General features: G+C 48.8%; 1 non-coding gene across 1 annotated transcript; it reads right to left on the bottom strand.

Moving 5' to 3' along the window:
* Nucleotides 1–141,675: 141,675 nt before the first annotated feature.
* Nucleotides 141,676–141,747, bottom strand: TRNAQ-CUG. The gene has a single exon. It is a non-coding gene; the product is annotated as a tRNA-Gln (tRNA).
* Nucleotides 141,748–144,179: the final 2,432 nt, after the last annotated feature.

Raw genomic sequence — 144,179 nt, 5'->3', positions numbered from 1 at the left:
TTATGCAGTATGTAGCTATTTATTTGTTCTAAAATCCATACTCTTACTGGCAGACTATTCTCATACCTTGTAACCTTGTATGACTCTTACATAAACAAAGTTGTAGCTTCTAGTAGAGACTTAACTGATTTGCTCCGCTCTTTGTGTTATAGAGGAAAATCTTGTTCTCAGATGCCGATTCTTGAAATGATGAGGGTTTGTCGATCCCATAAATCACCTTCTTTCAAGGCCGGATCAGATATTCAAACAAGGTTATGAACCTCCTTACTTGTACAGTCATAATTCCAAAACAGGTCGATCAAGAGGAGTTAAGTCCCTGCCCTGTATAATTTATAAACATGAAGCTGAGTAACCTTGGATGACTAAATTAAACTCTAAAATAATAATGAAAAGCTTAGCTTTATTTTAGCAAACTGGTATTACAAGTTTCATGACATAAATGTTAATTATCAATATCTTTGGCACTAGAAAATGGATTTTCTCTGCACAAAGTCCATTTCTTGGCAGAGGATACTTTGGGAACTATCAATATAAAAAGGATTAATGTGGAGACATGAAGAATAATAAAACATTAAGGATGTTATCTAACTATTTCAAATAGAGAGAAAGAGGTAGATGTCTACCTATAATATGAGTTTTAGGATCAGCGGGCTCAGTTGTTTACAGATTCTGAATGATGCTTTGTTTTGATTCTTGTGAAAGCTTCCTTATTTATTTTCGTGGCCCAGGGTTGTCTCCCTGGTTTCCCTGTTTATATATTATATAATAAGCATGTTAATCAAGGGTGATCATGTTAGGTTCTTTTCATCCGTGGTTTAAAACAATTAGAGAAACTCTTTCTTTCCCCCCCCTTAGCTTAGTCTGCAGAAAAATTCACAAGATGAAATAAGCTCTGTGTGGGTTTTTCCCATGTAGAGCAGTGAAATTGTCCTATTTGTTTTTCTATTTCATATTTCTGTACATGTTAATTTATTTTTATTCCTAAACCATTCCATAAGTTCCTATGTTTAAATATAATTTGAAAGTCAGAGTCACTCTGGGCAAAAATTAGAATTAAATTCTTTATTAGAAGTACATCATTAAGCATAAAGAATGAGGAGTACTTGTGGCACCTTAGAGACTAACAAATTTAATAGCTCTGTAAAGGCAAAAAGGGAAAGGGCATGGGTGGAAATGAAAAAGTGCAGGCATTTGAAGAGGGATTTCACTGGAGAGAGGATGAGGCTTGGAGATGGTAGCACACATTTAAAAAAAAATGCATATTGCTTGTGTTTCAGGCAAAGATTAGGCATTTATTTACCTTTAAAATACATTTTTAACTGGATTTTCAAAACAGTTGCTCTCAGAAACCACTGTGTAACTTAACCCCCTTAATTTAATTGTCTAGTAATTGATAGAATTAGAAACCACAGATATTAAGAAAGATTACACCAGAGGTTATCAAGGTAATTCACTGGACTGCATTTCTGGCATCTTATGGATGATGCTGCAGAATATTTGGGGCACGGGACCATTGTTTTGTTAGACAGTGCCTAGAACAATGAGGCCCCGAACCCTGATTGGTACAAAACATAATAGAAAGAACTGGGTGGAAATTGCTGAAGGGCCCGATCTTGCTCTAATTGAAGTCAATGGAAAAAATTCCATTGATTTCAATGGTGTAGAATTGAACCACAAAGGAGGCAGTTGGGGGAGGGATACCGCTGGGATAGGTTTACAGAAGGACAAGTGGCATTTGGGCAGGGGTGGCTCTAGACACCAGCGCGCCAAGCAGGCGCTTGGGGCGGCCGTTTCCCGGGGGGGCGGCATTTGGCTTCGGTTGAGCTCCCGCCGGCATGCCTGCGGCAGGTCCACGGAGCCGGGACAGCGGACCTGCCGCGGGCATGACTGCGGCGGGTCCCGTCTTCCCGCGGCTCCGGTTGAGCTCCCGCAGGCATGACTGCGGCAGGTCCGCTCGTCCCGGGCTCCGGTGGACCTGCCGCAGGCATGCCGGCAGGAGCTCAACCGGAGCCGCGGGAAGACGGGACCCGCCGCGGGACCGGGGAAGGGCAGCGCAGCGCTCCGCGCTGCTTAGGGCAGCCCGATTTCTAGAGCCGCCCCTGCATTTGGGACTTCAGACACCTTGCAGAGCCAGAATGAAGTGACATACACAGAAGCAAAGACAGAGGGGTGGTTGGTGAAGCTATTAACAGCTGGGAGGTCCAGATATGTGAGCCACACTCAACAAAGTGAACATGTACAAGCACCGGGGCCAGAGTTTATTGTTTCCTGGATACTTTAAACAGGATCATTACATGCTGAAATAGATGAGTATTGCTAGAGTTATGAAGGCAAAATTGTCCTGTTAGATTGCACCTGGGGAAATCTGGGTTTTGTTTTATCTGTTGGTTTTATGGTTACTGTATATTTTGTTTCTGTCCTCTTTATAAAGTGCTGCTGATTTTTTTATATTGTTCCTTTTTCATTTGATGCCAGGGCCTTATTATATCCCGTTGTTGTTTTTAGGCTACTCTTGTGGAGTATGAAATATAATTAAAAGGCCACATTTTCAAAGGATCCTCCTCTATTCAGGCGTGTAGAAGTTTTCATGCAAATAGCAGCATGTGCATGTTTCAGGTAACAGCAGATGCATGCACAGGTGATAGATTCAGACTTGCAGTGCTCAGAAAGTGTGTATACAGATATTTGCATGGATTTAAATAGAGGCCACTTTTTGAAAACGTGTCAAAAAATATCAGTAAGTTAGGCCACCTTATAATTAGGTTACATTTAAATAGCTACATAAGTGGGATCAGGGAGATCTACTTTGTCCTGAGCTGTTACAATTGAAAAGTGCTGGGTCACTTTAATAATTTCAAACCCTATAAAGAACCCCTTGTTATGGCAGGAGTCTTGTAGGTGATGTATGTGATGATGAATATGCCAGAAAAATTCCAAGATATCGTGTGTAATTGAGCAAAACCCCAGGTTTAATGGAATTGAAAAGTACTTGTGTCACAGATGTAGGCAATTACTGTTCATAAAGGGGCACCCACAACTTGAAAATCATTTCAATCAGAAAATGCTGCATCTACTATTGTTACAATTAGCCACGGAGGTTGCTGTCACTGAAAGGGATTAATGAAAAAATAACATTTTCATCTCTTGTTTTCATTTGTTTGCTGTGTGCATTTGGCAGGTCTCTGTGTAATAGTCCTTGTGTGATGGTGCCTGCCCTTCTCTATGCTACTGAAGAATGTGCTGATCAGTACTGTGGTAGCAGAACTGAAACTGAAAAGGGAGCAGGCAGGACTATGCACAAAGAGAAAGGGATGTAGACCTACCCTTTGTACCCTGCAGGACCTGTGGTCACAGGCCCTTCCTAATTTGGGGAACCAAGGAATATGAAAAGTAATCTCTTGTAAATTGAACCAATGTTGTCTGACTGCTAGAGTTGGAAGCTTGATACTAATTTTTCCTAATGATTGTAAGTAATTTACAGTCACCTGGCTGGCCTTTGAGGACTGACAAATCACAGCCAGAAGCCCCCTCGAGGTTTGAAACCTGTTCAGTCTCAGTCATCTGGTGAGAGTTGAATTCTAGGCATGGAAAAAACGAGCTTAAGGAGGCAGAATTTTATTGTGTACCTGGGATTTTGTCCCTTAGATTCACTGGGGACATTGGGGTTTGTCCTTTGTTTCACCTTTTCATCCATCCATCCCTCCCTCCCTCCTTTCTCTTCGTCTCTTGCTTCTTTTATCCTCTCTTCTATTCCGCACCCAAAACCAGGAGAGGTGTGTGTGTGTGTTGCGGGGCAGTGATCCCCACCAGTGACCTGGGCCATCCTTTGGGCTCTCTGGTGAGAACTCTCAGCCTCCCATCCTCAGTTTCTACCCTGATTGTCTGAGCAGGGGGTTATTGCCAGAGAAGAGACTCAGGTCTTGTTGTTCTTTTTTAAGACCAAGTAAATAAGTCATAAGCAGTTGTATGTTTGATGAATTTTGCTGCTTCTCTGCATTAATTGTCTCTGAGCAGTTCATGATTCTCTCTGACATTCCAGTTCTCCTAAAATACTGGCTGAATATTTACTGTGCACTGTTGCTGGTCTGGAGCTCATCTGAGAGCACTTTACTCAGATCATTCAATGTCGGAAATTTAAGATCCGATGCTTAGTTTGAAAATCAGGGCTCTTGGGTCTTATTCCCAACTCTGCCACTGATTATGCGACCTAAGACAAGTCAATTATCCTTTCTCAGCCTTATCTTCTCCCTCTTTCAAGTAGGGATAATAATGATCCACTCCTACCTACCTCACGGTGGGTGGAGATAGGGCCAACTCTAGGTTTTTTGCTGTCCCAAGCAAAAAAAAAATTGACTGCCCCCACCCCAGCCCTGGGCGCCTCCTGAATCTCCCTGCTGCCCCAGCCCTGGGCTCTGCCCCTCCACCCACACCCCCTGCTGCCCCAGTTCTGGGCCTCCCCCCAACAACCTGTACCCCCCTGCTGCCAGCCCTGGGCTCTCCCCCACACACCCGCACCCCATGCCATCCCAGCCCTGGGCTCTCCCCCACACACACCAGCACCCTCTGCCACCCCAGCCTTGGGATCTTCCCCACACATGCACCCCGTGCTGCCCCAGCTCTGGGCTCCCCCCGCCCACTTGCACCCTCCTTCCACCCCAGCCCTGGGTCACTGGTAACTTGCTCCCAGAGTGGGTCATTCAGCAGGAATTTTGGATGTGCACAGAACACAGACAGGATTGGTTCCCATATGGTTACAGAACTGCAGTAACATGGAACAATTTCCAGCTTGTGTGATTAAAGGATATCTGGATGCAGATTATAAGACTGTCCTACAGAAATGAGGAAACGTTGAGGTGCCTTTATTATTCTTATGTTCCATTCTTTGTTTCTAGGGGCAATTTGCCAATGCAATATCACTGTCTTCCTTTTAAACAAATAAAACTATAAAACAAACAAACAAAGGCAATGGCTGTTGAAAATAGCAATTCCAGTCCTAAAAACCACTGGGAAGCATTTCTTGCTCTAGTTTATCCTACTTTTTCTACAGCAAATTACAGTGAATCAGTATATTTGATTTGGGAGAAATGAAGTAACAGCTGCCCAAATTGAGCTTCAGCACTCCTGAATTTTGAGGGTGTTCAAATCTGGAAGGCAGGTGCTAGATTCCCTTTCTGAATATTAGCTAAATCTGGAAAGGAAAAGTCAATTTCTGCTTCGATGGCTCAGAAGTGGAAATCCTCTACGTGCCTGGTACTGTATCTAAAGCTGCCCAGGTCCAGTAGAGCCTCTCCTCCCTTACTCTTAAATTCTAGTGGGATCCACGTACCTCCCTTGCTAGGATTCAGATAAAGAGGGGAACTGTCCATGTAGTCCACCCAATTCCTTCCTTGGGGGCTGCAAGGTGAGGTCACACCAGTATCTCTAATCCAGTCTGGGGATGTCTTCTGAAGGGGATATCTAGGGCAAAGCCTTCTACAACTTGGGCACACTCGTTCCCCATTCACAGTGCCACCCCGCTCTAGCAGTGAGCTCTCCATTGACAGCAAGCTGCAGCTTGAGGTTTCAGCTACCGTACACCCTCCCCCTCCCTTTCCTGTTGATAGCGGCCAAGGGAATGCTGAGAAATGTAGTTTTTTCCCTGCTCCAGAGCTGGCTCTATAGGCAGGGAGCTAACCAAGGAACTACAGCTCCCAGGGCCCCCTGTTGGTTCTCAGCTCCCAGGCTGGATCCCTGCTGGCTGCCGCCCCTGCAAATGGGCTGCTCCAAGCACCTGCTTGCTTTGCTGGTGCCTAGAGTCGCCCCTGCCTCCACCCATCCTGCACCCCCACCCTGTGCCCCAGCCTGGAGCCTGCACCCAGCACCCAAACTCCATTCCAGAGCCCAACCTCTCAACCATCCCACACCCCAAACCCCTGCCCCAACCCAGGGCCTGCACCCCAGACCTCCTCGCCCGACCCAAACTCCCTTGCAGAGCCTGAGGCAGGTGAGGGGCAGAGGTCGTCGGGGAGGGCTCTGTGCAGTAATATAGTGACTCCTTGGGTCTTTGAATGAGGCTTTATACTTGGGGTGGGGGTGAGGAGGCAAGCAGCGAGTCGGTGGATGGAGAGGGCAAATCTCCCAGATTCAAAATCTGTGACTGTGTCTGTTGGTCCTTCTAGCTGCTTTTCTCTGGGCTGGGGGTTGTTCCCACAGGAAGGTGTTTGCTTCTTATCCCCGAGGCCATCAGTATGTCTGCTCTTCTCTAGTCAGCCCACTTGCCAAGCTTGATTGTCCTTGGTTGGGCTGCCAGCCCCTCTCCAAGGATTGCAGCTGTCTGGAGGTACTGCCCTCCACGCCTTCCTCAGTCACACCTCATTCATGCAACAGGGCAGTTGATTACCGAGTGGGGGGGGGAGATCTTATTCTACTTCTAGCAAATAGACACTTTTCTGTTTCCTTAATTACACTACCTTAGGGGCCCGCTATAACATATTACCAAGGTTCAATACAAAGTCATATACAAGTTATACAAAAATGCATAATGCAGAGATTTATCTACAACTGCACTGATTGACTGCATTGATTGACTGTGCATAATATAGTGACCCCTGGTCTTTGAATGAGGCTTCATACTTGCCTCATTAATGCAGAGAAGCAGCAAAATCCATCAAACATATAAGTGGTTATGACTTATTTACTTGGTCTTAAAGAGAACAAAAAGGCCTTGAGTCTCCTCCCTGTCATTAACCCCCTGCACTGTACAAAGACTGAATGGCCCATCCCAATTGTGGATGTACTGCAGAGACTTGATTTGAACCTGCAGTTTATTCCATCACTGCTACAAGCCTGAACCAGGGCACCATTTACCCTAACACTGATTTTCATATTAACCATCAGATCTTGCATCTGAAGAAGTGGGTATTCACCCACGAAAGCTCATGTTGCAAAACGTCTGTTAGTCTATAAGGTGCCACAGGATTCTTTGTTGCTTTTACAGATCCAGACTAACACGGCTACCCCTCTGACACTTGACATCAGATCTTGAATTTCATACATTGAATGACCTCAATAAAGTGCTCTCAGATGAGCTCCAGACCAACAAGTATGCACAGTAATTATTCAGCCAGTGTTTTAGGAGAACTGCAATGTTAGAGAGAATCATGAACTGCTCAGAGACAATTAATGCAGAGAAGCAGCAAAATCCATCAAACATATAAGTGGTTATGACTTATTTACTTGGACTTAAAAGAGAACAAAAAGGCCTTGAGTCTCCTCCCTGTCATTAACCCCCTGCTCAGAAAATCAGGATATAGACTGAGGATGGGAGGCTGAGGGGTCTCACCAGAGAGCTCAAAGGATGGCCCAGGTCACTGGCGAGGATCACTGCCCCAGCACTACTGCAGCTCCACAGTTTGGGGTGGACCTCCCACAGTGAGAGCTGCCGAGCACTCCCCCGCAACACACACACACACACACACACACACACACACACCCCTCCTGGTGTTGGGAGGGGAACAGGAGAAAGGAGAAAAGAAGCAAGAGAGGAAGAGAAAGGAGGGATGGATGGAGGAAAAGGTGAAACAAAAAGGACAAACCCTAATGTCCTCAGTGATTCTAAGGGACAAGATCCCAGGTTTGGAATAAAATTATGCCTCCTTAAGATCATGTTTTCCATGAATTCAACTGTCACCAGATGGATCAGACTGAACAGTTTCAAACCTCGAGGAGACTCTTACCTTCTAAACAGGGTCGGCTGTTTTCAAGTAAAATCACTAAAAGGGAAGGAGAAAACTCGAAAGAGGTTCCTCCTGGCGCTCAGGTACGTGAACCCCAATATTCCCCCAGTCCTCAAAGAGAGACCTGGAGAAGGAGACTCTGCCACACTGCTGTTTTAGGCACTGATGCAAACCCTTAGTGTAGACAGAATTTACACTAGTGCACTCTGGCACTGCTGCACCATGTCCCAGTTTGAAGGTTTGGGGTGGGGAGAGGGGCTGTGACCTCCCTGAGGCCTGAGGCTGACTGAACGGTGCAGCTGGTAACGGAGGGGCAGCAGTGAGTGCTGGAGGTATGAGCCAGGAGCACAGCCCCACAGGACTGGACACTGACTTCTCCTGACCCAGGGGACACACCCCCAGCGAGGTGGTTTGTCCATGGATGTGCAGGCTGTATTGGCAGAGCAGCTCATTTGCAATCTCTGCACAGCTCTTCCTACAGTGTGCACTGGGGACCTTTCCAAGCTGCGAGTGACGGGGCTTGGGAGTTAACAGGATCTGTTCCTGGCTCTGTCATGGACCTGTTTAGTGACCTTGGGGAAGTCACAGCTCCTCTCTCTGTAACACTGTCTTCAGTGACTCGAGAGCACTAGCACCAGCCTCAGGCAAACTGGTGAGAAGTAGGGCACAAACCCCAAATTGGGTGTGAGGTCTGTATGGAGATTTCACCAACCAAGTATCCAGTGTAAACGCTTCAGGAATTGTAACAGCATTAACATGGAATCACAGACAGTCCTCTTGGGTGATCCCATATATCTCACCAAGCAGGTGAGCTCCCCTTTGTGACAGGTGGTCCCTTACTCCAGGGTTCCCAACCTTTTCTTTCTGAGCCTGCCCACCCCCACCCCACACACGCTTCTAGCCAGTCCTGTCATAACCTGTATTAAGACTTATTTAAAAGGAAACGAGTTGTTAACAAAGTTAAGCAGGTAATCCTATAGATGCAGATGAGTTGCAGTCTTAAATTTCAAAGGTAATAGAAGCTTCTGTAATAAGCAAGCTCTACATATTCCTTAGGACTAACCCAGGTTAAGCAGCTGGGGATCTCTTGCTTATGCCTAGAAACTTTGCCCCACTCCGAGTCCAGGCAGCATACAGACAATCAGTTCCTTCTCTATTGGGTTTTCATCCCCTTCCTACCATGTGCTCTGAGCAGGAAACTCAGCAAATGGGAAGTGAAGAGCACAACAACAGTCTTGTGTCCTTGTTAACATCCCATAATAGTCTCTCTGGTGTTGATGGACCTTTCCTGCCAGGCATTCTGTTGCCAATCAGCACTTCACGTAGGTAAAGTCTCTCTCCTGTCTGGTGATTTACAGAGCCACAGAGGCTCACAATGCAACTAGTCAGATGTTAACTCAGGCAGCAACTTACAAGCATTCAATAAAGTCTAAACACAAAACACATTCTTATGTTCACAGTCTGTATGAGGAGTATCTACTCATTTGGACTCACTGGGAGCCACAGAAAGAAACAAGGTGTGCTGAGGCAAGAAGGCCCAATCTCAGAGCCCCAGGGTCACGCTTCCCAAAAGCTAAAACTAGGCCCAGCCCATGAAAGTGGCACTCCCAGGAGAGACTGTATAAAGGCTGGAGCATCAAATAACTTAGTTAATCTGAGAGAGCTGCCTTGGGGACAATGACAGGAGAAACCCCAGAGTGACTTCTTTGATTCTGCTCATCTCTGGCCTTTGGTTCATAGAATCACAGAACTGGAAGGGACCTTGAGAGGTAGCTAGTCCAGTCCCCTGCACTCAAGGCAGGATGAAGTATTATCTAGACCAGGAGTGGCCAACCTGAGCCTGAGAAAGAGCCAGAATTTACCAATATACATTGCTAAAGAATCATCAGCTCCACCCCTGCTCCCAGTGCCTCCCACCCATGGGAAGCCACACTAATCAGCACCCCCTCCCTCCTCGCACTCCCGATCAGCTGCTCATTCTATGCAAGACAGTCGGTGGGAGGAGACGGGGGGGATGGAGCGTGGGCACTGCAGGCTCAGGGAAGGGGGTGGGAAGGGGTGGAGTGGGGGCAGGGCCTGTAGCTGAGTAGTGAGCACACCCAGCACATTGGAAAGTTGGTGCCTGTAGCACCAGCCCCGGAGTTGGTGCCTGTACAAGGAGCCGTATTAAATTCTAAAGAGCCACATGTTGGCCACCTGATCTAGATCATCCCTGAGAGGTATTTGTCCAGCCTGCTCTTAAAATCCCCAATGATGGAGATTCCACAACCTCCTAGGCAATTTATTCCAGTGCTTAACCACCCTGACAGGAGTTTTTCCTCATGTCCAACCTAAACCTTCCTTGCTGCAATTTAAGCCCATTGCTCCTTGTCCTGTCCTCAGAGGTTAAGAACAATGTTTCTCCTCTCTCCTTGAAATGAACTTTTATGTACTTGAAAGCTGATCATATCTTCTCCTGACTAAACAAACACAATTTTTTCAGTCTTCCCTCATAGGTGATGTTTTCTAGACCTTTAATCATTTTTATTGCTCTTCTCTGGACTTTCTCCAATTTTCCACATCTTTCCTGAAATGTGGCACCCAGAACTGGACACATTACTCCAGTTGAGGCCTAATCAGTGCAGAGTAGAGCGGAAGAATTACTTCTCATGTCTTGCTTACAATACTCCTGCTAATACATCTCAGGATTATACTTGGGTTTTTTCCAACAGTGTAACATTGTTGACTCATATTTTGCTTGTGATCCACTGTGACTCCCAGATCCGTTTCTGCTGTGCTCCTTCCTAGGCAGTCATTTCCTGTCTTGTATGTGTGCAACTGATTGTTCCTTCCTAAGTGGAGTACATTGGATTTGTCCTCATTGAATTTCATCCTATATTCTCCAGTTTGTCCAGATCATTTTGAATTGTAATTCTAGCCTCCAAAGCACTTGCAGCCCCTCCCAGCTTGGTATCATCTACAAACTGTATACGTGTAACAGAGAGACTCTGCTACTGGGAGGGTTTCACCATGTCTAGGAGGGTTACACCCTGGTGGGAGGGGGCTAGGCCTGTACTGGAATAAGGTCATTTTGTGCTACACAGTGTGGCAGAACCTAGAATGTCCATTACCAGGGAAAAATGCTGGGGGGAATTGACATGTGGAAAGGACAGAAACCCTGTCTGAATTCTCTCACATTGCCCTTCTTGCCCTGGCAGGCTACAGAATAATGTCCACCTTTCGCCCCAAATCATCCCCTCCTCCCAGCTGGAAGGAAACGGCTGCAATGGAGCTGGCTCAGGTAAGGGATTATCAGGGAGCTGGTGGTGGGTTCTGCTTGGAGGGAGAGGAGAAGTAAATGTATAGGAGAGCGGGAGCTGCTAGAGGTAGTGGGAGGCAGGAACTGTCTAGGGTGTGGAATGGGAGGGGAAAGGATGTGACAAACCTGCTGAGACTTGTGTACTCTAGGGTGTGATGGGCTGTCACCCCGGGGGTGCAGTCTGGGGGGCTTCTGGGAAACACTGTCCCTCTAACCCTCAAACTGGGTTGGCCCTTCTCACACTGCCAGCCTCTCCAGGCCCTGTTATTACCCAACAGGACAGCAGGTGGCACCACGCATCCAACTAAGCTACCTGAGTGCGTTACCTAAGCCACTCAAAGACAGATAGAAGACAAAAGCCAATTTCCCAGCCATAAGTGGTAGCAAACAGATCAAAGCAGATTACTTAACAAATAACCAAAAACTCAAACTAAGCTTAACATACTATCTGGATAGAATTTGAATTAGCAGTTTCTCACCCTGACTGATGATACAAGCAGTCCACCAAGTTTCCATACACAAGCTAAAAATCCCTTTACCCTGGGACCAGCAGTTCCCCCAGTTCAGTCTTTCTTCCTCAGGTGTTTCCAGGAGTTCTCTTGTGTGGGAATGAGGCCAAGAAATGATGTCACACTCCACCTTATGTAGCTTTTCCATATTGCGGGAACCATTTGTTCCAAACTTGTTTCCCAGTCCAGTTTGTGGAAAAATACAGGTACAAAAATGGAGTTCGTTGTCATGTGGTCTGCTCACATGCCCTAGCATGCCCTGCTGAGTCATAGTAGCCATGGCTCATAGGCTAGCTGAAAAATTCACAAGAGGGCTAAGCTCTTCCACGGTCCATTGTCTTTCTTGATGAGCCATGGACACTGTCTGGCTTCTTTGTTGTACCTGAAAGGCTTGTTGTGAGTGTTACCCAGAGTAAACACATTTGAAATACAGATACAGAGTCAATATCCATAACTTCAGTTACAAACATGATACATGCACACAAATAGGACAGTCATATTCAGCAAATCATAACTTTTCCAATGACACTGAACATGACGCATCTTGCACAAAATGTAACATAATTATGTCCTAATCATTTTATAATCATACCACTATGCTGAATGTGTGGTGTAGTGTCAGGGCCTAATTTCAAGGCACAGGAGTTGGGAATGGAACTTCCACTCTTTGTGGAACAGGAAATAACCCTCCAGCCAGGGCTGGGAAAACTTCCCGGACTCCCAGTGCTGGAGCCTGAATCTTCTGACACTTCATTAGTTACCACGAACCCCAATCTTTGTGGCAACTGCAAACTTTATCAATGATGATTTTATATTCTCTTCCAGGTCATTGATAAGAATGTTAAATAGCACAGGGCCAAGAACCAATCCTTGTGGGAACCCCCTAGAAAGAAATCTACTCAAGCATGGTTCCCCATTTACAATCATAGTTTTTAATCTGTTTAATGTATGCTGTGTTTATTTTGTATCTTTCTATCTAGTCAAAATATTGTGCTGAACCAAGTCATATGCCTTACAGAAGTCTAGGTAATGTTTTCACCTCTCAGCTCATCAATACTATTAGCTGCAACCAAACTTTTGATCTCACCCAATAAGGATATCCAGTTAGTTTGATTGGATCTGTTGTCTCTGAACCTTTGTTAATTGGTACTAATTATATTACCCTCCTTTACCTCTTTATTAATTAAATCCATATTCGCTGCTCTATTATCTTGCCCAGTATCAGACTAACACTCTTGTAATTAGCTGGGTCATCTCTTTTACACTTTTTAAATATTGGCACTGCATTAGCTTTATTCCATTCTTCTAGAATTTCCCCATTGGTCCAAGTCCTAATTAAAATCAACATTAACTGTCCTCCACCAGGTCTTTCAAAACTCTTAATACAAGTTATCTGGACCTGCTTATTTAAACATGTCTAACTGTAATAGCTGCTGTTTAACATCCTCGTGAGTTATTGTTGGGATGGAAAGACTGTCGTTGTCAACGTCTTATATGATTACATCATCTGTTTTTCTCCAACTCCAGGAGTGAAATATTTATTGAACACTTTTACCTCTTCTGTATTATTTTTGTGTAGCTGATGGTCCTTAATGGGCCATCAAGCCAGCTGGGCAGAGCTAACACCAACTTGTCTGGGATGTTTCCCAGAAGCACAGCACCAACTTGAAATACAGACAGTATAGAGCCAATATACATAACTTCAGCTAAAAATGACACATGCACACAGACAGCATAATCATAACCAGCCACCCATAACCTGGTCTTAGACACCTTATATGACCCCCTTTACCTAAGATTTGGTGCCACTAAAGGACCTTGGTTGCAAAGCCTGTTCTATATGGTCCCAGTTTATACCAATAACGTCACACTCCCTCCCATAGCAGGGCCGCTACCCAGACACAAATGGGCACTTTGTTGATGATGTCACTGGGTGGTTGTGTAGCCCGTACAGTTGTTACACCTATAAGATTACATATTCCGAAGCCCTTCACACCACTCGGGCTTATCTCTATACACCCATACAGTCTGTTCCCCAGTGTTCCCTTCCCAGCTCTGATGCTGTAGAGCATTTACCCCCGTCCTCCTTCCCAGCCTTGCCTGTGTCCTGGTTCCTGTTCCCCCCACTTAATAAACATGATTCCAATTTCCGTTCCCCCTCCTGTTTGACCCCATTTTATTGCCAGAAGAGACCATTAGAGCATCTAATCTGACCCCGGCATATCACAGGCCTCCTGTATGACACACTAGCTACTTTTGGGGTAAACACATTCCAGAAAGGCATCTAGTCTTCATGAAATGACGTCACGAGACGGAGAATCCACCACTTTCCTTGGTAGCTTGTTCCTGTGGTGAATCATTGGTGTCCTCATTTGAAAAAGATGGTGTGAAATTGGAGTTGAGGCAGCAAAGAGCCACCAAATGTTCTGACTATTGGTCAAAGGTGGTGGGGAGGTGGTGACCTCACAGAGAGATGCTGACATCAGCCAAGCAGGACAGGGGCGAGGGGCCAGGGAAACTTCAGAGACCCTTGTGGCTTTGCTTCAGCAAGTCTCCCTCTCCAGGTCTCTCTTTGAGGACTGAGAGTATTCGGGTTCACGGACGTGAGCGCCAGGAGGAACCTCTTTTGAGTTTTCTCCTTCCCTTTTAGTGATTTTACTAGAAAACAGATGTCCCTGTTTAGAGGGTTAGAGCCTCCTCGAGGTTTGAAACTGTTCGGTCTGATCATTCTGGTGACAGTTGAATTCATGGAAAGCATGATCTTTAGGAGGCAGAATTTTATTCCACACCTGGGATTTTGTCCCTTAGATTCACTGGGGACATTAGGGTTTGTCCTTTTTGTTTCAACTTTTCCTCCATCCATCCCTTCCTCCTTTCTCTTCCTATCTTGCTTCTTTTCTCCTTTCTCCTGTTCCCCTCCCAACACCAGGAGGTGTGTGTGTGTGTGTGTGTGTGTGTGTGTTGCGGGAGAGTGCTCGGCAGCTCTCACTGTGGGAGGTCCACCCAAAACTGTGGAGCTGCAGTAGTGCTGGGGCAGTGATCCCCGCCAGTGACCTGGGCCATCCTTTCAGCTCTCTGGTGAGACCCCTCAGCCTCCCCTCCTCAGTCTCTACCCTGATTGGCTGAGCAGGGGGTTATTGACAGGGAGGAGACTCAGGTCCTTGTTGTTCTCTTTTAAGACCAAGTAAATAAGTCATAACCAGTTATATGTTTGACAAATTTTGCTGCTTCTCTGCATTAGTGGTCTCTGAGCAGTTCATGATTCTCTCTAACATTGCAGTTCTCCTCAAATACTGGCTGAATAATTACTGTGCACACTTGTTGGACTGGAGCTCATCTAAGAGCACTTTATTGAGGTCATTCAATGTATGAAATTCAAGATCCGACGGTTAATTTGAAAATCAGGGCTCTGGGGATCCTATTCCCAATTCAGCCATTGACTGGCTTTGTGACCTAAGACAAGTCAATTCTCCTTTCTCAGCCTGAGCGTCTCCCTCTTTCAAGTAGGGATAATAATGATCCGCTCCTACCTACCTCAACACACTCACTCTTCCCCAACACACACACACACTGTCTCTCCACACACACAAACAGTCTCACACTGCAGCTGAAAAGCAGCTGGCAATCTAGTAGGATGACCCTGGAACAACGGGATAGAGAAACCTGCATCACTGAAAGTGCAGCCACAAAGACACCACACACCAGCTTCCCTAGCTGGCAAGAATCAAACCTCCACAGAAAGATCCCTATGGTATTGTAGGCCAGCTTCCTAAGGCCTCAGCCTCAACCACTTAACACAGGGGCCTTTCTACACTCTGGTTCTGTTCTAACGGAAGGATCATTTCCAAGTGTTCGCTCAGACCAGCTTGCCCAGCACCCTCACTGCTGTGCATCTCTGTATGTGTGGCCATGGCTGAACAGCAAGAATTACTGCCCATTTCCCTTCTGGCTGGAGCATGGTTTGTGGTTAATGATGTTGCTGTAGATTGTTGGCTTCCTGCCTTGGCAATTCAGACAGTTCCTTTTCCCAACATATCTCCAGCACATCAGTCCCTGGCTGGGTCTCCTGGGCAGTGGAAAACATAAGAACATAAGAAAGGCCGTGCGGGTCAGACCAAAGGTCCATCTAGCCCAGTATCTGTCTACCGATAGTGGCCAATGCCAGGTGCCCCAGAGGAGTGAACCTAACAGGCAATGATCAAGTGATCTTCCTCTTGCCATCCATCTCCATCCTCTGACAAACAGAGGCTAGGGACACCATTCTTACCCATCCTGGCTAATAGCCTTTTTTGGACTTAGCCACCATGAATTTATCCAGTTCCCTTTTAAACATTGTTATAGTCCTCGCCTTCACAACCTCCTCAGGCAAGGAGTTCCACAAGTTGACTGTGCGCTGCATGAAGAAGAACTTCCTTTTATTTGTTTTAAACCTACTAATTTCATTTGGTGAACCCTAGTTCTTGTATTATGGGAACAAGTAAATAACTTTTCCTTATCCACTTTCTCAACATCACTCATGATTTTATAGACCTCTATCATATCCCCCCTTAGTCTCCTCTTTTCCACCTAGAGGAGAAGGTGCCATTGTTAGAGGGCTTTCCCTTCCCCTGCCCACTTCCCTGGTTCTTGTCACGCAGGCAGCAAAAGACCAGAAGTCAAGCACAGACAAAGTGAAGTTTACTGGGGTTAATTTCCAAGCAAGCAGATTCGAAGCCCTTCACACCAGTCAGGCTTATCTCTATACACTGATAGAGTCTGTTCCACATTGTTCCCTTCCCAGCTCTGACACTGCAGAGCGTTTACCCCACATCCCTACAGACAATTCTTCCCTGGGTGCTGGCTCGTGAGTCTTGCCCACATGCTCAGGGTTTAGCTGATCACCACATTTGAGGTCAGGAAGGAATTTTCCTCCAGGGCAGATTGGCAGAGACCCTGGGGGGTTTTCACCTTCCTCTGCAGCGTGGGGCACGGGTCACTTGCTCGAGGATTTTCTGCACCCTGAAGTCTTTAAACGTCGAGTTGAGGACTTCAATAGCTCAGACATAGGTCAGGGGTTTGTTACAGGAGTGGGTGGGTGACAGTCTGTGGCCTGCGTTGTATAGGAGGTCAGACTAGACGATTATAATGGTCCCTTCTGACCTTAAAGTCTATGAGTCTATGAACTCTGACACTGCAGAGTGTTCACCCCACGTCCCACTTCCCAGCTCTGACACCACAGAGCCTTGCCTGTGTCCCTGTTCCCCGTTCCCTAGTCCCATCCCCCCCGTTAGCACCCCCGTCCCCCAGCCCGAGCTGACAGAGTGGAGCAAGCTGGGGCCAGGTCACTCCACTTCCCGCCGCCCGGGAATTGCAGGGCAGGCCCGACCCCACACTCACAGGGCGGTGGGAAGTGGAGTGATCCGGCCCCAGCCCGCTGCACTCTGCTCCCAGCCTTGGAACTTGGGGGGTGGGGTGGGGAAACACCCCCCAACAATCACCAGCGGTGCAGCTGGGAGCTGGTGGAGCAGAGCGGGCTGGGGCCAGGTCGTTCCACTTCCCACCGCCCGGTGAGTGCAGGGTGCACCTGATCCCTCCTGCAGTCCACCGGGATGTAGCTCAGGGGAAGGGGCGGAGTGGGGGGGGAGATGGGATGGAGCAGGGGTGGGAAGAGGCAGGGTAGGGGCTTTGGGGAAGAGGCAGAGCAGGGGCAGCTTTCCTGGCCGGCTCAGCCAGTCGGGGGATCGGGCTGGCCGCTGGAGCAGTACGGAGCTGCATAGGGCACCAGGAAAAATGGGGCACTTTGGTGCCTCCACATCCCTTCACCAGGCAGTGTCCCTGTTGTGTGGGCTGTCTTCATAGGTCCTTTCTCGATCTTTCTCACCCTCTTGTCTTGAGTCTCCTGTGTCTCTCTTTTCAAGCACAGACTAACTCTGGTTGTTCAGAGGAGGGGAGGACCATGCCTATGCATGGCCAGCAGACAGCGACAAAGACCCCTGGCCAGCCTGCTCCCTGCCATGCCAAACCCCCACTGAAGGCCACCCACAGATCAGCATGCGCAGCGGCTGCTGATGGTCTGTGGCCAACATCAGAAGACGGTAGGAAAGCAGGGCCAGCCACCCCCGGTGGGGCCTCTAACCGTTCCCACTCTCAATGCTCACTTTTGCAGTGGGGCAGGAGATTTTATCCAAAGAGGCTTTTCCCCAGCTGGCGAGAAGCAGAGAAACCCCCAAGCTCCCACGGTGCTATTTAGCAAACCCCCTCAAGCACAGGGACAGATGCACATTTGGAAGAGGGAAACTGCTCTACATGCTAGCCTGGGCAGATGCCCATTTTCTTTGGCAAGTCAGGAATGGCAAAGGCGAGACTGGAAGCACCTGGGGCTCATGCCCCAGCCTTTGTGACGCCCACCCCCCAACTCCTTCCCGGGGCTCTTGCTTAAGCCAGAGCATTGGCCTGAGTGGCCAAGAAGAGGTTCCAGCCCTGAAGGGAGCAGGACTTTCAGCATGAAGGTAAAACTGCACAAGCACAACGGGACTTGACCCTCAATCACCTGATCCAAAGTCAGCAACTTTATCAATTACCCAACATTGACACATAAGAAAACAATCTCCAAGTACTTCATAGCAGAACACAGACAATATGTTTCTCAGACTAAGATCATCTACTGAGGGAGCTGAGACTCTCTGGGCACAAGAAGTTGAGATCCCAAAGACATATGAGACTTAATTCTATGGTGTCAGGTGCAGGACTTTGGCAGGGAGGCTTAGGTAAGGGGACTGGGGTGCAGTGGATGGACCGGCTGTCTAGGTGCGGAGATTTAGTCGCACTGAAGCACAGGAGGGAGGAGGAGGAGGAGGAATCCTGCTGATGGTCAGTGGCTGTGCAGAAAAAAGGGTGTTGATTTCCCCCATCCTAAATGGGCTGGTTGGCTTGACCCTTCTCCCCTCTGCGGAACGTGGTGGGGACTGTAGCTCGCCCCTCGTGGGGCAGGAGGGCACAGGTGCAGGGCACTGGGCTCCGATGCCCCTGGACGGCAGCTCCGGTGGGGTCGGGCAGGGCAGCGTCTGTGGTTTACATTCTGCATTGCCTGGTGCTGAGCCATTGCACAATCCCCAGTCACGCCGCACAGCACACCTCAAGAGGCGGTGGGGGGCCAAGCAGATGATCCAGCACGAGGGGGGAGAGGAAATGTGGCTGGGGGGAGGAAAGGTCTTGGGCTGCACTGGGGGAGTGCAGAGCAGGGGTGACCCCAGAAACCTGCAGCAAAGGGATGGACAGGTGGGCTGGGTGGATAGACGAGTCAGTGAGCCTAAAAGGGGATTGGGGTCTAATGGTCAGAGCAGGGTGGGGGTTGTGTTCTATCCCTAGCTCTGGGAGCTGAGTGGGGTCTAGAGGTGAGAGCGGGGGACTGGGAGCCAGGACTCCTGGGTTCCATAGTGGCAACTGTTTTTCCTGTGTCTCCTCCCTAGAGATCCCTGCCCAGCCCCTAGCAGAATCTGACTGGGGAGGGGTTGCCCTGCCACTCCAGACTCGTGATTAGAACCCCTCCCACGGGCTCTGACATCACGGAATCTCCCTCCCACGTCAGAAAGTAGGAGCCCTTCCCACATGAGGAGGAAGCTAGTGAGTTTCTTGGGGTCTCTGGCAGAGGTGACAGCACCCACCAGACACCCACTGAGGGCTGCAAGGAGACCCCTACACAGCCCCTGCTACGAGGGGCTGCGGGTGCCCAGCCAGGGTCAGGAGGTGAGATGGGGTCGCAGTGGCAGGAAGGGAGCAGAGCTGGGGGTGGTGCCAGGTCGTTGCTGGCTACACAAGGAAAAACCACACCGCTCCATTACGTATTTCCCAAGGTTATAGCTGAATACAGGATTTGGAATGACTTCAGGGAAATATTTTGTTTCCAAACAGACTCCATATACCAAATGATGGTGCTAATATGCTCCCCCTGAACCCTCCCCCATGACTCCAGGATCCCAGCATCTTCCTAATTTGTAGGGTAGTTCTCCTCCCAGGCTCGTGCGAAGGCGGGAAGCACCACCAGCCCCATTTCCCGCACGGGAGAACTGAGGCCCAGAGAGGCTGAGTGATGTGCCCAAGGACACTCAGAGGTCTGTGGCAGAGCAAAGCATGTTTATGCCTCCCCCGTCCCGGGTCTGGCCTGCTCCTGGGTCACTGGGTGGTGCAGGGGCGGGAGCTTGGGGGAAGGGGCAATGTGAGGACAGAGGAGGGGTGTATTGGGGAGGGGCAGTGCGGGAGTGAGGATTCGGGACGGGGCAGAGTGTGGGTGGGGCATTGGAGGAAGGGACAGGTGAGGTGAGGCAGGGACCTCGGGGGCAGGGGCAGCGTGAGGGCAGGACCTCAGGGGCAGGGGCAGGGCTTTGGGGGAACGGGCAGAGCGAGGGGGGGCTCGGGGATGAGGAGGGTTAATTCAGTTCAGTGGCAGCTTTGTCTGTGGGTGACACTGTTACTGCAGGGGGTGTTCAAAGCCGGGCTCGCCCGAGGAGGAGGAAGGGGGTGGCTGTGGAGGGACAGCGGGAGTGAGGCGCTGACCAGTAGCCGGGTACAAGGCTCCTCAGACACGCACAGAAACCAGCTCACCCCGGGGGTTAGAGCCCCAGCAAACAAGGGCGCTGGGACCATCCCCGCGGTGCAGACACAGGTGTAAAGTCACCGGACGGAGACAGACCCGGCACTCACCTGCCCCGCACAGACCTGCCCCCCCCCCGCCAGGTTTGGGGGGCGGGAGCTTCGGCGGCCCCGGTCCTCGCCCCTCCCCCCGCCCCGCTCAGCTGCTCTGTGCAGGGGGCGAAGCAGCGCGGCACGTTCCTACGGGGGCAGGTCAATACACTGCACGGGGGTGGGGGGGAGAGGTGTCAGGTGGACCCAGGGACCCGCCCTTCCCTGGGCTCGAGGACGGGCGCCCGGGGCAGGCTGGGAGTTGTAGTTCCTGGCTCTTCTCAGAGCGGCAGGGACGGCCTGGTTGCTCAGACAACGCTCCCCTCCCAGTGCACACTGGGTAGTGTAGTTCTCCCTCTGGCAGGCGGCCTCTAGTGGAGGAGGGGCCCTATCCCGTCACTTCGCCGCACCCCTCCCCGCTCCCGGATTGGCGGAGAGAGCGCGGGACAGAGACTCGGCGCGAGGGGTAATGCCCCGCTTCCCTCGCCCCGAGGCCGCCGCCCCGCCCGCCCGGCGCGCTGCGGCCGTTGGGATTCGAATCCCGCTCGCGCCAGGGGCGGCCCCAGCCCTGGGAGCCGCGGGGGTTTCGTGGCTCAGTCCCCGCGGGCGGCACCAGTGGGACTCCCGCCCGGCGCTGCTGGGGGCTCGGCGGGGGCGGGGCAGCCGGCGGCCGGGCGGGGCGGTCCGAGGAGCGCTGAGGCGGGACGGTGAGTGGCGGCTCCGACGGGCTGGGGCTCAGACCCCAGTGCCAGGCGTCAGGCCCAGCCTGCCGCGCCCCCGCCCCGGGAGCCGGGCTGGGGCGGGGGGGTCATAGGGCAGAGGCAGCGCGGAGTGAAAGGGCTTCACACCCCCCTCAGCGGGGCCTGGGGGGCAGCAGCAGGTGGGGCAGGGGCTGAGCTGCCGGGAGCAGCCCACGAGCGGCGGCCTGGGGCCGCGGGCCGGGCGAGGTCCCGTCCGTGTGCGCAGGGACCGAGGGGCAGAGTCAAGCTGTGCGTTGTCCGGCAGTTCCGGGGCTGCAGCCTCTTCGTGCCCACGGGCACTTTGTGACCCTCAGAGCAGCCCCAGATCTGCCGTGGCCCCTCCCCGAGGCCCTGCCCTGCTCACGCCGGCCCCCTCCCTCCCCCACCCTCACTCACTGTCACCAGGCGGGGGGGGGGGGCAGGCGCGGGGCGGGGTTAACATGGGGGCAAATAAAATCAGGACATGTCCCTATGGGGAGGGGGTTTCAGTTGTTGCTAAAGGTGGGGAAGCCCTCAGTCTCTGTCTGATTGTGTGTGTCTCTCTCTCCTCAGGAGATTGGCGTTGAGTTTCCTGGGTGAGACGCTGCTGATTCAGAAAAGGATTAGACATTTATATGGACCATATCATCCAAACTTCGCTGGTATACAAAATGTAGAAGGGATATAAATATAAATATTAATCCATAATTGTTTGATATTGTGTTTCTCAGACTTTCCTCTGAGGCAGCTGGGCCTGTGACTTGCCCTGAAAACTAGATCATTGGTGGGCCTTTATATTATGGGGCTGATCATTTTTTGTTTTATGGTAGTGTTTAGATGTGCCAACCAAAATTCAGGTTCCCATTACAAAAACATAGTAAGAGATTGTCCCGTGCCTCAAATACAATCTAAACAAATAGACAAATAGGCAAACAGTAGGATAAAGTATTATTAACCTCCATTTATAGATGGGGAACTGAGGCAGAGATGAAGGACCAGTGTTTCAAAGATATTTAGGTGCTTAAGATGCAAACAGATGCTTAAAGGTGCTTTTGAAAATTGCACCAGCAGATTAGGTGCATAACACCCACTGATTTCAATAGGAGTTAGGCGCCAAACCTAACTTAAGCACGACTGGTCTATTTCCCATTCCAATTTTCACCAAAACCAATACGGTTCTGCTCACTGATGCCTAGAATATTCCTGGAATTTTGGAATTGCTTGGATGTGGTGTTCACAAGTTCATGTTACAAGCAGAGAAATGCTATCAAGTAGAGTGAAGAACTCACATTACCCAGTAAACAAGTTTTCAAATGTTTTCCTCATACAGATCACTTCTTCAGATAAAGACTATTTCTTCTCCCAACCCGCCCTGCCTCACACCTACAGTACCCCACAGCAACAAGAGAGCTTAGTGACATGAAAAGGTAATTTTAGGACAGGATTAAGGGCATGGGTGCAAACCAAGTGGTTTAAAAGTGGTGGGTGCAGTCAGTCATTACATGATGATGTACACAGTCTGTGACATCACACTCCATTGCCAATGAAACAATAGTGACATCTCGTGCAGAGAAGTGTAAACAAGAAGCAGGCAGCATTATCTTCTGCAGATATAAACAACTTCTTTGTCTGAGTGATTGGCTGAATAAGATATTATATTACGCCCATAACATCACAGGCCATAGGTGGTCAAAACACCTGACTTTATGGTCACCGCTGTGGTGATGGCACTTCCATATCACTGCTACCTGATGGCCATAGATGGTCAGACCTTTTGGGATTTTTCCTTATATGCATATTCAGAGCCACAAGTAACAGGTGACCCATCTCAGGCGAGTAATATAGAGATTGTGTGACACACCAGCCAGCCTCTGCCTATAAAAAGGCTGGAGCTGCCAGCAGGGCCAGCTTTAGGCCAATTCAACCAATTCCTGAATCGGGCCCCGCCCTAGAGGGCCCTGTGCCCAAGCCCCAGTACAGTGTACTGGCAAGAGCCAGTGCGCTGTACCGGGTGGCCCGGCTGTAGGGATATTAAAGAAGGTTTATATTAAACATGGTTTATAAAAGAAATGATTTATTAATTTATTGTTAAATAATACTTTATAATGTAAGGTTTATGTTAGAAGTAAATTTGTGATTCCCAACATTTAGCCTCTAACCTGCAAGCCACCAGCTGTATCTGTGTGAAGCCTGCTCAAAGAGATACTTGGTATAAAACTTGTTAAGCTCAAAGAAATACTTTGTATAAAACTTGTTAAACATTAATTATCTCTAAGTAAGCCAAAACAGTAGCTGTTATAGTGTATAAATAGAGATCCCCACCCTCTGTAAGTTTTCATCTCACTTTATCTTTGCTTGTTAAAAGACAGGAGGGTCACATAAATTGGTAACACCCTAAAGGTAAAAGACAGTGAACTAGATGTAATTAAGATAGAGAATGTATGTGAATGCATGCCTAGTTTAAACAATGAATGAATGGTTAGGAAGTTACCAGCCTGAAGAATTCAGTGTCGGCTGAAGAAGGTGTCAAGTGGGATCAACCAGATGACCCCACTACCTCAAAGGAAGGAAAACAAGCATCTGACAGAATGGAGCCAGCCACCTGCTGATTGATTTAGCAACAGCAAAATGAAGCAACTCTCATGGACTGACATAGGAATAAATTCCTATCAAACTGGACTCTAAAGACTGAGGGCTTGGCTACACTTACAAATTTGCAGCGCTGCAGCAGGGTGTGAAAACACACCCTCTCCAGCGCTGCAAATTGGCGCTGCAAAGCGCCATGTGGTCAAAGCCCCAGCGCTGGGAGCGGCTCCCAGCGCTGTCCGTTATTCCCACAGGAGGTGGAGTATGGACAGCGCAGGGAGAGCTTTCTCCCAGCGCTGGTGCTTTGACTACACTTAGCGCTTCAAGCAGCAAAGAATCCTGTGGCACCTTATAGACTAACAGATGTTTTGCAGCATGAGCTTTCGTGGGTGAATACCCACTTCTTCGGATGCAAGCAGTGGAAATTTCCAGGGGCAGGTATATATAACATATATACCTGCCCCTGGAAATTTCCACTGCTTGCATCCGAAGAAGTGGGTATTCACCCACGAAAGCTCATGCTGCAAAACATCTGTTAGTCTATAAGGTGCCACAGGATTCTTTGCTGCTTCTACAGAACCAGACTAACACGGCTACCCCTCTGATACTTAGCGCTTCAAAGCTGCCGGCAGCACTACCACAGCAGCGCTTTGAAGCGCTAAGTGTAGCCACAGCCTGAGTCTATGGTTCTGCTGCCAGCCTCCAGGAGCATCAAATGCATCTGACACAGACTTGGCTCCATCCTCATGACCAAGATACCTGGCCAGTAACTTGGCATGAGCAATGTCTAGGCTGGTAACTATAACATCTGTACAGAACCTGAATGAATGATTGTGTGAATGAATATATATGTGTGTGTGTGAGTGTGTGTGTGTGTGTGTGTGTGTGTGTGTGTGTGTATAAGGAATAAGTAGTGATAGAAATAAGTAGTAAAACAATGTTGTTTACTGTTGTCTTTTGTTTTGTTATGGTATTTACAATAAATGTGGCATCTTTGCCTTATCCCTCTTAATTAGATCCTGTTGGTTTTTATTATATTGGTATAACACGGCTTCCCCCGGGCGGGGGGTATTTAAAGGGCCTGGGGAGCTCTGGGGAAGTGGTGCAGCTTTGGCTATTTAAAGGGCTGGGGCGGTAGAAGCAGGAGCCCTGGGCCCTTTAAATAGCCCCTGAGCCCGGGCTGCTGCTGCTACCCTGGTGGGGGAGGGAGGAAGAGGGGGCAACCACCGTACAGGGTGTGCTGCACCCCCTGTCCGCAGCCAGCCCCTGTCCGCAGCCAGCCCCTGCCTGCACCAGCCCTGCCTGACCGGCCCGTCTCCAGCCAGCCCCGCATTCCCTGCCCTGCCTCCAGCCCCGGTCTCCAGCCAGCCCCGCACTCCCTGCCCTCAGCCAGCCTGTCTCCTGCCCGCCCCTGCCGCACACCCTGTCCTGCCCGCACCAGCCCTGCACCGTTGCCCTGCCTGCAGCCAGACCCTACTTCCAGTCAGCCCCTGCCCTGCCTCCAGCCAGCCCCATGTCCACTGATGCCCTGCAGTTCCCAGGGCAGTAACCCTGCACACCTGCTTCAGTGAGGGGAGCAGGGAGCTGCTGGGACCCACACATGTGGGTGACCAGACGGCAAGTGTGAAAAATCAGGACAGGGCGTGGGGCGTAATAGGAGCCTATATAAGAAAAAGCCCCAAATATCGGGACTGTCCCTATAAAATGGGGACATCTGGTCACCTTAGCTGGAACATTTTTACAGTTCTTGGTAATAACAACACAATAGTTACAAAAATTACCATTAGCAATAACAACAAATTCATTGCAAGGGTCCACCTACAATCATTTTTGTCATCATGCCACACCTTTGTGTCAATACCATTGGGGTTTTCGCCTTTAGGGTTAACCCGTGCATAGGCGGCAGGTTATATACACCTGCGGTGCCCGGGCTCCAGGAATATTCAGGGGCCGGGTGCTCTGCTCCAGCAATATTTGGAGCTGGGTCTCTCCCCCGGCCCTGCCTGGATCGGGCCCCGGCCCTTACCCTGAGCCTCTCCAAAGCCCCAAACCCTCCGCCCCAGCCAGATTTCCAAACAGTCACTAAATTGGTATGTAACTAGCTCACAAAACTCGGGCGGGGGGGGGTTGGGAAAATTCAGGGGGGTGTAGGGAAATCACTGACGGAACCACTGGATTCCCTGACATCTCCAGTTCGCTACCAGGCAGTTCTTGCCATTGGACATCTGAGGTAGGCTATTTTCTGCCATATTTCCTGGCACTGTGATGCCTTCTTATTTGTTAATTCATGAAAGTCAGGTTGGGAGCAGTCTAATGCCTGCAGGGTTTGGCTCACCAGAGCCGCCCGGGGGGAGCAAATGGGGCAATTTGCCCCAGGTCCCGGCCCTGCAGGCCCCCACGAGAGTTTTTCAGGGCCCCTGGGTGGGGTCCTTCACCCAGGGGCCCTGGAAAACTCTCACGGGGTCCAGTCTTCGGCAGCACCGCGGCGGGGAACTTTCGCCCGGGACCCACCGCCAGTGCTGGGCCTTCGCGGCAATTCCCGTGCCGAAGACCCCAGGCCCCTGAATCCTCTGGGTGGCCCTGTGGCTCACATGCTGCTCACCAGCAGGACTTCAGTTCTTAAGGATTTGAATGTGTCCATTTGGGGGTTTGTGCTCGAAAGACACAAGATTGGAGGTTGTGGAGCATGCAGTACAATGGAGCAGAGTTCAGATGGGGAGGGAGGTGTCTGGCTAGCTGGCAGGGGGGAGAAAGCTTGTGGGTTTCTCTAAAAGGAGATTTGAAGTTTTAGCTTTACTTCTAGAGGAGCCAATACTTAATAGAGGTGCAAAGTGAAGGGTTGTTTGCACTTGGGGTTCTAGATTGGGACAATCTCTAGTCATTGGACCCATTTCTTTTACTTGGAGGTGGTACTGAGTCTAATACATGACTTTTCTCTCTATCTTTCTTCTGCCAGCAAGCTCAAACCATCTCTGACCGTGGAGGAAAACTGTGAGCTCCTTGGTCAGTGCTTCAAAAGTTTATTTCCCCTTCCTCCCTTGGAGAAGATGAAAGAGGAAGACGGGACAGCAAAGGATGCTCTGCATATACAAGTACGTGACAACAGTTCTCCTCCGGCACCATCCACTGTATTTCTGCCCAGCAGGCACTGGGTGATGGCAGTCACACATGGCCTCTCTGGCAAGGTTATGGTTAGCTTTCCACAGCCCACACACACAAATGATCTGTGCTGAGCCTCACTCCTTCTTTTCTGGTTTCAGTCACTCTACATGAGGTCCTTGGAAGCCCTTGGCAAGCTAGTGGTTGTTATATCCTTGGGGGCAGCCGGTTTAGGAAGCAATCACTTGAGGCCAGAGAGCAGACAGCTTACAAAACTGCCATTTTATTTACAGATATAGAGAGCTCACTCAGCCGGCTGAAACTGGCTGAGCTATCCCCTATTATTCTAACTCAGTTGCCATAGTAACAAAACCATGACAACCAAAAACACAACAGTAGAGACTTTGCTGGAGGAAGAACCAACCGCAGACTGGTTCCAGGAAATGTCTGATGTGAGGAGACCATTGAACCGTGGTGGAGATTGTTTCTTGTGTTACAGCAGGGAAGAGTCAGAGATTTAGGGGGTCAAGCTTCAGTTGTGGAGGAATTTTCAACAATGGAGTGAATTTTAGGGAGAAAGCACCCAATTCTTCCTGGGATAAGCGGGCATGTGCCCCACTGAAATCCACGGAAGCTATGCCATTTTATGCCAGGGCTGGATTGGGACCAAGTTCTTACAATGTCGTTGACACTACTTGGAGCGGCAAGAAAATCACCACTGCAGTAGCCAAATCGAAGAAAACCAGTTGAAACTAATCACTTCTTCTAAGAGAAATTCATGAATATTGAGTTAAGCCCTGTGTATGGAAACTCATTCAGAGGAAACTTCCTGTTCCTCAGACATGAACAGAATATTGTGAAGGGCTGAGGGTGGGGAGTTTGATGCACGTTCAGTATAAAAATGAAGTTATAAAAGGAGCTGGGCTGGGGGACTTCTCTGCTCTTATTCAAATTAATAAAAAGAAATGCTCCTCTCTGTCATTTTGCCAATCAATGTGGGAGAAGTTGCCCAGGAAATAGACCACAGCAGCAGACATCAAACAGCATGCAATGTGCTAGACAGCTCCCATCAGACAGTCTACAGCAGACATCACATACACGGGCCCAGATTCATCTCTCATGTAACTCCTTTGGCTTCAATCACCAGAGGTGAATCTGGCCCCTGGGACTTGTATATCTAAGGGGCTCTTCCATTAGACATGTAATTCCTTTGCTACATGGAGGTCAGATGCTTTGGAGAGGATTTTAGTGACAATTAAACCTGTTTAAGAGGAACTTTTGGGAGGGATTTTCTGGTACTAACTCTGTCCATTCCCCTGCTCTACCAACAGCTCCTCAGGACATGGTTCAGTTCGGGAAGGAGTGGGAGAGAGAACGGGCCTTGCAGGCCAGCACCCAGCTGCAGACTGCCTATCAAGAGGTAGTTCATAGCACAGTGAGTATAGCCTTACTCTTCCTTGAGCTGACTTCCCTGCTTACATCAGATCTGACACTCAACGCAAATGCATGAAAAACTCTTCCAGGACAGCAGCTGGGATCTCAAGGTGACTAACATCCCTCTGCTTCCGTGAGTGAGAGGTTTACACAACAATGCTGTGACCACACTGCGGGCAGACTGCAAGAAGTAGAGGAGACAACCACCAAACTGATGGCTTATTCTATCATTAGATTCACCAAGTCGACAACAAAAGAGCTTCCACCGTAGTTAACAAGATGCCAAACATGGTCCCCTTTTGGCATTCCAGACCTTGGCTCCCATCTAAACATCTCTGTCTTGGAAGAGGGGGGAGGGATAGCTCAGTGGTTTGAGCAGTGGCCTGCTAAACCCCAGGTTGTGAGTTCAGTATTTGAGGGGGCCATTTAGGGAACTGGGGTAAAAATCTGTCTGGGGATTGGTCCTGCTTTGAGCCAGGGGTTGGACTAGATACCTCCTGAGGTCCTTTCTAACCCTGATATTCTATGTCTAATATAGTGAGGGGTTACTGGAAACCTGATTCACCATATGTGGGGTTCACTGATCATAAAGGCCCAGATGCTTATCCCCAGGTCAATGTGAATCTCAGGTCTTCCCCAAATATCACGCTGTCAGCCAATCCTTAACTAAATCTAAGATTTATTGTTAAAAGAAAGAAGAGTTACAAATGGTTAAAAGATCAATATCCAGACAAGTGACTTTCCATGTTCATAGTTCAGGATCACAACAGTGATGGAATAAACTGCTGGTTTGTAAAAGTCTCTCTGGAATCATCCCAACAGATCAGAATCCAAAGGCAGCTTAGATGTAAAGTCTGTTAGTTTTTCCAGGCATTTTCCAGGTTCTTCCAAATGATTATTTGGAAGATCTCTGTCCTATGGCTTACACTGTCCCTGTTCAACATTTAAGCAGTCTAGAGATGATAGGATCAGGCCGAAGCCTTCTCTTTTATAGCTATTCTACCAGGCTGACAAGCCTACCTCACAGAAATTGTCACAGAAGGCCCTTCCCCCAATGCGGATGGCCTGTTGTACTTTGCTTTGAAGATAATCTTCTATTTCCTGTGCATACCCAGTAAACTAGTTACATTCATTCACATAAGGTAATTAGCCGTTCTTCCATTATAACACAGATAGTTAAGCTGAAGATAATGTAGAAATGATTGGTTTCCTGAAGTGTCTTACATCTTTGATTTTAAGGCTAACTGAACACCTTGCACACATAATTAAGGCAATTAAGCCACAAAGGAATTAGCATCTACAAGCTAATTTAGTTACATTGTGAAACTTCTAACCCGGTATAGATAACCACAGACAAATACACTTAGCATCTATTGTTCATTTTGAATGAGTTGATGATTGCTAGTCTAATACATCTCTTTGAAATTCACATGCACGTGAACTGTCTTGACACAGTAGAAGTGCCTCTTGTTAAGTTATTATGGGTCATACACAGGTTGACTGGTCTGCCAGTGTCACAAATGCATTCTTGGTTCTTATGCTCCCAGGATGCTAAAGCTGAATTTCTATGTAATCAGCTAAGAACATAAACCATAAGAGTGGCTATCCTGGATCCCCAGAAGAATGGTTCATCTACCCAGTATCCTGTCTTCTGACAGTGGTGGGTGCCAGATGCATCAGAGGGAATGAACAGAACAAGGCAATTGTCAAGTGAACCATCCCCTGCTGGACAGTCCCACCCCGGCATCTGGCAGTCAGAGGTTTAGAGACATCCAGATCATAGGGTTGCATCCTGACCATGTTAGCTAGTAGCCAGAGATGGACCCATCCTCCGTGAACTCATCTCATTCTTTTTGAACCCAGTTATACTTTTGGCCTTCACAATCTCTCCGTGGCAATGAGTACCACAGGTTGACTGCATTGTGTGAAGAAATGCTTCCTTGTTTTTGTTTTAAACCTGCTGCCTATTAATTTCATTGGGTGACCCCTTGTTCCTGTGATATGTGAAGGGCTAAATAACACTTCCTTATTGACTTTCTCTACACCAATCAAGATTTGATAGATCTCTATCATAGTCCCTCTTAGTCGTCTCTTTTCCTAGCTGAAAAGTCCCTGTCTTTTAATCTCTCCTTATATGAGAAGTTGTCCCATATGCCTAATAATTTTTGTTACTCTTCTCTGTATTTCTTCCAGTTCTAACATATTTTTTTTGAGGTGAGATGAGCAAAACTGCATGCAGTATTCAAGGTGTGGAGGTACTGTAGATTTCTATAGTGGCATAATGATATTTACTGCCCAAGGCCGGCTCTACAGTTTTTGCCGCCCCAAGCAGCCGGCTGAAATAAAATAACTACTTGGTGTGAATTCATTTCCTGAGCTCTAGTGAAGTGACATTAATGTATTCTCCATGTTCATCTTTAAAAATCTGGCTTGCTAATGCTCAGGAAAATTTGGAGTCTGAAAAATAAATACTAGTCCAAGGTACTGATCAGAAATGGTTAGATCATTTGCATTTATTAATTTGTTGCTGCTGGATGGATTCAGGCTGCTAAGGGTTACATTTTCACATTGCATCAGCTGAGAGCAGGGCGGCTCTAGAAAGTAGGCTGCCCCAAGCAGCGCGGAGCGCTGCGCCGCCCTTCCCGGTCCGCGGCGGGTCCCCTCTTCCCGCGGCTCGGTTGAGCTCCTGCCCGGCATGCCTGCGGCAGGTCCACCTGAGCCGGGACGAGCGGACCTGCCGCAGTCATGCCTGCGGGAGCTCAACCGAGCCGCGGGAAGACGGGACCCGCCGCAGTCATGCCTGCGACAGGTCCGCTCGTCCCGGGCTCCGGTGGACCTGCCGCAGGCATGCCGGTGGGAGCTCAACCGGAGCCAAATGCCGCCCCCCCGGGAAACGGCTGCCCCAAGCGCCTGCTTGGCGCCCTGATGTCTAGAGCCGCCCCTGGCTGAGAGAGTTGGTGCCATTTGGTATATTTTGAGAAGGTGCCCTTTATCCAAAAGGTAACAGCAGATTTCCTCGTTGTTTTTTAACTTTATGCAGAACCTGGTGACTTTTCATTTAGGCTTATGATGGAACTAATAGAGCATCAAGCTTATCTTAGCAGTGTATTTGCTTTGATGGACCTTGTAGTTTGCACTAATGCATTTTATGCCAATGTTGGCAGTTGAACACAGTGACAGCAAAGGTTAGAGTTTTTGTTATAGCACTTGATGTTAGCTCTAGGAACAGCCCAATCCTGGCACTAAAAGATTAAGAGATGATAGTACAATAACTTGTGAATTTTAAATGAGATCAAAACCAGTTGCTGTCACCATTTCTTCCCGGTGTGTTCTTGCATGGAGGTCTATCCAGTGTGGAAACCTCCTGGACATTCCCTTCATGTTGTTTTCATTTGTGCTGTGGTAACAGTGAATGAGAAGAAGCAGACATGGAAGAGTGGCACTGGTCAGAGGTCTAACCAAGCCGCACACCTACTTTCTCATTTATTGTTCTGGTTGGATCACTACCCATGCTGGGTTTGAACATACAGTCCATATGTTCAAAGCCTCCTACGTGGATCTGTGCATTATTGTGTGAAAAGTTTTTCTCAGTCTTTTGACTTTATCCAACCAGAATCTCATATTCAGCTCGAATTGTTTGCTGAATGTTGAGTCTCTAAAGTGCAGTTCCAGTCAGGAAAGTGACTCTGTAAAAATAGAGAATGTCAGCGTCTTTTACTGATTCTATTTCTCTTTCAGTGGCTTCTATGTCACACTTGCTCAAAACCATTTTTAACTTTCAGCACTGTAAGTTCATCTAGGGATCTCAGAATCAAGCCCAAGTGTGTTCTCCTTCATGTATCCTCACCAGGCAATTTTGTCAGTGAGGCATGAAGCAGACTAGAATATAGCTCACTGTCGCACAGCTGTGTTGGCTCTACAGTAAAAATGTCAGTACATGAAGCAAATGATGACTCTGAAGACCCAAGGAGAGTACCGGTGGGCCATTTTACAGAGCCATTTTTCTGAGCACAGTCCTGTTGCAAGCCTTAACTATGAACATTTGTTAGACTTTGTAGCAATGTGCAGTGCTGCAGACATAGCAGAGTGAACACAGGGATAGTTACAATGACCAAGAAAGCTCTTAGGAAAGATTGGATTTGCAGGGCAGTGTACAGACCTTTCCTCTCTTCCCTTGTGCTCAGTTAGATTTACTAGATTAATTTGCAAATAATCCAGTTAACTTTGTTTAAAAATGTGAACTGCATCTTGAACGACAGTCAAATTACATTGCATACATTGAGAGATTCAGTCTCAAGACATCCCTAGGTTTACCACGCTGTGAGCAGCATTGCATTGAGACCTTTGAAAAGGAATTAAGAAATCAATCTCTTTCTCCACATCAGTATGATCCCGAGCTTTCGTCACGGCAGTTTGGGGTTGAGCTCTCCTGACTGACCAATGAGGAGCGAGCGGTGCCACTGGTGGTGGAGAAGCTCATAAACTACATTGAAATGCGTGGATTGTACACGAGGGCATTTACAGGAAGGCAGGCTCAACCAATAAGATAAAGGAGCTCCGACAGGGTCTTGATACAGGTAAGATGAAAAAGAGAGAGTCTCAGAGGGGGAGCAAAGGGACAGCCGAGAACCTCTGTGAACAGGAATTCATGTCATCTAAAGGGGGCCAGAGCAAAGGAACCGTTTTCCCTTCCCCCACCGTAGACTCTGGCTTTTGGTACCATGAAACTACAGACATTTCTCTAATACCAGCCTTCACCAAAAGTCTGCACTGTGTTAGAGCCCTCCTGTCTTGTGGAACTGTTTAATTCTTCCTTGTTTTATTCCTCCTCTTGTGCACAAGTGTGCAAAAAAGAAATTGGGAGAAAAAGCTTCATTAGCCAGGCTTCATATTTATCAACATCACCTAGACTTCCAAAGTGCTTTACAAACTCTCTCTAAAGACTTTCACCCCTGGAAAACTGGCTCCTTTCACGACAAGAATTTTAACATGGTCATATTAAAAAAGTAGGTGCCAAGGTTGTGCACTGTGTGATCTGAGGTTGCTACAGTATTGATACCTGTTTTTCTATGCAGTGTTGTTGTAGCTCTGCTCACTGTAGAAGAGCCTGAGACATAAGCCCTTGTATCAGAGGCCTGAGGGCTGGGCTAAAGTAGCGGTCAAAACTTTGCTGATATAAAACAAAATCCGGCTGTGAGCTAGAGGCAGGCCCTTCTCACAGAATCTGGCAAGAACAGGGCTGATATTGCAGAAACACACGTTGCTGAGTGCTAAGCACAAAACACACACACACAGACACATTCCAGAAGGGTGGTACCAGAACACCCCATACCAAGAATGGTACAAACACATTCCCCAAAGACAACAGGAACCTATTGACCCTGCCTAAAGATATGGTCAGGATGACAATATGATGGATAGAAATGTACAAGGTGGTGGGTTGTGATATCAGAGGATGTCAACTATCAGAGGAGCAATATGTAACTTGTTTGTATCTCTGTATAAAAATGTATCTTGGGGCAGTGTCTTTATCTAGCCTAGGGAGGAACGGAAAGTCCCGCCATTTGCTGAGCTGGTCCATTGTTATGGGTATACATGTATTAGTGCAGGATACTAGTACTGTGCTTCATCAAAATAAGCCTGGCTGGGTGCCTTCATGCCTTAATGGATCTTGTGGTCATTGGGCGGTTCGCTCGAGGTGTGCCATGTCAGTTGTCTGTGCCAGGCTGGGGTGGCACACAGAGGGAACACACACAGGCAGCCGAACATCTGACCACACCCATGATAGTGGAGAGACGGTGAGTGAGGTAATAGCTTCTGTAGGACTGACGTCTGTTGGCAAGAGACAAGCTTTCGAGCTACACAGAGCTCTTCCTCAGGACCTCTCACCCACAGAAGTTGGTCCAACAGCAGTGGTTAGGTCATCGCCAGTGCTAGGACTGACAGGAAATCCCTGGCTTGTTTACTGGATCAAAACTGATCATTTGCTTGTTCTTTGGTTTCTTTTCCACTCCCTCCACTCACTTGCCTCGGTGAACAGATATTGACAATGTGAATCTAGATGACTACAATATTCATGTCATTGCCAGTGTGTTCAAACGGTGGCTGAGAGATTTGCCCAATCCCCTCATGACCTTCGAACTCTACGAGGAATTTCTGCGAGCTATGGGTAAGGAAGGTCCATACAAATCCTATACAATCACACACAAAACCCAAGACAGGAAGGTACAATTAGCTGCAGGTACCAAACCCAGTTTCTGCTTGCCCAGAACAAGCAGTCTTTTTACTTTAGTTTTATCATCACCATTGTCATGACAAGCAGCAAGCAAGTAGATTGTGTGCTTGTACGATTGTACAAGCGCCAATTGTATGGAGTGTTTGAATCCAAAAAGTCATTTTGGTGATCTGTCATCTTTATGACGTAACTGGCAAGACAGTGCTGGAGCCTCTCCCATCTGCCTCCCTCTTAGAGCCTTTTCCCACTGCCGGGGTCTTTCCTGCAACAGGGAAAGACGCCATCGGGGGTGATGACACTGCTAAAAATAGGCAGTGTAGGTGGGAGCCACGTAGGTGATGCTTAATTTGTGCCAAGGCTTGCCAGGGCTGAGCTCCGGCACATCTGCTCCAGCAGCTCTCTGCTGTTGAAGTCTTTCCTTGCAGCCTCCTTCTGCCAGAGCCTTTCACTGACGTGTAGGTAGGCACTGCAATGTGGACACAGCCTGCTTTTCACTGTGCCATGTAGCCACAGACAGCACTGTGACACAAACTAATCCCTTACACTGTTATAGTAGTCAAAGCCTTTGCCGTTCAGAGCCCTGGTACCACTGGGCTTGCTGTGTGAAAGTTTAAAAAAAAAAAAAGCTTGAGCCCGGCACCTCTTTTGTTACAAATTAAGCAGTGTGTGTAGGGTATATCCCACAGCCTTCATGCATGTCTTTACTCACCTAAGCAGTGCCTCGCCATCTACATTGCTATTTCTGCCCGTGCTAGAGTGGTATGTAGCATATGATTTTGATGGTGAGCAGAGCAGAGTGTGCAGCATAGACGTGCCCCAGGAGACATAGTTATTATTCAGCTCCCAACTCTTTTGGAATCTGTTTAAAAGAAATCAGTGTCTTATGCTCATGTTTTTGCATAGGATACTGCTACCCGAGGACCTGCAAAGGGGCCTGCTTGTATAGGCAGGGAGAGGAGGAGTTGTCATCCCTGTCTCTGTGCACTAGCCTCCTGCACAGCTCCTGTACTGGGCCATTCACACCACCTTCACAAGTAAAGATGGCAGAAGACAGCATGGGGAAGTTGCCTGTAATATGTGTAACTGTGTGTGCTCTCTCCAGGCCTGCAGGAGAGGAAGGAGACCATCCGAGGCGTGTACTCTGTCATTGATCAGCTCTCTCGCACCCACCTCAGTACCCTGGAACGCCTCATCTTTCACCTTGTGAGGTAATGGCAGACCACAGCGTGGGATCGTCATACTGCAGCCACTCTTTCTCTTCTCCTTCCTCACTAGGGGCCTGATTCTGATACACTTACTCCCCATGAGTACCACCGTACTCCATGAGTAGTTCCACTGGAACAAGGTACTGTTCTCCGTGAGTAAGAGTACCTGAACACGGGCCTATGTGATCCAAGTACTTTTGTCGGGAAAAGGAGTGAAACTTTGCAAGGGAGTGCTTTAAATTCTGAAATGGCTTTAACGCTCTGGACCCAAGGGCTCTTTTTCCAGACAATGCTCTCATTGACAGCTAATGTTCTTCTTTCGTAATAGCAACAAATGTTTCAGACTTGCTGAGAAGACAACCACTGTAGGTCTCAGCTGATTACAAACACATGGTTCCATGCCATAGACAGGGGTGAGCTGCAGCCGGTTCGCACGGATCGCGCGAACCGGTTGTTAAATTTAGAAGCCCTTTTAGAACCGGTCGTTCCCAGTGGGACAAACTGGTTCTAAAGGGCATTTAAATTTAACAAGTGCTCCCTGCTGCCCGGCCGCTCACCTCAGCTCTGCCTCCACCTCCTGCCATGAATGCTCCTTCTTGCTTCTCCTCCCACCCTGCTTCCCGTGAATCAGCTGTTAGCGCGGGAAGCCTGGGAGGGCTGAGAAGCAAGCAGGCTCCCGGTCCAGGAAGACGACGCTGAGGTAGGAAACCAGGAGGGCCGTGTGCCCCGCCGGTCTCAGCCCCGTCCTGACCACGGCCCCCTGTCCCCGGGTCCCCGCCCGGCCCCGACCCTCCACGGCCAGCAGCTCCCGGCGCGGCACCCCTCCGGCCCGCGTTCCTCCCGGCTGCCTGGCTCAGGCTCGGGCTCGAACGCCCTGCCCGGCCCCACGTTCCTCCCGGCCGCCCGGCTCGGGCTCGGCTCGGCTCCAGCCGCGGCACCTGGCCGGCCCCACGTTCCTCCCGGCCGCCCGGCTCAGGCTCGGGCAACCTGCCCGGCCCCGCGTTCCTCCCGGCCGCCCGGCTCGGGCTCGGGCTCGGGCTCAGGCTCCCGCTGCTGCGCCTGGCTGGCCCGCGTCCCTCCCGGGTCGGGGGCTGGGAGTTCGGGGGTGGGGAGTGGATAGGGTTTGGGAGGTGTTAGAGGGTAGGGAACAGGGAGGGGGTGGACGGGGCAGGGGTCCCTGGGTCGGGGAGGCATGATTCCTCCTGGGGTGAGGAGGGAACCGGTTGTTATGATTTTGCCAGCTCATCACTAGCCATAGACCTAACCCACTGAGGAATGCAGTAAGATTGCAGTGGATCACAGTACTGCCATGTATTGCACCCTTTAGTTTGAACATTGAGGGTCTAGGGATCATGTGTGATGCTTTTGCATGAGCTTAGACAATATCTAGTTCAGGCTATAGTCACTGTGTTACAATCTGCAGAAGTTTCCTGCCATCTACATGCATTTAGACACATCTGTGCTCTGTTTCTAAGGCATAGCTTAATGATGGCTAAGTGAGTTGCTTGCTACTGTAATAAATATGCACTGTATCTATTCCTTTTTGGAAAATAGGTTAAGTAGGTCAAAACTAAAGAGTGTCATGGCATGTTGCGTGGTTCACTCAGTATCCATTGTCTTACCTTTTTGCCCTTGTCTGGTATAATATTTACATCCTGTTGGTCTAGTTCTTTACCAGATACAACAAATTGAAGCTCTTCACTTCAAAGCTATATAATATTGTGGAAAATCTTCCCCTGGCAATGACCTCCAGATCTCATGTGCATGTACAGCCCTCCTCTCCCTGCCCTGCTCTGAATTTGTATTTTGTCCTCTTTCTGTTTCTCTACAGGGGTATTTCCTGCCAGTGTTATGTGAATTGGAGCTACCTTTAACCCTTGCTGCTTTGTTGTTTATTGTTTAGGATTGCCCTGCAGGAAGAGACCAATCGAATGTCAGCTAATGCCCTGGCCATTGTGTTTGCTCCCTGTATTCTCCGCTGTCCTGACACAACTGACCCACTGCAGAGCGTTCAGGACATCAGTAAAACAACCACGTAAGAATATAGCATTACAACTTCCAGGGTAAATCCTGTAATGAGGTCATGTCAGGACAGTCAAATGATCACTGAGTAATGCACTTTAATGTGCTGTAGAATGACAGCTACAAACACATCACTGGTTTGCAAATGAATTGCCTTAATGAAATACTGTCTATTCTATCAGTAACTAGCAGCTGCTAAAGTTAAACCTTTTAAAAACTGCAGGATTGGATAACCTGCACCCAGGAGTTTTAAAGAACGGGACAGTGAGCTCTCTCCGCCATTGATGTTGATATTTAACAAATCCTGGAGTAATGGGGAAGTTCCAGAGGACTGTACAAAAGCTAATGTGCCAGTATCTAAAAGGATTAACAGGATGATCTGGGTAACTACAGGCCAGTTAGCTCAATATCAGTCTCAGGCAAAATCATGGGAAAGCTGACGTGGAAGGTAATCAGTAAAGAATTGAAGGATGGCAGTGTAATTAGTGCCAGTCAACACAGTTTTTTATGGAAAATAGGTCTTGTCAAAATTGATTGGATGCCAGGTTTGGTTGGCAGAGGTAACCACGTTGACATCATTGACTTAGATTCCAGTTGGGTCATCCTGATTAAAAAATTAACACTATACAGATTCAGTGCAGCAAATATTAAATGGATTGAAAATTGGCTAATTGATATCTCCAAAGTAATTGTAAATAGGGAATCATCATCCAGTGGGTGGGAAGGGTTTGTAATGGAGCCCCTCGGGGATGTTTTTGACTTCAACTGGAATTTTAAGAATAAACATGTTAGATTGTGAGAAGCTCAGACAATAGGGCACTGGGGGTTAGATAAGTACCTAGGATGGATAGTGGATGCAGGAATCATTTGATGAAATTCTATGCAGGAGACCAGACTACATGAACCTGCCTGGCCTTCAAATCTCTCCTAGAAGCAATTCTTCTGCCTACAGATGTGAAAATTACTTTGAATCACTCTTCTAAAGGTTCCTTGTAAGAAGAAGTCTCTTTGTAACTTGACTTATATACGCCTTGTATCATTACTGCTCTAAAAGGATTTCTTCCAGAAAACAATACTGATGGTATTAAACAAAATATCTGCCCCAGACACCTAATCACTGTCATTGCCCTGCGACTGCCTGTCCAGCTTGGATGCAAACAAGCACAAGTGTGTGTGTCTACAAATAGATATAGCTAGATAGCGCAGCATATCCGAAATGGCCATTCTTTCAGCCTTTCATTTGAACATGCTGTGCTTTCCTAACCTTGGTGGGTATTTGCCTTTCCAGGGGAAGGACCTGTTTCCCTGATGGAGCCCTTGGGAGCCCTCCCTTTAGTCCTCTAGTTTAGCTCCTGCCTAGTACCATTTTGGGCATTTCAACCACACTGTTCGTTTCCAGCCCACGAAGCAAGAGAATTGGCGCAGCACTTAGGCGACATGGCCAGCTCAAACACAGCCAGAGTTTTATCCTCCCGTTTTACCACTTTCTTTTTTCCTTTTTGCAGCTGTGTGGAGTTGATTGTCGTAGAGCAGATGAATAAATACAGGGCTCGTCTCACGGACATCAACAGCCTGGAGTTTGCTGAGAACAAAGCAAAAAGCAGGCTGTCTTTGATCCGCAGATCAGTGGTAAGATTCGGGTGGAGGGTGGGAGGGGGCTGAGCTGGTAGTATGTTCTGTTCCTGTGTCAGGAAAAATGGAGCAGACCTTTCCTTTGTTTTAGGAGGACAAGTTTCTCCAGCCATGTCATTGATCGTAACTTCCTTTTATACATAAAATTCAAAGGAGAACCTCGTGTCCATGCAGCTATTGTGTATTTGCATAGTTTATTCAGTGTGTCTGTTGTAACTGAGAAGAATGTGCATGGTACTAAATTGAAAATCAGAGAATAATTTGGTACTGATAAGCCAGCCCCGTCCTTTCCTCTCCTTTTCACTCAGACTAATCTCCCCTAATCTTCTCCTGCCTATTACAGTCTCCCTAGCCTCTTACACCTCCCAAAGCATCATATCCAGGGCCAACAGAGAGACTGAACCTCAGTCCTGCACTTGGCTCCTTGCGTTTCCTGAGCCACACATTTATACCAAAAAAAAAGCCCAAAGGAGATGGGAATGGTGTCTGTCAAGAGTTCTAAAGGAGAGTGCCACAGAAACGTGGTCTCTGGATTTCACAGGCTCATTTGTACATTTTGGGGATATATTTCGCAAATTTGGACTAATTTATCCTGTGTTAATCAACTCTTTGCTGGCTCTGTTTATGACCTCCTCACTCCTGCACTCACGTCCCCTAATCCCACAGTGGCCTGCTGTCTGGTACTGCCCACTGTGTTAAAACCCTTCACTTGTTTCCCTCCTACATAACTTCAGGGGGAATCTGGGGTGAAGCTGCCCTTAACCAAGCCCTTGCTTTGACTCTCTGTGTGCAAGTCACTTCATTAGTACTGCCTTCAGCAGCGAGGACTGAACTGAGCTGCCTATAAAGGGTCACTTTCTTTTCCTCCACTGCCTTTCTGGGAGTTTGGAATACCAGCTCATTTAGCTTTCACACACCCAACTGGGTAGATGAATGAGAGGCAGAGTCTGGGAATTGAAGCGACCTGTGTCCCCCTTTGCTGTAAGCTGAATAAGCAACAGGCTGTCATCTGCTGTGTTCTGCTCATAGAATGAGAAAGAATGGCTGATTTATCACAGGACAGTCAACCCAGGTCTGTGCTGCTGAAAGGAAGAGCAGGCTCTCCATTTATAAGGATCCAGTATCCTCCCACCACCTCCAACACTGCCAGAGCCCGGGCCGGGCCGGGCCGGGCAGCCAAGGCCGCCACTGCGCCGGACCCCAGCATCTGGGTAAGTATCGGTCGCGATTCCTGCCCCGTGCCCGGGCCGGGCTGCGGCGGTCGGGAGGGCTGCGGGGCCGGGCAGGGCGCCGCGGCTGGAGCTCGAGCCCGAGCCAGGTGGCCGGGAGGGGACGCGGGCCAGCCAGGGCGCGCAGCGGGCCCGAGCCTGAGCCGGGCGGCCGGGAGGAACGCGGGGCGGCCAGGGCGCGGAGCCCGACCCGAGCCGGGCGGCCGGGGAGGAACGCGGGCCGGGCAGGTGCCCGAGCCCGCGCCGGGCAGCCGGGGAGGAACGCGGGGCCGGGCAGGGTGTTACCAAGGACCAGCGTTAGGGGAAACGGAGCCCTGGGCAAAACTTGTACTTTGGCAAAGTTCTTGGTTCAGGCTTGTAGCAGTGATGGAATAAATTGCAGGTTCAAATCAAGTCTCTGGAGTACATCCACAACTAGAATGGGCCATTCAGTCCTTTGTACAGAGCTTCAGTTTGTAGCCAAGTCCCTCCAGAGGTATGAAGCAGGACTGAAGACCAGATGGAGATGAGGCATCAGTCTTTTATAGTCTCTTGCCATGTGGTCTTTGCTTTCTTTGTCCCAAGGACACTCTATCCAGCACGCAACATAGAAAAACCTTAGAGTTCTGTCCATAGGCAGGTCCCTGCACACCTTGCTGAGCCACAAGGCATATCTGCCTTCTCTCAATGGGTCAATTGTATAGCTGATGGTCCTTAATGGGCCATCAAGCAGGCTAGGCAGAGCTGACACCAATTTGTCTGGCTGGGGTGTTCCCCAGAAGCATAGCACAAGTTGGAAATACAGGCATCATAGAGCCAATATTTATAATGTCAACTACAAAAATGATACATATCTAGAGATAGCATAATTATAATCAGCCAATCATAACCTCTCCATAGACCCTTTATGTGACCACCTTTATACAATATTGGCTGCAAATATAGAACAGTGGTGGCAACGGTGATCTATACAGTTACAGATTATGTCAAGAACGTCACAGGAGGTGACATGGTATCAGTGAGACTGATACTGGAATACTGCCTCCAGTTTTGGTGTCCTCATTTGAAAAAGATGGTGTGAAATTGGAGTTGAGGCAGCAAAGAGCCACCAAATGTTCTGAGGGCTGGAGAAAAATGCCTTCTAGTGAGCTATTGAAAGATCTCAACCTGTTTAGATTCTCAAAAGAATATTGAAAGGTGACTTCATTGAAACATTGAAGTGCCTTAATGGAGAGAAAAGATTGGCTATTAAAGGGCTCTTTAATGTAGCAGAGAAAGGCATTAAAAAACCCAATGGCTGGAAGGTGGAAAGAGACAAATTCATATTACAATTAAGGCACAAATATTCAACAGTGAGGATGATTCACCACAGGAACAAGCTACCAAGGAAATTGGTGCATTCTCCATCTCGTGACGTCATTTCATGAAGACTAGATGCCTTTCTGGAATGTGTTTACCCCAGAAGTAGCTAGTGTGTCATACAGGAGGCCTGTGATATGCAGGGGTCAGATTAGATGATCTAATGGTCTCTTCTGGCCATAAAGTCAACTAATTTTGAAAAACTAAGTGTAGCATTGGGAGCAGCGTCTGATGTTTTCCTGTCTAGCCGGCTTGCTTCCTAGAATGAGCGCTCCTTGAGTGCGGTGATCCACAGGGAGTAGCTCAAACCTCCAAAGTCCCTGGCCAGAGGTAGGACATTAGCACAGCAAGGGAGGGGTGTGGCAGTGACATCACAAAGGCCTTTTGCAGGACCTCAGACTATTGGCCAAAGGTGGTGGGGAGGTGGTGACCTCACAGAGAGATGCTGACATCAGCCAGGCAGGACAGGGGCGAGGGGCCAGGGAAACCTCAGAGACCCTGTGGCTTTGCTTCAGCAAGTCTCCTTCTCCAGGTCTCTCTTTGAGGACTGAGAGTATTCGGGTTCACGGACGTGAGCGCCAGGAGGAACCTCTCTTGAGTTTTCTCCTTCCCTTTTAGTGATTTTACTAGAAAACAGATGTCCCTGTTTAGAGGGTTAGAGCCTCCTCGAGGTTTGAAACTGTTCGGTCTGATCATTCTCGTGACAGTTGAATTCATGGAAAGCATGATCTTAAGGAGGCAGAATTTTATTCCACACCTGGGATTTTGTCCCTTAGAATCACTGGGGACATTAGGGTTTGTCCTTTTTGTTTCAACTTTTCCTCCATCCCCCCCTTTCTCTTCCTCTCTTGCTTTTTTTGTCCTTTCTCCTGTTCCCCTCCCAACACCAGGAGGGGTGTGTGTGTGTGTGTCTGTGTGTGTGTGTGTGTGTGTGTTGCGGGGGAGTGCTCGGCAGCTCTCACTGTGGGAGGTCCACCCAAAACTGTGGAGCTGCAGTAGTGCTGGGGCAGTGATCCCCGCCAGTGACCTGGGCCATCCTTTGAGGTCTCTGGTGAGACCCCTCAGCCTCCCCTCCTCAGTCTCTACCCTGATTGGCTGAGCAGGGGGTTATTGACAGGGAGGAGACTCATGTCCTTGTTGTTCTCTTTTAAGACCAAGTAAATAAGCCATAACCACTTATATGTTTGATGGATTTTGCTGCTTCTCTGCATTAATTGTCTCTGCGCAGTTCATGATTCTCTCTAACATTGCAGTTCTCCTATAATACTGGCTGAATAATTACTGTGCATACTTGTTCCTCTGGAGCTCATCTGAGAGCACTTTCTTGAGGTCATTCAATGTATGTAATTCAAAATCCGATGGTTAATTTGACAATCAGGGCTCTGGGTCCTATTCCCAATTCTGCCATTGACTGGCTGTGTGACCTAAGACAAGTCAATTCTCCTTTCTCAGCCTGAGCATCTCCCTCTTTCAAGTAGGGGTAATAACGATCCGCTCCTACCTACCTCAACACACACACTCTTCCCCAACACACACACACACTGTCTCTCCCCACACACAAATAGTCTCCACACTGCAGCTGAAAAGCAGCTGGCAATCTAGTAGGATGACCCTGGAACAATGGGATAGAGAAACCTGCATCACTGAAAGTGCAGCCACAAAGACACCACACACCTGCTTCCCATAGCTGTAAATTATCACATCTCCACAGAAAGATCCCTGTGGTATCGTAGGACAGCTTCCTAAGGCCTCAGCCTCTACGACTTAAGACAGGACCTTTCTACACTCTGGTTCTGTTCTAACGGAAGGATCATTTCCAATTGTTCGCTCAGACCAGCTTGCCCAGCACCCTCACTGCTGTGCATCTCTGTATGTGTGGCCATGGCTGAACAGCAAGAATTCCTGCCCATTTCCCTTCTGGCTGGAGCATGCTTAGAGTGAGTTTGTGGTTAATGATGTTGCCGTAGATTGTTGGCTTCCTGCCTTGGCAATTCAGACAGTTCCTTTTCCCAACATATCTCCAGCACATCAGTCCCTGGCTGGGTCTCCTGGGCAGTGGAAAACATAAGAACATAAGAAAGGCCGTACCGGGTCAGACCAAAGGTCCATCTAGCCCAGTATCTGTCTACCAACAGTGTTAATGCCAGGTGCCCCAGAGGGAGTGAACCTAACAGGCAATGATCAAGTGATCTTCCTCCTGCCATCCATCTCCATCCTCTGACAAACAGAGGCTAGGGACACCATTCTTACCCATCCTGGCTAATAGCCATTTATGGACTTAGCCACCATGAATTTATCCAGTTCCCTTTTAAACATTGTTATAGTCCTAGCCTTCACAACCTCCTCAGGTAAGGAGTTCCACAAGTTGACTGTGCGCTGCATGAAGAAGAACTTCCTTTTATTTGTTTTAAACCTGCTGCCTATTAATTTCATTTGGTGACCTCTAGTTCTTGTATTATGGGAATAAGTAAATAACTTTTCCTTATCCACTTTCTCAATGTCACTCATGACTTTATATACCTCTGTCATATCCCCCCCTAGTCTCCTCTTTTCCAAGCTGAAGAGTCCTAGCCTCTTTAATCTTTCCTCGTATGAGACTCTCTCCAAACCCCTAATCATATTAGTTGCCCTTTTTTGAACCTTTTCTAGTGCTAGAATAACTTTTTGAGGTGAGGAAACCACATCTGTACACAGTATTCGAGATGTGGGCGTACCATGGATTTATATAAGGGCAATACTATATTCTCCGTCTTGTTCTCTATCCCCTTTTAACGATTCCTAACATTCTGTTTGCTTTTTGATCGCCTCTGCACACTGCGTGGACATCTTCAGAAAACTATCCACAATGACTCCAAGATCTTTTTCCTGACGTTGTAGCTAAATTAGCCCCCATCATATTGTATGTATATTTGGGGTTATTTTTCCTAATGTGCATTACTTTACATTTATCCACATTAAATTTCATTTGCCATTTTGTTGCCCAATCACTTAGTTTTGTGAGAGCTTTTTGAAGTTCTTCACAATCTGCTTAACTATCTTGAGTAGTTTAGTATCATCTGTAAACTTTGCCACCTCACTGTTTACCCCTTTCTCCAGATCATTTATGAATAAATTGAATAGGATTGGTCCTAGGACTAACCCTTGGGGAACACCACTAGTTACCCCTCTCCATTCTGAGAATTTACCATTAATTCCTACCCTTTGTTCCCTGTCTTTTAACCAGTTCTCAATCCATGAAAGGACCTTCCCTTTTATCCCATGACAACTTAATTTACGTAAGAGCCTTTGGTGAGGGACCTTGTCAAAGGCTTTCAGGAAATCAAGTACACTATGTCCACGGATCCCCTTGTCCACATGTTTGTTGACCCCTTCAAAGAATTCTAATAGATTAGTAAGACACGATTTCCCTTTACAGAAACCATGTTGACTACTGCTCAATAATTTATGTTTTTCTATGTGTCTGACAATTTTATTCTTAACTATTGTTTCAACTAACTTGCCCCGTACCGACGTTAGACTTACCGGTCTGTAATTGCCGGGATCACCTCTAGAGCCCTTTTTAAATTTTGGCGTTACATTAGCTAACTTCCAATCATTGGGTACCGAAGCCGATTTAAAGGACAGGTTACAAACCTTAGTTAATAGTTCCGCAACTTCACATTTGAGTTCTTTCAGAACTCTTGGGTGAATGCCATCTGGTCCCGGTGACTTGTTAATGTTGAGTTTATCAATTAATTCCAAAACCTCCTCTAGTGACACTTCAATCTGTGACAGTTCCTCAGATTTGTCACCTACAAAAGCCAGCTCATGTTTGGGAATCTTCCTAACATCCTCAGCCGTGAAGACTGAAGCAAAGAATTCATTTAGTTTCTCCGCAATGACTTTATCGTCTTTAAGCGCTCCTTTTGTATTTTGATCGTCAAGGGGCCCCACTGGTTGTTTAGCAGGCTTCCTGCTTCTGATGTACTTAAAAAACATTTTGTTATTACCTGTGGAGTTTTTGGCTAGCCGTTCTTCAATCTCCTCTTTGGCTTTTCTTATTACACTCTTGCACTTAAGTTGGCAGTGTTTATGCTCCTTTCTATTTGCCTCACTAGGATTTGACTTCCACTTTTTAAAGACTGCTGAGCCCTGATTAGGGGGCGGAGCTAGGCGGAGGAGGGGGCCTATAAAAGCGGCCGCCCAGCCAGGCAGCGGCACAGCTGATCGCAGCGGCCCAGGAGCCGGCCAACAGGGCGGCTAACAGGGGAGTTTTGAGTGGGAGTTCCCATTGGAGGAGCCAGGTATCTTGTGTTTGCGTCTGTCTTTGGGGTGCTTGTGTCTCTCTCTGTCGGGGCAGACTGCTGAGCCCTGATTAGGGGGCGGAGCTAGGCGGAGGAGGGGGCCTATAAAAGCGGCCGCCCAGCCAGGCAGCGGCACAGCTGATCGCAGAGGCCCAGGAGCCGGCCAACAGGGCGGCTAACAGGGGAGTTTTGAGTGGGAGTTCCCATTGGAGGAGCCAGGTATCTTGTGTTTGCGTCTGTCTTTGGGGTGCTTGTGTCTCTCTCTGTCGGGGCAGACTGCTGAGCCCTGATTAGGGGGCGGAGCTAGGCGGAGGAGGGCCTATAAAGCGGCCGCCCAGCCAGGCAGCGGCACAGCTGATCGCAGCGGCCCAGGAGCCGGCCAACAGGGCGGCTAACGGGAGTTTTGAGTGGGAGTTCCCATTGGAGGAGCCAGGTATCTTGTGTTTGCGTCTGTCTTTGGGGTGCTTGTGTCTCTCTCTGTCGGGGCAGACTGCTGAGCCCTGATTAGGGGGCGGAGCTAGGCGGAGGAGGGGGCCTATAAAAGCGGCCGCCCAGCCAGGCAGCGGCACAGCTGATCGCAGCGGCCCAGGAGCCGGCCAACAGGGCGGCTAACAGGGGAGTTTTGAGTGGGAGTTCCCATTGGAGGAGCCAGGTATCTTGTGTTTGCGTCTGTCTTTGGGGTGCTTGTGTCTCTCTCTGTCGGGGCAGACTGCTGAGCCCTGATTAGGGGGCGGAGCTAGGCGGAGGAGGGGGCCTATAAAAGCGGCCGCCCAGCCAGGCAGCGGCACAGCTGATCGCAGCGGCCCAGGAGCCGGCCAACAGGGCGGCTAACAGGGGAGTTTTGAGTGGGAGTTTGGAGGGGGAGGTGGAAGGGGGCGGCACCGTGTCCCCTGTGCTCACCAGGTAATAACACCAAGCGAGGCCGAGACAGCAGCAGCCATGAGCCAAGCAGCAGAGGACACACTGAGGATGAGAGCATGCAGCAGCTGCGGTATGTACCTGGTCCTAACAGGGGACCCAGAACAGTACTATATATGCATGAAGTGTCGCCTAATAGAGCTGCTGGAGGAAAAGATCCAGGGCCTAGAGCTGCAGGTAGAAACCCTGATAGAGAATAGACGGGGGTTTGAGAGGCTGATGGAGCAATGGCAAGCAGTAACTGAAGGGGAACGCCCAGGGGCACAGGGGGGCGCAGGGGCTGAGGCCAAGGAAGGGGGATCACCAGAGGAGGAAGATGGGCGGTGGAAGCATGTGACTGTGAGAAGCAGGCCAAGGAAAAGGAGAGCCAGTGAGGGGGAAATTGAGCTAAGGAACAGGTTTGAAGGTTTGGAGAATGAGGAAGGGGTACAGCAAGTGGTAGCTGACAGTGGGAGGCCTAAGAAAAAGAGGCGAGCGGCCAGTCCCATAGAAAAAGGGGAGGAGTCAATGGAAGTAGCACCAAGTTTGGGCCCAGGGAGGATACAGGATGGCTTAAGGGGAACCACAAGGGATGATAGGAATGGAAGGGGCTTGCAACCAGGGGGAACGGAGGATAGGTTAGAGGACCGTGCTGTCCCCAGGCGAAGGCAGGTCTACGTGATTGGGGATTCCATACTGCGAAGGTTGGACAGGCCTGTGACCAGGGCCGATCCTGAGAACAGAAGGGTGTGCTGTCTACCGGGTGCTAAAATACGGGATGTGGACCTGAGGTTGAAAAGGATCCTAAGAGGAGCGGGTAAGAACCCTTTGATCATCCTTCATGTAGGAACGAATGACACAGCTAGATTCTCGCTAGAGAGGATCAAGGAGACTATGCCAGGTTGGGTAAGACGCTCAAGGAAATTGAGGCTCAGGTGATCTTCAGTGGGATTCTACCTGTCCCTAGGGAAGGGCGGCAAAGGGGTGAGAGGATCGTGATGATTAATAGTTGGCTGAGGGAGTGGTGTTACAAGGAGGGCTTTGGGATGTATGGGCACTGGGAGGCTTTGGGGACAGACAACTGTTCTCAAGGGATGGGCTCCACCTAAGTAGGGAAGGAAGTAGACTTCTAGGAGGGAGGCTGGCTCATCTGATTAAAAGAGCTTTAAACTAGACACTGGGGGGAGACGGTCGGGAGAGGTCCTAGTGCTCTCCACGCCAAATTTTCACATTGGGAGTGAGGACAACAAGATAACAACAGATATAGCCAGAGGGGGGCGGTTACGTGTAAGGAAGAGGGGGGGGACAGATACTAGATCTACAAGTCATACTGGTAGTACTGTGTCCCTACCGAGTTGGGTGAAAAGAGTGAGAGGAGCCCAACAGGAAAAATTAGGATGTTTGTTCACCAATGCGAGAAGCTTAGGTAACAAAATGGAGGAACTGGAGCTCCTGGTCCGGGAATTGAAACCGGATATCGTAGGCATAACAGAAACATGGTGGAACAGTAGCCATGACTGGAGTACAGGTATGGAAGGTTATGTGCTGTTTAGGAAAGACCGATGCAAAGGTAAAGGTGGGGGAGTAGCACTGTATATCAATAATGAGGTGAAATGTAATGAGATAACTAGCACTGCAATGGACAATACAGAGTCTGTTTGGGCAATGGTCACATTGGGGAAGAAAACTACCAGAGCCTCACCCGGGATAGTGATTGGGGTGTGCTATAGACCGCCAGGATCTAGCTTAGAGATGGATAGAGAGCTCTTTAATGTTTTTAAGGAGGTAAACACTAATAGGAACTGCTTGATCATGGGGGACTTTAACTTCCCGGATATAGATTGGGAAACAAATGCTAGTAATAATAATAGGGCTCAGCTTTTCCTAGACGTGATAGCTAATGAATTCCTTCATCAAGTGGTTGCTGAACCGACGAGGGGGGATGCCATTTTAGATTTGATTTTGGTGAGTAACGAGGACCTTGTTGAGGACATTGTTGTAGGGGACAACCTTGGCTCGAGTGATCATGAGCTAATTTGTTTCCAAATAAATGGGAGGATAATCAATAGTGCATCTGAGACTAGGGTGTATGATTTCAAAAGGGCTAATTTTACTAAATTAAGGCGACTAGTTAGGGAAGTGGACTGGGCTAACATATTTAGGGATCTAAGGGCAGATGACGCCTGGGGTTACTTCAGGTTGAAGTTGCAGGAGTTGTCAGAGGCATGTATCCCGAGAAGGGGGAAACGGCTCGTAGGTAGCAGTTTTAGACCGAGCTGGATGAGCAAGCATCTTAGAGGGGTCATTAAGAAAAAACAGAAAGCGTACCAGGAGTGGAAAATGGGAGGGATCAGCAAGGAAACCTACCTTATTGAGGTCAGAGGGTGCAGGGAAGCTGTGAGAAAGGCAAAGCGACGAGTGGAGATGGACCTAGCGAAGGGGATTAAAACCAATAGCAAACGGTTTTTTAGCCATATAAATAGGAAGAAAACCAGGAAAGAAGAAGTGGGACCGCTTAAAACTTTAAACGGAGTGGAGATTAGGGATAATCTTGGAATGGCACAATATCTGAACGAATACTTTGCCTCGGTCTTTAATGAGGCTAATGAAGTGCTAATGTATAGTGATAGAGGGACCGATGGGAATGAAGATATGGGGGTAGACATTACGGTATCTGAGGTAGAAGCCAAACTTGAACAGCTTAACGGAAGCAAATCAGGGGGCCCGGATAATCTTCATCCTAGAATATTAAGGGAATTGGCGAGGGATATTGCTAGCCCGTTAGCGATAATCTTTAATAAATCCCTAAATTCGGGGATTGTACCGACTGACTGGAGATTAGCTAATGTAGTTCCTATATTCAAGAAGGGAAAAAAGTGACCCGGGAATTATAGGCCTGTTAGTCTAACATCTGTAGTATGCAAAGTCATGGAAAAATCTTAAAAGAGAGAGTGGTTCCGGAGCATGAGGCCGATGGCAACTGGGATAGATTACAGCATGGATTTACGAAAGGTAGATCGTGCCAAACCAACTTGATCTCCTTCTTTGAGAAAGTAACAGATTTTTTAGACAAGGGAAATGCGGTGGATCTAATATATCTGGATTTCAGTAAGGCGTTTGATACGGTACCGCATGAAGAATTACTGGTTAAATTGGAAAAGATGGGGATCGAAATGAAAATCCAGAGGTGGATAAGGAGCTGGTTAAAGGGGAGACTGCAGAGGGTAGTATTGAAGGGGGAACTGTCCGGTTGGAGGGGGGTTACCAGTGGAGTTCCTCAAGGCTCAGTTTTGGGTCCGATTTTATTCAATCTATTTATTGCTGACCTGGGAACCAAGAGTAGGAGTGGGCTGATAAAGTTTGCGGATGACACCAAGTGGGGGGGTATTGCCAATTCGGAAGAGGATCGGGATCTTCTCCAGGCAGATTTAGATGACCTTGTAAACTGGAGTATTAGTAACAGGATGAAATTCAATAGTGAGAAGTGTAAGGTTATGCATTTAGGGATGTCTAACAAGAACTTTAGTTATAAGCTGGGGACACACCAGTTGGAAGTAACGGAGGAGGAGAAGGACCTAGGAGTCCTGGTTGATCGCAGGATGACTATGAGTAGGCAATGTGATGTGGCCGTTAAAAAAGCTAATGCGGTCTTGGGTTGCATTAGGCGAGGTATTTCTAGTAGGGATAAGGAGGTGCTAGTCCCGTTATATAAGGCGTTGGTGAGACCTCATTTGGAGTATTGTGTGCAGTTTTGGTCTCCCATGTTTAAGAAGGATGAATTCAAACTAGAACGGGTACAAAGAAGGGCCACTAGAATGATCCGTGGAATGGAAGGCCTTTCGTATGAAAGGAGACTTGAGGAGCTCGGTTTGTTTTCCTTAACCAAAAGAAGGATAAGAGGAGATATGATTACACTCTTTAAATATATCAGAGGATAAATACCAGGAAGGAGAAGAATTATTTCAGCTCAGTGCTAATGTGGACACGAGGACAAACGGATATAAACTGTCAGTCAGGAAATTCAGGCTTGAAATTAGACGAAGGTTTCTAACCATCAGGGGAGTGCAATACTGGAACAGCCTATCGAGGGAAACAGTGGGGGCGAAGGACCACCATGACTTTAAGATTAAGCTAGATAAGTTTATGGAGGGGATGGTATGATAGGATAACGGGCTTAGTCAATAGGTCAATTAAGTGCCACACTGGTAAATAGTACAATGGGTCAATGGTATGATTTAACCTTTTCCAGAGGGTTTGGCTGGAGAGTCTTGCCCGCATGCTCGGGGTTCAGCTGACCGCCATATTTGGGGTCGGGAAGGAATTTTCCTCCAGGGAAGATTGGCAATGGCCCTGGAGGTTTTTCGCCTTCCTCCGAAGCATGGGGCAGGGGTCGCTTGCTAAGGAGTGGGTGGATCGGCTTATGTGGCCTGCATCTTGCAGGAGGTCAGACTAGATGATCATAATGGTCCCTTCTGATCTTGAATTCTATGATTCTATGATTCTTTTTATCTCTCACTGCTTCTTTTACATGGTTGTTAAGCCACGATGGCTCTTTTTTAGTTCTTTTACTGTGTTTCTTAATTTGGGGTATACATTGAAGTTGGGCCTCTATTATGGTGTCTTTAAAAAGGGCCCATGCAACTTGCAGGGATTTCATTTTAGTCACTCTACCTTTTAACTTTTGTTTAACTTTTGTTTAACTAATCATCTGCTTCCTCACCATGGGGAACAGGGGCAGAAAATGCTTTTTAAAAAGCCTTTTGAAAAGTAAAAAGTAAAACAAGCCAAGCAACCCCCTCCCTTGCTTTGTGCTGGGTGCCCAGCTGTGGGCTTGTGTGTGTGTATGGGGGGGAGGCTGGCGGGAGAGGTGTTCTGAGCACACTTCGGTCAGGGAAGGTGTGTAGTTGGCCAAAGGGGCTGGTTGAATCTTTAGCAGAGAATTCCTTTCTCCATTGTGTTAGCTAAGCGTTGCTGTTAAATGTCAGCCGACAAATGCAGCATTTGAAACAATCCGACTCTAAATCCCCCACCCTCTCAGTTGCTGTAGTTCTCACATCCTCTGCTCTTGTGATGTCACCACATGACACAGTGTCTTATTCCCATAGTGTCCTGTAGGTTAGACAGGAATAAGTTTATGAGGTAAAAACTGAAGCATAACTCCATCCCTTCCTCCTTTTGACTTCGGAAAAATAAATCCTGTCGCCTCCCTCAGTCCCAACCCAGCCCCACCGGCGCTGCTGCGGCTTGGAGACAGGTGCCCTCTCATCTGGCCCTGAGCTGCTGTGGGAGAGAGGGCTGGAGGGGCAGTTCTTTCTCCCTGGGGCAACCTGCTCCCCAATCTCCTCATTCTCAGCCCCACCCCAGAGCCCTCACCCCCTGCGCCCCTACCCTCTGCTCCAATGCTGAGACCCTCATCGCTAGCCCCACTCCAGAGCCTGCACCGCCAGCCGGAGCCCTCACATCACTGCGCCCCAACCCCGAGCCTCTCCACACTCCAAACCTTTCAGCCTCACCCTGCCACACACCATCCATGTGCAAAATGAATTTTGTAAGGAGCGCAATATGCAGGTGATGTGTCACACCTCACCTCCATATTTGTGCCCAAAACAAAATTCATTCCACACATGGACATAACAAATTAGAGGAAACACTGCTCCTGACTTTCAGCCTCTCTCTCACATCTTGAATTTCACACATTGAGTGATCAGAATAAAGTGCCCTCAAGTGAGCTAGAGACCAACAGTGGTTCATAGTAATTATTCAGCAAGTATTTTAGAAGACCTAGGACATTAATGAAAATCATGACCTGCCAAGAGACAATTAATGGAGAGAAGCAGCAAGATTAATTCCATACATTGGATTGGTTGTGACTTATTTGCCTGATTTGAAAAGAGACCAAACTGACCTGAGTCTCCTTGGTGTCGATAGCCCCCTGCTCAGCCAATCAGCACTGAGACTCTGAGTGGCAGGAGGCTGAGGGGTCTCACCAGATGTCCCAAAGGATGGCCCAGGACAGCATCAGAGGGGATCACTCTCAGACCCAGACCCACCTCTTGGTGAGGACCTCCCGCAATGAGAGCAATACCCTCCCTGCCTGCACTCCAGACCCATCCTCCTAGGTAGAGGATGGAATCTGGAAAAGGGAAAAAAGAAGCAAGAGAAGAGGAGAAAGGAGGGAGGAAAGAGGAAAAGATAAACCAAAAAGGATACACCCCAATGTCCCCAGGGATTCCAATCATCAAAACCTAGGGAGGAAATCAAATTCTGCGACCTGAAGCCAGCGCTGTCTGTGCCTAGAATGCTGCCTGCGCCAGGTGGATCAGACGGAACAGGTTCCAAACGTCTCTGAGCCTCTTACCTTCTCAAAGGGAAGTTTGTTTTCAGCACAATCAGTGGTAGGAAAGGAGAAAACTCCACAGAGGTTCCTCCTCATGCTCACAACTCTGAATCCTAATTCTCTCAGCCCTCGAGGAGAGACCTCGAAGGAGACTTGCGGCAGCAAAGCCGGGAGGTCTCAGAGACTGGCCTGGCCCTGCACCTCTGTCCTGCCCGGCTGATGTCGGGGTCTCTCTGTGAGGTCACCCCCTCCCCACCACCTTTGCCCAATAGGCCGAGTTCCTGCAAAAGGCCTTTGTGATGTCACTGGGCCCCCCACCCTCCCCTCAAAGCTGATGTCCTGCCCCTGGCCAGACTCATTATGCCCATCGTTGCCCCTTTAACCTTCCGTTGTCTCTCTCTGACCACCGTCACTCTCCATCGGTTCACTGAGATTGCCACACTCATTGCTTCCAACACAGCTGCTTTTCAGCTGCAGTGTGGAGACTGTTTGTGTGTGGGAAGAGACAGTGTGTGTGTGTGTTGGGGAAGAGTGAGTGTGTTGAGGTAGGTAGGAGCGGATCATTATTATCCCTACTTGAAAGAGGGAGACGCTCAGGCTGAGAAAGGAGAATTGACTTGTCTTAGGTCACAAAGCCAGTCAATGGCTGAATTGGGAATAGGACCCCCAGAGCCCTGATTTTCAAATTAACCGTCGGATCTTGAATTTCATACATTGAATGACCTCAATAAAGTGCTCTCAGATGAGCTCCAGACCAACAAGTATGCACAGTAATTATTCAGCCAGTATTTTAGGAGAACTGCAATGTTAGAGAGAATCATGAACTGCTCAGAGACAATTAATGCAGAGAAGCAGCAAAATCCATCAAACATATAACTGGTTATGACTTATTTACTTGGTCTTAAAAAAGAACAACAAGACCTGAGTCTCCTCCCTGTCATTAACCCCCTGCTCAGACAATCAGGGTAGAGACTGAGGATGGGAGGCTGAGGGGTCTCACCAGAGAGCTCAAAGGATGGCCCAGGTCACTGGCAGGGATCACTGCCCCAGCACTACTGCAGCTCCACAGTTTTGGGTGGACCTCCCACAGTGAGAGCTGCCGAGCACTCACCCGCAACACACACACACACACACACACACACACACACACACACACCCTCTCCTGGTGTTAGGAGGGGAACAGGAGAAAGGAGAAAAGAAGCAAGAGAGGAAGAGAAAGGAGGGATGGATGGAGGAAAAGGTGAATCAAAAAGGACAAACCCTAATGTCCTCAGTGATTCTAAGGGACAAGATCCCAGGTTTGGAATAAAATTCTGCCTCCTTAAGATCATGTTTTCCATGAATTCAACGGTCACCAGATGGATCAGACTGAACAGTTTCAAACCTCGAGGAGGCTCTTACCTTCTAAACAGGGTCGGCTGTTTTCAAGTAAAATCACTAAAAGGGAAGGAGAAAACTCGAAAGAGGTTCCTCCTGGCGCTCAGGTACGTGAACCGCAATATTCCCCCAGTCCTCAAAGAGAGACCTGGAGAAGGAGACTTGCTGAAGCAAAGCCACAGGGTCTCTGAGGTTTCCCTGGCCCCTCGCCCCTGTCCTGCCTGGCTGATGTCAGCATCTCTCTGTGAGGTCACCACCTCCCCACCACCTTTGGCCAATAGTCTGAGGTCCTGTAAAAGGCCTTTGTGATGTCACTGCCACACCCCTCCCTTGCTGGGCTAATGTCCTGCCCCTGGCCAGGCACTTTGGAGGTTTGAGCTACTCCCTGTGGATCACCCCACTCAAGGAGCATTCGTTCTAGGAAGCAAGCCAGCTAGACAGGAAAACATCAGACGCTGCTGCTCCCAATGCTACATTCAGTTTTAAAGAAATTAGTCGACTTTATGGCTAGAAGAGACCATTAGAGCATCTAATCTGACCCCTGCATATCACAGGCCTCCTGTATGACACACTAGCTACTTTTGGGGTAAACACATTCCAGAAAGGCATCTAGTCTTCATGAAATGACGTCATGAGACAGAGAATCCACCACTTTCCTTGGTAACTTGTTCCTGTGGTGAATCAACCTCGCTGTTGAGTATTTGTGCCTTAATTGTAATATGAATTTGTCTCTTTTCACCTTAGGACCCGGCGAGGTGGGAGTGTGCCAGACCTTGGGCTGCAGCCCAAGCCGGAACTTCTACATGACAATTAAACAGCCCCACAGCCTGAGTCGTATGAGCCCAAGGCAGTGGTACGGGCCAGCCACCGGTGTGTAACAAGTTTGCGTGGAGAATTTGCGGCAAAACTGGGAACTGAACCCACATTGTTTCAATTCTTGCCTCCCCCCTTAACCGCAAGCCCAGCGTGTGTGTGTACAGCATTGTTTTGGTCTGTGTTTGCCTTGTATTGGCTTCCAAGGGAGGCTGTGGAATTTCCTTCATTGGGGGTTTTTAAGACCAGGTTAGAGATACGCCAGTCTGCAAATGTCTAGGGATACTTGGTCCTGCCTCAGCACAGCGGGCTGGAGTAGATGACTTCTCAAGATCCCTTCCAGACCTACATTGAAATAATTCTCTTTTGTGCTGCGTCATGTTCTACGCTGAGCTGTTTTGCATGGTGCCATTTGGAACTGTGATCGCACCATTTTGTGTAGCAGTTTTATGGTGAATTGTTTTGCCTCAGCTTGTTTTCCATTGTGTACTTTTGTCCTAGGATGTCATAGTTCGCATCGTGTTGAATTTTCCTGACACTATGTTGTGGTGAGTTTTATTCTGTATGTTGTGTTTTTATATGTATATATTGCATAGCATCCTAGAAATGTAGGGCTAGATAGGACCTCAAGATGTCATCAAGTCCAGCTTTCTCTGCTGAGGCAGGAACAAGTATATGTAGATTATCTATGACAGAGCTTTGTCCTATTTGTTCTTAAAAACTACCAGGAAAGAGACTCCCAGCCCCTTGTAAGACTGTTCCAGAGCTGAACTGCCTTAGCTCTGGGGACACCCACACAGATTTTAGTGGTGAGCAGCTCTGGAGAGAGAGAGGAGACCCCAGTGAGTGGGCAGTTGGATAAAGAGACTAAAGTTGGGAGGAGAAACATTGACGTGTCCAAGGTCACCCAGGCTGTCTGTGACCGAGCTAGAAATAGGTTCTAGTGCCACCGTACTGCTGTTTCTGAAGGTCTCTGCCACACTGCTGTTTTAGGCACTGGTGCAAACCCTTAGTGTAGACAGAATTTACACTAGTGCACTCTGGCACTGGTGCACCATGTCCCAGTTTGAAGGTTTGGGGTGGGGAGAGGGGCTGTGACCTCCCTGAGGCCTGAGGCTGACTGAACGGTGCAGCTGGTAACGGAGGGGCAGCACTGAGTGCTGGAGGTATGAGCCAGGAGCACAGCCCCACAGGACTGGACACTGACTTCTCCTGACCCAGGGGACACACCCCCAGCGAGGTGGTTTGTCCATGGATGTGCAGGCTGTCTTGGCAGAGCAGCTCACTTGCAATCCCTGCACACCTCTTCCTACAGTGTGCACTGGGGATCTTTCCAAGCTGCGAGTGACAGGGCTCGGGAGTTAACAGGATCTGTTCCTGGCTCTGTCATGGACCTGTTTGGTGACCTTGGGGAAGTCACAGCTCCTCTCTCTGTAACACTGTCTTCAGTGACTCGAGAGCACTAGCACCAGCCTCAGGCAGACTGGTGAGAAGCAGGGCACAAACCCCAAATTGGGTGTGAGGTCTGTATGGAGATTTCACCAACCAAGTATCCAGTGTAAACGCTTCAGGCATTGTAACAGCATTAACATGGAATCACAGACAGTCCTCTTGGGTGATCCCATATATCTCACCACGCAGGTGAGCTCACCTTTGTGACAGGTGGTCCCTTACTCCAGGGGTTCCCAACCTATTTCTTTCTGAGCCCCCCACCCCCTACCCCCCCACCCCCACACACGCTATAAAACTCCACTGCCCATGTGGGCCACAATAACTGGTTTTCTGCATATAAAATCCAGGGCTGGCGTTAGGGGTAGCAAGCAGGGCAACTGCCTGCGGCCCCATGCCACAGGGGCCCCCGCAAAGCTACATTGCTTAGGCTTTGGCTTCAGCCCTGGTGATGGGGCTCAGGGCCCTGGACTTCAGCCCCCTGCGCTGGGACTTCAGCTTTCTGCCCTGGGACTCAGTGAGTCTAATGCCGGCTTTGCTTGGCAGCCCCTGAAAGCTGCTCACGGCCCCCCAGGGGGGCCCTGGTTGAGAACCACTGCCTTACAGCACGAATCACAGCAATGTTCAAGTTACTGCCAGTCCCAAAGGACCCGTCACTTCCTTAGGTCAATTAAATCTTAGATCTTCCAACAAAGACAGCCAGTCCTGTCATAACCTGTATTAAGACTTATTTAAAAGGAAACGAGAGTTGTTAACAAAGTTAAAGCAGGTAATCCTATAGATGCAGATGAGTTGCAGTCTTAAATTTCAAAGGTAATAGAAGCTTCTGTAATAAGCAAGCTCTACATATTCTTTAGGACTAACTCAGGCTAAGCAGCTGGGGATCTCTTGCTTATGCCTAGAAACTTTGCCCCCAGAGTCCAGGCAGCATACAATCAGTTCCTTCTCTATGGGGTTTTTCATCCCCTTCCTACCATGTGGTCTGAGCAGGAAACTTAGCTACTGGGAAGTGAAGAGCACAACAACAGTCTTGTGTCTTTGTTAACATCCCATAATAGTCTCTCTGGTGTTGATGGACCTTTCCTGCCAGGCAGGGTGTAATGCATTCTGTTGCCAATCAGCACTTCACATTGGTAAAGTCTCTCTCCTGTTTGGTGATTTACAGAGCCACAGAGGCTCACAATGCAACTAGTCAGATGTTAACTCAGGCAGCAACTTACAAGTATTCAATAAAGTCTAAACACAAAACACATTCTTATGTTCACAGTCTGTATGAGGAGTATCTACTCATTTGGACTCACTGGGGAGCCACAGAAAGAAACAAGGTGTGCTGAGGCAAGAAGGCCCAGTCTCAGAGCCCCCAGGGTCACGCTTCCCAAAAGCTAAAACTAGGCCCAGCCCATGAAAGGGGCACTCCCAGGAGAGACTGTATAAAGGCTGGAGCATCAAATAACTTAGTTAATCTGAGAGAGCTGCCTTGGGGACAATGACAGGGCACTCAAGGCAGGATGAAGTATTATCTAGACCAGGAGTGGCCAACCTGAGCCTGAGAAAGAGCCAGAATTTACCAATATACATTGCTAAAGAATCATCAGCTCCCACCCCCTGCTCCCAGTGCCTCCCACCCATGGGAAGCCACACTAATCAGCACCCCCCCTCCTCGCACTCCCGATCAGCTGCTCATGCTATGCAAGACACTCGGTGGGGGGGACGGGGGGGAAGGAGCGGGGGCAATGCAGGCTCAGGGAAGGGGGTTGGAAGGGGGGGAGGTGGGGCAGGGCCAGTAGCTGAGAAGTTAGCACACCCAGCACATTGGAAAGTTGGTGCCTGTAGCACCAGCCCCGGAGTTGGTGCCTGTACAAGGAGCTGCGTATTAAATTCTAAAGAGCCACATGTTGGCCACCCCTGATCTAGACCATCCCTGAGAGGTATTTGTCCAGCCTGCTCTTAAAAATCCCCAATGATGGAGATTCCACAACCTCCCTAGGCAATTTATTCCAGTGCTTAACCACCCTGACAGGAGTTTTTCCTAATGTCCAACCTAAACCTTCCTTGCTGCAATTTAAGCCCATTGCTTCTTGTCCTGTCCTCAGAGGTTAAGAACAATGTTTCTCCTTCCTCCTTGAAATGAACTTTTATGTACTTGAAAGCTGATCATATCTTCTCCTGACTAAAGAAACACAATTTTTTCAGTCTTCCCTCATAGGTGATGTTTTCTAGACCTTTAATCATTTTTATTGCTCTTCTCTGGACTTTCTCCAATTTTTCCACATCTTTCCTGAAATGTGGCACCCAGAACTGGACACATTACTCCAGTTGAGGCCTAATCAGTGCAGAGTAGAGCGGAAGAATTACTTCTCATGTCTTGCTTACAATACTCCTGCTAATACATCTCAGGATTATACTTGGGTTTTTTCCAACAGTGTAACACTGTTGACTCATATTTAGATTGTGATCCACTGACTCTCCCAGATCCGTTTCTCCTGTGCTCCTTCCTAGGCAGTCATTTCCTGTCTTGTATGTGTGCAACAGATTGTTCCTTCCTAAGTGGAGTACTTTGGATTTGTCCTCATTGAATTTCATCCTATATTCTCCAGTTTGTCCAGATCATTTTGAATTGTAATTCTAGCCTCCAAAGCACTTGCAGCCCCTTCCAGTTTGGTATCATCTACAAACGGTATAAGTGTAACAGAGAGACTCTGCTACTGGGAGGGTTTCACTATGTCTAGGAGGGTTACACCCTGGTGGGAGGGGGCTAGGCATGTACTGGAATAAGGTCATTTTGTGCTACACAGTGTGGCAGAACCTAGAATGTACATTACCAGGGAAAAATGCTGGGGGGAATTGACATGTGGAAAGGACAGAAACCCTGTCTGAATTCTCTCATTTTGCCCTTCTTGCCCTGGCAGGCTACAGAATAATGTCCACCTTTCGCCCCAAATCATCCCCTCCTCCCAGCAGGAAGGAAACGGCTGCAATGGAGCTGGCTCAGGTAAGGGATTATCAGGGAGCTGGTGGTGGGTTCTGCTTGGAGGGAGAGGAGAAGTAAATGTATAGGAGGGCGGGAGCTGCTAGAGGTAGTGGGAGGCAGGAATTGTCTAGGGTGTGGAATGGGAGGGGAAAGGATGTGACAAACCTGCTGAGACTTGTGTACTCTAGGGTGTGATGGGCTGTCACCCCGGGGGTGCAGTCTGGGGCTTCTGGGAAAACTGTCCCTCTAACCTCAAACTGGGTTGGCCCTTCTCACACTGCCAGCCTCTCCAGGCCCTGTTATTACCCAACAGGACAGCAGGTGGCACCACGCATCCAACTAAGCTACCTGAGTGCGTTACCTAAGCCACTCAAAGACAGATAGAAGACAAAAGCCAATTTCCCAGCCATAAGTGGTAGCAAACAGATCAAAGCAGATTACTTAACAAATAACCAAAAACTCAAACTAAGCTTAACATACTATCTGGATAGAATTTGAATTAGCAGTTTCTCACCCTGACTGATGCTACAAGCACAAGAGGGCTATCTAGAGATAGCATAATTATAATCAGCCAATCATAACCTCTCCATAGACCCTTTATGTGACCACCTTTATACAATATTGGCTGCAAATATAGAACAGTGGTGGCAACGGTGATCTATACAGTTACAGATTATGTCAATAACGTCACAGGAGGTGACATGGTATCAGTGAGACTGATACTGGAATACTGCCTCCAGTTTTGGTGTCCTCATTTGAAAAAGATGGTGTGAAATTGGAGTTGAGGCAGCAAAGAGCCACCAAATGTTCTGAGGGCTGGAGAAAAATGCCTTCTAGTGAGCTATTGAAAGAGCTCAACCTGTTTAGCTTCTCAAAAGAAGATTGAAAGGTCACTTCATTGAAATGTTGAAGTGCCTTACTGGAGAGGAAAGATTGGCTATGAAAGGGCTCTTTAATGTAGCAGACAAAGGCATAAAAAAACCCAATGGCGGGAAGGTGGAAAGAGACAAATTCATATTACAATTAAGGCACAAATATTCAACAGCGAGGATGATTCACCACAGGAACAAGCTACCAAGGAAAGTGGTGGATTCTCCGTCTCGTGACATCATTTCATGAAGACTAGATGCCTTTCTTGAATGTGTTTACCCCAAAAGTAGCTAGTGCTCCTTGAGTGGGGTGATCCACAGGGAGTAGCTCAAACCTTCAAAGTGCCTGGCCGGGGGCAGGACATTAGCCCAGCAAGGGAGGGGTGTGGCAGTGACATCACAGACATCACAAAGGCCTTTTGCAGGGGCTCAGACATATAAGACGTTGACAACGACAGTCTTTCCATCCCAACAATAACTCACGAGGATGTTAAGAGAAGCTATTACAGTTAGACATGTTTAAATAAGCAGGTCCAGATAACTTGTATTAAGAGTTTTGAAAGACCTGGTGGAGGACTGTTAATGTTGATTTTAATTAGGACTTGGACCAATGGGGAAATTCCAGAAGAATGGAATAAAGCTAATGCTGTGCCAATATTTAAAAAGTGTAAAAGAGATGACCCAGCTAATTACAAGCGTGTTAGTCCGATACTGGGCAAGATAATAGAGCAGCGAATATGGATTTAATTAATAAAGAGGTAAAGGAGGGTAATATAATTAGTACCAATTAACAAAGGTTCAGAGACAACAGATCCAATCAATCTAACTGGATATCCTTATTGGGTGAGATCAAAAGTTTGGTTGCAGCTAATAGTATTGATGAGCTGAGAGGTGAAAACATTACCTAGTCTTCTGTAAGGCATATGACTTGGTTCAGCACAATATTTTGACTAGAAAACTAGAAAGATACAAAATAAACACAGCATACATTAAACAGATTAAAAACTATGATTGTAAATGGGGAACCATGCTTGAGTAGATTTCTTTCTAGAGGGTTCCCACAAGGATTGGTTTTGGCCCTGTGCTATTTAACATTCTTATCAATGACTTGGAAGAGAATATAAAATCATCATTGATAAAGTTTGCAGTTGCCACAAAGATTGGGGTTCGTGGTAACTAATGAAGTGTCAGAAGATTCAGGCTCCAGCACTGGGAGTCCGGGAAGTTTTCCCAGCCCTGGCTGGAGGGTTATTTCCTGTTCCACAAAGAGTGGAAGTTCCATTCCCAACTCCTGTGCCTTGAAATTAGGCCCTGACACTACACCACACATTCAGCATAGTGGTATGATTATAAAATGATTAGGACATAATTATGTTGCATTTTGTGCAAGATGCGTGTTCAGTGTCATTGGAAAAGTTATGATTTGCTGAATATGACTGTCCTATTTGTGCGCATGTATCATGTTCGTAACTGAAGTTATGGATATTGACTCTGTATCTGTATTTCAAATGTGTTTACTCTGGGTAACACTCACAAAAAGCCTTTCAGGTACAACAAAGAAGCCAGACAGTGTTCATGGCTCATCAAGAAAGACAATGGACCGTGGAAGAGCTTAGCCCTCTTGTGAATTTTTCAGCTAGCCTATGAGCCATGGCTACTATGACTCAGCAGGGCATGCTAGGGCATGTGAGCAGACCACATGACAACAAACTCCATTTTGGTACCTGTATTTTTCCACAAACTGGACTGGGAAACAAGTTTGGAACAAATGGTTCCCGCAATATGGAAAAGCTACATAAGGTGGAGTGTGACATCATTTCTTGGCCTCATTCCCCACACAAGAGAACTCCTGGAAACACCTGAGGAAGAAAGACTGAACTGGGGGAACTGCTGGTCCCAGGGTAAAGGGATTTTTAGCTTGTGTATGGAAACTTGGTGAACTGCTTGTATCATCAGTCAGGGTGAGAAACTGCTATTCAAATTCTATCCAGATAGTATGTTAAGCTTAGTTTGAGTTTTTGGTTATTTGTTAAGTAATCTGCTTTGATCTGTTTGCTACCACTTATGGCTGGGAAATTGGCTTTTGTCTTCTATCTGTCTTTGAGTGGCTTAGGTAAAGCACTCAGGTAGCTTAGTTGGATGCGTGGTGCCACCTGCTGTCCTGTTGGGTAATAACAGGGCCTGGAGAGGCTGGCAGTGTGAGAAGGGCCAACCCAGTTTGAGGGTTAGAGGGACAGTGTTTCCCAGAAGCCCCCCAGACTGCACCCCCGAGTTGACAGCCCATCACACCCTAGAGTACACAAGTCTCAGCAGGTTTGTCACATCATTTCCCCTCCCATTCCACACCCTAGACAGTTCCTGCCTCCCACTACCTCTAGCAGCTCCCACCCTCCTATTCATTTACTTCTCCTCTCCCTCCAAGCAGAACCCACCACCAGCTCCCTGATAATCCCTTACCTGAGCCAGCTCCATTGCAGCCGTTTCCTTCCTACTGGGAGGAGGGGATGATTTAGGGTGAAAGGTGGACATTATTCTGTAGCCTGCCAGGGCAAGAAGGGCAAAATGAGAGAATTCAGACAGGGTTTCTGTCCTTTCCACATGTCAATTCCCCCCAGCATTTTTCCCTGGTAATGGACATTCTAGGTTCTGCCACACTGTGTAGCACAAAATGACCTTATTCCAGTACAGGCCTAGCCCCCTCCCACCAGGGTGCAACCCTCCTAGACATAGTGAAACCCTCCCAGTAGCAGAGTCTCTCTGTTACACTTATACCGTTTGTAGATGATACCAAACTGGGAGGGGCTGCAAGTGCTTTGGAGGCTAGAATTACAATTCAAAATGATCTGGACAAACTGGAGAATATAGGATGAAATTCAATGAGGACAAATCCAAAGTACTCCACTTAGGAAGGAACAATCAGTTGCACACATACAAGACAGGAAATGACTGCCTAGGAAGGAGCACAGGAGAAACGGATCTGGGAGAGTCAGTGGATCACAAGCTAAATATGAGTCAACAGTGTTACACTGTTGGAAAAAACCCAAGTATAATCCTGAGATGTATTAGCAGGAGTATTGTAAGCAAGACATGAGAAGTAATTCTTCCGCTCTACTCTGCACTGATTAGGCCTCAACTGGAGTAATGTGTCCAGTTCTGGGTGCCACATTTCAGGAAAGATGTGGAAAAATTGGACAAAGTCCAGAGAAGAGCAATAAAAATGATTAAAGGTCTAGAAAACATCACCTATGAGGGAAGACTGAAAAAATTGTGTTTGTTTAGTCAGGAGAAGATATGATCAGCTTTCAAGTACATAAAAGTTCATTTCAAGGAGGAAGGAGAAACATTGTTCTTAACCTCTGAGGACAGGACAAGAAGCAATGGGCTTAAATTGCAGCAAGGACAGTTTAGGTTGGACATTAGGAAAAATTTCCTATCAGGATGGTTAAGCACTGGAGTAAATTGCCTAGGGAGTTTATGAAATCTCCATCATTGGAGATTTTTAAGAGCAGGTTAGACAAACACCTGTCAGGGATGGTCTAGATCAGGGGTGGCCAACATGTAGCTCTTTAGAATTTAATACGCAGCTCCTTGTACAGGCACCAACTCCGGGGCTGGTGCTACAGGCACCAACTTTCCAATGTGCTGGGTGTGCTCACTACTCAGCTACAGGCCCTGCCCCCACTCCACCCCTTCCCACCCCCTTCCCTGAGCCTGCCGTGCCCACGCCCATCCCCGTCCCCCACCGAGTGTCTTGCATAGCATGAGCAGCTGATCGGGAGTGCGAGGAGGGGGGGTGCTGATTAGTGTGGCTTCCCATGGGTGGGAGGCACTGGGAGCAGGGGGTGGGAGCTGATGATTCTTTAGCAATGTATATTGGTAAATTCTGGCTCTTTCTCAGGCTCAGGTTGGCCACTCCTAGTCTAGATAATACTTCATCCTGCCTTGAGTGCCCTGTCATTGTCCCCAAGGCAGCTCTCTCAGATTAACTAAGTTATTTGATGCTCCAGCCTTTACACAGTCTCTCCTGGGAGTGCCCCTTTCATGGGCTGGGCCTAGTTTTAGCTTTTGGGAAGCGTGACCCTGGGGCTCTGGGATTGGGCCTTCTTGCCTCAGCACACCTTGTTTCTTTCTGTGGCTCCCCAGTGAGTCCAAATGAGTAGATACTCCTCATACAGACTGTGAACATAAGAATGTGTTTTGTGTTTAGACTTTATTGAATACTTGTAAGTTGCTGCCTGAGTTAACATCTGACTAGTTGCATTGTGAGCCTCTGTGGCTCTGTAAATCACCAAACAGGAGAGAGACTTTACCAATGTGAAGTGCTGATTGGCAACAGAATGCATTACACCCTGCCTGGCAGGAAAGGTCCATCAACACCAGAGAGACTATTATGGGATGTTAACAAAGACACAAGACTGTTGTTGTGCTCTTCACTTCCCAGTAGCTAAGTTTCCTGCTCAGACCACATGGTAGGAAGGGGATGAAAACCCCATAGAGAAGGAACTGATTGTCTGTATGCTGCCTGGACTCTGGGGCAAAGTTTCTAGGCATAAGCAAGAGATCCCCAGCTGCTTAGCCTGAGTTAGTCCTAAAGAATATGTAGAGCTTGCTTATTACAGAAGCTTCTATTACCTTTGAAATTTAAGACTGCAACTCATCTGCATCTATAGGATTACCTGCTTTAACTTTGTTAACAACTCTCGTTTCCTTTTAAATAAGTCTTAATACAGGTTATGACAGGACTGGCTACAAGTGTCTTTGTTGGAAGATCTAAGATTTAATTGACCTAAGGAAGTGACGGGTCCTTTGGGACTGGCAGTAACTTGAACATTGCTGTGATTCGTGCTGTAAGGCAGTGGGTCTCAACCAGGCCCCCCCTGGGGGGCCGTGAGCAGCTTTCAGGGGGCTGCCAAGCAAAGCCGGCATTAGACTCACTGAGTCCCAGGGCAGAAAGCTGAAGTCCCAGCGCAGGGGCTGAAGTCCAGGGCCCTGAGCCCCATCACCAGGGCTGAAGCCAAAGCCTAAGCAATGTAGCTTATGGGGGCCCCTGTGGCATGGGGCCGCAGGCAGTTGCCCTGCTTGCTACCCCTAACGCCAGCCCTGGATTTTATATGCAGAAAACCAGTTATTGTGGCCCTCATGGGCAGTAGAGTTTTTATAGCGTGTGGGGGTGGGGGTAGGGGTGGGGGCTCAGAAAGAAAAAGGTTGGGAACCCTGGAGTAAGGGACCACCTGTCACAAAGGTGAGCTCACCTGCGTGGTGAGATATATGGGATCACCCAAGAGGACTGTCTGTGATTCCATGTTAATGCTGTTACAATGCCTGAAGCGTTTACACTGGATACTTGGTTGGTGAAATCTCCATACAGACCTCACACCCAATTTGGGGTTTGTGCCCTGCTTCTCACCAGTCTGCCTGAGGCTGGTGCTAGTGCTCTCGAGTCACTGAAGACAGTGTTACAGAGAGAGGAGCTGTGACTTCCCCAAGGTCACCAAACAGGTCCATGACAGAGCCAGGAACAGATCCTGTTAACTCCCGAGCCCTGTCACTCGCAGCTTGGAAAGATCCCCAGTGCACACTGTAGGAAGAGGTGTGCAGGGATTGCAAGTGAGCTGCTCTGCCAAGACAGCCTGCACATCCATGGACAAACCACCTCGCTGGGGGTGTGTCCCCTGGGTTAGGAGAAGTCAGTGTCCAGTCCTGTGGGGCTGTGCTCCTGGCTCATACCTCCAGCACTCAGTGCTGCCCCTCCGTTACCAGCTGCACCGTTCAGTCAGCCTCAGGCCTCAGGGAGGTCACAGCCCCTCTCCCCACCCCAAACCTTCAAACTGGGACATGGTGCACCAGTGCCAGAGTGCACTAGTGTAAATTCTGTCTACACTAAGGGTTTGCACCAGTGCCTAAAACAGCAGTGTGGCAGAGACCTTCAGAAACAGCAGTACGGTGGCACTAGAACCTATTTCTAGCTCGGTCACAGACAGCCTGGGTGACCTTGGACACGTCAATGTTTCTCCTCCCAACTTTATTCTCTTTATCCAACTGCCCACTCACTGGGGTCTCCTCTCTCTCTCCAGAGCTGCTCACCACTAAAATCTGTGTGGGTGTCCCCAGAGCTAAGGCAGTTCAGCTCTGGAACAGTCTTACAAGGGGGCTGGGGAGTCTCTTTCCCTGGTAGTTTTTAAGAACAAATAGGACAAAGCTCTGTCATAGATAATCTACATATACTTGTTCCTGCCTCAGCAGAGAAAGCTGGACTTGATGACATCTTGAGGTCCTATCTAGCCCTACATTTCTAGGATGCTATGCAATATATACATATAAAAACACAACATACAGAATAAAACTCACCACAACATAGTGTCAGGAAAATTCAGGGGGAAAAAAAACACAACCTACACTCCACAGCATAAAATGACAATACAAAGGAAAAGAAAGCAACACGATGCGAACTATGACATCCTAGGACAAAAGTACACAATGGAAAACAAGCTGAGGCAAAACAATTCACCATAAAACAGCTACACAAAATGGTGCGATCACAGTTCCAAATGGCACCATGCAAAACAGCTCAGCGTAGAACATGACGCAGCACAAAAGAGAATTATTTCAATGTAGGTCTGGAAGGGATCTTGAGAAGTCATCTACTCCAGCCCGCTGTGTTGAGGCAGGACCAAGTATCCCTAGACATTTGCAGACTGGCGTATCTCTAACCTGGTCTTAAAAACCCCCAATGAAGGAAATTCCACAGCCTCCCTTGGAAGCCAATACAAGGCAAACACAGACCAAAACAATGCTGTACACACACACGCTGGGCTTGCGGTTAAGGGGGGAGGCAAGAATTGAAACAATCTGGGTTCAGTTCCCAGTTTTGCCGCAAATTCTCCACGCAAACTTGTTACACACCGGTGGCTGGCCCGTACCACTGACTTGGGCTCACACGACTCAGGCTGTGGGGCTGTTTAATTGTCATGTAGAAGTTCCGGCTTGGGCTGCAGCCCAAGGTCTGGCACACTCCCACCTCGCCGGGTCCTAAGGTGAAAAGAGACAAATTCATATTACAATTAAGGCACAAATATTCAACAGCGAGGATGATTCACCAGAGGAACAAGTTACCAAGGAAATTGGTGCATTCTCCATCTCGTGACGTCATTTCATGAAGACTAGATGCCTTTCTGGAATGTGTTTACCCCAAAAGTAGCTAGTGTGTCATACAGGAGGCCTGTGATATGCAGGGGTAAGATTAGATGCTCCAATGGTCTCTTCTAGCCATAAAGTCGACTAATTCCTAAAAAACTGAGTGTAGCATTGGGAGCAGCGTCTGATGTTTTACTGTCTAGCTGGCTTTCTTCCTAGAACGAATGCTCCTTGAGTGGGGTGATCCACAGGGAGTAGCTCAAACCTCCAAAGTGCCTGGCCAGGGGCAGGACATTAGCTCAGCAAGGGAGGGGTGTGGCAGTGACATCACAAAGGCCTTTGCAGGACCTCAGACTATTGGCCAAAGGTGGTGGGGAGGTGGTGACCTCACAGAGGATGCTGACATCAGCCAGGCAGGACAGGGCGAGGGGCCAGGGAAACCTCAGAGACCCTGTGGCTTTGCTTCAGCAAGTCTCCTTCTCCAGGTCTCTCTTTGAGGACTGGGGGAATATTGCGGTTCACGTACCTGAGCGCCAGGAGGAACCTCTTTCGAGTTTTCTCTTTCCCTTTTAGTGATTTTACTTGAAAACAGCCGACCCTGTTTAGAGGGTTAGAGCCTCCTCAAGGTTTGAAACTGTTCAGTCTGATCCATCTGGTGACAGTTGAATTCATGGAAAACATGATCTTAAGGAGGCAGAATTTTATTCCAAACCAAAACTGTGGAGCTGCAGTAGTGCTGGGGCAGTGATCCCCACCAGTGACCTGGGCCATCCTTTGAGCTCTCTGGTGAGACCCCTCAGCCTTCCATCCTCAGTCTCTACCCTGATTGTCTGAGCAGGGGGTTAATGACAGGGAGGAGACTCAGGTCTTGTTGTTCTTTTTTAAGACCAAGTAAATAAGTCATAACCACTTATATGTTTGATGGATTTTGCTGCTTCTCTGCATTAATTGTCTCTGAGCAGTTCATGATTCTCTCTAACATTGCAGTTCTCCTAAAATACTGGCTGAATAATTACTGTGCATACTTGTTGGTCTGGAGCTCATCTGAGAGCACTTTATTGAGGTCATTCAATGTATGAAATTCAAGATCCGACGGTTAATTTGAAAATCAGGGCTCTGGGGGTCCTATTCCCAATTCAGCCATTGACTGGCTTTGTGACCTAAGACAAGTCAATTCTCCTTTCTCAGCCTGAGTGTCTCCCTCTTTCAAGTAGGTATAATAATGATCCGCTCCTACCTACCTCAACACACTCACTCTTCCCCAACACACACACACACTGTCTCTCCCCACACACAAACAGTCTCCACACTGCAGCTGAAAAGCAGCTGTGTTGGAAGCAATGAGTGTGGCAATCTCAGTGAACCGATGGAGAGTGACGGTGGTCAGAGAGAGACAACGGAAGGTTAAAGGGGCAACGATGGGCATAATGAGTCTGGCCAGGGGCAGGACATCAGCTTTGAGGGGAGGGGTGGGGGTGGCAGTGACATCACAAAGGCCTTTTGCAGGAACTCGGCCTATTGGGCAAAGGTGGTGGGGAGGGGGTGACCTCACAGAGAGACCCCGACATCAGCCGGGCAGGACAGAGGTGCAGGGCCAGGCCAGTCTCTGAGACCTCCCGGCTTTGCTGCCGCAAGTCTCCTTCGCGAGGTCTCTCCTCGAGGGCTGAGAGAGAATTAGGATTCAGAGTTGTGAGCATGAGGAGGAACCTCTGTGGAGTTTTCTCCTTTCCTACCACTGATTGTGCTGAAAACAAACTTCCCTTTGAGAAGGTAAGAGGCTCAGAGAGGTTTGGAACCTGTTCCGTCTGATCCACCTGGCACAGGCAGCATTCTAGGCACAGACAGCGCTGGCTTCAGGTGGCAGAATTTGATTTCCTCCCTAGGTTTTGATGATTGGAATCCCTGGGGACATTGGGGTGTATCCTTTTGGTTTATCTTTTCCTCTTTCCTCCCTCCTTTCTCCTCTTCTCTTGCTTCTTTTTCCCTTTTCCAGATTCCCTCCTCTACCTAGGAGGGATGGGTCTGGAGTGCGGGCAGGGGAGGGTATTGCTCTCATTGCGGGAGGTCCTCACCAAGAGGTGGGTCTGGGTCTGAGAGTGATCCTCTGATGCTGTCCTGGGCCATCCTTTGGGACATCTGGTGAGACCCTCAGCCTCCTGCCACTCAGAGTCTCTGAGCAGGGGGCTATCGACACCAAGGAGACTCAGGTCAGTTTGGTCTCTTTTCAAATCAGGCAAATAAGTCACAACCAATCCAATGTATGGAATTAATCTTGCTGCTTCTCTCCATTAATTGTCTCTTGGCAGGTCATGATTTTCATTAATGTCCTAGGTCTTCTAAAATACTTGCTGAATAATTACTATGAACCACTGTTGGTCTCTAGCTCACTTGAGGGCACTTTATTCTGATCACTCAATGTGTGAAATTCAAGATGTGAGAGAGAGGCTGAAAGTCAGGAGCAGTGTTTCCTCTAATTTGTTATGTCCATGTGTGGAATGAATTTTGTTTTGGGCACAAATATGGAGGTGAGGTGTGACACATCACCTGCATATTGCGCTCCTTACAAAATTCATTCTGCACATGGATGGTGTGTGGCAGGGGTGAGGCTGAAAGGTTTGGAGTGTGGGAGAGGCTCGGGGGGGGGGGGTTGGGGCGCAGTGATGTGAGGGCTCCGGCTGGCGGTGCAGGCTCTGGAGTGGGGCTAGCGATGAGGGTCTCAGCATTGGAGCAGAGGGTAGGGCGCAGGGCTGAGGGCTCTGGGGTGGGGCTGAGAATGAGGAGATTGGGGAGCAGGTTGCCCCAGGGAGAAAGAACTGCCCCCTCCAGCCCTCTCTCCCCACAGCAGCTCAGGGCCAGATGAGAGGGCACCTGTCTCCAAGCCGCAGCAGCGCCGGTGGGGCTGGGTTGGGACTGAGGGAGGCGACAGGATTTATTTTTCCGAAGTCAAAAGGAGGAAGGGATGGAGTTATGCTTCAGTTTTTACCTCATAAACTTATTCCTGTCTAACCTACAGGACACTATAGGAATAAGACACTATGTCATGTGGTGACATCACAAGAGCAGAGGATGTGAGAACTACAGCAACTGAGATGGTGGGGGATTTAGAGTCGGATTGTTTCAAATGCTGCATTTGTCGGCTGACATTTAACAGCAACGCTTAGCTAACACAATGGAGAAAGGAATTCTCTGCTAAAGATTCAACCTGCCCCTTTGGCCAACTCCACCCCTTCCCTGACCGGAGTGTGCTCAGAACACCTCTCCCGCCAGCCTCCCCCCCATACACACACACAAGCCCACAGCTGGGCACCCAGCACAAAGCAAGGGAGGGGGTTGCTTGGCTTGTTTTACTTTTTACTTTTCAAAAGGCTTTTGAAAAGCATTTTCTGCCCCTGTTCCCCATGGTGAGGAAGCAGATGATTAGTTAAACAAAAGTTAAACAAAAGTTAAAAGGTAGAGTGATTAAAATGAAATCCCTGCAAGTTGCATGGGCCCTTTTTAAAGACACCATAATAGAGGCCCAACTTCAATGTATACCCCAAATTAAGAAACACAGTAAAAGAACTAAAAAAGAGCCATCGTGGCTTAACAACCATGTAAAAGAAGTAGTGAGAGATAAAAGACTTCCTTTAAAAAGTGGAAGTCAAATCCTAGTGAGGCAAATAGAAAGGAGCATAAACACTGCCAACTTAAGTGCAAGAGTGTAATAAGAAAAGCCAAAGAGGAGTTTGAAGAACGGCTAGCCAAAAACTCCACAGGTAATAACAAAATGTTTTTTAAGTACATCAGAAGCAGGAAGCCTGCTAAACAACCAGTGGGGCCCCTTGACGATCAAAATACAAAAGGAGCGCTTAATGACGATAAAGTCATTGCGGAGAAACTAAATGAATTCTTTGCTTCAGTCTTCACGGCTGAGGATGTTAGGAAGATTCCCAAACATGAGCTGGCTTTTGTAGGTGACAAATCTGAGGAACTGTCACAGATTGAAGTGTCACTAGAGGAGGTTTTGGAATTAATTGATAAACTCAACATTAACAAGTCACCGGGACCAGATGGCATTCACCCAAGAGTTCTGAAAGAACTCAAATGTGAAGTTGCGGAACTATTAACTAAGGTTTGTAACCTGTCCTTTAAATCGGCTTCGGTACCCAATGATTGGAAGTTAGCTAATGTAACGCCAAAATTTAAAAAGGGCTCTAGAGGTGATCCCGGCAATTACAGACCGGTAAGTCTAACGTCGGTACGGGGCAAATTAGTTGAAACAATAGTTAAGAATAAAATTGTCAGACACATAGAAAAACATAAATTATTGAGCAGTAGTCAACATGGTTTCTGTAAAGGGAAATCGTGTCTTACTAATCTATTAGAATTCTTTGAAGGGGTCAACAAACATGTGGACAAGGGGGATCCGGTGGACATAATGTACTTGGATTTCCTGAAAGCCTTTGACAAGGTCCCTCACCAAAGGCTCTTACTTAAATTAAGTTGTCATGGGATAAAAGGGAAGGTCCTTTCATGGATTGAGAACTGGTTAAAAGACAGGGAACAAAGGGTAGGAATTAATGGTAAATTCTCAGAATGGAGAGGGGTAACTAGTGGTGTTCCCCAAGGGTTAGTCCTAGGACCAATCCTATTCAATTTATTCATAAATGATCTGGAGAAAGGGTAAACAGTGAGGTGGCAAAGTTTACAGATGATACTAAACTACTCAAGATAGTTAAGCAGATTGTGAAGAACTTCAAAAAGCTCTCACAAAACTAAGTGATTGGGCAACAAAATGGCAAATGAAATTTAATGTGGATAAATGTAAAGTAATGCACATTAGGAAAAATAACCCCAAATATACATACAATATGATGGGGGCTAATTTAGCTACAACGCGTCAGGAAAAAGATCTTGGAGTCATTGTGGATAGTTTTCTGAAGATGTCCACGCAGTGTGCAGAGGCGATCAAAAAAGCAAACAGAATGTTAGGAATCGTTAAAAAGGGGATAGAGAACAAGACGGAGAATATAGTATTGCCCTTATATAAATCCATGGTACGCCCACATCTCAAATACTGTGTACAGATGTGGTTTCCTCACCTCAAAAAAGATATTCTAGCACTAGAAAAGGTTCCAAAAAGGGCAACTAATATGATTAGGGGTTTGGAGAGGGTCTCATACGAGGAAAGATTAAAGAGGCTAGGACTCTTCAGCTTGGAAAAGAGGAGACTAGGGGGGGATATGACAGAGGTATATAAAGTCATGAGTGACATTGAGAAAGTGGATAAGGAAAAGTTATTTACTTATTCCCATAATACAAGAACTAGAGGTCACCAAATGAAATTAATAGGCAGCAGGTTTAAAACAAATAAAAGGAAGTTCTTCTTCATGCAGCGCACAGTCAACTTGTGGAACTCCTTACCTGAGGAGGTTGTGAAGGCTAGGACTATAACAATGTTTAAAAAGGGAACTGGATAAATTCATGGTGGCTAAGTCCATAAATGGCTATTAGCCAGGATGGGTAAGAATGGTGTCCCTAGCCTCTGTTTGTCAGAGGATGGAGATGGATGGCAGGAGGAAGATCACTTGATCATTGCCTGTTAGGTTCACTCCCTCTGGGGCACCTGGCATTAACACTGTCGGTAGACAGATACTGGGCTAGATGGACCTTTGGTCTGACCCAGTACGGCCTTTCTTATGTTCTTATGTTTTCCACTGCCCAGGAGACCCAGCCAGGGACTGATGTGCTGGAGATATGTTGGGAAAAGGAACTGTCTGAATTGCCAAGGCAGGAAGCCAACAATCTACGGCAACATCATTAACCACAAACTCACTCTAAGCATGCTCCAGCCAGAAGGGAAGTGGGCAGGAATTCTTGCTGTTCAGCCATGGCCACACAACCAGAGATGCACAGCAGTGAGGGTGCTGGGTAAGCTGGTCTGAGCGAACAATTGGAAATGATCCTTCCGTTAGAACAGAACCAGAGTGTAGAAAGGCCCCTGTGTTAAGTGGTTGAGGCTGAGGCCTTAGGAAGCTGGCCTACGATACCACAGGGATCTTTCTGTGGAGGTGTGATACTTGCCAGCTAGGGAAAGCTGGTGTGTGGTGTCTTTGTGGCTGCACTTTCAGTGATGCAGGTTTCTCTATCCCATTGTTCCAGGGTCATCCTACTAGATTGCCAGCTGCTTTTCAGCTGCAGTGTGGAGACTATTTGTGTGTGGGGAGAGACAGTGTGTGTGTGTGTTGGGGAAGAGTGTGTGTGTTGAGGTAGGTAGGAGCGGATCATTATTACCCCTACTTGAAAGAGGGAGATGCTCAGGCTGAGAAAGGAGAATTGACTTGTCTTAGGTCACACAGCCAGTCAATGGCAGAATTGGGAATAGGACCCAGAGCCCTGATTGTCAAATTAACCATCGGATTTTGAATTACATACATTGAATGACCTCAAGAAAGTGCTCTCAGATGAGCTCCAGAGGAACAAGTATGCACAGTAATTATTCAGCCAGTATTTTAGGAGAACTGCAATGTTAGAGAGAATCATGAACTGCTCAGAGACAATTAATGCAGAGAAGCAGCAAAATCCATCAAACATATAAGTGGTTATGACTTATTTACTTGGTCTTAAAAGAGAACAACAAGGACATGAGTCTCCTCCCTGTCAATAACCCCCTACTCAGCCAATCAGGGTAGAGACTGAGGAGGAGAGGCTGAGGGGTCTCACCAGAGACCTCAAAGGATGGCCCAGGTCACTGGCGGGGATCACTGCCCCAGCACTACTGCAGCTCCACAGTTTTGGGTGGACCTCCCACAGTGAGAGCTGCCGAGCACTCCCCCGCAACACACACAGACACACACACAGACACACACACACACACCCCTCCTGGTGTTGGGAGGGGAACAGGAGAAAGGACAAAAAAAGCAAGAGAGGAAGAGAAAGGTGGGGGGGGATGGAGGAAAAGTTGAAACAAAAAGGACAAACCCTAATGTCCACAGTGATTCTAAGGGACAAAATCCCAGGTGTGGAATAAAATTCTGCCTCCTTAAGATCATGCTTTCCATGAATTCAACTGTCACGAGAATGATCAGACCGAACAGTTTCAAACCTCGAGGAGGCTCTAACCCTCTAAACAGGGACATCTGTTTTCTAGTAAAATCACTAAAAGGGAAGGAGAAAACTCAAGAGAGGTTCCTCCTGGCGCTCACGTCCATGAACCCGAATACTCTCAGTCCTCAAAGAGAGACCTGGAGAAGGAGACTTGCTGAAGCAAAGCCACAGGGTCTCTGAGGTTTCCCTGGCCCCTCGCCCCTGTCCTGCCTGGCTGATGTCAGCATCTCTCTGTGAGGTCACCACCTCCCCACCACCTTTGGCCAATAGTCTGAGGTCCTGCAAAAGGCCTTTGTGATGTCACTGCCACACCCCTCCCTTGCTGGGCTAATGTCCTACCTCTGGCCAGGCACTTTGGAGGTTTGAGCTACTCCCTGTGGATCACCCCACTCAAGGAGCGCTCATTCTAGGAAGCAAGCCGGATAGACAGGAAAACATCAGACGCTGCTCCCAATGCTACACTTAGTTTTTCAGAAATTAGTTGACTTTATGGCCAGAAGAGACCATTAGAGCATCTAATCTGACCCCTGCATATCACAGGCCTCCTGTATGACACACTAGCTACTTTTGGGGTAAACACATTCCAGAAAGGCATCTAGTCTTCATGAAATGACGTCACGAGATGGAGAATGCACCAATTTCCTTGGTAGCTTGTTCCTGTGGTGAATCATCCTCGCTGTTGAATATTTGTGCCTTAATTGTAATATGAATTTGTCTCTTTTCACCTTCCAGCCATTGGGTTTTTTAATGCCTTTCTCTGCTACATTAAAGAGCCCTTTAATAGCCAATCTTTTCTCTCCATTAAGGCACTTCAACGTTTCAATGAAGTCACCTTTCAATCTTCTTTTGAGAAGCTAAACAGGTTGAGATCTTTCAATAGCTCACTAGAAGGCATTTTTCTCCAGCCCTCAGAACATTTGGTGGCTCTTTGCTGCCTCAACTCCAATTTCACACCATCTTTTTCAAATGAGGACACCAAAACTGGAGGCAGTATTCCAGTATCAGTCTCACTGATACCATGTCACCTCCTGTGACGTTCTTGACATAATCTGTAACTGTATAGATCACCGTTGCCACCACTGTTCTATATTTGCAGCCAATATTGTATAAAGGTGGTCACATAAAGGGTCTATGGAGAGGTTATGATTGGCTGATTATAATTATGCTATCTCTAGATATGTATCATTTTTGTAGTTGACATTATAAATATTGGCTCTATGATGCCTGTATTTCCAACTTGTGCTATGCTTCTGGGGAACACCCCAGCCAGACAAATTGGTGTCAGCTCTGCCTAGCCTGCTTGATGGCCCATTAAGGACCATCAGCTATACAATTGACCCATTGAGAGAAGGCAGATATGCCTTGTGGCTCAGCAAGGTGTGCAGGACCTGCCTATGGACAGAACTCTAAGGTTTTTCTATGTTGCGTGCTGGATAGAGTGTCCTTGGGACAAAGAAAGCAAAGACCACATGGCAAGAGACTATAAAAGACTGATGCCTCATCTCCATCTGGTCTTCAGTCCTGCTTCATACCTCTGGAGGGACTTGGCTACAAACTGAAGCTCTGTACAAAGGACTGAATGGCCCATTCTAGTTGTGGATGTACTCCAGAGACTTGATTTGAACCTGCAATTTATTCCATCACTGCTACAAGCCTGAACCAAGAACTTTGCCAAAGTACAAGTTTTGCCCAGGGCTCCGTTTCCCCTAACGCTGGTCCTTGGTAACACCCTGCCCGGCCCCGCTCCTCCCCGGCTGCCCGGCGGGCTCGGGCTCGGGCACCCTGCCCGCCCCGCTTCCTCCCGGCCGCCCGGCTCGGGTCGGGCCCGCGCCCTGGCCGGCCCCGCTGCTCTCCCGGCCGCCCGGCTCAGGCTCGGGCTCCCGCTGCGGCGCCCTGGCTGGCCCCGCGTCCTCCCCGGCCACCTGGCTCGGGCTCGAGCCCAGCCGCGCGCCCTGCCCGGCCCCGCAGCCTCCCGACCGCCGCAGCTCGGCTCCGGGCACGGGGCAGGAATCGCGACCGATACTTACCCAGATGCTGGGGTCCGCGCAGTGGCGGCCTTGGCTGCCCGGCCCGGCCCGCCCGGGCTCTGGCAGTGTTGGAGGTGGTGGGAGGATACTGGATCCTTATAAATGGAGAGCCTGCTCTTCCTTTCAGCAGCACAGACCTGGGTTGACTGTCCTGTGATAAATCAGCCATTCTTTCTCATTCTATGAGCAGAACACAGCAGATGACAGCCTGTTGCTTATTCAGCTTACAGCAAAGGGGGACACAGGTCGCTTCAATTCCCAGACTCTGCCTCTCATTCATCTACCCAGTTGGGTGTGTGAAAGCTAAATGAGCTGGTATTCCAAACTCCCAGAAAGGCAGTGGAGGAAAAGAAAGTGACCCTTTATAGGCAGCTCAGTTCAGTCCTCGCTGCTGAAGGCAGTACTAATGAAGTGACTTGCACACAGAGAGTCAAAGCAAGGGCTTGGTTAAGGGCAGCTTCACCCCAGATTCCCCCTGAAGTTATGTAGGAGGGAAACAAGTGAAGGGTTTTAACACAGTGGGCAGTACCAGACAGCAGGCCACTGTGGGATTAGGGACATGAGTGCAGGAGTGAGGAGGTCATAAACAGAGCCAGCAAAGAGTTGATTAACACAGGATAAATTAGTCCAAATTTGCGAAATATATCCCCAAAATGTACAAATGAGCCTGTGAAATCCAGAGACCACGTTTCTGTGGCACTCTCCTTTAGAACTCTTGACAGACACCATTCCCATCTCCTTTGGGCTTTTTTTTGGTATAAATGTGTGGCTCAGGAAACGCAAGGAGCCAAGTGCAGGACTGAGGTTCAGTCTCTCTGTTGGCCCTGGATATGATGCTTTGGGAGGTGTAAGAGGCTAGGGAGACTGTAATAGGCAGGAGAAGATTAGGGGAGATTAGTCTGAGTGAAAAGGAGAGGAAAGGACGGGGCTGGCTTATCAGTACCAAATTATTCTCTGATTTTCAATTTAGTACCATGCACATTCTTCTCAGTTACAACAGACACACTGAATAAACTATGCAAATACACAATAGCTGCATGGACACGAGGTTCTCCTTTGAATTTTATGTATAAAAGGAAGTTACGATCAATGACATGGCTGGAGAAACTTGTCCTCCTAAAACAAAGGAAAGGTCTGCTCCATTTTTTCCTGACACAGGAACAGAACATACTACCAGCTCAGCCCCTCCCACCCTCCACCTGAATCTTACCACTGATCTGCGGATCAAAGACAGCCTGCTTTTTGCTTTGTTCTCAGCAAACTCCAGGCTGTTGATGTCCGTGAGACGAGCCCTGTATTTATTCATCTGCTCTACGACAATCAACTCCACACAGCTGCAAAAAGGAAAAAAGAAAGTGGTAAAATGGGAGGATAAAACTCTGGCTGTGTTTGAGCTGGCCATGTCGCCTAAGTGCTGCGCCAATTCTCTTGCTTCGTGGGCTGGAAACGAACAGTGTGGTTGAAATGCCCAAAATGGTACTAGGCAGGGGAGCTAAACTAGAGGACTAAAGGGAGGGCTCCCCAAGGGCTCCATCAGGGAAACAGGTCCTTCCCCTGGAAAGGCAAATACCCACCAAGGTTAGGAAAGCACAGCATGTTCAAATGAAAGGCTGAAAGAATGGCCATTTCGGATATGCTGCGCTATCTAGCTATATCTATTTGTAGACACACACACTTGTGCTTGTTTGCATCCAAGCTGGACAGGCAGTCGCAGGGCAATGACAGTGATTAGGTGTCTGGGGCAGATATTTTGTTTAATACCATCAGTATTGTTTTCTGGAAGAAATCCTTTAGAGCAGTAATGATACAAGGCGTATATAAGTCAAGTTACAAAGAGACTTCTTCTTACAAGGAACCTTTAGAAGAGTGATTCAAAGTAATTTTCACATCTGTAGGCAGAAGAATTGCTTCTAGGAGAGATTTGAAGGCCAGGCAGGTTCATGTAGTCTGGTCTCCTGCATAGAATTTCATCAAATGATTCCTGCATCCACTATCCATCCTAGGTACTTATCTAACCCCAGTGCCCTATTGTCTGAGCTTCTCACAATCTAACATGTTTATTCTTAAAATTCCAGTTGAAGTCAAAACATCCCCGAGGGGCTCCATTACAAACCCTTCCCACCCACTGGATGATGATTCCCTATTTACAATTACTTTGGAGATATCAATTAGCCAATTTTCAATCCATTTAATATTTGCTGCACTGAATCTGTATAGTGTTAATTTTTAATCAGGATGACCCAACTGGAATCTAAGTCAATGATGTCAACGTGGTTACCTCTGCCAACCAAACCTGGCATCCAATCAATTTTGACAAGACCTATTTTCCATAAAAAACTGTGTTGACTGGCACTAATTACACTGCCATCCTTCAATTCTTTACTGATTACCTTCCACGTCAGCTTTCCCATGATTTTGCCTGAGACTGATATTGAGCTAACTGGCCTGTAGTTACCCAGATCATCCTGTTAATCCTTTTAGATACTGGCACATTAGCTTTTGTACAGTCCTCTGGAACTTCCCCATTACTCCAGGATTTGTTAAATATCAACATCAATGGCGGAGAGAGCTCACTGTCCCGTTCTTTAAAACTCCTGGGTGCAGGTTATCCAATCCTGCAGTTTTTAAAAGGTTTAACTTTAGCAGCTGCTAGTTACTGATAGAATAGACAGTATTTCATTAAGGCAATTCATTTGCAAACCAGTGATGTGTTTGTAGCTGTCATTCTACAGCACATTAAAGTGCATTACTCAGTGATCATTTGACTGTCCTGACATGACCTCATTACAGGATTTACCCTGGAAGTTGTAATGCTATATTCTTACGTGGTTGTTTTACTGATGTCCTGAACGCTCTGCAGTGGGTCAGTTGTGTCAGGACAGCGGAGAATACAGGGAGCAAACACAATGGCCAGGGCATTAGCTGACATTCGATTGGTCTCTTCCTGCAGGGCAATCCTAAACAATAAACAACAAAGCAGCAAGGGTTAAAGGTAGCTCCAATTCACATAACACTGGCAGGAAATACCCCTGTAGAGAAACAGAAAGAGGACAAAATACAAATTCAGAGCAGGGCAGGGAGAGGAGGGCTGTACATGCACATGAGATCTGGAGGTCATTGCCAGGGGAAGATTTTCCACAATATTATATAGCTTTGAAGTGAAGAGCTTCAATTTGTTGTATCTGGTAAAGAACTAGACCAACAGGATGTAAATATTATACCAGACAAGGGCAAAAAGGTAAGACAATGGATACTGAGTGAACCACGCAACATGCCATGACACTCTTTAGGAAATCTTTTGTTTTGACCTACTTAACCTATTTTCCAAAAAGGAATAGATACAGTGCATATTTATTACAGTAGCAAGCAACTCACTTAGCCATCATTAAGCTATGCCTTAGAAACAGAGCACAGATGTGTCTAAATGCATGTAGATGGCAGGAAACTTCGCAGATTGTAACACAGTGACTATAGCCTGAACTAGATATTGTCTAAGCTCATGCAAAAGCATCACACATGATCCCTAGACCCTCAATGTTCAAACTAAAGGGTGCAATACATGGCAGTACTGTGATCCACTGCAATCTTACTGCATTCCTCAGTGGGTTAGGTCTATGGCTAGTGATGAGCTGGCAAAATCATAACAACCGGTTCCCTCCTCACCCCAGGAGGAATCATGCCTCCCCGACCCAGGGACCCCTGCCCCGTCCACCCCCCTCCCTGTTCCCTACCCTCTAACACCTCCCAAACCCTATCCACTCCCACCCCCGAACTCCCCAGCCCCGACCCGGGAGGGACACGGGCCAGCCAGGCGCAGCAGCGGGAGCCTGAGCCCGAGCCCGAGCCCGAGCCCGAGCCCGAGCCAGGCGGCCGGGGAGGAACGCGGGGCCGGGCAGGTTGCCCGAGCCTGAGCCGGGCGGCCGGGGAGGAACGTGGGGCCGGCCAGGGTGCCGCGGCTGGAGCCGGAGCCCGAGCCGGGCGGCCGGGAGGAACGTGGCCGGGCAGGGCGTTCGAGCCCGAGCCTGAGCCAGGCAGCCGGGAGGAACGCGGGCCGGAGGGGGAGTGCCGCGCCGGGAGCTGCTGGCCGTGGAGGGTCGGGGCCGGGCGGGGACCCGGGGACAGGGGGCCGTGGTCAGGACGGGGCTGGAGACCGGCGGGGGCACACGGCCCTCCTGGTTTCCTACCTCAGCGTCGTCTTCCTGGACCGGGAGCCTGCTTGCTTCTCAGCCCTCCCAGGCGTCCCGCGCGAACAGCTGATTCACGGGAAGCAGGGTGGGAGGAGAAGCAAGAAGGAGCATTCATGGCAGGAGGTGGAGGCAGAGCTGAGGTGAGCCGGGCCGGGCAGCAGGGAGCACTTGTTAATTTAAATGCCCTTTAGAACCAGTTTGTCCCACTGGGAACGACCGGTTCTAAAGGGCTTCTAAAGTAACAACCGGTTCAGCGATCCGGTGCGAACCGGCTGCAGCTCACCCTGTCTATGGCATGGAACCATGTGTTTGTAATCAGCTGAGACCTACAGTGGTTGTCTTCTCAGCAAGTCTGAAACATTTGTTGCTATTACGAAAGAAGAACATTAGCTGTCAATGAGAGCATTGTCTGGAAAAAGAGCCCTTGGGTCCAGAGCGTTAAAGCCATTTCAGAATTTAAAGCACTCCCTTGCAAAGTTTCACTCCCCTTTTCCCGACAAAGTATTTGGATCACATAGGCCCGTGTTCAGGTACTCTTACTCACGGAGAACAGTACCTTGTTCCAGTGGAACTACTCATGGAGTACGGTGGTACTCATGGGGAGTAAGTGTATCAGAATCAGGCCCCTAGTGAGGAAGGAGAAGAGAAAGAGTGGCTGCAGTATGACGATCCCACGCTGTGGTCTGCCATTACCTCACAAGGTGAAAGATGAGGCGTTCCAGGGTACTGAGGTGGGTGCGAGAGAGCTGATCAATGACAGAGTACACGCCTCGGATGGTCTCCTTCCTCTCCTGCAGGCCTGGAGAGCACACACAGTTACACATATTACAGGCAACTTCCCCATGCTGTCTTCTGCCATCTTTACTTGTGAAGGTGGTGTGAATGGCCCAGTACAGGGGAGCTGTGCAGGAGGCTAGTGCACAGAGACAGGGATGACAACTCCCTCCTCTCCCTGCCTATACAAGCAGGCCCCTTTGCAGGTCCCTCGGGTAGCAGTATCCTATGCAAAAAACATGAGCATAAGACACTGATTTCTTTTAAACAGATTCCAAAAGAGTTGGGAGCTGAATAATAACTATGTCTCCTGGGGCACGTCTATGCTGCACACTCTGCTCTGCTCACCATCAAAATCATATGCTACATACCACTCTAGCACGGGCAGAAATAGCAATGTAGATGGCGAGGCACTGCTTAGGTGAGTAAAGACATGCATGAAGGCGGTGGGATATACCCTACACACACTGCTTAATTTGTAACAAAGAGGTGCGGGGCTCAAGCTTTTTTTTTTTAAACTTTCACACAGCAAGCCCAGTGGTACCAGGGCTCTGAACGGCAAAGGCTTTGACTACTATAACAGTGTAAGGGATTAGTTTGTGTCACAGTGCTGTCTGTGGCTACATGGCACAGTGAAAAGCAGGCTGTGTCCACATTGCAGTGCCTACCTACACGTCAGTGAAAGGCTCTGGCAGAAGGAGGCTGCAAGGAAAGACTTCAACAGCAGAGAGCTGCTGGAGCAGATGTGCGGAGCTCAGCCCTGGCAAGCCTTGGCACAAATTAAGCATCACCTACGTGGCTCCACCTACACTGCCTATTTTTAGCAGTGTCATCACCCCGATGGCGTCTTTCCTGTTGCAGGAAAGACCCGGCAGTGGGAAAAGGCTCTAAGAGGAAGCAGATGGGAGAGGCTCCAGCACTGTCTTGCCAGTTACGTCATAAAAGATGACAGATCACCAAAATGACTTTGGATTCAAACACTCCATACAATTGGCGCTTGTACAATCGTACAAGCACACAATCTACTTGCTTGCTGCTTGTCATGACAATGGTGATGATAAAACTAAAGTAAAAAAGACTGCTTGTTCTGGGCAAGCAGAAACTGGGTTTAGTACCTGCAGCTAATTGTACCTTCCTGTCTTGGGTTTTGTGTGTGATTGTATAGGATTTGTATGGACCTTCCTTACCCATAGCTCGCAGAAATTCCTCGTAGAGTTCGAAGGTCATGAGGATTGGGCAAATCTCTCAGCCACCGTTTGAACACACTAGCAATGACATGAATATTGTAGTCATCTAGATTCACATTGTCAATATCTGTTCACCGAGGCAAGTGAGTGGAGGAGTGGAAAAGAAACCAAAGAAAAAGCAAATGATCAGTTTGATCCAGTAAACAAGCCAGTGTTTTCCTGTCAGTCCTAGCACTGGCGATGACCTAACCACTGCTGTTGGACCAACTTCTGTGGGTGAGAGAGGTCCTGAGGAAGAGCTCTGTGTGGCTCAGCTTGTCTCTTGCCAACAGACGTCAGTCCTACAGAAGCTATTACCTCACTCACCGTCTCTCCACTATCATGGGTGTGGTCAGATGTTCGGCTGCCTGTGTGTGTTCCTCTGTGTGCCACCCCAGCCTGGCACAGACAACTGACATGGCACACCTCGAGCGAACCGCCCAATGACCACAAGATCCATTAAGGCATGAAGGCACTTAGCCAGGCTTATTTTGATGAAGCACAGTACTAGTATCCTGCACTAATACATGTATACCCATAACAATGGACCAGCTCAGCAAATGGCGGGACTTTCCGTTCCTCCTAGGCTAGATAAAGACACTGCCCCAAGATACATTTTATACAGAGATACAAACAAGTTACATATTGCTCCTCTGATAGTTGACATCCTCTGATATCACAACCCACCACCTTGTACATTTCTATCCATCATATTGTCATCCTGACCATATCTTTGAAGCAGGGTCAATAGGTTCCTGTTGTCTTTGGGGAATGTGTTTGTACCATTCTTGGTATGGGGTGTTCTGGTACCACCTTCTGGAATGTGTCTGTGTGTGTGTTTTGTGCTTAGCACTCAGCAACGTGTGTTTCTGCAATATCAGCCCTGTTCTTGCCAGATTCTGTGAGAAGGGCCTGCCTCTAGCTCACAGCCGGATTTTGTTTTATATCAGCAAAGTTTTGTCCGCTACTTTAGCCCAGCCCTCAGGCCTCTGATACAAGGGCTTATGTCTCAGGCTCTTCTACAGTGAGCAGAGCTACAACAACACTGCATAGAAAAACAGGTATCAATACTGTAGCAACCTCAGATCACACAGTGCACAACCTTGGCACCTACTTTTAATATGACCATGTTAAAATTCTTGTCGTGAAAGGAGCCAGTTTTCCAGGGTGAAAGTCTTTAGAGAGTTTGTAAAGCACTTTGGAAGTCTAGGTGATGTTGATAAATATGAAGCCTGGCTAATGAAGCTTTTTCTCCCAATTTCTTTTTTGCACACTTGTGCACAAGAGGAGGAATAAAACAAGGAAGAATTAAACAGTTCCACAAGACAGGAGGGCTCTAACACAGTGCAGACTTTTGGTGAAGGCTGGTATTAGAGAAATGTCTGTAGTTTCATGGTACCAAAAGCCAGAGTCTACGGTGGGGAAGGAAAACGGTTCCTTTGCTCTGGCCCCTTTAGATGACATGAATTCCCTGTTCACAGAGGTTCTCGGCTGTCCCTTTTGCTCCCCCTCTGAGACTCTCTCTTTTCATCTTACCTGTATCAAGACCCTGTCGGAGCTCCTTTATCTTATTGGTTGAGCCTGCCTTCCTGTAAATGCCCTCGTGTACAATCCATGCATTTCAATGTAGTTTATGAGCGTCTCCACCACCAGTGGCACCGCTCGCTCCTCATTGGTCAGTCAGGAGAGCTCAACCCCAAACTGCCGTGACAGCTCAGGATCATACTGATGTGGAGAAAGAGATTGATTTCTTAATTCCTTTTCAAAGGTCTCAATGCAATGCTGCTCACAGCGTGTAAACCTAGGGATGTCTTGAGACTGAATCTCTCAATGTATGCAATGTAATTTGACTGTCGTTCAAGATGCAGTTCACATTTTTAAACAAAGTTAACTGGATTATTTGCAAATTAATCTAGTAAATCTAACTGAGCACAAGGGAAGAGAGGAAAGGTCTGTACACTGCCCTGCAAATCCAATCTTTCCTAAGAGCTTTCTTGGTCATTGTAACTATCCCTGTGTTCACTCTGCTATGTCTGCAGCACTGCACATTGCTACAAAGTCTAACAAATGTTCATAGTTAAGGCTTGCAACAGGACTGTGCTCAGAAAAATGGCTCTGTAAAATGGCCCACCAGTACTCTCCTTGGGTCTTCAGAGTCATCATTTGCTTCATGTACTGACATTTTACTGTAGAGCCAACACAGCTGTGCGACAGTGAGCTATATTCTAGTCTGCTTCATGCCTCACTGACAAAATTGCCTGGTGAGGATACATGAAGGAGAACACACTTGGGCTTGATTCTGAGATCCTAGATGAACTTACAGTGCTGAAAGTTAAAAAAATGGTTTTGAGCAAGTGTGACATAGAAGCCACTGAAAGAGAAATAGAATCAGTAAAAGACGCTGACATTCTCTATTTTTACAGAGTCACTTTCCTGACTGGAACTGCACTTTAGAGACTCAACATTCAGCAAACAATTGAGCTGAATATGAGATTCTGGTTGGATAAAGTCAAAAGACTGAGAAAAACTTTTCACACAATAATTCACAGATCCACTTAGGATGCTTTGAACATATGGACTGTATGTTCAAACCCAGAATGTGTTGTGATCCAACCAGAACACTAAATGAGAAAGTAGGTGTGCGGCTTGGTTAGACCTCTGACCAGTGCCACTCTTCCATGTCTGCTTCTTCTCATTCACTGTTACCACAGCACAAATGAAAACAACATGAAGGAATGTCCAGGGAGGTTTCCACACTGGATGAACCTCCATGCAAGAACACACCGGGAAGAAATGGTGACAGCAACTGGTTTGATCTCATTTAAAATTCACAAGTTATTGTACTATCATCTCTTAATCTTTTAGTACCAGGATTGGGCTGTTCCTAGAGCTAACATCAAGTGCTATAACAAAAACTCTAACCTTTGCTGTCACTGTGTTCAACTGCCAACATTGGCATAAAATGCATTAGTGCAAACTACAAGGTCCATCAAAGCAAATACACTGCTAAAATAAGCTTGATGCTCTATTAGTTCCATCATAAGCCTAAATGAAAAGTCACCAGGTTCTGCATAAAGTTAAAACAACGAGGAAATCTGCTGTTACCTTTTGGATAAAGGGCACCTTCTCAAAATATACCAAATGGCACCAACTCTCTCAGCCAGGGCGGCTCTAGACACCAGGGCGCCAAGCGAGCGCAGGGCAGCCGTTTCCCGGGGCGGCATTGGCTCGGTTGAGCTCCCACGGCGCCTGCGGCAGGTCCACGGGCCGGGACGAGCGGACCTGTCGCGGGCATGACTGCGGCGGGTCCTTCCAGCGGCTCCGGTTGAGCTCCGCAGGCATGACTGCGGCAGGTCCGCTCGTCCGGGCTCAGGTGGACCTGCGCGGGCATGCCCGGCAGGAGCTCAGCGGAGCGCGGGAAGAGGACCCGCAGCGGGACCGGGAAGGGCGGCGCAGCGCTCCGCTGCTTAGGGCAGCCTACTTTCTAGCAGGCGCCCTGCTCTCAGCTGATGCAATGTGAAAATGTAACCCTTAGCAGCCTGAATCCATCCAGCAGCAACAAATTAATAAATGCAAATGATCTAACCATTTCTGATCAGTACCTTGGACTAATTTATTTTCAGACTCCAAATTTTCCTGAGCATTAGCAAGCCAGATTTTTAAAGATGAACATGGAGAATACATTAATGTCACTTCACTAGAGCTCAGGAAATGAATTCACACCAAGTAGTTATTTTATTTCAGCCGGCTGCTTGGGAGCGGCAAAAACTGTGAGAGCCGGCCTTGGGCAGTAAATATCATTATGCCACTATGAAATCTACAGTACCTCCACCTTGAATACTGCATGCAGTTTTGCTCATCTCACCTCAAAAAAATATGTTAGAACTGGAAGAAATACAGAGAAGAGTAGCAAAATTATTAGGCATATGGGACAGCTTCTCATATAAGGAGAGATTAAAAGACAGGGACTTTTCAGCTAGGAAAGAGGCGACTAAGAGGGACTATGATAGAGATCTATCAAATCTTGATTGGTGTAGAAAGTCAATAAGGAAGTGTTATTTGGCCTTCACATATCCAGGAACAAGGGGTCACCCAATGAAATTAATAGGCAGCAGGTTTAAAACAAAAACAAGGAAGCATTTCTTCACACAATGCAGTCAACCTGTGGTACTCATTGCCACGGAGAGATTGTGAAGGCCAAAAGTATAACTGGGTTCAAAAGAATGAGATGAGTTCACGGAGGATGGGTCCATCTCTGGCTACTAGCTAACATGGTCAGGGATGCAGCCCTATGATCTGGATGTCTCTAAACCTCTGACTGCCAGATGCCGGGGCTGGGACTGTCAGCGGGGATGGTTCATGACAATTGCCTTGTTCTGTTCATTCCCTCTGATGCATCTGGCACCCACCACTGTCAGAAGACAGGATACTGGGTAGATGAACCATTCTTCTGGGGATCAGGATAGCCACTCTTATGGTTTATGTTCTTAGCTGATTACATAGAAATTCAGCTTTAGCATCCTGGGAGCATAAGAACCAAGAATGCATTTGTGACACTGGCAGACCAGTCAACCTGTGTATGACCCATAATAACTTAACAAGAGGCACTTCTACTGTGTCAAGACAGTTCACGTGCATGTAATTTCAAAGAGATGTATTAGACTAGCAATCATCAACTCATTCAAAAATGAACAATAGATGCTAAGTGTATTTGTCTGTAGTTATCTATACCGGGTTAGAAGTTTCACAATGTAACTAAATTGGCTTGTAGATGCTAATTCCCTTTCATTAAGCAATTGCCTTAATTATGTGTGCAAGGTGTTCAGTTAGCCTTAAAATCAAAGATGTAAGACACTTCAGAAACCAATCATTTCTACATTATCTTCAGCTTAACTATCTGTGTTATAATGGAAGAACGGCTAATTACCTTATGTGAATGAATGTAACTAGTTTACTGGGTATGCACAGGAAATAGAAGATTATCTTCAAAGCAAAGTACAACAGGCCATCCGCATTGGGGAAGGGCCTTCTGTGACAATTTCTGTGAGGTAGGCTTGTCAGCCTGGTAGAATAGCTATAAAAGAGAAGGCTCAGGCCTGATCCTATCATCTCTAGACTGCTTAAATGTTGAACAGGGACAGTGTAAGCCATAGGACAGAGATCTTCAAATAATCATTTGGAAGAACCTGGAAAATGCCTGGAAAAACTAACAGACTTTACATCTAAGCTGCCTTTGGATTCTGATCTGTTGGGATGATTCAGAGAGACTTTTACAAACCAGCAGTTTATTCCATCACTGTTGTGATCCTGAACTATGAACATGGAAAGTCACTTGTCTGGATATTGATCTTTTAACCATTTTGTAACTCTTCTTTCTTTTAACAATAAATCTTAGATTTATTTAAGTTGGCTGACAGCGTGATATTTGGGAAGACCTGAGATTCACATTGACCTGGGGATAAGCATCTGGGCCTTTATGATCAGTGAACCCCACATATGGTGAATCAGGTTTCCAGTAACCCCTCACTATATTAGACATAGAATATCAGAGGTTAGAAAGGACCTCAGGAGGTATCTAGTCAACCCCTGGCTCAAAGCAGGACCAATCCCCAGACAGATTTTTACCCCAGTTCCTAAATGGCCCCTCAAATACTGAACTCACAACCTGGGGTTTAGCAGGCCACTGCTCAAACCACTGAGCTATCCCTCCCCTCTTCCAAGACAGAGATGTTTAGATGGGAGCCAAGGTCTGGAATGCCAAAGGGGACCATGTTTGGCATCTTGTTAACTACTGGTGGAAGCTCTTTGTTGTCGACTTGGTGAATCTAATGATAGAATAAGCCATCAGTTTGGTGGTTGTCTCCCTCTACTTCTTGCAGTCTGCCCGCAGTGTGGTCACAGCATTGTTGTGTAAACCTCTCACTCACGGAAGCAGAGGGATGTTAGTCACCTTGAGATCCCAGCTGCTGTCCTGGAAGAGTTTTCATGCATTTGCGTTGAGTGTCAGATCTGATGTAAGCAGGGAAGTCAGCTCAAGGAAGAGTGAGCTATACTCACTGTGCTATGAACTACCTCTTGATAGGCAGTCTGCAGCTGGGTGCTGGCCTGCAAGGCCATTCTCTCTCCACTCCTTCCCGAACTGAACCATGTCTGAGGAGCTGTTGGTAGAGCAGGGAATGGACAGAGTTAGTACCAGAAAATCCCTCCCAAAGTTCCTCTTAAACAGGTTTAATTGTCACTAAAATCCCTCTCCAAAGCATCTGACCTCCATGTAGCAAAGGAATTACATGTCTAATGGAAGAGCCCTTAGATATACAAGTCCCAGGGGCCAGATTCACCTCTGGTGATTGAAGCCAAAGGAGTTACATGAGAGATGAATCTGGGCCCGTGTATGTGATGTCTGCTGTAGACTGTCTGATGGGAGCTGTCTAGCACATTGCATGCTGTTTGATGTCTGCTGCTGTGGTCTATTTCCTGGGCAACTTCTCCCACATTGATTGGCAAAATGACAGAGAGGAGCATTTCTTTTTATTAATTTGAATAAGGCAGAGAAGTCCCCCCAGCCCAGCTCCTTTTATAACTTCATTTTTATACTGAACGTGCATCAAACTCCCCACCCCTCAGCCCTTCACAATATTCTGTTCATGTCTGAGGAACAGGAAGTTTCCTCTGAATGAGTTTCCATACACAGGGCTTAACTCAATATTCATGAATTTCTCTTAGAAGAAGTGATTAGTTTCAACTGGTTTTCTTCGATTTGGCTACTGCAGTGGTGATTTTCTTGCCGCTCCAAGTAGTGTCAACGACATTGTAAGAACTTGGTCCCAATCCAGCCCTGGCATAAAATGGCATAGCTTCCGTGGATTTCAGTGGGGCACATGCCCGCTTATCCCAGGAAGAATTGGGTGCTTTCTCCTAAAATTCCTCCATTGTTGAAAATTCCTCCACAACTGAAGCTTGACCCCTAAATCTCTGACTCTTCCCTGCTGTAACACAGAAACAATCTCACCACGGTTCAATGGTCTCCTCACATCAGACATTTCCTGGAACCAGTCTGCGGTTGGTTCTTCCTCCAGCAAAGTCTCTACTGTTGTGTTTTTGGTTGTCATGGTTTTGTTACTATGGCAACTGAGTTAGAATAATGAGGATAGCTCAGCCAGTTTCAGCCGGCTGAGTGAGCTCTCTGTATCTGTAAATAAAATGGCAGTTTTGTAAGCTGTCTGCTCTCTGGCCTCAAGTGATTGCTTCCTAAACCGGCTGCCCCCAGGATATAACAACCACTAGCTTGCCAAGGGCTTCCAAGGACCTCATGTAGAGTGACTGAAACCAGAAAAGAAGGAGTGAGGCTCAGCACAGATCATTTGTGTGTGTGGGCTGGGAAAGCTAACCATAACCTTGCCAGAGGCCATGTGTGACTGCCATCACCCAGTGCCTGCTGGGCAGAAATACAGTGGATGGTGCAGGAGGAGAACTGTTATCCACGTGCTTGTATATGCAGAGCATCCTTTGCTGTCCCGTCTTCCTCTTTCATCTTCTCCAAGGGAGGAAGGGAAATAAACTTTTGAAGCACTGACCAAAGGAGCTCACAGTTTTCCTCCACGGTCAGAGATGGTTTGAGCTTGCTGGCAGAAGAAGATAGAGAGAAAAGTCATGTATTAGACTCATTACCACCTCCAAGTAAAAGAAATGGGTCCAATGACTAGGGTGTCCCAATCTAGAACCCCAAGTGCAAACAACCCTTCACTTTGCACCTCTATTAAGTATTGGCTCCTCTAGAAGTAAAGCTAAAACTTCAAATCTCCTTTTAGAGAAACCACAAGCTTTCTCCCCTGCCAGCTAGCCAGACACCTCCCTCCCCATCTGAACTCTGCTCCATTGTGCTGCATGCTCCACAACTTCCAATCTTGTGTCTTTCGAGCACAAACCCCAAATGGACACATTCAAATCCTTAGAACTGAAGTCCTGCTGGTGAGCAGCATGTGAGCCACAGGGCCACCCAGAGGCTCCCAGCGCTGGGGCTTCGACACGAGTGCTTTGCAGCGCCTCAATTTTGGCGCTGGAGAGGGTGTGTTTTCACCCTGCTGCAGCGCTGCGATGTAAGTGTAGCCAAGCCCTCAAAGTCTTCAGTCTTTAGAGTCCAGTTTGATAAATTTATTCCTATGTCAGTCCATGAGAGTTGCTTCATTTTGCTGTTGCTAAATCAATCAGCAGGTGGCTGGCTCCATTCTGTCAGATGCTTGTTTTCCTTCCTTTGAGGTAGTGGGGTCATCTGGTTGATCCCATGACACCTTCTTCAGCCGACACTGAATTCTTCAGGCTGGTAACTTCTAACCATTCATTCATTGTTTAAACTAGGCATGCATTCACATACATTCTCTATCTTAAGTACATCTAGTTCACTGTCTTTTTACCTTTAGGGTGTTACCAATTTATGTGACCCTCCTGTCTTTTAACAAGCAAAGATAAAGTGAGATGAAAACTTACAGAGGTGGGGATCTCTATTTATACACTATAACAGCTACTGTTTTGGCTTACTTAGAGATAATTAATGTTTAACAAGTTTTATACAAAGTATTTCTTTGAGCTTAACAAGTTTTATACCAAGTATCTCTTTGAGCAGGCTTCACACAGATACAGCTGGTGGCTTGCAGGTTAGAGGCTAAATGTTGGGAATCACAAATTTACTTCTAACATAAACCTTACATTATAAAGTATTATTTAACAATAAATTAATAAATCATTTCTTTTATAAACCATGTTTAATATAAACCTTCTTTAATATCCCTACAGCCGGGCCACGGTACAGCGCACCGGCTCTTGCCAGTACACTGTACTGGGGCTTGGGCACAGGGCCCTCTGAGGCGGGGCCGATTCAGAGGTGGTTGAATTGGCCTAAAGCTGGCCTGCTGTAGCTCCAGCCTTTTATAGGCAGAGGCTGGCTGGTGTGTCACACAATCTCTATATTACTCGCCTGAAATGGGTCACCTGTTACTTGTGGCTCTGAATATGCATATAAGGAAAAATCCCAAAGGTCTGACCATCTATGGCCATCAGGTACCAGTGATATGGAAGTGCCATCACCACAGCGGTGACCATAAAGTCAGGTGTTTTGACCACCTATGGCCTGTGATGTTATGGGCGTAATATAATATCTTATTCAGCCAATCACTCAGACAAAGAAGTTGTTTATATCTGCAGAAGATAATGCTGCCTGCTTCTTGTTTACACTTCTCTGCACGAGATGTCACTATTGTTTCATTGGCAATGGGTGTGATGTCACAGACTGTGTACATCATCATGTAATGACTGACTGCACCACCACTTTTAAACCACTTGGTTTGCACCCATGCCCTTAATCCTGTCCTAAAATTACCTTTTCATGTCACTAAGCTCTCTTGTTGCTGTGGGGTACTGTAGGTGTGAGGCAGGGCAGGTTGGGAGAGAAGAAATATTCTTTATCTGAAGAAGTGATCTGTATGAGAAAACATTTGAAAACTTGTTTACTGGGTAATGTGAGTTCTTCACTCTACTTGATAGCATTTCTCTGCTTGTAACATGAACTTGTGAACACCACATCCAAGCAATTCCAAAATTCCAGGAATATTCTAGGCATCAGTGAGCAGAACCGTGTTGGTTTTGGTGAAAATTGGAATGGAAATAGACCAGTCGTGCTTAAGTTAGGTTTGGCGCCTAACTCTATTGAAATCAGTGGGTGTTATGCACCTAATCTGCTGGTGCAATTTTCAAAAGCACCTTTAAGCATCTGTTTGCATCTTAAGCACCTAAATATCTTTGAAACACTGGTCCTTCATCTCTGCCTCAGTTCCCCATCTATAAATGGAGTTAATAATACTTTATCCTACTGTTTGCCTATCTTGTCTATTTGTTTAGATTGTATTTGAGGCACAGGACAATCTCTTACTATGTTTTTGTAATGGGACCCTGAATTTTGGTTGGCACATCTAAACACTACCATAAAACAAAAATGATCAGCCCCATAATATAAAGGCCCACCAATGATCTAGTTTTCAGGGCAAGTCACAGGCCCAGCTGCCTCAGAGGAAAGTCTGAAACACAATATCAAACAATTATGGATTAACGGAGAAGTTTCTTCCCCTATCAGTTGGTTGTGAAATATCACACTGAAGCATATTTATATCCCTTCTACATTTTGTATACCAGCGAAGTTTGGATTATATGGTCCATATAAATGTCTAATCCTTTTCTGAATCAGCAGCGTCTCACCCAGGAAACTCAACGCCAATCTCCTGAGGAGAGAGAGACACACACAATCAGACAGAGACTGAGGGCTTCCCCACCTTTGCAACAACTGAAACCCCCTCCCCATAGGGACATGTCCTGATTTTATTTGCCCCATGTTGCCAGCCCAGAGCCTGCCCCCGCCTGGTGACAGTGGTGAGGGTGGGGAGGGAGGCCGGCGTGAGCAGGGCAGGGCCTCGGGGAGGGCCACGGCAGATCTGGGGCTGCTCTGAGGTCACGAAGTGCCCGTGGGCGCGAAGAGGCTGCAGCCCCGGAACTGCGGACAACGCACAGCAGCTCTGCCTCTCGGTCCCTGCGCACATGGGGCGGGACCTCGCCCGGCCCAGCGGCCCCAGGCCGCCGCTCGTGGGAGCTGCTCCCGGCAGCTCAGCCCCTGCCCCACCTGCTGCTGCCCCAGGCCCGCAGGGGGGTGGCCCTTTCCTCGCGCTGCCTCTGCCCTATGCCCCCGCCCCAGCCCGGCTCCCGGGGCAGGGCGCGGCAGGCTGGGCCTGGCGCCTGGCACTGGGGTCTGAGCCCCCAGCCCGTGTGGAGCCGCCACTCACCGTCCCGCCTCAGCGCTCCTCGGACCTGCCCGCCCCGGCCGCCGGCTGCCCGCGCCCCCGCGAGCCCCAGCAGCGCCGGGCGGGAGTCCCACTGGTGCCGCCCGCGAGACTGAGCCGCAACCCCGCGGCTCCCGGGGCTGGGGCCGCCTGGCGCGGCGGGTCCGAATCCCACGGCCGCAGCGCGCCGGGCGGGGCGGGGCGGGCGGCGAAGCCTCGGGCGAGGCGGGCATTACCCTCGCGCCGAGTCTCTGTCCCGCGCTCTCTCCGCCAATCAGGGAGCGGGAGGTGCGGCGAAGTGGCGAGATAGGGCCCCTCCTCCACTAGAGGCCGCCTGCCAGAGGGAGAACTACACTGCAGTGTGCACTGGGAGGGCGTTGTCTGAGCAATCAGGCCGTCCCTGCCGCTCTGAGAAGAGCCAGGAACTACAACTCCCAGCCTGCCCGGGCGCCCCGTCCTCGAGCCCAGGGAAGGCGGGTCCTGGGTCAACCTGACACCTCTCCCCCACCCCGTGCAGTGTATTGACCTGCCCCGTGGGCGTGCGCGCTGCTTCGCCCCTGCACAGAGCAGCTGGCGGGGCGGGAGAGCGAGGACCGGGCGGCAGCTCCGCCCCCAAACCTGGCGGGGGCAGGTCTGTCTGCGGGGCAGGTGAGTGCGGGTCTGTCTCCGTCCGGTGACTTTACACCTGTGTCTGCACCGCGGGATGGTCCCAGCGCCCCTTGTTTGCTGGGGCTCCCGGGGTGAGCTGGTTTCTGTGCGTGTCTGAGGCCTTGTACCCGGCTACTGGTCAGCGCCCCTCACTCCCGCTGTCACTCCCCAGCCACCCCCCCTTCCTCCTCCCTCGGGCGAGCCCGGCTTTGAACACCCCCTGCAGTAACAGTGTCACCCACAGACAAAGCTGCCACTGAACTGAATTAACCCTCCTCATCCCGAGCCCCCTCGCTCCGCCCGTTCCCCCAAAGCCCTGCCCCTGCCCGCGAGGTCCTGCCCTCACGCTGCCCCTGCCCCCGAGGTCCCGGCCTCACAGCCCCTGTCCCTTCCTCCAATGCCCCACCCTCACTCTGCCCCTTCCCCAGATCCCCACTCCCGCACTGCCCCTCCCAATACACCCCTCCTCTGCCCTCACATTGCCCCTTCCCCCAAGCTCCCGCCCCTGCACCACCCAGTGACCCAAGAGCAGGCCAGACCCAGGACGGGGGAGGCATAAACATGCTTTGCTCTGCCACAGACTTCTGAGTGTCCTTGGGCACATCACTCAGCCTCTCTGGGCCTCAGTTCTCCCATGCAGGAAATGGGGCTGGTGGTGCTTCCCGCCTTCACTTGAGCCTGGGAGAGAACTACCCTACAAATTAGGAAGATGCTGGGATCCTGGAGTCATGGGGAGGTTCAGGGAGCATATTAGCACCATCATTTGGTATATGGAGTCTGTTTGGAAACAAAATATTTCCCTGAAGTCATTCCAAACCCTGTATTCAGCCATAACCTTGGGAAATACGTAATGGAGCAGTGTGGTTTTTCCCTGTGTAGCCAGCAACGACCTGGCACCACCCCCAGCTCTGCCCCCTTCCTGCCACTGCGACCCCATCTCACCTCCTGACCCTGGCTGGGCACCCGCAGCCCCTCATGTAGGGGTGTGTGAGGGTCTCCTTGCAGCCCTCAGTAGGTGTCTGGTGGGTGCTGTCACCTCTGCCAGAGACCCCCAAGAAACTCACTAGCTTCCTCCTCATGTGGGGAAGGGCTCCTACTTTCTGACGTGGGAGGGAGATTCCGTGATGTCAGAGCCCGTGGGAGGGGGGTTCTAATCACAAGTCTGGAGTGGCAGGGCAACCCCCTCCCCCAGTCAGATTCTGCTAGGGGGCTGGGCAGGGATCTCTAGGGAGGGAGACACAGGAAAAAACAGTTGCCACTATGGAACCCAGGAGTCCTGGCTCCCAGTCCCCCGCTCTCCCCTCTAGACCCCACTCAGCTCCCAGAGCTAGGGATAGAACACAACCCCCACCCTGCTCTGACCATTAGACCCCACTCCCCTTTTAGGCTCACTGCCTCCTCTATCCACCCAGCCCACCTGTCCATCCCTTTGCTGCAGGTTTCTGGGGTCACCCCTGCTCTGCACTCCCCCAGTGCAGCCCAAGACCTTTCCTCCCCCCAGCCACATTTCCTCTCCCCCCTTGTGCTGGATCATCTGCTTGGCCCCCCCACCGCCTCTTGAGGTGTGCTGTGCGGCGTGACTGGGGATTGTGCAATGGCTCAGCACCAGGCAATGCAGAATGTAAACCACAGACGCTGCCCTGCCCGACCCCACCAGGAGAGGGTGTGTGTGTGTGTGTGTGTGTGTGTGTGTGTGTGTTGCGGGGGAGTGCTCGGCAGCTCTCACTGTGGGAGGTCCACCCAAAACTGTGGAGCTGCAGGAGTGCTGGGGCAGTGATCCCCGCCAGTGACCTGGGCCATCCTTTGAGTTTTCTGGTGAGACCCCTCAGCCTCCCATCCTCAGTCTCTACCCTGATTGGCTGAGCAGGAGGTTAATGACAGGGAGGAGACTCAAGGCCTTTTTGTTCTCTTTGAAGACCAAGTAAATAAGTCATAACCACTTATATGTTTGATGGATTTTGCTGCTTCTCTGCATTAATTGTCTCTGAGCAGTTCATGATTCTCTCTAACATTGCAGTTCTCCTAAAATACTGGCTGAATAATTACTGTGCATACTTGTTGGTCTGGAGCTCATCTGAGAGCACTTTAAAATCTCAGTCTGCCTGTGTATGGGTCTTCTCTCACTAGGATAGTCTGAGGCCTTTTTCTTAGGCTAAGGACTTTGGCTAAGCAGCAGGGGCAGCCATTAGCTGGGAAGTGAAGGGTCACATCCTCTCATCCCAAACCAGTCACACTGAAATAAGGTGCTATTAGGCTGTTAGGAAGACGATACTGTCTGTATGATGCCCATCACCACCAGATAAAGAAACAGATCTTAAGATGGATAAAAGAAACTTAGTTTGACAGCATCCTGTCTGGCAGAAATCACTTATCAATGGCTCTGACTGCGAAACTCTCATTTCTGTATTGTTCTATCTTTATGGCCCTCACTTTTCTGTTGTTTATCTGTTTGGTTCTCTAATTGTTTCTCTCTTCTGTACAATCAATCGTGCTAGGTGTAGCTGGCAATATGACTATATAAACTGGGGTCAGACAGGAGGAAGGGAAATTGGAATCATGTTTATTAAGTGGGGAACAGGAACCGGGACACAGGCAAGGCTGGGAAGGAGGACAGGGTAAATGCTCTGCAGCATCAGAGCTGGGAAGGGAACACTGGGAACAGACTGTATGGGTGTATAGAGATAAGCCCGAGTGGTGTGAAGGGCTTGAATATGTAATCTTATAGGTGTAACAATTGTACAGGCTACACAACCACCCAGTGACATCATCAACAAAGTGCCCATTTGTGTCTGGGTAGCGGCCCTGCTATGGGAGGGAGTGTGACGTTATTGGTATAAACTGGGACCATATAGAACATGGTTTGCAACCAAGGTCCTGTAGTGGCACCAAATCTTAGGTAAAGGGGTCATATAAGGTGTCTAAGACCAGGTTATGGGTTGCGGGTTATGACTATGCTGTCTGTGTGCATGTGTCATTTTTAGTAGAAGTTATGTATATTGGCTCTATACTGTCTGTATTTCAAGTTGGTGCTGTGCTTCTGGGAAACATCCCAGACCAGTTGGTGTTAGCTCTGCCCAGCTTGTGATGGCCCATTAAGGACCATCAGCTACACAATTGACCCATGGAGAGAAGGCAGACACGCCTTGTGACTCAGCAAAGTATGCAGGGACTGGCCCATGTGACTCAGACTCCATTTTGCTGTAATTTTCCACAGTAAGGACAAAGAGGTTCTTACACCTGGAAAAGCCTATCTAAGGCTGATGCCTCATCTCCATCTGGTCTACAATCCTGCTTCTTACCTCTGGAGGGCTTTGCTACAAACTGAAGCTCTGCACAAAGGACTGATGACCCATCCCAGCGGGGGATGTACTCCAGAGACTTGATTTGAACCTGCAGTTTATGCCATCACTGCTACAAGCCTGAACTAAGAACTTTGCCATTACTGAATGTAATTGATTCCATTTAACCAATTCTAGCTCTCATCTCTACCTTTTTTCCTTTATGAATAAACCTTTAGATTTTAGATTCTAAAGGATTGGCAACAGTGTGATTTGTGGGTAAGATCTGATGTGTATATTGACCTGGGTCTGGGGCTTGGTCCTTTGGGATCGAGAGAACCGTTTTCTTTTATTGGGGTGTTGGTTTTCATAACCATTCATCCCCAGGACAGTGGCACTGGTGGTGATACTGGGAGACTGGAGTGTCTAAGGGAATTGCTTGTGTGACTTGTGGTTAGCCAGTGGGGTGAAACCAAAGTCCTCTTTGTCTGGCTGGTTTGGTTTGCCTTAGAGGTGGAAAAACCCCAGCCTAGGGCTGTGACTGCCCTGTTTGAGCAATTGGTCCTGATTTGACACTCTCAGTTGGGTCCCGCCAGAACCGCATCGTCACAGGGAGGAATGCAGCAAGGACTCAGGATCAGTGGCCAGGGTCACTGAGCATAGACATGGGGAGGTTATATGGGGAGAGGGGTTATGAGTGGGAGAGGGAGGTCAAATGTTAAAATAATGATATTTGGGGGGGGAAATGTAAAAGGAAGTGAAACTGAACAGAAATAAAACTGGAGTGTAGGCTCTAAAGCAACACGGCTTCAGTAGGTATTGAGGTTAAGGTCTGGGATCCCCACACCTCTAGATTTTCAAACCTCTCCTCCCTCCCAATGACCCACCCAGCCCACTTCCAGGTGCCCTTCCTCCACACTCCCCTCCTTCTTCCCATTACTCTCAGCCGGCACCACTTCCCGGCACCTTGGGAGCTTCTTGTATTTTCTCCTCATCTCTCACTACCTCCTACCTCCCTGCTGCTTCTTAGCTCTAACCCTGCACACACCCTCCCCATGTCCTGGCACCCCAGAATTATCTACTCCCCCCTCTTCTCCGCCCCTCCCACGACTCTCTTATCCCTTCACCCATGGGATCCTGAATGGCAACATTACACGCTCTCCTAAAGAGCTCATCTCACTGTCACACAAACCATGCATGAGTCATACACATATTTACTCAATTTAGAATTCTACAGGAGGCATATTTTCCTCTTAAAATGAGGAAAAGGCATAAAGCTACAGTGATTAATATAGCCAATAAGGATATATTAAATCCAATTTTAAAATGACTGATGGCACCAAAAGGCACATGTCCAAAAATGATACTAGCGTGTGGGAGATAAGGCAAAAAAAGGGGGGCAAGAAAACCTGCAAAACTTGTATGATGAATAAAGGTATACAGTTATTACTACTCAGGTTCTTTAGAGACCCCACAGCTTCTAATAACCCAGGCGACAGGACTCCTTACCCAGCAAGACCACCGTCTCATAGTTCTCCTGCATGACATCCCTGTAGAGGGCTCTCTGAGTGGGTCCAGCAGAACCCACTCTTCCTGGTGAAATACACAGCCACCTCCTCGAAGGTCACCGGCCCCTGAAAGAGCAAGAGTCCAACACTCAGTACCTGCTGCCCCACTCACAACCCCACTATTCACGGAATAGCAGCACCAGGTAAATGGGAGCTCAGGAGGCACATGTTAACAGAGTCCCACCCACCTTGCTTAGAGCAGCCAGGAGGCATCAGAGGGTGGAAGAGAGAACCTTTGTGTCTCCCAGCTGACAGACAGAGGCAGAGTCATCACATTTATCACATAGCTACTAGCCAGGGCTTGATATAGGAGATGGGGCTGTCTCTGGACCCTGCTGGTGGCTCCCTGGTAGGAATCTCCAAATAAAATATATGGAAGAAAGGGGAAGTCAACAGTAAAGAATATAAGTTAGAAAGTCAGAATTGTAGAAAATTGGTAAGGAAGCTATCAGAAATCAATGACCACTTAATGAAAATAAGAAGGAAGTTTAAAAAAGTATATTAAGTACAAAATTAATCCCTAACAATGGTAGTGGTAAATTACTAGATGGAAATGGCAGAATTATCAAAATAATACAGAAGAGGTAAAAGTGTTCAATAAATATTTCACTCCTGGAGTTGGAGAAAAACAGATGATTTAATCATATAAGACGTTGACAACGACAGTCTTTCCATCCCAACAATAACTCACGAGGATGTTAAGAGCAGCTATTACAGTTAGACATATTTAAATAAGCAGGTCCAGATAACTTGTATTAAGAGTTTTGAAAGACCTGGTGGAGGACTGTTAATGTTGATTTTAATTAGGACTTGGACCAATGGGAAATTCAGAAGAATGGAATAAAGCTAATGCTGTGCCAATATTTAAAAAGTGTAAAAGAGATGACCCAGCTAATTACAAGCGTGTTAGTCCGATACTGGGCAAGATAATAGAGCAGCGAATATGGATTTAATTAATAAAGAGGTAAAGGAGGGTAATATAATTAGTACCAATTAACAAAGGTTCAGAGACAACAGATCCAATCAATCTAACTGGATATCCTTATTGGGTGAGATCAAAAGTTTGGTTGCAGCTAATAGTATTGATGAGCTGAGAGGTGAAAACATTACCTAGGCTTCTGTAAGGCATATGACTTGGTTCAGCACAATATTTTGACTAGAAAACTAGAAAGATACAAAATAAACACAGCATACATTAAACAGATTAAAAACTATGATTGTAAATGGGAACCATGCTTGAGTAGATTTCTTTCTAGGGGTTCCCACAAGGATTGGTTCTTGGCCTGTGCTATTTAACATTCTTATCAATGACCTGGAAGAGAATATAAAATCATCATTGATAAAGTTTGCAGTTGCCACAAAGATTGGGGTTCGTGGTAACTAATGAAGTGTCAGAAGATTCAGGCTCCAGCACTGGGAGTCAGGAAGTTTTCCCAGCCCTGGCTGGAGGGTTATTTCCTGTTCCACAAAGAGTGGAAGTTCCATTCCCAACTCCTGTGCCTTGAAATTAGGCCCTGACACTACACCACACATTCAGCATAGTGGTATGATTATAAAATGATTAGGACATAATTATGTTGCATTTTGTGCAAGATCGTCATGTTCAGTGTCATTGAAAAAGTTATGATTTGCTGAATATGACTGTCCTATTTGTGCGCATGTATCATGTTCGTAACTGAAGTTATGGATATTGACTCTGTATCTGTATTTCAAATGTGTTTACTCTGGGTAACACTCACAAAAAGCCTTTCAGGTACAACAAAGAAGCCAGACAGTGTTCATGGCTCATCAAGAAAGACAATGGACCGTGGAAGAGCTTAGCCCTCTTGTGAATTTTTCAGCTAGCCTATGAGCCATGGCTACTATGACTCAGCAGGGCATGCTAGGGCATGTGAGCAGACCACATGACAACAAACTCCATTTTGGTACCTGTATTTTTCCACAAACTGGACTGGGAAACAAGTTTGGAACAAATGGTTCCGCATAATATGGAAAAGCTACATAAGGTGGAGTGTGACATCATTTCTTGGCCTCATTCCCACACAAGAGAACTCCTGGAAACACCTGAGGAAGAAAGACTGAACTGGGGGAACTGCTGGTCCCAGGGTAAAGGGATTTTTAGCTTGTGTATGGAAACTTGGTGGACTGCTTGTATCATCAGTCAGGGTGAGAAACTGCTATTCAAATTCTATCCAGATAGTATGTTAAGCTTAGTTTGAGTTTTTGGTTATTTGTTAAGTAATCTGCTTTGATCTGTTTGCTACCACTTATGGCTGGGAAATTGGCTTTTGTCTTCTATCTGTCTTTGAGTGGCTTAGGTAACGCACTCAGGTAGCTTAGTTGGATGCGTGGTGCCACCTGCTGTCCTGTTGGGTAATAACAGGGCCTGGAGGCTGGCAGTGTGAGAAGGGCCAGCCCAGTTTGAGGTTAGAGGGACAGTGTTTCCCAGAAGCCCCCAGACTGCACCCCAGGGTGACAGCCCATCACACCCTAGAGTACACAAGTCTCAGAAGGTTTGTCACTTCCTTTCCCCTCCCATTCCACACCTAGACAGTTCCTGCCTCCCACTACCTCTAGCAGTTCCCACCCTCCTATTCATTTACTTCTCCTCTCCTCCAAGCAGAACCCACCACCAGCTCCTGATAATCCCTTACCTGAGCCAGCTCCATTGCAGCCGTTTCCTTCCTACTGGGAGGAGGGGATGATTTAGGGTGAAAGGTGGACATTATTCTGTAGCCTGCCAGGGCAAGAAGGGCAAAATGAGAGAATTCAGACAGGGTTTCTGTCCTTTCCACATGTCAATTCCCCCCAGCATTTTCCCTGGTAATGGACATTCTAGGTTCTGCCACACTGTGTAGCACAAAATGACCTTATTCCAGTACAGGCTTAGCCCCTCCCACCAGGGTGTAACCCTCCTAGACATAGTGAAACCCTCCCAGTAGCAGAGTCTCTCTGTTACACTTATACAGTTGTAGATGATACCAAGCTGGGGGCTGCAAGTGCTTTGGAGGCTAAATTACAATTCAAAATGATCTGGACAAACTGGAGAATATAGGATGAAATTCAATGAGGACAAATCCAAAGTAGTCCACTTAGGAAGGAACAATCAGTTGCACACATACAAGAGAGGAAATGACTGCCTAGGAAGGAGCACAGCAGAAACGGATCTGGGAGTCACAGTGGATCACAAGCTAAATATGAATCAACAGTGTTACACTGTTGGAAAAAACCCAAGTATAATCCTGAGATGTATTAGCAGGAGTATTGTAAGCAAGACATGAGAAGTAATTCTTCCGCTCTACTCTGCACTGATTAGGCCTCAACTGGAGTAATGTGTCCAGTTCTGGGTGCCACATTTCAGGAAAGATGTGGAAAAATTGGAGAAAGTCAGAGAAGAGCAATAAAAATGATTAAAGGTCTAGAAAACATCACCTATGAGGAAGACTGAAATATTGTGTTTGTTTAGTCAGGAGAAGATATGATCAGCTTTCAAGTACATAAAAGTTCATTTCAAGGAGGAAGGAGAAACATTGTTCTTAACCTCTGAGGACAGGACAAGAAGCAATGGGCTTAAATTGCAGCAAGGAAGGTTTAGGTTGGACATTAGGAAAAACTCCCTGTCAGGGTGGTTAAGCACTGGAATAAATTGCCTAGGTAGGTTGTGGTATCTCAATCCTTGGGGATTTTTAAGAGCAGGCTGGACAAATACCTCTCAGGGATGGTCTAGATCAGGGTGGCCAACATGTGGCTCTTTAGAATTTAATCTGTGGCTCCTTGTACAGGCACCAACGCCGGGGCTGGTGCTACAGGCACCAACTTTCCAATGTGCTGGGTGTGCTCACTACTCAGCTACAGGCCCTGCCCCCTCCACCCCTTCCACCCCCTTCCCTGAGCCTGCAGTGCCCGCTCCATCCCCGTCCCGCCCGAGTGTCTTGCATAGCATGAACAGCTGATCAGGAGTGCGAGGAGGGGTGCTGATAGTGTGGCTTCCCATGGGTGGGAGGCACTGGGAGCAGGGGGTGGGAGCTGATGATTCTTTAGCAATGTATATTGGTAAATTCTGGCTCTTTCTCAGGCTCAGGTTGGCCACTCCTGGTCTAGATAATACTTCATCCTGCCTTGAGTGCAGGGGACTGGACTAGCTACCTCTCAAGGTCCCTTCCAGTTCTGTGATTCTATGAACCAAAGGCCAGAGATGAGCAGAATCAAAGAAGTCACTCTGGGGATTCTCCCTGTCATTGTCCCCAAGGCAGCTCTCTCAGATTAACTAAGTTATTTGACGCTCCAGCCTTTACACAGTCTCTCCTGGGAGTGCCTTTCATGGGCTGGGCCTAGTTTTAGCTTTTGGGAAGCGTGACCCTGGGGGCTCTGAGATTGGGCCTTCTTGCCTCAGCACACCTTGTTTCTTTCTGTGGCTCCCCAGTGAGTCCAAATGAGTAGATACTCCTCATACAGACTGTGAACATAAGAATGTGTTTTGTGTTTAGACTTTATTGAATGCTTGTAAGTTGCTGCCTGAGTTAACATCTGACTAGTTGCATTGTGAGCCTCTGTGGCTCTGTAAATCACCAGACAGGAGAGAGACTTTACCTATGTGAAGTGCTGATTGGCAACAGAATGCCTGGCAGGAAAGGTCCATCAACACCAGAGAGACTATTATGGGATGTTAACAAGGACACAAGACTGTTGTTGTGCTCTTCACTTCCCATTAGCTGAGTTTCCTGCTCAGAGCACATGGTAGGAAGGGGATGAAAAACCCCATAGAGAAGGAACTGATTGTCTGTATGCTGCCTGGACTCGGCGGGGGGGGCGGGGGAAGTTTCTAGGCATAAGCAAGAGATCCCCAGCTGCTTAGCCTGAGTTAGTCCTAAAGAATATGTAGAGCTTGCTTATTACAGAAGCTTCTATTACCTTTGAAATTTAAGACTGCAACTCATCTGCATCTATAGGATTACCTGCTTTAACTTTGTTAACAACTCTCATTTCCTTTTAAATAAGTCTTAATACAGGTTATGACAGGACTGGCTACAAGTGTCTTTGTTGGAAGATCTAAGATTTAATTGACCTAAGGAAGTGACGGGACTGGCAGTAACTTGAACATTGCTGTGATTCGTGCTGTAAGGCAGTGGTTCTCAACCAGGGCCCCTGGGGTCGTGAGCAGCTTTCAGGGGCTGCCAAGCAAAGCCGGCATTAGACTCACTGAGTCCCAGGGCAGAAAGCTGAAGTCCCAGCGCAGGGGCTGAAGTCAGGGCCCTGAGCCCCATCACCAGGGCTGAAGCCAAAGCCTAAGCAATGTAGCTTTGCGGGGCCCCTGTGGCATGGGGCCGCAGGCAGTTGCCCTGCTTGCTACCCTAACGCCAGCCCTGGATTTTATATGCAGAAAACCAGTTATTGTGGCCCACATGGGCAGTGGAGTTTTATAGCGTGTGTGGGGGTGGGGGGTGGGAGGCTCAGAAAGAAAAATTGGGAACCCCTGGAGTAAGGGACCACCTGTCACAAGGTGAGCTCACCTGCATGGTGAGATATATGGGATCACCCAAGAGGACTGTCTGTGATTCCATGTTAATGCTGTTACAATGCTGTTACAATGCCTGAAGCGTTTACACTGGGACATGGTGCACCAGTGCCAGAGTGCACTAATGTAAATTCTGTCTATACTAAGGGTTTGCACCAGTGCCTAAAACAGCAGTGTGGCAGAGACCTTCAGAAACAACAGTACGATGGCACTAGAACCTATTTCTAGCTCGGTCACAGACAGCCTGGGTGACCTTGGACACGTCAATGTTTCTCCTCCCAACTTTAGTCTCTTTATCCAACTGCCCACTCACTGGGGTCTCCTCTCTCTCCAGAGCTGCTCACCACTAAAATCTGTGTGGGTGTCCCCAGAGCTAAGGCAGTTCAGCTCTGGAACAGTCTTACAAGGGTCTGGGAGTCTCTTTCCCTGGAAGTTTTAAAGAACAAATAGGACAATGCTCTGTCAGAGATAATCTACATATACTTGGTCCTGCCTCAGCAGAGAAAGCTGGACTTGATGACATCTTGAGGTCCTATCTAGCCCTACATTTCTAGGATGCTATGCAATATATACATATAAAAACACAACATACAGAATAAAACTCACCACAACATAATGTCAGGCAAATTCAGGGGAAAAAAAAACACAACCTACACTCCACAGCATAAAATGACAATACAAAGGAAAAGAAAGCAACACGATGCGAACTATGACATCCTAGGACAAAAGTACACAATGGAAAACAAGCTGAGGCAAAACAATTCACCATAAAACTGCTACACGACATGGTGCGGTCACAGTTCCAAATGGCACCATGCAAAACAGCTCAGCGTAGAACATGACGCAGCACAAAGAGAATTATTTCAATGTAGGCCTGGAAGGGATCTTGAGAAGTCATCTACTCCAGCCCGCTGTGCTGAGGCAGGACCAAGTATCCCTAGACATTCGCAGACTGGCGTATCTCTAACCTGGTCTTAAAACCTCCAATGAAAGAAATTCCACAGCCTCCCTTGGAAGCCAATACAAGGCAAACACAGACCAAAACAATGCTGTACACACACACGCTGGGCTTGCGGTTAAGGGGAGGCAAGAATTGAAACAATCTGGGTTCAGTTCCCAGTTTTGCCGCAAATTCTCCACGCAAACTTGTTACACACGGTGGCTGGCCCGTACCACTGACTTGGGCTCACACGGCTCAGGCTGTGGGGCTGTTTAATTGTCATGTAGAAGTTCCGGCAGGCTGCAGCCCAAGGTCCGGCACACTCCCATCTCGCAGGGTCCGAAGGTGAAAAGAGACAAATTCATATTACAATTAAGGCACAAATATTCAACAGCGAGGATGATTCACCACAGGAACAAGTTACCAAGGAAAGTGGTGGATTCTCCGTCTCGTGACGTCATTTCATGAAGACTAGATGCCTTTCTGGAATGTGTTTACCCCAAAAGTACCTAGTGTGTCATACAGGAGGCCTGTGATATGTAGGGGTCAGATTAGATGCTCTAATGGTCTCTTCTGGCAATAAAGTCGACACATTTCTTTAGAACTGAATGTAGCATTGGGAGCAGCAGCGTCCGATGTTTTCCTGTCTAGCCGGCTTGCTTCCTAGAACGAATGCTCCTTGAGTGGGGTGATCCACAGGGAGTAGCTCAAACCTCCAAAGTGCCTGGCCAGGGCAGGACATTAGCACAGCAAGGGAGGGTGTGGCAGTGACATCACAAAGGCCTTTTGCAGGACCTCAGACTATTGGTCAAAGGTGGTGGGAGGTGGTGACCTCACAGAGAGATGCTGACATCAGCCAAGCAGGACAGGGGCGAGGGCCAGGAAACCTCAGAGACCCTGTGGCTTTGCTTCAGCAAGTCTCCTTCTCCAGGTCTCTCTTTGAGGACTGGGGGAATATTGGGGTTCACGTACCTGAGTGCCAGGAGGAACCTCTTTCGAGTTTTCTCCTTCCCTTTTAGTGATTTTACTTGAAAACAGCCGACCCTGTTTAGAAGGTAAGAGTCTCCTCGAGGTTTGAAACTGTTCAGTCTGATCCATCTGGTGACAGTTGAATTCATGGAAAACATGATCTTAAGGAGGCAGAATTTTATTCCAAACCTGGGATCTTGTCCTTTAGAATCACTGAGGACATTAGAGTTTGTCCTTTTTGTTTCACCTTTTCCTCCATCCATCCCTCCTTTCTCTTCCTCTCTTGCTTCTTTTGTCCTTTCTCCAGTTCCCCTCCAGTTCCCTTCCAGTTCCCCAAGAAAAAGATCTTGGAGTTATCGTGGATAGTTCTCTAAAGATGTCCACGCAGTGTGCAGAGGTGGTCAAAAAAGCAAACAGGATGTTAGGAATCATTAAAAAGGGATTAGAGAATAAGACTGAGAATATATTATTGCCCTTATATAAGTCCATGGTATGCCCACATCTCGAATACTGTGTACAGATATGGTCTCCTCACCTCAAAAAAGATATTCTAGCACTAGAAGGTTCAGAAAAGAGCAACTAAAATGATTAGGGGTTTAGAGAGGGTCCCATATGAGGAAAGATTAAAGAGGCTAGGACTCTTCAGTTTGGAAAAGAGAAGACTAAGGGGGGACATGATAGAGGTATATAAAATCATGAGTGATGTTGAGAAAGTGGATAAGGAAAAGTTATTTACTTATTCCCATAATACAAGAACTAGGGGTCACCAAATGAAATTAATAGGCAGCATGTTTAAAACAAATAAAGGAAGTTCTTCTTCATGCAGCGCACAGTCAACTTGTGGAACTCCTTGCCTGAGGAGGTTGTGAAGGCTAGGATTATGACAATGTTTAAAGGGAACTAGATAAATTCATGGTGGCTAAGTCCATAAATGGCTATTAGCGAGGATGGGTAAGAATGGTGTCCCTAGCCTCTGTTTGTCAGAGGATGGAGATGGATGGCAGGAGGAAGATCACTTGATCATTGCCTGTTAGGTTCACTCCCTCTGGGGCACCTGGCATTGGCCACTGTCGGTAGACAGATGCTGGGCTAGATGGACCTTTGATCTGACCCGGTACGGCCTTTCTTATGTTCTTATGTTTTCCACTGCCCAGGAGACCCAGCCAGGGACTGATGTGCTGGAGATATGTTGGGAAAAGGAACTGTCTGAATTGCCAAGGCAGGAAGCCAACAATCTACAGCAACATCATTAACCACAAACTCACTCTAAGCATGCTCCAGCCAGAAGGAAATGGGCAAGAATTCTTGCTGTTCAGCCATGGCCACACATACACAGATGCACAGCAGTGAGGTGCTGGGCAAGCTGGTCTGAGCGAACAATTGGAAATGATCCTTCCGTTAGAACAGAACCAGAATGTAGAAAGGCCCCTGTGTTAAGTGGTTGAGGCTGAGGCCTTAGGAAGCTGGCCTACGATACCACAGGAATCTTTCTGTGGAGGTTTGATTCTTGCCAGCTAGGGGAAGCTGGTGTGTGGTGTCTTTGTGGCTGCACTTTCAGTGATGAAGGTTTCTCTATCCCATTGTTCCAGGGTCATCCTACTAGATTGCCAGCTGCTTTTCAGCTGCAGTGTGGAGACTGATTGTGTGTGGGGAGAGACAGTGTGTGTGTGCTGGGGAAGAGTGAGTGTGTTGAGGTAGGTAGGAGCGGATCATTATTATCCCTACTTGAAAGAGGAGATGCTCAGACTGAAAAAGGAGAATTGACTTGCCTTAGGTCACAAAGCCCGTCAATGGCTGAATTGGGAATAGGCCCCCCAGCGACCTGATTTTTAATTTAACCATCGGATCTTGAAATTCATACATTGAATGACCTCAATAAAGTGCTCTTAGATGAGCTCCAGTCCAACAAGTGTGCACAGTAATTATTCAGCCAGTATTTGAGGAGAACTGCAATGTTAGAGAGAAGCATGAACTGCTCAGAGACCACTAATGCAGAGAAGCAGCAAAATTTGTCAAACATATAACTGGTTATGACTTATTTACTTGGTCTTAAAGAGAACAACAAGGACCTGAGTCTCCTCCTGTCAATAACCCCTGCTCAGGCAATCAGGGTAGAGACTGAGGAGGGGAGGCTGAGGTCTCACCAGAGAGCTAAAAGCATGGCCCAGGTCACTGGCGTGTATCACTGCCCGCGCACTTCTGGATCTCCACATTTTTGGGTGGACCTCCCACAGTGAGATCTGCCGAGCACTCCCCCTCAACACACACACACAGACACACATACAAACACACACCCCTCCTGGTGTTGGGAGGAACAGGAGAAAGGACAAAAGAAGCAAGAGAGGAAGAGAAGGGGAATGGAGGAAAAGTTGAAACAAAAGGACAAACCCTAATGCCCCAGTGATTCTAAGGGACAAAATCCGAGGTGTGGAATAAAATTCTGCATCCTTAAGATCATGCTTTCCATGAATTCAACTGTCACCAGAATGATCAGACCGAACAGTTTCAAACCTCGAGGAGGCTCTAACCCTCTAAACAGGGACATCTCTTTTCTAGTAAAATCACTAAAGGAAGGAGAAAACTCAAGAGAGGTTCCTCCTGGCGCTCACGTCCGTGAACCCGAATACTCTCAGTCCTCATAGAGACCTGGAGAAGGAGACTTGCTGAAGCAAAGCCACAGGGTCTCTGAGGTTTCCCTGGCCCCTCGCCCTGTCCTGCCTGGCTGATGTCAGCATCTCTCTGTGAGGTCACCACCTCCCCACCACCTTTGACCAATAGTCTGAGGTCCTGCAAAAGGCCTTTGTGATGTCACTGCCACACCCCTCCCTTGCTGGGCTAATGTCCTGCCCCTGGCCAGGCACTTTGGAGGTTTGAGCTACTCCCTGTGGATCACCCCACTCAAGGAGCATTCGTTCTAGGAAGCAAGCCGGATAGACAGGAAAACATCAGACGCTGCTGCTCCCAATTCTACATTCAGTTTTTTAGGAATTAGTTGACTTTATGGCCAGAAGAGACCATTAGAGCATCTAATCTGACCCCTGCATATCACAGGCCTCCTGTATGACACACTAGCTACTTTTGGGGTAAACACATTCCAGAAAGGCATCTAGTCTTCATGAAATGACGTCACGAGACGGAGAATCCACCACTTTCCCTGGTAGCTTGTTCCTGTGGTGAATCAACCTCGCTGTTGAATATTTGTGCCTTAATTGTAATATGAATTTGTCTCTTTTCACCTTCCAGCCATTGGGATTTTAATGCCTTTCTCTGCTACATTAAAGAGCCCTTTAATAGCCAATCTTTTCTCTCCATTAAGGCATTTCAACGTTTCAGTGAAGTCACCTTTCAATCTTCTTTTGAGAAGCTAAACAGGTTGAGATCTTTCAATAGCTCACTAGAAGGCATTTTTCTCCAGCCCTCAGAACATTTGGTGGCTCTTTGCTGCCTCAACTCCAATTTCACACCATCTTTTTCAAATGAGGACACCAAAACTGGAGGCAGTATTCCAGTATCAGTCTCACTGATACCATGTCACCTCCTGTGACGTTATTGACATAATCTGTAACTGTATAGATCACCGTTGCCACCACTGTTCTATATTTGCAGCCAATATTGTATAAAGGTGGTCACATAAAGGGTCTATGGAGAGGTTATGATTGGCTGATTATAATTATGCTATCTCTAGATATGTATCATTTTGCAGTTGACATGATGAATATTGGCTCTATGCTGCCTGTATTTCAAACTTGTGCTATGCTTCTGGGAACACCCCAGCCAGACAAATTGGTGTCAGCTCTGCCTAGCCTGCTTGATGGCCCATTAAGGACCATCAGCTATACAACTGACCCATTGAGAGAAGGCAGATATGCCTTGTGGCTCAACAAGGTGTGCAGGGACCTGCCTATGGACAGAACTCTAAGGTTTTCTATGTCACGTGCTGGATAGAGTGTCCTTGGGACAAAGAAAGCAAAGACCACATGGCAGAGACTATAAAGACTGATGCTTCATCTCCATCTGGTCTTCAGTCCTGCTTCATACTTCTGGAGGACTTGTCTACAAACTGAAGCTCTGTACAAAGGACTGAATGGCCCATCCCAGTTGTGGATGTACTCCAGAGACTTGATTTGAACCTGCAGTTTATTCCATCACTGCTACAAGCCTGAACCAAGAACTTTGCCAAAGTACAAGTTTTGCCCAGGGCTCCGTTTCCCCTAACGCTGGTCCTTGGTAACATTTCCTGATTGGGGCAGGGGAAGGGAGAGAGAGACAAGGCGTTTTCTCTCTTTTCTTTCCTCTCCATTTTCTGCTCCTTCCTTCAATTCCAGAAACTTCTCTTGTGTTTCAGACTGTGCAGTGACACCCTCCCACCCCAGGACTATGGAGCCTTTGGAGCAGAAAGATCCTAGGAGCTAAGGATGAATCCAGGGTGAGTAGCTGGCAGGAAGGAGTCCTAGCAACTCTTCTGGGAGTGCAGGGAAGGAATGACTCCCCCTTCTCTACATTCTCCCCATGGGGCTCTGCGGAGCAGGGAGGGTTGTGTGATAAATTCCATCCAACATTCCCCTTTGATCCAAGCCGAGAGACATCTCAGCTCTGCACGATCCCCTTGGCACCACCAAACAAGGGATGTTTTCCACTGCCCAGGAGACTCAGCCAGGGACTGATGTGCTGGAGATATGTTGGGAAAAGGGACTGTCTGAATTGCCAAAGCAGGAAGCCAACGATCTACAGCAAAATCATTAACCACAAACACACTCTAACCATGCTCCAGCCAGAAGGAAATGGGCAGGAATTCTTGCTGTTCAGCCATGGCCACACATACAGAGATGCACAGCAGTGAGGTGCTGGGCAAGCTGGTCTGAGCGAACACTTGGAAATGATCCTTCCGTTAGAACAGAACCAGAGTGTAGACAGGCCCCTGTGTTAAGTGGTTGAGGCTGAGGCCTTAGGAAGCTGGCCTACGATACCATAAGGATCTTTCTGTGGAGGTTTGATTCTTACCAGCTAGGGGAAGCTGGTGTGTGGTGTCTTTGTGGCTGCACTTTCAGTGATGAAGGTTTCTCTATCCCATTGTTCCAGGGTCATCCTACTAGATTGCCAGCTGCTTTTCAGCTGCAGTGTGGAGACTGTTTGTGTGTGGGGAGAGACAGTGTGTGTGTGCTGGGGAAGAGTGAGTGTGTTGAGGTAGGTAGGAGCGGATCATTATTATCCCTACTTGAAAGAGGGAGATGCTCAGACTGAAAAAGGAGAATTGACTTGCCTTAGGTCACAAAGCCAGTCAATGGCTGAATTAGAATAGGACCCCCAGAGACCTGATTTTTAAATTAACCATCGGATCTTGAAATTCATACATTGAATGACCTCAATAAAGTGCTCTTAGATGAGCTCCAGTCCAACAAGTGTGCACAGTAATTATTCAGCCAGTATTTTAGGAGAACTGCAATGTTAGAGAGAATCATGAACTGCTCAGAGACAATTAATGCAGAGAAGCAGCACAATCCATGAAACATATAACTGGTTATGACTTATTTACTTGGTCTTAAAAGAGAACAAAAAGGCCTTGAGTCTCCTCCCTGTCATTAACGCCCTGCTCAGCCAATCAGGGTAGAGACTGAGGATGGAAGGCTGAGGGGTCTCACCAGAGAGCTCAAAGGATGGCCCAGGTCACTGGTGGGGATCACTGCCCCAGCACTACTGCAGCTCCACAGTTTTGGGCGAGCGATTTCACCAGGACATTGCAACATCTTTCACAATCCACATGAGTGGAGACTGTTCATTGATTCATCGAAGACGAAGTCTTAAAGATGTTTTACTGCATAATGGCAATGGTTTGCCATGAATTCCACTTGGTGATGCAGTCCATAGGAAGGAAACCTAGGACAACATGAAACAACAACATGAAACCTCTCTGAGGCTCTTATCTGCTCCACAGGGACGTCTGTCTTCTCATTCAATTAGCAGTGGGAAAGGGGATGCAATGTCTGCCCCCAGCCAGACCACCAACCCCATCAGACACCCTCCCCCGCTGGTGCACCAGGGTCTCCCCCAGACCGACAACAGCTATGAATTAAAACCCCACAGTGTTTGTTGGGGCTACTGGAGATGCTGAAATCTCACTCTTGTCTCTCTCCTCCTGCCTCCACCTCCAAGCCAGGCACTGGGCAGTTCAGTGGGAAGGGATGAACTGATGACAGTGGAGGAAAAAAATCAAAAACCAAAAGTGAAGCCAAAGCGCAAGCCAGGCAGGCAAGGCAAATCGCAGGCTTCTGCCATAGACTAGTCCTCCCGCTCTTCCAATAACCCACCCAAACCACGACACCACAGACCCCACGTTCCTGGTGTAGCTCCACCTTCCAGTGGGAAGTGGGAACCAATTACTAACACACACAGCATATTCCTGAGGCGCAGTGCTGGGAGCTGGGGATCTGGCGGGCACCTCACTGTGGGATTCACGAGTGGCTCCGGAGCATCCATGCAATCAAGCCGCTCCACATGCCGTTGTGCCGAGGGATAACAGCGCCTGGAGGGGTTGTTGCTGGTCACTAGCAGGGCATTGTGGGAGACAGCCAAGGCTGAAGAGGGTTCGGGGGCACAGCGGATCCCATCACAGCGTGTCCCCCAGCACCCACAGGGAATATCGTGCCCCTAGGAGGAGCGTTTGGGCTTTGCTGTGATGTGTCACTTTCCAGCCTGTGCTCTGTCTTTTCTCCTGTGCACACCCATGTCAATCAGGCATTGCTCAGCTGGGCTCTGCAGAGACCGGACTGGCTACACCCCGTGACAGGACTGAGGGGGGGCAGTGCTGAGCGTCACAGGACCTGGTTTCAGCAGCGAGAAAATCCAGGAACAACCGAATTGTTGTTTCACCCACAGCTCATGCTGCAAAAACGTCTGTTAGTCTATAAGGTGCCACAGGATTCTTTGCTGCTTTTACAGGAACAACCCAGTGATCCACTAAGCGGAGTTAGGGGCCTGAACTCCTGTACGATGCACGGGCGACACAGGCACCTTACAGCACAACTCACAACCACCAGCTCCCCAGGCAGGAGCCAGCCAAGCCCGCCCAGGAGACACTGACAACGGGAGGTGTCCTGGCCCTGCCCCTCTCTCACAGATAGGTCCTGTGCTCCCAGCACTCACCTGCCATGTGGGAGAGCCAGGTTCAATTCCCTCTGTCCAGCTGCAGAGAGTAGCTCAGGGACGTGAGTACCAAGCTCAGGGCAGACTGTTACACACCAGGGCACTCCCCATGGGGACTGGGAGCTTCCACCCCCCGAGAGCGAACTCCCCAGGCACACGAACAGCCTGAGCAGGGAGTCACAGACAGTCCCCTTGGGCACTCGGGGCTATCCTGCCACCTAGGCAAGTCTGCCTTTGGGCTAGATCTGTGCCTCAGGAGGCCTGAGGCCACCGGCATGAGCTTGGGCTGCCAGCATCACCCCGCCCCCGCCACTGTCCACAAGGGAGAAAGGATTTGAACCAGGGTCCCCATGTTTCAGGTCAGTGCACGAAGCAGTGTGCCGTGGTGGGGCTCTGTCAGCTCTCCCTTTGAAGGGGGTTCATTGGGGCTAACTAATGAGCGCGAGTGGGGCAGGGGGATCAGCTCCCCGGTGTGTCCTAATTCCTGCCTCTCAGCTGGGTGCCTGAACTACTGGACACTGTCATCCAAATACCATTGCTAGAAATAAACAATGAAAAGGTGCAGAACTCCAGGAGCTCAGGACAGGAGACTAACTCAGGCAATCAGAGCAGCAGATAAGACAAATCTTGAGCTACTCTGAGGCTCCAAGCAGACATGTTACCGAGGCGGAAACTGGCCAGGAATTCTCTGAAGCAGCGTAAACACGTCTAAAAGTATCAGTTTGCTTTATGATGAGGATGGGGGGAGGAGGTTTAAACTATTTCCTGAATCACATCTCCCTTGGCAGCTCAGTCACCATTTCAGCTAGAGCAGGCGGTGGAGCCTGGGCACTGGGCCACTCAGGGCCTTTAACACCACAGCCCTGGGGAGGGGGGGCTGAGATGGACCATCCTGCAAGGAACACGAGTCCTTCTACCATCCACCACACCCTAGTGTGGAACTGCTGCTGCCGGCTCACCCCATCTGTGGGAACTTCTATCCCCTCTGCCTCCCTCTAGCTGGGGGTTTTCCCTTCTGCACCTACCTGGCATGGCAGCCCCCGTCTGAACCCCAGATCCTGTCCCAGTTTTGTCCCTCTGCCCATCCCGCCCCTCAATTTCCCCCTTCAGGGATTTTCCGACCTTTGATTGCAGGAGCAGATTCTGATGGCGCGTGAGGGCAGCAGCTTGCAGCTGTTACTGAGCATGTGAGAAGAGCATTAGAAGGGAAGACCGGCCAGACTGGGTCACACCAAAGCTCCATCTGGCCCAGTGTCCTGTCGGCCGATGGCGGCCGGTGCCAGGTGCCCCAGAGGAATGAACAGACAGGAATTATCCAGGGAGCCATTCCCTGTCGCCCAATTCCCAGCTTGTGACAGACAGAGGTTAGGGGCACCATCCCTGCCCACCCTGGCCAACAGCCATTGATGGACCTGTCCTCCACAGAAACACAGAATCCTAGACAATGAGGGTTGGAAGAGACCCCAGGAGGTCATCCAGCCTAAGCCCCTGCTGAAAGCAGGACCACGAATCTCTCTAGTTTCCTTTTCATCACAGGACCCTGCTCAGGAACAGTGAAGTTGCAAGATCTAACAGGAAACAGCTTCAGAAAGAAGGGCAGCTCCTCTTCCTCCTCCCCTCCCGTGGGGACGAGCAGCCCCCCAACAGCCTCTCTGCCCGGCCTCCTTCAACCCATTGCCCCCTTCAGCCTCCCCAACTGCCCCCATCACCCCCTTTATCCTCCTCAACTTCCCCCATTACCCCTTCAGCCTCCCTCAACTGCCCCAATTGCCCCCTTCTGCCTCCCACAACTGCCCGGTCCCTTCCCCTCATTGCCCTCCTCAGCTTTCCCCTGCCCCCAGGCTCCTCCCAGCTGCCCTTTCAGTCTCCCCCCTACATCCAACTGCCTCCTTCAGCCTCCCCCCAAACCCCGCACCCAGCTGCCTGACCTGACCCCCTTTAGCCTCCCTTCACCCCGACTGCCCCTTCCCCCCCCACACACTCCCCTCCCACTGCCTCGCCCCAAGTTCCCGACTCCACCACTCGCAGATCCCCTTCTCCACAACCATCTGCTTCTCCATCATGGGGAACAGGGGCAGAAAATGCTTTTTAAAAAACCTTTTGCAAAGTAAAAAGTAAAATAAGCCAAGCAACCCCCTCCCTTGCTTTGTGCTGGGTGCCCAGCTGTGGGCTTGTGTGGGGGGTGATGGTGTGAATGTGGGGGGGAGGGGTGTTCTGAGCACACTCCGGTCAGGGAAGGGGTGGAGTTGGCCAAAGGGGCAGGTTGAATCTTTAGCAGAGAATTCCTTTCTCCATTGTGTTAGCTAAGCGTTGCTGTTAAATGTCAGCCGACGAATGCAGCATTTGAAACAATCTGATTCTAACCCCCCCACCCTCTCAGTTGCTGTAGTTCTCACATCCTCTGCTCTTGTGATGTCACCACATGGCATGGTGTCTTATTCCCATAGTGTCCTGTAGGTTAGACAGGACTTAAGTTTATAAGGTAAAAACTGAAGCATAACTCCATCCCTTCCTCCTTTTGACTTAGGAAAAATAAATCCTGTTCCCTCCCCCTGCCCCAGCCCGACCCAGCCAAGCCCCACCAGCGCTGCTGTGGCCAGGAGACAGGTGCCTTCTCACCTGACCCTGATCTGCGTGGTGAGAGAGAGCTGTGGGGGAGTCCTCTCTCCCTGGGGCAACCTGCACTCCAAGCCCCTTATTCTCAGCCCCATCCCAGAGGCCGCATCCCTAGCCGGAGCCCTCACACCCCTGCACCCCAACCCTTTGCTCCAGCTCTCAGCCTCTCATCCCCAACCCCACCCCAGAGACAGCACCCCAGCCGGGCCTGGCACCCCAACCTCTGCCCTTCCTGAGCCCCCCTCCACACTCCTAACCCTTCAGTCTCACCACGTCACACACCATCCATGTGCAGAATGAAGTTTGGAATGAGCACCAATAGACAGGTGAGGTGTCACACCTCACCTCCGTATTGGTGCACTCAGCAAAATTCATTCCGCACACGGACATAACAAATTAGAGGAAACACTGCTCCTGACTTTCAACCTCTCTCTCAGATCTTCAATTTCATACGCTGACTGATCAGAATAAAGTGCTCTCAAGTGAGCTACAGACCAACAGGGGTTCATAGTAATTATTCAGCAAGGATTTTAGAAGACCTAGAACATTAGAGGAAATCATCACCTGCTAAGAGACAATTAATGGAGAAGCAGCAAGATTAATCCGTACATTGGATCGGCTGTGACTTCTTTGCCTGATTTGAAAAAGACCACCAAAGGACCTGAGTCTCCTCGCTCACGATAGCCCCTGCTCGGCCAATCACCACTGAGACTCTGAGGGCGGGAGGCTGAGGGTCTCAGCAGATGTCCCAAAGGACGGCCCAGGTCACCATCACAGGGGATCACTCTCACATCAGCCCCACCTCTTGGTGAGGACCTCTGCAATGAGAGCAACCCCTCCCTGCCCACACTCCAGACACTTCCCTCCTTGTTAGAAGGAGGAAGCTGGGAAAAGGGAAAAAAGAAGCAAGAGGCGAAAGGAGGGAGGAAAGAGGAAAAGGGAAACCAAAAAGGATACACCCCAATGTCCCCAGGGATTCCAATCATCAAAACCTAGGGAGGAAATCAAATTCTGCCACCTGAAGCCAGCGCTGTCTGTGCCTAGAATGCTGCCTGTGCCAGGTGGATCAGACTGAACAGGTTCCAAACGTCTCTGAGCCTCTTACCTTCTCAAAGGGAAGTTTCTTTTCGGCACAGTCAGTGGGAGGAAAGGAGAAAACTCCACAGAGGTTCCTCCTCATGCTCACATCCGTGAATCCTAATTCTCTCTCAGCCCTCGAGGAGAGACCTCGCGAAGGAGACTTGCGGCAGCAAAGCCGGGAGGTCTCAGAGACTGGCCTGGCCCTTCACCTCTGTCCTGCCCGGCTGATGTCGGGGGTCTCTCTGTGAGGTCACCCGCTCCCCACCACCTTTGCCCAATAGGCCGAGTTCCTGCAAAATGCCTTTGTGATGTCACTGCCACACCCACCCCTCCCCTCAAAGCTGATGTCCTGCCCCTGGCCAGACTCGTTGGGTGTTTGAGTTGTTTCCCCTGGATCTGGGGTTGCCAACTTTCTGACCCAACAAAACTGAACACCCTCATCCTGCCCCTTCACCGAGGTCCCGGCCCGCTCAATCCATCTCCCTCCGTCGCTCGCTCTCCCCCACGCTCACTCACTCGCTCGTTTTCACCGGGCTGAGAAGGGCTGAGGAGAGTCCCTTTTCAACTGGGTGTTGTCGGGACAGACCTGGGAAGGAGGCTGCCTGCCAAACACCTTTGAGAGGCGCCATCCCTCCTGTCAGAAAATCATCTCCCTCCTTCAGTTCAGTGACCGCCTGAATTGTTCCTTGTCTCGGCAGGGCCGGAGGATTGAAAGCAGCAATGTCAAACCCCTGTGCAGCTAGCAGGAATGGACACAGACTCTCCCTTGTATCTCAACAGATATTTAGTTTTACTCTTGGTAAACTACAAGGCTAAAGGGACGGCCGTGGCACCAGATCTAAGGAATGAAATACAACACAATCATCATCGTTATGCCCATTGTTGCCCCTTTAATCTTCCGTTGTCTCTCTCTGACCACCATCACTCTCCGTCGGTTCACTGAGATTGCCACACTCATTGCTTCCAACACACACCTGATCTCCAATTTTGCAGCCAAAAGAAAAGTGATAGGCTTTCTTTACCATAGTGTTTATACTGCACTTTTGTGATGCAAAAGTCACTTCACCACAAACATAGCACAAGTTATCTGCACTGTTCACACAAGTATGAGGCATCTCTGCTCACTTTGGCTAAAGAGAAATGGGTCCCTTTGCAAAATCAAACACTGACAAATAAGAGAGCAAGACACTGTATGATTTCTGGACCTGATATAGGGCAATTGGTTCAGCTTCATTATGATTGCATCATCCATGACTTCTAGGAATAACATGATGCAATTCATATCATGTATGAGGCAATACCAGCTTCAGATTGTATCCTTCATTGTTTTGCCTAAAAGCAAGTACTGTCCAAAGCCATTCATAGATTTATTCATAGATCCAGTCAAAGATGGATTTTAGTCATTACTGGTTTAAATTGAGATCCGTCCCTTTATAACTCACTTATCCTCCCCATTCCCAAGTCAAGGGTCATAAATACTGACCCAATAGCATATCTTGAAAACTAGAGCCAATCAAGAATTTTAAGCATCATTTTCGTTCTCAGTGACCCAGAATTAGTAAGTTGGACTCCATTTATTTCAGAAGCATTTTGGCTGTAGAGGAGTGTAACAAGCCTCTCCTAGCTGCCTCCTGGTGGGGGGAGGCTGGGGAGCTGTGCGGACCTGTTTGAGAGGGTCACTAGTAGCAGCATAGCACAGGAGGTGTCCTATCGGGTTGAGTCATTGCAGATGATGATGTAGTGCAGCAGACCCCCGTTTTGCCAACCTTGCATTAGGCAGCTTTCCATGTTAAGCGAACTCCCAATGCCCACAGGTGCAGCAGCCGGCGATTTGTCCTGTGGCCGCTAGGTGGCGCTGCAGCTTCGCACTTTCCCGTTCCCGGGTATGGGAAGGTTTGATAAGGTGAGCTGGCTCCACCCGGCCCGGTTAGTTGCCGTCAGTGGGGTCTGCTGTGTAAGGGCTGAAAGAGTCAATTTGACTGGCATTTTATGATCTTTCAATCATGAAGGGAGCAACTGCTTACCTGACTGAAGCATCTTATCTCGTTTCCAAATTAAAGTGTCTCCTCTTTGTGTGCAAAGAGACACTTTAAGGGGACACCACAAACAGGAGATGCTTTTGGTTTGGAAAACGAACTATTTTTGCAAAGATTTTTCATCCAAATTGATTTAGGATTAATGGGGTCAAATTCCATGCTGTGCCCTGTGGCTTTAAGGCATTGGAGAACTGCTGAAGAGGTTAAAGGCCGCAGAGCTGGGTAGCTGGGTGTGGGGCCTCCAAAGTTATTGTGCTCTGGTGAGACTGAGCAGTTGTGGGGATTGTGCAAGCTGTGGTGTTTACATGCACATAGAAAATGTAATGAAACTCCATTTTTAAAACCACTCATGTCTGGGAATGGAAGAGAAGCTCTTTGAAATAAGTGTCCCCTTCATACTCTTCAAGATCACTGGCTCCAACACTGCCTCAGGGAACTCAGTGGTGGTGCATTTGAGGGCAGATCGAGAGGTTTTTGGTTCAAGTCTAGCTGCTCTCTTACATGTCCTCTTTTTTAAGTGATCTATATTTTCATATCCATCTCCTGTATGTTCAGGAGTTCCGCTGAACGGGGACGTGAAATGAATTTAATCATTCAATATATTCCTGTTAAAATGTACAAACACTGAGGAAAGCTGTCCATCAGCTGAAATCCGTTCAGTCCTCTGAGCGCTAGTTTGTTTTCATTCTTGAAACAAAGATAAGTACGACTGTAGATTTGCAGGTCCTTGTTCTCCACGAGCGATGCCGTGGAGAAGAAGAAGAACCAGTGGCTATCAAGTGGACACTAGGGAGTTTAGTCTTGCCTTCCAAGGGGAGTATTGGGGGCAAAAGACATATCTGGCTTCAAGACTACGCTTAATACTTTTATGGAGGATTTTTAACAGCAGCCTGGCTCAAGAGCATTGGCCAATATGGACTATATTGTCTTCTTTGCTTCTCTGTCCTAATCTAAAGCCTTTCTAATGCTGTGTTTCAGTTGTCTAATAAACCCTGCTATATTTTAACAGTCTGCCCAGTGTCACAGCAAAAACTTGCTGAGGTGCATTGAAGCATGAATGAGGAGCAGTCTCTGAACAGGAGTGTCGTTCAGCTGGACCTGCTGGCAGAGCTCACAGGTTGAAATAGGAGTGTTGAATCCAGAGGCTCAGTCTCAAGTGTTGAAGCTACATGGTCTCTCCTTGTGGAAGAGTGGGACCCCTTGGGGTCCAGCGCACTCAAGGGCACCTCCCAAGGACTGTTTAAAAGCCAGGGCATTGCACAGATCCTGTGCATCCATGACACTGCGCCAGATGTTAAGCCTTATGGGAAAAAGAGATAAAACAAGAAAAGGATCTAAATGTGTATTTACCATTGCACCCTCATCAGTCCTCGTGGGAATCCCTCATCAGTTACAAAGTGTATTAAAACCTTCCCCTAAGGCTCACCTCTTGGTTATCAGGTCGTGTCAGTTTTGGTAGAGGCTTTCCCTCCCCGCCCACTTCCCTGGTTCTTGTCACGCAGACAGCAAGCAGCAAAAGACCAGAAGTCGAAGGGCAGATAGTGCGATGTTTATTGGGGTTATTTCCAAGCAAGCAGATTCCGAAGCCCTTCACACCAGTCGGGCTCATCGCTGTACGCCCAGAGAGTCTGTTCCCCAGTGTGCCGTTCCCAGCTCTGAGGCCGCAGAGCGTTTAGCCTGCATCCCCCTTCCCAGCTCTGAGGCCACAGAGCCTTGTCTGTGTCCCTGTTCCCATTTCCCCCATTAATAAACCTGATTCCAATTTCCCTTCCCCCTCCTGTTTGACCCCAGTTTATATAGTCATATTCCCAGCTACACCTTAACCAATCATTTTACTGAAATGTAACTAACCAGTCCTAACGTATTGCAACATAATTACCTAACCAATTATATCCTACTATCCTAATTAACTTACACCCAGCAAAATTAATTATACCGCTGGCAGAAACAATTACAGAACCAGAAAAGTGGTGGACATAAAGATAAAACAATACAGAAATGAGGGTACCACAACTGTTGATAAGTGATTTCTTGCCAGACAGGATGCTATCAAACTAAATTTTCTTTAAGCATCTTAATATCTATTTCGTTATCGGGTGGTTCTACCCCTTCCCCCATTCTGTGGTTGTCTTGTCTAGTTAGATTGTAAATCGTTTAGGGCATGGGCCATCTACTATTCTGTGTTTGTACTTTGCCTAGCACAATGGGGACCCACTGTTAGCTGGTCCTTAGGCACTAAGGTAATACATATGATTTATAATAATAATAACTCTCCTGCCACTTTGAGCCAAGGAAGCTGGCCTTGGGACGTTACTGCTTAAAAGGTGAGAAACCTTATGGATGCTCTGAGTGCGGGAAAAGCTTCAAACAGAGCCCTAGCCTGAGCAGACATCGTAGAATCCACACAGGAGAGAGACCCTACACATGCTCTGAGTGTGGGAAAACCTTCATTGACAGCTCAAACCTTGTCAGACATCGTAGAATCCACAGTGGAGAGACCCTACACATGCTCTGCATTTGGGAAAAGCTTCAATCAGAGGACGTTCCCTATTAGACATCAGACAAGCCACATGGGAGAGAATGTGAGAAATGCCTTGATTAGGGCTGGCCAAAGCCTGAGCGTCACGGTTTGACTGTTCCCCCATTTCAAAGCAATTGTTAGTCATCAAGTTCCCCCTTCGGGAACAAATTGTTTCATTCCCAGTTGCTTTGATGTTGCTTCAAGTTTTGCTGGAGAGCAGATATTTTTATTATCATTTTCCTCAGTTAAAATATATTGAACTATAACAAAGAGCAGGAACAGGGCAGGGATAGGGGAAAATGTCATTTCATCCACTGTAACAACAAAAGTAGTTAGGGTAAATCAGAGAGATTCCCTTATTCCCTGTATTGTCAGAGTGGGAATGAACAACAATCTACAGCAATGCCATTAACACAAACACACTCTCAGCCTGCTCCAGCCAGAAGGAAATGGTCAGGAATTCTCACTGTTCAGCCCAGGACACACTTACACTGATGCGCAGCCGTGAGTGTGCTGGGGAAGCTGGTCTGAGCAAACAATTTGAAGTGACAATTCAGTGAGAACTGAATCATCATGCAGTGGAACAGCTGTACATCAAGTAGGTGTGGCCGAGTGGTTAAGGCGATGGACTAGAAATCCCTTGGGGTCACCTCATGCAGGTTTAAATCCTGCCAACTACGCAAGCACTGTGCTGTTGTTGTCATTATTGTAGTCTGGGTGCAGGAGCAGCCCCAGTCCAAAGTGGAGCCAGATCTATATTAACTATGTCTACACTTAAAATGCTGCTGTGGCATTGCTATAGCACTTTGGAGTAGACAGTGACTGGAGGGTTTTCCCATCCCTGTAATAGCTGCATTGACAGAACAATTCTTCCTTTTCTTTACCACTATCTAACCAGGGCTTAGGTCACCTTAACTCTATGGGTTTGGGGAGGGATTCACACCCTGAGAGACGTCGCTCTGTCAGTTCAGTGCCAGCGTACACCAGCCCTTAGATCCCTCTTGGTATTTCAATGCAGGCACTGACCTGTGAGAGAAAACATCAGCTCACAAACACACAGACTGAATTCCCACATTTCATCTCGCTGCACTTTCCAGAAAGTCACGAAATTCAATTCATTCTTGCTAGGACAGAGAACAAATAAGTGACACTAAGTTTTTGGCTTGGGTAAATAAAATTAAGTGTTTAATTAATATAAGTAAAAACCTGTCCTGATGCCTCTAACTAACATCACAGTGTGAAATAGGAACAGAGACAAAGCTTGTCAGTGACGACTAATTTCATAAATGATCTTCCCATTATTAATTTCCACGCTGCCCCATTGGAGGTCTGGGCACCTCAGTGTCGTGCATATGGCAGTGGAGTGTGTGGGGAAGATCATTTGCGAGATAGTCGTCACTGACGCTTTGTCTCTGTTCTATTTCACACTGTGATATTGAATTGAAGGCATCCCGAGACAGTTTACTATATTGATAAACACTTGAGCCCTATTTGCCCAAACCTGAGTGTTGTTCTCTGTCTAACAGAAATGGTGAGCTCGTGACACTTCTGAAGTGCAACTGAAGCTGGCTCTCATTGAGCTGTCCTGCAGGTCATTCTTACCATTGAAATGCAGAGGATCTGAGAGCTGGTGGCCACTGAGCACTGAACTGACGGAGCATCCCCTCTAACCAGGTGGGACCTAAACCTGGTTAGATGGTGTTGAAAAGGGGTGTTCTGTCAGTACGACGACCGAGGTGAAGAAACCCTCCGATGCATGATACTACTCCAAGTGCTATGGCAATGCCGCAACGGCACGACACAAGCGAACGGGAGATGACTGAATCTGTCAATTGCGCGTGAATGCTCGTACATAGTTCCCAGTAATGTTTAACGGCAACACGGTACTTTGCGGCGGCACTGCGTGGCTGAGGACTACAGTCATGGCCTTGCTCGGCCTCACTATATTGCGGCTGTTCCGCACCGTGATGATTCGGTTCTCACTGGTGTCACTTCAAGTGTTTGCTCGAATGGCTTCCCCAGCACTCGCGGCTATCATCGGTGTGAAGTGTGTCGAGCTGAAAACGAATTCCTGCCCATTCCTTTGCAACTGAGTGTTGTATGGCATTGCTAGATGTTTAATTCATTCCCCACTCTGTTTCAATGAAGATGAGGTCTCTCTGATTTACCTAACTACTTTTTGTTATTTACAGTGAATGACATTTTCCTGCCTGTTCCTGCTCTTTGTTGTAGTTCAATATATTTACAACTTTGAAAATGATAATAAAATATCTGCTCTCCAACAAGAAGCACTGAAACATCCAAAGCAACTGAAATGAAAAACAATTCCCGAGAAACGATGACAACAATTGCTGAAATGAAGACAATTTCAAACGTGACATCAGGCAACAGACATTTCTGCATTCTGCATGTGTCTGATGTCTGGCAGAACATCTCTGATTGAAGCTTTTCCCAAATACGAAACATGTAAGTCTCTCCACTGTAGACTACGATGTCTGGCAGAGTTTGAGCTGTCAATGAGTTTTCCCACACTCAGAGCGTGTGTAAGTCTCTCCTATGTTGAATTCTGGGCTGAAACTCTGTTGGCTTTAAAGCGCATCCATGGAGTTTCTCTGCTGGCGGCCAACGTCCCAAGGCCAACTTTCCCTGGCCTCCAGAAGATTGTGACATTATAAATCGTATATTACCTTGTGCTGGAACCAGCTGACGATGAGTCCCCAAACAAGAAATGCAAACAAGAATATTAGTGGCCCATGCAGTGACACAATCACAACCAACAAGTTATTTCACAGAGAAGATAGAGTTTCACCGATAACGAAAATAGATATTAGACTCTCTTCAAAAATTTGGACTGATAACATCAGCTCTGGCTGAAATCTGCTTATCAACTGGTATGTTTTCATTCTATTATTTTATCTTTATGTCCTGCACTTTCTGGTTCTGCTATTGTTTCTGCCAACTTGTGTATATTAATTTTTGCTGATATGAAGTGAGCCAGAGATAGTAGAATATAATGGTTGAAACAATTATGTTACTGTCGACCAAGTTTCGGCTGGCGCTCGGACCCGATCTATAAGCAGGTGGACGAAGAAAGAAGTAGAATGTTATTAGCTGAAATGGTGCAAGGAACACAGGCGCAAACTCTGGCCTCAGAGAGCTGAAAATACTGTACTTGCTCTGTGGCTACCAGAAGGCTGGAAGCTTGGCACACTGGGAGACAGGCTTTCTCTGGCGTGCAGCGACGAGCGGTGGCACGGTGGCTTCGAAGTCTGCTTGCTGAAACTGGCAATAAGCTGTCGCACTATCTGCCGAACTTCTGTCTTTAACAACATGTCTGCGTGACAGGAAACCGAGGGTGAAGAGAGAAGCCACTGCAAACATTTACTATTACCGATGTTTCAGGAGTGACGCTAGAAGAAGGTTTTGGCTGCTTTGTAACTGATGAGACCACGGACGATGATGCAATGGTAAATACATTTAGATCCTTTCTTGTTTGTATGAGCTTAACATCTGTTGCATGATGTGTGCCTGGCTGCTGGTCGCGGGAGAATGCTTAGCAGTGCGCTGAACCCCGAAGTCCCGCTATCCACGAGGAAGAAGACACCGCCAGCTTCAACGCGAACCTCAGTTCAACGCTCCTATTTCGGCTGCAATGACTTTCTGCCGGCAGGTCGGCATTGCTCCTGATGAACGCTCACATTCATGCTTTCAATGTCAACGAAGTTTTGCTTTGTTACTGGTGAACTGTTCAAAATATGGCGGGGTTTGATAGGCTGGCGGCTGCAACGACAAGGCACGGGTGAGACGAAGCAAAGAAGACGACCAACGCAGTCCATATTGGCCAATGCTCGAGCTAACTGTGCGTCCATCAAGTATTGGCGTAGTCTTGAAGCCAGATGTCTTTGCCCCAATGCTCCTTGAAACGTAAACTTTCCCTGATGTCAGCAGCCAACCGCGGTTCTTCTTCTTCACGCGGCATGGCTGGAAACGGAAAACTGAAGACACTGCAAATCTGATGAAATACTCTGCTTTGTTTCGGGAAATGAAAACTAACATATCAGATGAACACGGCTGATGAACGGCTTTCACCTAGATGTTTGTACATTTTAACGAATGGTGATTAAATTCATTCACGTCCTACCAGCGAACTCCTGGCATACGAAGATGAATATCAATATGAATCGCAAAGAGGACGTGAAAACATGTTGGAAAAACTGCTCGTCTGCCCTCCTCAGTTCCGAGGCGATGTTGAAGCAATGATCTTGAGAATGTGAAGGGGACACTTGACTCAGGCTTTCTTCATTCCAGACATGGTGTTTAAATGGAGTTTCGTACATTTCTATATTGCGTAACACCGCAACTATGGCTCCTGACCACCGAACGCAACTAACTTTGAGCCCCGCCCCAACCCAACTCTGCGTTCTTTAACACCTGTTCAGCAGTTCTCAATGCTAAAGCCGCAATTTTTGGCGTAGGTGACACCCATTAATCTAAATCAATTTGGTCGAAGAAAAATGTTTGCAAAATAGTTCGTTTCCAAACCAGAAATAACCCGTTTGTGGCGTCTTAAAGTCTCTTTGCTGCACAAGAAGGAGTTTGCGCAATTTGAGCAGATAGATACTTTCGTCGGGGTAACGGTGCTCCCATATGATTGGATCATGAAAATGCCGGTCGTGACTCTTTCAACCGCTGCAGACCCCGCTGGCGACGACTAACGGGTGGTGAAAACCGGCTCTATCAGGCGCTTCCGCGCGGGAGGCTGGAAAGTGCGAGGCTGCAGCGCCGCTAGCGGCTGCAAAATCGCTCGGCTGCTACCTGTGAGTGAGGTTCGCTGTGGCGTGAGCCTGTCTGGAGTTGGCAAACGGTGGTCTACATAATCGTCTGCAATGACGTGAGTTTACCTCTGTGTATGCTGCTGCTGGTGACCTGCTCAGGCAGGTCACACGCTCCCCCTCCCCGAGAGCACGCTCCTCTGCAGCAAGATCTTTCTTAGTAAATGGGTAACACTTATTCTGGGTCTGCAATGATGCTAAATTCGTGATTGACTCCTGAATTTCAGGCTATTAGCGTATTATGACCCTTGAGAATGAGAAGAGACACTGCGAGATCTCAATTTAAACGTAATGACAAAATCCATCTTTGCTGGATCTATAACAAATGTAACTTTTATTTTGGCTCTGCTTAGGCTGAAGCTAATGAAGATACAATCACTGGCTTGTGTTACTCATACATGACAATTGCATCATGTTGACTAGTCATGGATGATCTGTCATAATGTGCCCCTCGGGTCAGAAAAATCATGCAGTGTCTTGCTCTCTTATTTGTCAGTGTTTGTTTTGCAAAGGCTTCTCTTTAGCCAAAGTGGCTGTCTTTTGTGAGCAGTCACTGAGTGGCAATGTATGTTTGTGTTGAATGTTTTGCATCACAAGAGTGCAGCTATACTGTAATATCACCTAACACGGCTGGAGAGATCAGTGTGAGCCAGGCTCACAATGATGTAACGTCAGTGAAACGCTGTGTCGAAAGAAAGATGCGAAGACAAAGAGAAGGCACGGCAATGAGCTTTGCTGCGATGTATTGTGTTGTATTCATTCGCCGTCTGGTGCCACGGCGACCTTGCCTTGTAGTTGCAGAAGCAAACTAAATATGTTGAGCCACGAGAGGAAATCTGTGTCCATTCACTGGCTTCCTGAAAGATTACTCTCGACTGCGAAGACTGGAAGACTGAGTCCGAAATGATCGCAGGCTGAGAGAAATGATTCTCTGACTTGAGAAAGCAACTCTCCCTGTAAGGCGTGCAACCTCGCTTCCAGGTCTGTCGACAACTGCCAGACGAGACTCTCCTCGGCCCGCTCCAACCGATGAAACTGGCGTCAGCGGCGCGTTTTTAACGAAGAGATTGTTATGAAAGAAGGCTTGAAATGGTGTTCCGGTTTTGTTGAGTCGAAAGTTAGCGGCAGGCTCAGGAGAAACTCAAACACTGAGTCTGGCCAGTACGGTGCTCGGCACTGAAGGAGTGGTATGGCCCGATGGTAGGCATTCCCAGGTCGGCCTGTTGAGCGAAGATGGTGAAGAGGCGGTGTTTCACGAAGACCTCGGCTTGGTGAGTTTGGAGGCGAGCCAATCACCTGAACCTCCCGGCTTTACTGCCGCGAAATCTCCCTTGGCCGGTCTCCTCGGGCGCGGATGTGAACCTCTGTGGAAGTTTCGCCTGCTGACTGTGCGGCTTCCTTTGAAGGCCAGAGAGCTCAGGCTGTTGGAACCTGTTCGTCTGATCACCTGGCACGAGCAGCATTCTGGGCACGAACAGCACTGGCTCGGTGTGGCAGACGTTTCCTCCCTGAGTTTGATGGTGGGGCCTGGAGCCTGGGGCTGGACCTCGCCTCTTTCTCCACTCGCTTTGCGCTGCTCTTTCCTTTCCTTCTGGCAGGGAGTGGCTCTGGAAGTGTGGTGGAAGGGCGCTGCTCATTGCGAAGGTCCTCACCGAAGGTGAACGGATGTGGTGTCCCCTGATATTTCAGGCCGTCGCTTTGGACATCTGCTGAACCCCGGCCTCGCTACTCGGAAGTGCTCGGTATCGACGAGACCTCGAATGTAAATCGAACGAAGTCACGGCGTCAATGGTTGCATCTTGCTTCTCCATTGGTGTCTCTTGGCAGGTAATTTGCTCTAATGTTCTGGTCGTTCGTCTTGCTGAATATTGCTATGAACCTGATGCAGCTCAGTTGGCTGCTGTGATCGTCGCTATGAGTCGAAGATCTGAGAAAGGTTGAGGAATCAGGGCGTGTTTCTCTGTTTCACTATGTCCGGCAATGGCGAGAATGAATTTTGCGAGTGCCACCAATGCGGGTGAGTGTGTTCCTCGCCGCAATCTGGCCAGTGCTCATTAGCTTAATTCTACGCCAGATGGTGTGTGAAACTGAAGGGTTGGAAGAAAATAAGAAGAACGAAAGGTGAGATGCCAGGCTTCGACTAAAAATGCGAGTAGTTGAGGCGAGAAACTGCTGAGGACCAGAGTGCGAGATAATGAGAGGGCTCGTGAGAATGCGATGCGCAGTGAAGGCACAATGAGGGCTTAGATGCAGATTGCTGAAGGACTCCACGGCTACTCTGCAGTCGAAGTCAATTGAGCACCTGTCTCTGACACGCTTTGGCATCTGTGAGCAACTGGTCGAGCTGAAGGCGAAGAAGAAGGCTGAGACTGTTTTCTACAAATCAAAGGAAGAAGAGAGATGAGTTCGCTGTCGATTTTACGCTTGCAAGTCCTGTCAGCTTACGGAGACTTGTGAATAGTGCCGTACCGTGTGTGTTTATCTGAAACGAAGGATGTGAAATTCACAGCGAAGGAGGTTAAATCAGACTGATCAAATGCTGCGACCGTCGACTGACAATAACAGCTAACATGGAGAAGGGAATTCTATGGCAACCTGCCTTTATTGCCACCAACGGTGACACCCACTCCCCCACGTTCGCACCATCACCCCACGCAGAAACGTGTTAGAAAGCGAAGGAAGGCTACTTTGCAAGGGACACACAAAAGGTCCATCTAGCTCTGTATTTTGTCTTCTGACAGTAGCCAATACCAGGTGCTCTCAAAACATCTCAACAAGGCACCACTGGGAGTTGAACCCAGGATCTCTTGTTTACAAAACAGGCACTTTAACCAGCTAAACCATAGAGCCTGCCTGTGACTAAAGTACAGTGTCTGCTCACACCTGACTCCTGGCCCCACCTGGCCCCACAAAGCAGAGGAGCAGGTGAGGTTTTCCTTGCAAGCTGTGTGTGTGTGAATCTTTGGCCAGATCTGCACTACAAAGTTATTTCAGCAGAATTATATTGCTCTGGTGTGTGAAAAACACACAACGCTCCTCGGTCAGCAGCTTTGGCTGGTGTACACACTGCAATGCCACGTTTGGCGACAAAACTGCCCTGTTTTGGTGGCAAAATAAAACCACTTCAATGAGAAGAGTAGAGCTTTTGCAGCAAACTTAAAGTGACAGAGTGTCAGTGTAGACACTGCTGTTCATTATATCACCATAACTAGCCTCTGCCAGTATCCCACAATACCTCTGTGAACTCGCCTGCCCTGCAGTCCTGCTACAGAGCCATGGGCCTCTCCTTTCATAGCTCCAGGAAGTTCTGACAGCTGAGCCTGCTGCTCTGCTCCAGCAGCCAGGAGCAAATCACTGCTGTGGATGTTGCTCTCTCCCACCCTGCGAACACAGATCAGGTGGTGGGAACTTCCTTGAATGGGGAGCACCGGCATCTGAACTGTGACACCCCAGGACACCCCTTCCTCGAGGAGGCTCTCACCGCCTAAACAGGGTCGGCTGTTTTCTAGTAAAATCACTAAAAGGGAAGGAGAAAACTCGAAAGAGGTTCCTCCTGGCGCTCAGGTACGGGAACCCCAATACTCCCCCAGTCCTCAAAGAGAGACCTGGAGAAGGAGACTTGCTGAAGCAAAGCCACAGGGGTCTCTGAGGTTTCCCTGGCCCTCGCCCCTGTCCTGCCTGGCTGATGTCAGCATCTCTCTGTGAGGTCACCACCTCCCCACCACCTTTGGCCAATAGTCTGAGGTCCTGCAAAAGGCCTTTGTGATGTCACTGCCTGTCACGGACTCACAGATCGTGCCCACTCTTGGCCCTGTGCGGTCCGTGGGGGGTGCCCCTTTCAGTGCGACAGCTCTTCTCGGGGGTCCACTCTCTCTTGGGGTCAGGCCCTCCACCTCCTGAGCTGCCCTCTCTGAGCCTTAGCACGTCTGTCTCGCCATGGGCCCTCAGGGAGTCCACGCGCCTGGACCCCTGGACCTCCTCACCCCAAAGGTTGATGCCCCTGTTCTCTAGCCCAGAGCGACTCTCAGCCAGCGTAAAACAGGAGGGTTTATTGAGAGTTGAACACAGCACAGGAAACTCTCAGGGCCTCAGGCCTGGCCTCTCACAATAACAGCACATCCCAGTCCCCCTGCAGCCAGGTGGGCTCTGCCTGCTTCCCTCGCCAGCCCCAAGCCCCCGCTTCCCAGCTAGGCCTCCGATATCTCCGGCCCCAAGCCCCACCGCTGTCCATTGTCTTTTCTCCAGGTAAACAGGGTTGCCTGGGCCTCCTCTCCTCTCCGCCTCCTCTGGCTGGAACAGGTTGGTCACGGGGTCCTCTCCCACAGCCCATTGTCCTCCCACTGGCCAGAACTGCCTGTGACTCCTGAGCTGGGTCTCCGGGTCACCAGGTCACCAGTCGCTGGGGTCTCCATCCTCCAGGCCATCAGCCGGGTCCCAAGTCCTCTCCGGTCTTCTGTAGCAACAAACTCCCTTTCCTCACCTCGTTAAACCAGTAACACCTGGGAACACTGGAGTCCCACTCCTGTGCATGCAAACCACTGGAAAACACAGCAAACCCTAAGAAAATCCCCACTTGTCACAGAGCCCAGCACCTCTCCTCCTCTGGGCACCTAGAGCAGAGGCGGCTGGTGCTGATGGCTCCAAGGGAAGGCTTAAAAGCCACAGAACAATTGAGGTCAGGGCTAGAGGAGGGCAGGACCATGCCTAGGTGTGGCCTTCAGACAGGCACAAAAGCACCCAGCCAGGCTGCTCCTGCCATGCCAAACACTCCACTGAAGGCCACCCGCAGACAAGCATGCGGGCGGCTGCTGATGCTCTGTGGCCATTATCGAAGACGGTAGGAAAGCAGGGCCAGCCCCTGGTGGGGCCTCACTGCTCCCACTCAAGGTGCTCGCTTGCCATGGGGCAGGAGATTTTACCCCAAGAGGCTTTTCCCAGCTGGCGAGAAGCAGAGAAACACCCAGGCTCCCAAGGCGCTATGTAGCAACCCCTCAAGCACAGGGACAGATGCACATTTGGAAGAGGGAAACTGCTCTACACTCCTAGCCCGGCAGCCGCCATTTTCTTTGGCAAGTCAGGAATGGCAAAGGCGAGACTGAAGCACCTGGGGCTCATGCCCCAGCCTTTGTGACGCCCATCCCCAGCTCCTTCCCGGGCTCTAGCTGAAGCCAGAGCATTGGCCTGAGCAGCCAAGAAGAGGTTCAGGCCCTGAAGGGAGCAGGACTTTCAGCACAAAGGTAAAACCGACAAGCACAACCACGAAGGGACTCAAACCTCAATTGTCTAATCTAAAGTCAGACGCCTTATCCATTAGGCCACATGGTAAAAGTCCTCTAGGTACGTCTTTGGAAAAGGCAGACACTGATGCGTCCGACGAAGTGGGGATTCCCCCACGAAAGCTCATGCTCCAGTACGTCTGTTAGTCTATAAGGTGCCACAGGACTCTTTGCTGCTTTTGCAGACACTGTGTTTCTCAGGTCAGCTACTGAGGGGGGCCGAGACTCTCTGGGCACAAGAAGTGGAGTTCCCAGCGACACGTGAGACTTAATTGTCTGGAGCCAGGTGCAGGGCTTTGGCAGGGAGGCTCGGGCATGGGGTGCAGCGGATGGACCGGCTGTCTAGGTGGGGAGATTTAGTCTCACCGAGGAGGAATCCTGATGATAGTCAGTGGCCAGGGCCGGTGCAACCACTAGGCGAACTAGTCGGCCGTCCAGGGTGCCAAGTGGTTGGGGGCACCAAAAATCGCACTCAGGGGAGGCAGTGGAGTGGAGGTGAGCTGGGGCAGGGGGCTGGGAGGTTTGGGGGGAGCGCCTGCAGCAAGCAATGGGGCGTGCAGGGGAACCACTCCTGTCCCAGCTCACCTCTGCTCCGTCTTCTGCCCTGAGCACGCCGCCCCGCCCAATCCTCTCCCTTCCAGGCTTGCGGCACTAAACAGCTGATTGGCACCGCAAGCCTGGGAGGCGGGAGAAGTGGAGCGGTGCCGGCGAGCTCAGGGAGAAGGCGGAGTGGAGGTGAGCTGGGGTGGGAGCTGCTGCAGGGGCTGCCCGGCTCTTCCCATGGCCCCAGCCCTGCCCCGCCCTGCACTCCTGCATGGTAAGTGGAGTGACCCAGCCCCAGCCTGGTCCACTTCCCTGGCTCCCAGCCATGCCGGCGAGTGCTGTGGGCGGTTCCCTCCTCAAGCTTGAGAGCCAGGGGAGCAGAGCAGGCTGGAGCCCCAGGCCTCCGTGGGGCAAGCAGAGGGGGCTGGTCCCAGGCCTCCGTGGGGATGGGGGCTGGCTACCTCCCGCGGAAGTGGAGTTACCCGGCCCCAGCCTGCTCTGCCCCTGGCTCTCAGGCTTGTGTTGGTGTTGGCTAGATTTGTGCGGGTGTTTGTGTATATTAGCAATTGTGTGTGTGTGTGTCAGGATTCATGCATGTGTCTGTGTATGTTTGCAATTGTGTGTGTGTGTATGCGCTCTGCCGCCTCTGCCGGCACGACAACTATTTCTCTGTATGTCGCAGCCCCATACCGTCGACCCCAGTGGAGATTTCCATCTTACAAGGGCTGGCTGGCCTGACCCTTCTCCCTCTGCGGAATGTGGCGGGGCTGCAGCTCCCTGTGGGGCAGGAGTGCCACGGTGTGGGGTACTGGTCTCCAATGCACCAGGAGAGTAGCTCAGTTGAGGCAGGGCAGGGCGTGTGGTGTCCGTTCTGCGTTGCCTGGTGCTGGGCCATTGCACAATCCCCAGCCACGCTGCACAGTGCACCCCAAGAGGGGACAAGGGGTCCAAGCACATGATCCTGCATGAGGGGATCATTCTCATTGGTAGCCATCCAGTGGCAGTGAGTTCCGCAGGCCTTGGCACATGCTGTGTGGGGCAGGAGGTCCTTGTATTGGGAGCTGTGGGAGTGAACTGCGTGCAGTTGTATCTCTGAGCACGATTGTGAATATTATGGTGTGTGGGGGTGATTGTGAGTGTGGCTGGGTGCGGTGATTGTTGCTCTCTTTGGGGGTTGGGCTAGCATGTCCCTCTGGGTGTGTGGTGTCTGAGTGTTCTTGCGATTGTGTGAGTCTCTTTGTGCGTCAGAGTGTGTGTATGTGTGTGTGTGTGTGTGTGACTTGCTGCAGAATACAAAATCCTGCAAAGCCATTTCCTAGTGGTTAGCCCAGCAACACACTGATACAAACAGTGTCACAGATGCACACACACACAGAGTAGGGCTCAGCCCCACCAGCAGGGGCAGCAGGGACACACACGTCTCTCCTGGGCCAGCTTGGACAATTTCCCATCACGACCCGGCACAGTGCTGGTGCCACACGGGGTGGGCAGTGACTGGGCAGGGGGCAGATGTGCCGGATCTGTAAAAGCAGCAAAGAGTCCTGTGGCTCCTCATAGAATAACAGCCGTGTGGGAGCATGAGCTGTGGGTGAATCCCCACTGTCGGATGGATTCAGAAGGAAGCACTTTGGGAAAATCAGTCAAGGCCCTTAGCTGAGCTGAGACACAGACCCAGTGACCCTGCACCACCCTGGGAGGGCAGTGGGGTTGAGTGGTCAGAGCAGGGAGGGGGCTGGGCACCAGGACCCCTGGGTTCTATCCCTGGCTCTGGGGGTGGAGTGAACTGGGATCCAGGACTCCTGGGTTCCATAGGGGAAACTGTTTTTCCCTGTGCTTCCCTCCCTAGTGATCCCAGCCCAGCCCCCTAGTGGAGACTGAGCACAAGTGGGGGGAGTTGTTCTCCCACTTTGGACTTATGATTCAAACCCCTCCCCCAGGGGCTGTGATATCAAGAAATCTGCCCCCCACCCCCAACACAGAGAAAACTGGTGGAATTCTGTCCACACGCAGAGAATTTTCTCCGCCGGGCTCCTTCGGTTCATCTCGCTGCTCTCCCTACTGCCGCCAGACACTGCTCATCTGCATAACCCCGCCCATGGACACGTGACACCTTCTGTCCTGCTGGTTTCAAGTGAGTGAGTTGCCCTCGGGGAGTGAGCAGGTCCCAGCACGTCACAGCCCCAGCCAGGGCCGGCTCCAGGCACCAGCTCAGCAAGCAGGTGCTTGGGGCAACCCAGGAAGGGGCGGCATGTCGGAGTCTTTGGCAGCACCGGCAGCGGGTCCTCGGTCCTCTTGGAGGGAAGGACCTGCCCCTGAATTGCTGCTGAGGTAGAAAGTGGTGCAGTGGAGCTGCCGCCGATTGTGATCACAGATTTTTTTTTTCCTGCCGCTTGGGGCGGCAAAAAACCTGGAGCCGGCCCTGGCCCCAGCACACGGCACAGCCCCAGCACACGTCATAGCATGTCACAGCCTGGGGCAGGGAGATATTGGGGAAGGGGATGAGGGGAGAGACCCAGCCCCATAGCCCCCTAGGGCCAGCGGGATAGGGGGGGGCCGGCGCGGGGAGGGCGGGGGAGAGACCCATCTCCATAGACCCCCCAGAGGCAGGAACTGCGGGGAGAAGGGGGGAGGGAGGGATCCAGCCCTATAGACCTGTAGGGGCAGGGAGATATTGGGGAAGGGGATGAGGGGAGAGACCCAGCCCGGGGTGCAGGGGAAATGGGGTGGTTTGGAAGGAACTGGGGAGGAGAAGAGACACATGGCAGGACAGGGAAACCGACTCACTCCGAATACATGCAGAGCAGGGCAGGGCGGAGGCAGATCATGCTGGTCCCAGGGTAATTTGGGGTTCTGATTCCCACTCAGCTGGGGGCTCACCTCTGGGCTGAGGAGGATGCAGGGGCTGTGTGTGTGTGTCAGGCTGGGGAGCTGCCTGGGCAGAGGTGCTGGACTGGGGTGCTGAGCCACGTAAATTATCCCGATCTAAACGCCATTGTAGAGAACACTATGTTGGCACACCGCTTCCTGGCAGCCAGAGACTGTGCTTTCTACACCTGCTCCTGTGGATGTGACCTCTCCTGATCGCTAAGGAAAGGAGCCTTTCCAGGAAATGGCCACAGCTTCTGGGAATCCGCATATGGCTGTAAACAGAATTTGGCTCCTGGAACACAAGGCAACTTAAAAGCTGAGCACGCAGACAGGGGCTTGAACCCTGGCCCTCAGATTAAAAAGCCTGATGCTCTACCAACTGAGCTACCTGGGCTTGTTAAGAGCATCTTCACCGCTCACTACAGGAGTGAGCAGGCAGGCAAAAGAGAGGCAAAAGAAAGTCCCCAGAACTCCTCCTCTTTCTGCACAGCCACTGCCTGTCAGCAGGATTCCTCCTCCTCCTCCCTCCTGTGCCTCAGTGCGACTAAATCTCCACAGCTAGACAGCCGGTCCGTCCGCTGCACCCCAATCCCCCATGCCTGAGCCTCACTGTCAAAGCCCTGCACCTGGCCCCGTATAATTAAGTCTCACATCTCACTGGGAACTCGACTTGTGCCAGAGAGTCTCGCCCCTCAATAGGTGACCCAAGAAACACAGGCCTGGTCTACACTAGGCGTTTAAATCGGTTTTACGAGCGTAAAACTGATTTAACGCCACAACCGCCCACACTAGGAGGCACCTTATATCGATTTTAATGGCTCTTTAAATCGGTTTCTGTACTCCTGCCCGACGAGAGGAGTAGCGCTAATATCGGTATTAACATATCGGAATAGGGTTAGTGTGGCCGCAATCGACGGTATTGGCCTCCGAGCTATCCCACAGTGCACCACTGACCGCTCTGGACAGCATTCTCAACTCGGATGCACTGGCCAGGTAGACAGGAAAAGCCCCGCGAACTTTTGAAATTCATTTCCTGCTTCGACAGCGTGGAGAGCTCATCATCACAGGTGACCACGCACAGCTCATCAGCACAGTTAACAATGCAGTCTCCTGAGAATCGAAAAAGAGCCCCAGCATGGACCGCTCGGGAGGTACTGGATCTGATCGCTATATGGGGAGAGGATTCAGTGCTAACAGAACTGCGTTCCAAAAGACGAAATGAAAAAGTATTTGAAAGAATTTCTAAGGCTATGACGGCTAAAGGCCACAGCAGGGACTCCTGCAGTGCAGAGTGAAAGTTAAGGAGCTCAGACAAGCCTACCAGAAAACCAAAGAAGCAAACGGAAGGTCCGGGCAGGTCGAAAACATGCCGCTTCTATGATGAGCTGCATGCAATTTTAGGGGCTGCGCCACAAGTACCCCACCCTGACCGTGGATTCCGAGGTGGGGTTGTAATCTCTGCCATGTCTGAGGATTATGGAGATGGTGAAGATGAAGAGGAAGAAGAAGAGGAAGACTCGCAGAGAGCACACAGCACTCCGTGAACCCCAGCAGCCAGGAGCTTTTTATCACCCTGACGGAATTACCCTGCTCCCAGCCCTCACAATCAACTATTCCAGAGAATGACGCCATGGAAGGGAGCTCTGGTGAGTGTACCTTTGCAAATAGCAAACAGTGTTTTTTAAGCAAGCCTTTTTTAATGATTGATTTGCCCAGAGGACTTGGGATGCATTCGCAGACAGTATAGTTACTTAGAAAAGTTTGTTAACATGTCCGGGGATTGAGAGGAAATCCTCCAGGGACATCTCGATGAAGCGCTCCTGTAGGTACTCCAGAAGCCTTTGCAGAAGGTTTCTGGGCAAGGCATCCTTGTTCCGCCCACCATGGTAGGACACTTTACCATGCCATGCATGTAGCAAGTAATCAGGTATCACTGCATGGCAAAGCATCGCAGCGTATGGTCCCGGGGACTGCTGGCATTCAAGAAGCATCCGCTTTATCTTGTTCTGTTATCCTCAGCAAAGCGATATCGTTCAGGATAACCTGGTTAAAAATCAGGAATTTAAGTAAGGGGGGTGGCCATTTTTCTACTGGTTTCGTGGAATGCAGCAGCTTAAAAACACTTTCCTGCACGTAGCGGCGGGGAGGGGAGGAGTGAAATGCCGATGATCTTTTCTGTTTGGTCACCGTGGGGGGGAGGGGGAAGGTTGTTGATTAGCAGGGAGCTAGCGTGGTATTAGCCATGCGTTGGGGGGGAGGGGTAAATCACTGAGACAGTGGCTTACCATGGCCGCATGCAAGCTGAATTCTGATGCCTGGACCTGATGTGTCTGTGAGATCTGTAAACCCAGAGCTGCAAGCGGTCACTATTAAGATGAAAAATGCGACCTTGTAGGGAAATCACATGTGCTAGGTGAATAGTGATGTTCACTGTGAAACAGTATAACCATTGTTCTGTAAAATGTATCTTTCTAAATATTTATCTCCCTCGTGCAGCTGCAAATTTTTCAAGCGTCCCTCCTCCATCCCAAAGGCTAGCACAGATAAGGCGGAGGAAAAAGAAGACGCGAGATGAGATGTTCTCAGATATTATGGAAGTTACACGCAATGAAAGAGCTCATCTGAATGAGTGGAAGGACGTGGTTTCAAATTACAGGAAAGAGGCCAGTGAACGTGAGGACAGGAGGGACAACTGAGATGAGAGGTGGCGGCAGGAAGACCGGCAGGAAAATCAGCGGTGGCGGCAGGAAGATCAGCGGTGGCGGGATGCAACTCTGGGGCTGCTGCGTGATCAAACTGACATGCTCCGGCGTCTTGTGGAGCTTCAGGAACGGCAGCAGGATCACAGAGTGCCGCTGCAGCCCCTGTATAACCACCCTCCCCCCTCACCATGTTCCTTAGCCTCCTCACCCAGACGTGTAAGAACGCGTGGGGAGGCTCTGCACCCGCCCACTCCACCCCGTGGACAGCCCAACCAGAAGGATGCTGTTACTCTGAATTTTTTTAATGGCCTTCTCCATCCCTCCTTTCCTCCTCCCAAAGCACACCCTTACTTCTCTCCTCTTTTATAATGAATCAATAAAGAATTCATGCTTTTAAATGAGAGTGACTTTATTTGCATAAGTAAGCTGTACTCGAAGGGGGAGGGGGAGTTGCTTACAGGGACTGAGTCAATCAAGGGGGTTGGGTGTTCATCAACAAACACAGCAGTCACACTGTACCCTGGCCATTGATGAAGCTCGTTTTCAAAGCTTCTCTGATGCGCACCGCTTCCTGGTGTGCTCTTCTAATCTCCCTGGTGTCTGGCTGCGCGTAATCAGCGGCCAGGTGATTTGCCTCAGCCTCCCACCCTGCCATAAAGGTCTCCCTTACTCTCACAGAGATTGTGGAGAATACAGCAAGCAGCAATAACATAGGGGACATTGGTTTGGCTGAGGTCTGAGCGAGTCAGTAATGTGCGCCAGCGCCTTTAAACGGCCAAATGCACATTCCACCACCATTCTGCACTTGCTCAGCCTGTAATTGAACAGATCCTGACCACTGTCCAGGCTGCCTGTGTATGGCTTCATGAGCCATGGCATCAAGGGGTAGGCTGGGTCCCCCAGGATAACGACAGGCATTTCAACATCCCCAACTGTTATTTTCTAGTCTGGGAAGTAAGTCCCTTGCTGCAGCCCTTAAACAGAGTAGTGCTTCTGAATACGCGAAAGCGCCATGAACCTCCTGGCCATCCCGTGGATGTTTGTGAAACGTCCCTGTGATCCACCAGTGCTTGCAGCACCATTGAAAAGTACCCTTCCGGTTTACGTACTGGGTGCCCTGGTGCTGCGGTGCCAAGATAGGGATATGGGTTCCATCTATCGCCCCACAGTTAGGGAATCCCATTGCAGCAAAGCCATCCACTATGGCCTGCACGTTTCCCAGAGTCACAACCTTCGTAGCAGCAGCTTAGTGATTGCTTTGGCTACTTGCATCACAGCAGCCCCACAGTAGATTTTCCAACTCCAAATTGATTCCCGACTGACCGTAGCTGTCTGGCGTTGCAAGCTTCCACAGGGCTATCGCCACTCGCTTCTACTGTGAGGGCTGCTCTCATCTTGGTATTATGGCGTTTCAGGGCAGGGGCAAGCAAGTCACAAAGTTCCATGAAAGTGCCCTTATGCATGCGAAAGTTTCGCAGCCACTGGGAATCGTCCCACACCTGCAACACAATGCGTCCCACCAGTCAGTGCTTGTTTCCGGCCCAAAATCGGCGCTCAATGGATAGAATCTGCCCCATTACCATCAGGATCTCCAAAGCGCTGGGCCCGCGCGGTTTGAGATAATTCTGTGTCCACGTCCTCATCACTGTCATCGCCGCGCTGCCAGATCCGCCTCTTACTCGCCTCGGTTCAAGGTCCTGGTTCAGCATATACTGCACGAGTGCGCGAGGTGTTTAAAACATCCACGATTGCGGTATGGAGCTGAGCAGGGTCCATGCTTGCTGTGCTATGGCGTCTGCACGGTTCACCAAGCAAAAAGGCGCGAACGGTTGTCTGCCGCTGTCAGGAGGGAGGGAGGGGTGAGGCTGTACCCAGAACCACCCGCGAAATGATTTTTGCCCCATCAGGCACTGGGATCTCAACCCGGAAATGCCAAGGGGCGGGGGAGGCTGTGGGAACTATGGGATAGCTACGGGATAGCTACCCACAGTGCAACGCTCCAGAAATCGACGCTAGCCTCGGACCATGGACGCACACCACCGATTTAATGTGTTTAGTGTGCGCGCGCACTCGATTTTATAAAATCTGTTTTACAAAACCGGTTTATGCAAATTCGGAATAGTCCCGTAGTGTAGACGTACCCACAGTGTCCACCTTTTCCAAAGAAGTGCATGAAGTAGGCGCCCGCATGGCTTAACGGATAAGGTGCCTGACTTTGAATCAAAAACTTGAGGGGTCAAGTCCCTTTGTGGTTGTGTTGATGCAGTTTTACCTTCATGCTGAAAGTCCTGCTCCTTTCAAATCTGGAACCTCTTCTTGGCCGCTCAGGCCAATGCTCTGGCTTCAGCTAGAGCCCCGGGAAGGAGTTGGGGGTTGGATGTCACAAAGGCTGGGGCATGAGCCCCAGGTGCTTCCAGTCTAGCCTTTGCTATTCCTGAATTCCCAAAGGAAATGGACGGCTGCCCGGGCTAGCGTGTGGAGCAGTTTCCCTCTGTCCCTGTGCTTGAGGGGGGTTGCTACATAGCGCCTTGGGAGCCTGGATGTTTCTCTGCTTCTCACCAGCTGGAGAAAAGCCTCTTGGGATAACATCTCCTGCCCCACTGCAAAAGTGAGCATGGAGTATGGGAACGGTAAGAGGCCCCACCAGGGGGGCTGGCCCTGCTTTCCTACCATCTACTGATGTTGGACACAGAGCATCAGCAGCCGCCCCGCATGGTGGTCTGCGGGTGGCCTTCAGTGGGGGTTTGGCATGGCAGGGAGCAGGCTGGCCGGGAGTCTTGTTGCCTGTCTGCTGGCCACACATAGGCATGGTCCTGCCCTCGTCTAGCCCCGCCCTCAGTCGCTCTGTGGCTTATAAGCCTTCCCTCGGAGCTGTCAGCACCAGCCGCCTCTGCTCCAGGTGCCCAGAGGAGGAGAGGTGTGCTGGGCTCCAGCCTGGGACTCTGCCTCCTCCTGCCTATCAAGCCTGGCCCTGGCACTGCTTTCTTCAAGTGCCATGTGAGCAAGAGGAAAAGTGTGGCTACAAGCACCAGACTTGTGGGCATCAGGTGAAGCAGTGAGAATCCCAACCACTAGAGCCACTTCTAAACCCCCACCAAAGACCTGGCTCTGGTGGGGAAAAGGAGTTAACCAGCAGGAGGGAAATGACCCACTTTTGTATAGCTGGAGACAGGAAAGCACTTTGAGCACCAGATCTTTACCACCAGCTAACACAAGGTCCCACTGAGATTTGAACTCAGATTGCAGGATTCAGAGTCCTGAGTGCTGCCCTTTACACCATGGGACCAGCTTGTATTGGTCTCTTGGGACATTGGAGACTCTCACAGGGCTGGCTTGTGTAAGGGACTGTTGGCCCTTTACTAAAACTTAGTGGGGTTTGGTTGGCTAGTTCCCAGTCCCAATAGAAGGGGGAAGGGCCAATGGGAAATCAGGACCCTGAGACTGACAGGCCCCTGGGGCAATGGTCACCAACGGGTAGGGAACAAGTGAGAATTTGTTAATGGAGAAAAATTCCTGGTGAAAATTGGCAAAGCTGTGCAGATTTTGAAAAGTTCCAGTGAATTTACACATGAAGATACAAACAGAGAGACAAACACGCACACAGAGAATGAGAAAATCACACACTGCACAGGCCCACACAGACATAACAAAAACCAAACCCACACAGCACACAGAGCCATATACACAAAAAGGAAAACCTCACAAAATATAGAAAGAACAAATCCACACCAAAAATACAGCAAAAAACCACAACAGGAAACACAAAACCCACATATCAAAAGAATACAAAGCAAAAAACAATATTAATGCAAAAATCATACACACATCCATGCACACAGAACTATGCAAGACATCCACCAAAATCACACAGGACCCACATGCACATCAACGTGACAGATGAAAACCACACCAGCATACAGCAAGCCAGGCAGGGTTTGAGTCTCACAGCGAAGTGGGTGAGCACACAGGTGGTTTGGGGAGCAAAGACTGAGAGGGAGTCAGGGCAGTGCTCTGGGCTCTGCCTGACCCTCCTGACACAGGCAGCTGGTGGAGGGCAGAGCCTGGTAGATCTGTGGAATCTGCCCTGCTCTCTGTAAAGCAAGGGGACCTCAGTGTCTTCTGAGCAGGAATTGTATTTTCTGCAGGGCAAACTGATTGGCAGAAGCCATTTGCTTAAAGGAAACTAGGGCTGCAGGTGAGGTTTGAACTCACAACCTCAGCATCACTCCACTCAGCACTGCTCTGTAAGTCCTGGGCACTAACCCATTGCACCACTGGGCCCTGCTTTCAGGAGCTTGTCTCCATGTTTCATGGCTGGATTAGAGGAGTGGGGGGGTTGCATTAGCTAATACAAATCCATATGAAAGGCTGCAGAATGGCAGCAGCAGAGGTGGGGAGCCTCCTTCCATGTGAAAGAGCTGGTTCCCCCTTCCGTTGCTCAGGGGAAGGTTGGTGCTTTGAGCCCACCTGGTGCTGGAGCATCTGATGGGTGAGATTAACGGGACTCAGGAGGGGAAGGAAAGGGAGGGGAAGTCTTTCTATCCCTGCCTAGCTCCACTGGTCTCCTGTGGCCCTTTCTGCTCCGTGCTCCCTGTTGGGGAGATGCAGAGACAAGCCCCCATCGGGTGAGTCACCGAGAGGCTGTGTCCCGTGGCGTGTGGGGGAGGCTGGATGGGGCTCAAGGAGAAGGTTGTGTGTCACAGTGCGTGGGGGCGGGGGAGGGTGTGTTCCTTAGGATAGAAACAGAGGTGAAAGTAAGCTGGTACAAGCTGGTACGGCATAGCGGCAAGAGCCAATACGCCATGCCGGACTGCACCGGCTTTTGCTGTGGGGATTGAAAGGGCTCTAGGCTCCCGCCACAGCTGGCAGCCCAGAGCCCTTTAAATCCCGCCTGTGGCTCCAGCGGCCAGGCTGGGGCCGGATTTAAAGGGCTCTGGGCTGCCGCGGCTGGGGTCAGCCCAGACCCGTTTGAATCCCGCCCGCGGCTCTGGTGGCTGGGCTGGGGCCAGAATTTACAGGGCTACCTCTGCAGCTGGGAGGCCCTGGTTCATTTAAAGGCCCTTGGTCTCCCAGCCACAGCTGGTACTCCAGGGCCTTTAAATCTTGAGAGGCCACGCCCCCCGATGAGGCCACGCCCTTCTGGATGAGGCCACGCCCTCGGGACTCCGGCAGTACCGGTAAGTCCTGTAAGTTACTTTCACCCCTGGATATAAATGATGGAAAACACAGGGTAGTGACAGTGAAGCCCCGTGTCTGAGTGTTATGACTATGTGTGGTGTTGCCATTCACCTTCTCCTCCTATGGTCTCAGCTTTCATTGAATCCAGCATTTTTTCTCCTGTCATCATCCCAGAGGTGTCCCACATGCCTCAGCTACCGAGTGTCCTCTTAGAGACGCTGAGGACTGAACTGATTTCAGCTGCTGGGCAGCTCTGCTAGGTCTTTATTCATTTGCATAGGAAAATAGTGTTTAAATTCATTTCAAGCCCCCTCAACTTCAGCGAACTCCTGAACATACTGGAGATGGGTGGAAATCGATTTTCATTTGAAAAAGTTTCTTTAAGGGACTCATTTGGAGTGGAACTAGGAACCCATTACCCTACAGGGAAACATTCACCCACTGAGCTATACTCTCAACAGAGAACATCCTGTATAGCCCAGAGCAGGAACAGTTTTTAACCTGGGGGTTAGTAAACTTTATCTCTATACAAACCCCACA

This window comes from Mauremys reevesii, linkage group 17 (genome assembly GCF_016161935.1).
Source record: "Mauremys reevesii isolate NIE-2019 linkage group 17, ASM1616193v1, whole genome shotgun sequence".
Taxonomy (NCBI): domain Eukaryota; kingdom Metazoa; phylum Chordata; order Testudines; family Geoemydidae; genus Mauremys; species Mauremys reevesii.
Note: the sequence above shows the minus strand (reverse complement) of the source record. Positions and strands in the feature narration are given on the sequence as shown.